At 39.6% G+C, this 144,179-nt stretch overlaps 3 long non-coding RNA genes across 16 annotated transcripts; 2 read left to right on the top strand and 1 right to left on the bottom strand.

The window, feature by feature from the left end:
* Positions 1–337: 337 nt before the first annotated feature.
* On the bottom strand, positions 338–72,969 carry LOC309861534. Of its 14 annotated transcripts, XR_014310003.1 has the most exons (10): positions 72,773–72,949; positions 70,677–70,832; positions 69,155–69,201; positions 38,510–38,658; positions 36,378–36,475; positions 24,119–24,195; positions 20,065–20,137; positions 4,593–5,158; positions 1,633–1,766; positions 338–600 (listed from the first exon to the last, which is right to left on the bottom strand). It is a non-coding gene; the product is annotated as an uncharacterized lncRNA (long non-coding RNA). The 14 variants fall into 14 exon arrangements; XR_014309997.1 differs by lacking the exon at positions 20,065–20,137 and having other exon boundaries at positions 36,378–36,472; XR_014310001.1 differs by lacking the exon at positions 20,065–20,137.
* Positions 72,970–77,578: 4,609 nt separating this feature from the next.
* Positions 77,579–86,888, top strand: LOC309861535. Its single transcript, XR_014310005.1, has 3 exons — positions 77,579–77,766; positions 81,655–81,759; positions 86,794–86,888. It is a non-coding gene; the product is annotated as an uncharacterized lncRNA (long non-coding RNA).
* An 18,315-nt stretch (positions 86,889–105,203) lies between these two features.
* Positions 105,204–106,518, top strand: LOC309861536. Its single transcript, XR_014310006.1, has 4 exons — positions 105,204–105,282; positions 105,553–105,623; positions 105,888–105,997; positions 106,140–106,518. It is a non-coding gene; the product is annotated as an uncharacterized lncRNA (long non-coding RNA).
* Positions 106,519–144,179: the final 37,661 nt, after the last annotated feature.

The raw sequence follows: 144,179 nt of genomic DNA on the forward strand, positions 1-144,179 counted from the left end.
GACAAAGACTGACAAATTGCACTCCTCACATTAATTTTCAAGTACATTTTTAAAGCACATGCCTCTGATGAAGTATTTTGAATAGTTCTGTGGATGTCAAGGAGACATTTAAAATATCTCACTCATAATTTTTGAAAATCTTCCTCATTCAAAGTTGTCACAGCTTGACAGCTCAGCTCTGTTTTGAGTATATTCTTTTACAATGTACTACAAACTGATTGAAGAGCTGACAAATCTGACTTAACCCAAACAAGAATCTTTAATATATCTGATTGAAAAGAATGTTTAATGAAAATGCATATACAGACATTACATCTAGCATCCTATTTTTAAAAAGTCAAATTACACAATTAAAATCTTTACTGAAAATATGCCTCTACCTCCCCACTAGAAAAAAGAAAATCACTCCACCATCTATTGAGACAAAATGCTGAAATTATTAGAAATCACCGTGATTGAATATTCATGTTTTTTTTTTTTGTCTAAAGAAAATCTAAGATTTTATTTCCTGCATGCACATTTAAACAAAGTTCAATAAAGTTATTTTCCAATTATCCATTCCTTTGGATCCAAGGATTGATCCTGGTTTGCACACACAACCTATAAGAAAGAGAGTAAAATACTGAAATAGGGTTATATAAATACACACACACACACACACACACATATATATATTCTTATATATATATATGTAATGCATATATATGTATAAGTATATGTAATTCTTCTCTAATTCAGGCTGGAAAAATTAACTTATGAATATTAAATACAAAAAAGGAAGAGAAGAACAAAAGGGATCTGTTGCTAGATAAAGGGAGAAATTGGTTGTGTAATATAAGAGGCAACCATGAGTTAATATTCTTAGTGCAGTGACGATTCTACCCAAACATCCATAAGCAAGGCAAGTCCATAAAATGCCACTGGCAACAGTAGAATAAGAAAAAGCCATAAGATTACCTCCCTAAATATTTTTTTTGTTTTGCTAAAATACACTTGGTTTCCTGCATCCTTTTCTTGCACTGAAATTATGTCACTAATAAGGAGTAGAAAAAGAATATACTACAACATAAGGCAAAAATTCCTGCCAGACAGAAGGATGAAGAAAGAACCTTTTCAGTGCTGAGAAGAGAGGAAGAAATAAAGGAACAAAAGAGAAAGATGGGAACATCCCAGCCACCTACAGTCTTCAGAGTGGAAAAGGCACAGAAATATCCGCCTCGTGTTGTTGGAGTTTAAGAACACTGGGACTGGGTGCCCCATTTCCACAGGTATCGCTGAGGAAGCCAGAAGCATCTCAGAGAAGCCCAAGTAAGTTCACATCACGGCACCACATTCCAGGTGGCATGAAAGTCACAGAGCAACATCACGCCCTCCAAGCCTGGCAGATATTTAAACAGGGTACTTCTGGGGCACCTGGGTTGCTCAGTGGGTTAAGCCGCTGCCTTCGGCTCAGGTCATGATCTCAGGGTCCTCGGATCGAGTCCCGCATCGGGATCTCTGCTCAGCAGGGAGCCTGCTTCTCTCTCTCTCTCTCTCTGCCTGCCTCTCTGACTACTTATGATTTCTCTCTGTCAAATAAATAAATAAAATCTTTAAAAAATAAAAATAAAATAAAATAAATAAACAGGGTACTTCTGTGGGCATTTCAGAGCCTCCTTCCCTTCTGGGCAGTTCCAATGACATGGAAGAGATTTCTGATTCAGTGTGGTTCTCCAGTGGCCGCTCTATACACAGACTTTCACAGCTGGAAGCCCTTTGCCCTCCTCCTGGGTAGAAACGAAAGCAGTTCAGAGATAGGTCTGATCTGGATGTGGCCCACATTCCTCCATGGGAAAGATGCATTATCTGTTTGGTTATTAGTGGACATGTAGTTTTCCCTAAACGCAGGCTTCTAGCTTTTACTTAGGCTTCTATAGCTTCATGTCAGAAGACATGAGTGAGTTCCCAAAGTCCACAGAGGTCCCCACCGTAGCTCTCCTAGCAATCCTCCCAACTGCATGAGACAATTTCTTAAAATAAATCTCTTCACTCACACACACACACACACACACACCCTATTGGTTTTGTTTCCCTGGAGAAACCTGACTAAAACGGGGTTTAGCGTAACATTCTCTAAAGTAAATCTCCTCACCAAATCCTCTCCTGTCAGGATTTTGACCCCTTTCTACAATTTCTATTTGACTGAATGATTCCTGTCCTTTAAGTAGCTGTTTTAATCTGGCACCTTACTTAGTTAAGGAGCATCTATAACATCCTTGAGCCTTCGAAAAATCCTATTGCAGAGTTCTCTTATAGGTATTAATAGGTCTAGCAGAACAGAAGAGCTATGCTCAGGACAAAAAGACTTCACAGAGGAGGGACCTCACAACCAGAGACAAGGATAGGCTCCATGGCGATCCAAGGCAGATGTTAGCATTTTGGGGACCAAAGCAGCCATTCAACACCATGGGTATCAAACCGGGACAAACAGCCCTGAGAGGTTAGTGCCAACCCTAAATTGACTGCTTTGTAGCTACAAGAGATGGTTTCAAACTAGAAGAGTTCCAGTTGAAGTGTGAGTGACAGTTTGTGAGGGGTTTTTTCTTCTACTAGAGGGAATAACTAAAAGAATAACATGAGAGCAATATGAAATTGGTTTTGAAAAACAAAAAAACCTATATGTTTATTCACATCCGAGTCATAATGAGAGTTTTGGCTTTTCTGATTTTATTTCAGAGGGAAGGTTGAGTAACTGCAGGCTACTTGATAGTTTTGACTGTCATAAATCAACCACGATATAAGTTATGCATGAGTGTATCATGAATTCGCATAGATTGTGGAAAAGCATGGAACACAAAGATAATCAGCACCCAAAGGTGAAGCAGGACAGAAAATAATAACTACAAAATGATGTGGACTCAGGCATTTCCATTAACTTATTCTTGGATTACCTGGAAATGCCCGAATCTTTGGAGAGGACAAATTGTAAGGAAATCATGGAACAATAACGTAGTTAGAACTGCATTTTTATTGTTGTGTTTGTGTGTGTGTGTGTGTGTGTGTGTGTGACATGCATAAATGCATATTTATAAAATATTCATTATATATTCCTGAGGTAAGAGAGATAGGTCATAAAATTCATTTATTTCCAGATATTAATAGCCCCAAACAGTGATGGGTCCTGGAAGTTGACATTTTGAACACTTCTGTCTTTCATGCAACCAAGACTGACAGCGTAGTATAACTTGAAAGCACATAATCTGGTGTTTCAAATCACAATTCTTTCATTTAATAGTATTGTGACCTTGGGAAAGTTATATAACTTCTCTAAGTCTCCTTTTCTGATGTGTAAAAGAGGAATAACAGTAACTACTTCATAGGGGTGTTACAAGGATTAATGAAGAGACATAATATCCATAGGTAGCCTAAAATAGAGCCTGGAATATAGTGAGCTCTACATAAAGATTTGCTAAATAAAACTAGGATGGTCACACATATAAAGATCATAATAATAAATTGTGTATTTTGTTTTATTTTGATATTTCACTTGCTTTTGCTCTTCTAAACCAATCATTTTTCTTTATCACAGTCAAAAAGGGGGGAGATCTCCATTTTAAAGTTGCTTAAATAAAATGTCACAACTATAATTAAAGTTGAGGGTTCAGTACACTTTTAGAAGTTTGGGAACAACACTAACATCAAGGTATTGTAAGACTGTGGAGATATTAAATTGATATTTAAAAAGAAAATAAGTGAACTGAGAAATGTCAGTCTTTCATAGAGAAAATACAAAAATATAGTGGGGTTTTGAAATTCAAACTACCAAACTTTCCACTCACTAGTGTTTTCCCATTTGACTGAAAGATTCCTCTCCTTTAAATAGGCTGTTTTATTTGGGCACCTTACTTGCTAAGGAGCATTTATCACATGCTTTGAAAAAATCCTATTTATAAAACTGATTTTTTTTTCTTAATTCTAGATATGGTTTGTGATCCAAGGTTTGATCAATCTTCTATCTACAATAATCAAAGAAAATTGATAAATTGGAAGGGTTTACCTAGTACACTATTGGGTTTTTAATTAGAAGTGGGTATCATTAGGTTTAATATACTGTTTTTAATGACAGGGGAGTGAACTCAAACATTATTCAAGATTTCCAGAGTTGGGGGTGAGGGGAAGAAGTTGCCTAACTTTCAGCTAACCAAAACTTTAAAACAATTTAATTATGCAGGATACCCCATCATTCAAGTTTATCCATGTTTTATTACTATGTCCTGATTTTGTTTTTGCCATATTGCTTCTCATGTCCTCCATTCTAATTTTTTATGCTGGCAAAATCAGTGAAAATGAGTGTAATTCAGTAATGTGCTTGTTAACAAAAACAAGACACATTTCAGCTACTGGTAACACAAAAAATAGCCACTCAAGGGCATACTCATAATAAAAGTTCACCAAGAAGTTCAGTAGCTTAGTTCTTTCTGTGAGGAGAGTGTCTGGTTTTCCATACAAACTAACCCAGAATTGAGAAATGGGAATATAAGGGCCCTCACCAAAAGCATTCAAAATGAGGTAGATCAGGACATGTGTGAAAAGATATCAGGACATCTACATACCCGGCTTGAGGGACCTGGAGTCTGTGGTCATCGCCACTTGTAAACTTTGGGATTTCTCACAGTTATTTATACAAACAGGGCCTCACATCATTATATCCTCATCAGTGCTGCCACTCTCTGCCTCTGGCCACCCAGAATGCTAAACAAGGAAATGATGTTTCAGAGCTTCATCTTCAGAAGACTGAGAAGTTATAATTTTCCTTCCTAAGGAACCCTGGCTCGAGGCTGAGAATCTCCTGGAAATTTGTTTTCAGTTTCTCTTGTTTGTCCTTTGTCCGGAAAGGTCATCATCTGCTCCTCAGAAGCATCATGCTAAGCCTCTTCTTTGAAACATATACATATAAATTCTCTTGTGAAACCCGCAAAAGAGGCAACCTTGAGCACAAATGCTTGGAGAATATTCCTGTCTTAGGTTGGTTTCTACAACAGAATACAATAAACTAGGTGGCTTCAACAACAAACAGTACTGGAAGCTGTTCTGGAGGCTGGAAAATCCAAGATCATGGTACAGGCAGGTTTAGTTCCTGGTGAAAGCCCTCTTGCAGATTGCTGTCTTCTTGTTTTGTCTTCACATTGGAGAGAGAAAGAGAGAGAGAGAGAGAAATTACTCTCTTTGGTTTCTTCTTACAGGAGGTCTTAATCTCATGTAAGAATTCTACCCTCCTGGGGGTGCCTGGTGGCTCAGTAGGTTAAAGCCTCTGCTTTCGGCTCAGGTCATGATCTCAAGGTTCTGGGATCGAGCCCCGCATCAGGCTCTATGCTCAGCAGGGAGCCTGCTTTCCTTCCTCTCTCTCTGCCTGCCTCTTTGCCTACTTGTAATCTCTGTCTGTCAAATAAATTAAAAAAAAAAAAAAAAAAAGAATTCTACCCTCCTGATCTCATCTAAACCTAAGCACCTCCCAAAAGCCCTACCTCCTACTATTATCATATCAGGGTTTTTTTTTTTTCAACATAGTTCAAATAAAATAGTTTGACAGGACACAAATATTTAGTCCATAACAATTTTTCTATCTGTTCCTACTTCAATATCACTAGATGCTATCCATACTATCACTCTTCTTTTGTATTATACTCTCTGGCCTGGCAAAGGGACAGTTTTGATAACACGGGTAAGTAGCTTCTCTTTAGCATATATGATTCAGAGAAAATCAAAGATTAAAATGGGACAAAATGATTTAAGTAAAAAGATCAGATTTTGAAATCAGTATCTTCTTTATTTTATGTAAGTTGCTTAATCTTGTTTCCTCCTCTGTCAAATGAAGTAACAAGGATATCTACTTCTCAAATTGTGCTTTGGATATTAAATAAGATCCATTTGGTGATTCCTCTCAGTACTTCTTGACTGCCTACTCTGTGCAGATACTGTAATACACACTCAGGATAGCACAGTGAAGAAGACTGTCAAAATCCCCACATCACTGAGCTTCCATTCTAATCGGTGTGAAAAACAAATACATGCACTCCACAGTTAGGTAGTACAGAAATTTTGTAGAGAAACAAAAGCAGTGTGGAAGGCTAGAGAGTGACAAAATGTACTATTGGGGATAGGGTGGTCAGGCAAGACCTCTTTTTGGAGACGAATTTAAGTAGAGACCTTAAAATGACAGAATAAGCCATGCACAGACATGAAGCAATTTCTAGACAGAGAATAGGGAGGGCAAATTCCAGAAAGATGGCAACTTCTTGGGGTCTTCAAGGAATAATGAGGAGGTCATTGTGGCTCATGTACAGTGGTCAGTGGGGAGATAAAGGGAAAATGAGGTCTGCAAAATAAAGGGAAAGGAATCGAGACAGATCATAGAGAGTCTGGCACAGAGTGAATAATCAAAGCATAGCTATTCCTGACAGATTTTGTCCCTGTATTATTGATGAAGGTTGGGATTAGATGATTTCCCTTCATATTGTCAATAAGTCCTCTTTCAAAAGAAGAGGTGATGGTCCTGTCACTTTCCCCCAATACTATCAGTACCATATTTGGGTTCTCATTGACCCTGGGCTTTCAGCAAATGATAATTTCTTTTCCTCTATCCAAAGTCATGTTCATCCTAATGAAGATGCATCATTGGCACTTGCTTCCTGCATGGCTGGGAAAGAGCAGTAGAACCAAAAGGCCCCATCCAGATGGAGGAGCTCAGTAGAACATCTGCCTTGCGTGTCTGTCACCTCCCTACCTTCTGCTGCTGTGTTAGCTGCCAGCCATTGCAGCAGTTCCTGAATCAGGGGACCCTCCTCTTCTGGTGTTTTCTTAGAGCTTTGACAGATTATCTGTACTGTTATTCCCAAAAGCATCACGCTATCTTTCTTAAAACTGTAGGAAGATCCTCATGGAAATCTGTGCTTTAAAAAAACTACACTATTTGATCTTTAAAACAGATCCATTAAGCCATAGCCACACCTGCAAATGTCCTATCAGCTGGCGTCAGGCAGTTAATCCATTGCATCAATAACATGGATGACCTATACTGGTCCATATGAGACTGAAGAAACAAAACAGCTATGGAGAACACATTTGTTCCTCTCCAACTCCTTGTGCTTCTCAGCCAGGTCCACCACTCTCTAATCCTTGCTATAGCTCCTTTTACTCTACTTTTGAAGCTCTTCTAATTCGTAGTTACATGTCACTGAGATTGATTATTTTATTAAATATCTATCTCCCTCCACTAAGCTGTACTAACTAGGAAGCCAGGGAAACTTGTTTTTCTTATTTCTTGAATCTTAGCACTTTCTGTTCCAAAGCTAGTGCTTATTCTACTGCTTTCTGGACCAACTTGTCAAAGAGCAGATAACCATTTAAACCTAAACATCTCTTAATATAAAGACTGCCTATATGGGTTTTTTAAACCTATACCATTTGCTTCTTTTTATATAGAAGAAGTAATAACATCAGTTCTTTCAAGCATGAGTTTGAGCTAAGAACAGAAAGAAGGGCTGAGACACCATTATACATGTTTTGAGCAACACTTTGCAAAACCAAAAACTTTGATCTTTTCTTCTCATTGAAGGTATATCCAAAAAGCTTGACTGGACATAAACAAAAGGTAAAACTGGACCTAGTCAATCTACTGCTTCTATGAGCCTACCTAATTTGTTCAGTGAAATGAATATCTATTTGTTTACTTATGATAGGTTCTACTTGAGCTCCTTGGTACCAATTCCAAATTTTAAGTGAATAAAAAGGCAAAACCTTGCTGTGTTGCAACATCATCCCTCCCTACAAAATAAATAAATAAATAAATAAATAAATAAACTATTTTTATAAATGTACTTAATAACACTACCATAAACTCATGAGTTTTTTAAAAAGCATTACTTCAAACTTGAGGAAAAAAATAAAAGAATATCATTAATCTCCCAAAATTATAAATTCCCATGAAAAAATAACAAGAAAGAAGGAAAGACCAAAAGATATAGAAAGCAAAAAGGGAAATAAAAAGAGAAGTGGAAAAGACGTAGAAAGATAAGGCACCATTGAGAAAGCAGAGTACTCAGTCATAAGTCTTAGACTTAGAAGTAGAGATTCTGTGTGAAATCATCACATAGCTCTAATGCAGATACAGGAAAATGTAATAGTATTACCCCCTACAACTAACCTCTAAATTAGTAAGGATTTAAAACACATAAAAGTGATGTTTGATATTCGGATCACAGTGGAAAAATTCTATCAAATGGTGGGCAGCAACTTTATTTCTTTAATAAAAGTAATACATATTTTTAATCCACTGTATGTAAGCCACTGAAATCCCTGCCTCCATAAAATTTAGATATTAGCAGAGAAAGGTAATCAACAACTAACAAACATAATCAGTACATTATATAATCTGTTGGAAGATGACAAATGCTTGAAAAAGTAAAACAGAAAGTAGTTAAGAGTGCAGGGACAGACAATTGCAATTTAAACATGATGGAGATAGTAACCCTCATTAGGATGGTGACATTTAGTAAAGGCTGAAAAAGTTGAGAAAGCTAGCATGAATATTTGGGGAAGTACATTTTAGGTAGAAGTCATGACTGTGTCTGGGATATGTGTGTGGTTTGATGTGAAACAAGTGAGGCAGGAAAACATGGGAGAGGAACTCAGAGAAGTATTAAGGGGCCAGACCACATATTTTCATTTCCCTGCTATTTAATGGTGTTGAACATCTTTTCATGTGCTATTTGTTTATATTATTTGTGAAGTACCTGTCTAAGAATTTCCCAATTTTGAAATTAGCTTGCTTGTTTCTTCACTATGGAGTTTAAAGAGTTTTTTTTTTTTTTAAGATTTTATTTATGTATTTGAGAGAGAGACAGTGAGAGAGAGCATGAGCGAGGAGAAGGTCAGAGAGCGAAGCAGACTCCCCATGGAGCTGGGAGCCTGATGTGGGACTCGATCCCAGGATTCCAGGATCATGACCTGAGCCGAAGGCAGTCGTCCAACCAACTGGGCCACCCAGGCGTCCCAAGAGTTTTTATATTTTTTGGATACAAGTCTTTTGTTGGATATGTGGTTTGCAAATATTTTCTCCCAGTCTGTAGTTTGTCTTTTTATTCTCTAATTAGTCTGTTGCAGGGCAAAGGTATTCAATTTTGATGAATTCCAATTTATCAACTTCTTTTATGAATCTGGCTTTTGGAATTCCATCTAAAAAATACTTTACTTAACCTCAGGTCATAAATACTTCCTTCTAGAAGTCTAATCATTTTGAAATTAGATTGGCAATTCATTTTGAGTTGATTTTTATATAAGGTAAAAGGATAAGATTGAGTGTCATGTCTTGTAAATGGGTTCAAGTAGTTCCAACTTTGTCAAAATAACTATATTTTTCATATTGAACCACTCAGGTGCCTTTGTAAAAACCAAATGGCAATTATACAATGGAATATTATTTAGGAGAAAAAAAGAAATGAGCTATCAAGTCATGAAAAGACATGGATGAATCATAAATGCATATCTTTTAAGTGAAAGAAACCAGTATGAAAAGACTACATACTATCTGATTACAATTATATGGCAGTCTGGAAAAGGCAAAACTATAGACACAGTAAAAAGTTCAGGGGTTGCCAGGGGTTCAGAAGGGAGAGTTGAAGCATGGGTGATTTTTAGGGAGAAGTGTAACTATGCTGTATGATACATAATTCCTGACATATGACACTATGCATCTGTCAAAGCCATTCAACATAATGGACCTTAATTTATGCAAAATTTTAAAAATTACTTAGGATGACATGTGATCCCAGGAGAGAATATAGAATGTGATTGTATTACAAATATATAAAACACCTCACTGGAAGAGGAGATGCTGACCTAAGAGGCTTTGGAAATTAGTGGAGTTTGTAAAATTAAATGTAAAAGAAACTCTATTGAAATGCTATGCTCAATCACTTCTAAGTGATTTTGGCTAAGATGGTGTGTAAACACTATGCTCTGGTTGATAAAGTTTTTCCCATGCCAGAAAAGATTAACAAAGCTAACTCAGCTATACAAGTATCTTGGAATTAAACAATTAAGTATATAAATGGTGAATGATGGGAGCCAGAGTTCTCATTGTTAGAGTGGGAGTTTACAGATAAGCAAGAGACCTAGCTAGAATGATCCATATGGTAATGGAAATAGAGTTGGAGACATCATTATTAACTTATGTTTAGCTTAAAATAAATTAAAATGATTCAATTTGCTGAAATAATGCTGAAATATCTATAGACAGATGTATAGACACTGAATACACACATATATTTCTCTGATCCATCAACTGAGAAGGCCTAGAGTCAGTGACATCTCAGTAGCACTGAACAAACCTAATGCCCATGTCTTGGTTTCTAATACTATTGTCCAAGAAAAAGAACCAGGTCTTTTTGGAAAATGGGGAAATAGGGGGTTTTAGGACTGGGATAGAAAATACAGAAGAGGTGCCTAACAGGAAATACACGATATGCCAGAAGCATCTTGTAGTGCCAGGAATTAAGGAAATATTTTCAAAAACAAAAAACACCATCAGGGCACATGAAAGTGAAACAGGAGCCAACTGAAAGAGAGCCTGATTATTCCAACTTGAAAGAATTTGAGCAACAAAATAAAATAGTATTAGATTATAACCCATAAAATAAATATCCATAGGCCCATACTGATCGAAATAAATAAATTAATTAATTAATAAGGAGAAGAGCTAAGTCTTCCACACAGAATAGTTCCAAATGAATTGCATATTCTTCCTTTAAGGAGGGGGAACATAACTCCCTGCTCCTTAAGTGTAGACTAAGTATGGTGAGTTGCATCTAAATAGTAAGGTATAGAAAAGAAGGGAAATGAGCTACTTCTCAGTTGAGAAATGACAAAACACAATTTCAGCCAGAGGATCAAAGTCAACAACAACAATGATAAGCCAGTTGGTAGTATGTTCTCTTGATGATGAACATGATGAAAAAGGCACATTACCTCTATGGTCTTCCTCCCCAAAAAACCTAACTCCATTCTACGATAGAAGCATCAGGAAAATCCCAGTTGGGGGGAATCTACGAAAAATCTAATAGTACTCTTCAAGACTGTCAAGGTCAATGAAAACAAGGTAAGTCTGAGAAACTGCCACAGCCAAGAGAACCCAAAGTACACACGACAAATAAATGTAATGTGTATCCTATATGGAACCCAGGAAGAGAAAAAGAACTTCAGGTAAAAGCTGAAGAAAATCTTTTTAAAAAGTTGCGGGGGGTGGACACCTGGCTGGCTCAGTCAGTTAAGCATCTGCCTTGGGCCCAGGTCAGGATCCCGGGGTCCTGGGATTGAGTTCTGCATTGGACTTTCTGTTTAGTGAGGAGTTTACTTCTCCCTCTACCCCCATCCTTGCTCATGATCTCTCTCTCTCCCAAATAAATAAAATCTTAAAAAAAAAAAAAGCATGAACTTTAGTTAATAATTATGTATCAATATTGGATCATTAATTGTAACAAATATACCATATTAATGTAAAATGTTAATAATAGGAGAAACTGTGGGTATGAGGTGTATAGGAACTCCTTTATCAGTTTTTCTATAGGTCTAAAATTGTTCTGAAAATAATTTATCATTAAAATAAATAAGATGCTCAAGTGCAAATAAATGGTCATACTTGTGTTGATCTATTTCTGGACTCTCTTCCAGTCCATTGATTTATGTATTTATACTTTGGGCAAAGGAAAAAGAAACTATATAAAATTTATGTTAATTCTTCTTTACATGTTTACAGTGAAACTACCTGGGCTATAGATTTCTCTTATAGTTTTTTTTTTTTTTAAGATTTTATTTATTTATTTGACAGACAGAGCTTACAAGTAGGCAGAGAGGCAGGCAGAGAGAGAGAAAGAGTAGGAAGCAGGCTCCCTGGAGCAGAAAGCCCAATGCGGGGGCTCCATCCCAGGACCCTGGGATCATCACCTGAGCTGAAGGCAGAGGCTTTAACCCACTAAGCCACCCAGGCGCCCCTCTTTTACAGCTTTTTAACAATGTATTCAGCTTTTTAATAGTGAAAGGACTATTCAAGTTACCCATTTCGTCTTCAATGAGTTTTTTAAGGAATTAGTACATTTTACCTCTCTTTGAATATTGAATTTGTGTGCATAGAGTTATATGTAGGATTTCTTTAATGTCCTTTTAATGTCTGAGGGTCTGTAGTGATACTTTTTTTTTTTTTTTTTTTTAGTGCCAGAGGTAGAACTTAGTAATTCATTAGTTGCCTACAACACCCAGTGCTCATCACTTCACAGGCCCTCCTTAATGTCCATCTCCCCATCGGTCTCCCCTCCAGCTACCCTCTTTGTTTCCTATAGTTAAGTCTCTTATGATTTGCCTCCCTCTCTGTTTTCATCTTTTTTTTTCCTTCCCTTCCCCTATGTCCATCTGTGATACCCACTTATTTTATTCCTAATATTGGTAATTGGTGTCTTTTCCATATTTTGTTTGGTCAGTCTTACTAACAACATCTGTATACTTTTGACACTTCAGAGATTTCCTACAATAAACATTTGTCATTTTATAATTAGAAAACATACCATTTAAAAATTGCTTGTTTCTTCTTTTAAATTGCAGATAACGTTTACAACATGGGGTTGATACATGAGTTAAAAGTGGTAATGCATATAAAAGTTCTGTGCAATTTATAGACAGATGCTCTTCTAAGTAAAGGAAGAGAGTTGAGTAACTAAATTAGAAGAATATTATTATCCAACTTAGGAATAGATGGCAATATTTATATTATGACTTTATGGGTTTAAGAGAAGAACCTACATTTTCAAACATGGTTTCCCACAACATTTTGAATAAGGTTCTTCACAATTATATGCATGACATTTATTTACTTGAAATTCTTAATCACTTTTGAAAGTGACTAGTCACAACTAATAATTCAAAAATCTATGTAAACAAGTATAAAAGAACAGTAGAAGATAGCCAATTGTCTCATTAATTCTGAAATAGCCAATGTATTTCTTTGAAGACCAGTCACCTAAATTAATCCCTACTACATAGTTAAATAATTTATATTATTTAGGTCCCCAAGTAGATTACCTGTGGACCTAGAGCATGCTGGCTTATTCATCCTATGTTTCAGATTAAAAAATAAAACACCCAAAGAACAAATAATCCAATCAAGAAATGGGCAGAGGACATGAACAGACATTTCTGCAAAGAAGACATCCAGATGGCCAACAGACACATGAAAAAGTGCTCCATATCACTCGGCATCAGGGAAATACAAATCAAAACCACAATGAGATATCACCTCACACCAGTCAGAATGGCTAAAATCAACAAGTCAGGAAATGACAGATGCTGGCGAGGATGTGGAGAAAGGGGAACCCTCCTACACTGTTGGTGGGAATGCAAGCTGGTGCAGCCACTCTGGAAAACAGCATGGAGGTTCCTCAAAATGTTGAAAATAGAACTGCCCTATGACCCAGCAATTGCACTATTGGGTATTTACCCTAAAGATACAAACGTAGTGATCCAAAGGGGCACGTGTACCCGAATGTTTATAGCAGCAATGTCCACAATAGCCAAACTATGGAAAGAACCTAGATGTCCATCAACAGATGAATGGATCAAGAAGATGTGGTATATATACACAATGGAATACTATGCAGCCATCAAAAGAAATGAAATCTTGCCATTTGCGACAACATGGATGGAACTAGAGCGTATCATGCTTAGCGAAATAAGTCAAGCAGAGAAAGACAACTATCATATGATCTCCCTGATATGAGGAAGTGGTGATGCAACATGGAGGCTTAAGTGGGTAGGAGAAGAATAAATGAAACAAGATGGGATTGGGAGGGAGACAAACCATAAGTGACTCTTAATCTCACAAAACAAACTGAGGGTTGCTGGGGGGAGGGGGTTTGGGAGAAGGAGGTGGGATTATGGACATTGCGGAGGGTATGTGCTTTGGTGAGTGCTGTGAAGTGTGTAAACCTGGTGATTCACAGACCTGTACCCCTGGGGATAAAAATATATGTTTATAAAAAAAAAAAAAAAAAAAAGAAAGGACCAATACCCAACTTTTGTAGCAACATGGACGGGACTGGAAGAGATTATTATGCTGAGTGAAATAAGTCAAGCAGAGAGAGTCAATTATCATATGGTTTCACTTATTTGTGGAGCATAACAAATAGCATGGAGGACATGGGGAGTTAGAGAGGAGAAGGGAGTTGGGGGAAATTGGAAGGGGAGGTGAACCATGAGAGACTATGGACTCTGAAAAACAATCTGAGGGTTTTGAAGGGGTGGGGGGTGGGAGGTTGGGGTACTAGGTGGTGGGTATTATAAAGGGCACGAATTGCATGGAGCACTGGGTGTGGTGAAAAATAATGAATACTGTTATGCTGAAAATAAAAAATAAATTAAAAAAAATAAATAAATAAAATAAAACAGATGCTGGCGAGGATGTGGAGAAAGGGGAACCCTCCTACACTGTTGGTGGGAATGCAAGCTGGTGCAGCCACTCTGGAAAACAGCATGGAGGTTCCTCAAAATGTTGAAAATAGAACTGCCCTATGACCCAGCAATTGCACTATTGGGTATTTACCCTAAAGATACAAACGTAGTGATCCAAAGGGGCACGTGTACCCGAATGTTTATAGCAGCAATGTCCACAATAGCCAAACTATGGAAAGAACCTAGATGTCCATCAACAGATGAATGGATCAAGAAGATGTGGTATATATACACAATGGAATACTATGCAGCCATCAAAAGAAATGAAATCTTGCCATTTGCGACAACATGGATGGAACTAGAGCGTATCATGCTTAGCGAAATAAGTCAAGCAGAGAAAGACAACTATCATATGATCTCCCTGATATGAGGAAGTGGTGATGCAACATGGGGGCTTAAGTGGGTACGAGAAGAATAAATGAAACAAGATGGGATTGGGAGGGAGACAAACCATAAGTGACTCTTAATCTCACAAAACAAACTGAGGGTTGCTGGGGGGAGGGGGTTTGGGAGAAGGGGGTGGGATTATGGACATTGCGGAGGGTATGTGCTTTGGTGAGTGCTGTGAAGTATGTAAACCTGGTGATTCACAGACCTGTACCCCTGGGGATAAAAATATATGTTTATAAAAAATAAAAATTATATAAAATAAATAAATAAATAAATAAATAAAATAAAATAAAACTAATACAATCCTGCCCTGAGGAAAAAAAAACAACCTAGTTCAAATAATATAATACTACTAAACCTCACCTTTTATATTAGTATAGATTTTAGAGGCAAATAGGAGGGTAGGGCGAGAGGAATTATACCTCCCTTTAAAGCATTTAAGGTGAGATGGTACAAATACTCTATTCCCAAAAAAGATTTGCTAAATTCCCCACTCGGTGAAGTCCATAAACACTCTACCTGACATTTGGAAGATGCCACTCTATGAAGAAGTGATCTCCTAAATACTGAGGTCTCAGAGCCCCATGAATTTGCAGGTAAGAATGAGGAGAGAGAAATGACAAGATAAGAAGGATTTCAATTGTAGGAGAAAGAAGAGCATTAGATGAAGCCAACACATTCAGCTATGATTTATGCAATACCCAAGTACTAACTCAAGCCAACAGCATACTTCCAGGCTATATGTAACTACCAAATTACCATAAATTAAGCTCAGGCAAAAATAAGGCCATAAAATGGACATTTTACAGTGGCTATTGACTACGATGTTCTGTTTCCATTAAATCTTCTGAAACATTGTTACTTTGTCAACTGAATTAGTAATTGGTGTCTTCTTGGGAGGGAAATATATAATACTTCAAACTTCGTATATATTACTCACCACAATTAAAGTCACTCGCTGTAAGAAGCTGCTATCTATATGCATCAGACTAATTATTTTGTGCTTTTTTACTAAGATAATGGGACACTGCTGCCAGTGGGCAAATCCTGATCATACATTATACCACACTTCCTAGCAATTTTTGATGAAAACTACAGGTGGAGACAGATTATAATGGGAACATCTAATTGAAATTCATCTCCATTTTGCTTCAGATGGAAGACATGCTGCTTGAGCCCTGAAACATATTCAATTTCATTCAAATTGGATGCAGATTTTTCCGGCAAAACTAAATTCAAAAAACATATATTTCAAAAGGTCCTGGAAGAGAGAGAGGAGTACCACAAATGTTGACCACTCAGGTTCATTAAGCTACTGCTTTCCAAGGTAGGAATAGAAAACTGAACTTCTGGAAAAAGCTATTATCTTTGTGATACCACATTGCACTGGCAGTTAGGAAGTCCAAGGCTTCACAAAGACCATGAGGAATACTGTCCAACCCTCTAATAAATTTCTCTAACAGTCCACATTCAGGTCTCTTCATTCATGTGCAAGGCCTCACTGTCTCCTTTTTCCATGTCCACCTCTGGCACTGACTCCTAGGGTAGAAGACGGAGACTCTCCAGTGAGATATTGAGTAGGAAGACATCTCTTTCCTGGGCCAAAAAAAATTTATATACAAACACACTCATACTCATACACATACACATACACATACACACATTCTTCCACACACTCATACATTCATACATATATGAACATACACATTCATATATAACATATACACATGTGTACATATACATGTGGGGGGTGTATGAATAATATGCATATTTCCTTCCTTTGCAGTAAACCAAAACATCTCTCATTGGCAATAAGGCTGATAAGATGCTTATCAGATGAGTACTCAATACAATGTTCCTTAAGGTGAAACTCGTCTGAGTTGTTTTTGCTAAATGCTAGATCATATTCTTCTTGAGAATAACTGATATACTCACAAATCCATGCATTTACTCCACCAATATTTGATGAGCACCATCTATGTGTCATGTACTAAAACACAGGCCAGAGACAGAGCAGTGAACTCCACAGTCTTGGTCTTTAAGAAGCTTTCATTCTCAAGGGGATGAAACAAGCAGGTAAATACATCTGACTGTGATATGCATATGCACTAAGAGGAAAAATAACGCAGTGAAGAGAGTGATTCAGGTGGGCACTCTATATATGGTAGTAAGTGTAGTCTTCTCTTACAGGGTCATATTTTAAGAGATCTGGATGAAATGAGAGAGTAAGCCAGGCAAAAAACTAGAGGGAGAACCCAGTAAGAACAAGGAATGGCATATGTAAAAACTGGGAAGCAGGAGCATGCTGTTGCTGGAATATAGCGAGGGAAGGGGAGAGTGAAAGCAGATGAGGTCAGAGAGACAGCTGAGGAAAAGCGAGGGTTCAGCCTTATAAAGCTTTGGTAATGTCTTTGCCTTTTCTTCTGAGCGAGATGGGAGCCACTGGAGGACTATAAATAGAGGAACTACATGATAATCTTTACAGGGCTTCCTCTGCTTGCTCTCTAGGAAAAAGACGGAAGGGAGAAGGAAGAGACAGACAAAACATTTAGGATGTGACTAACTAATCCAAGGGAGAAATGATGGTGATTTGAACCAATGCCCTGGACTGCAGGTCATGAGAAATGACCAGATTCTGGACATATTTTGAAAGTAGTGGCTTCTGGAATTGTTGACAGATTTATGTAGATATGTGGCAAGAAAGGACCCAAAGTTTACTCCAAGCTTTCTGCCTAAGCAACTGGAAGGACTAAATGGCATATAAAGTGCCTAGGATGCAGCAGGTACTTAGAAGATGTTGATGACTGGTATGCATATTATTCCCTTGGTGGGAGAACAAGACATGCCCAGGTGGCCTAATGAATTGCTGTAATACAAGTTTTTGTTTTTGAGTGGTTAGTTCCCATCAGGAAAGGGGACTCTAAATGCCCAAAACTTCTTCATTGGGGGAAGGGGCTGGAGTCTTAAAACAGAAGCTACAGAAAAAAATCTCCAGGAGATTCCATGAAGAGTTTCTATAAAGTTTCTTTCACTGCTGTATTTTAAAATGTGCTCAAATCTTCATAGGCAACATACTAAAATCAAAATTAATCCAATCCTTCTGATGTGGAGTTATAATTACTAATGAGCATTAAATGTATGCTTCAAACACAGTGAAATGAATGTTTAACATAAAACCAAAAGAAAGCAATACCACTGAATTCAATCTTTTACGAAGTATAATAAAGTGGTTTCTTTAAGGAGACATTCAGCATGAAGATCCTGTTGGTTACAAACAACTTCCTCCAGAGTAAAAATCACCTCAAGAATATAGAATGATACAGATCCACAATTACTTAATAAGAGAGAATAGAACATCCTAAAAATATATTACTAAATGTAAAGTGGACAACCAGGTAGACAGTTATGATCTTCCAAAAGATTCTCCTTGAAGCCCTTTCAAAAGAAGGAATATGAACTGCCTGAACCGTGGGCAGAGTACAGGAAGCTAATTCGAAAGATGCCACCTCTATTCTTTAAGAGTTTCCAGTCTCTATGATGAAATTGTGGAGGAGGCAATTTTATACCAAGAAAAAAAGTATGTCTGTAAAACAAAACATACCTGCCTATTGGTCATTCACATATTGACACAAATGTGTAACTAGAAAATGTCATCTGTACCAACATGAGCTAGATATTCTTTATTTACCCCTCCAGGTCCACTCTCTAGTTTCTCCATCTTGTTTGGTGTCTCAAGAGTCTGACTTCTATAGACCGCATTGCCAGGACTCTCTGGTCCTTTTAGTTTAGACAAAAGCACCAGGAAGAGATCAAGGGGCAAAAGGTGAGAGAGGTTTTTTCTCCCTGCTGGACCATGGATTGACAATGGCTGTCCATTGTTCCCCTCCACCAGCCCTCTTTTACACCTACAGGTTTCACCAGGGTCTGATAACTACTTCTTCCCCTTGCGCCTATTTCCCATGACTACTGGCTATGGATGCCTTAAAAGTTCCTCTTAAACTTGGCCACACACCTGTATTAACATTTCTTTAATAATCCCTTTGAGTTTGCCGTTCCCCTGCTACCCAACTGACATACTGATCTCTAAACTTAATTCACAATTATTTGTAGAGCTAGGAAGAAACACAGATTCCCAGAGCCTATCCAAGACCTAATGAATCAGAATCTCTATGCTTGGAGCTAAAGAGCAAATAGCTTCAATAAACATTGTAGGTGATTTTGATGCAACCAACTTGGCAACCATCACCAGACCAGCATGTGGGAAACCCTGCTCTGAGAACCCTTCCATGCCAAACTGAGGCATTTGAAAACACATGTGATGCTTCCAGAATACAACCTCAGCCACACTTCCCTCTGACACCAGAGCAATCAGTACACAGAAAAAGTGGATTTTCTGTGGGGACATCAAAAGCCAAGGAAAAGAAGTATATGGTCTAAAGTGAAAGGAGATAGTCATGAGCACATTCAGTAAATGCTCAACTACTCCCTTCACATTTTATTAGATTCTCAATTGAAAATCACTTTTCAACCATTTTACAGGAAATGAAATGCATTTACACTTCTATCTAGTGCCAAAGTGAACAAAGTGGAAAATGCCTACTAGTTTAGGCCTGCCCAACTGTAGTTTAGAGTGGACACTGGAGCACCTAGAGCCCTTCAGCTTTGGGGAAATGTGACCTGTTTATTCCTGAACACCATGATCCTCTGGTAGGACCAGCAGATAAATAGAATCAAGAGCCTAACCTGCTCTGGGCTCATGAGATCTACTCTCCATTCTGAAGCCAAAGGCACCAGGAGATGGGCTAAGCTGACCATCTGTTCTTCTCTCTGATAATATGTAATTAAGTAATTTATTTATTCAGCACTTGAACCCCTTCCTCTCACCTCCCATTAGTCAGGGCTGATTATGCCAGACCCAGCTGTAGGTAACATATTGCACACTCAGACGAGCTCTGTGCTACAAAGCACTCTGCTAGCCTCCTGGCTATCGCCACCTCTCAGACCTGACCATAGGAGTGACTGCATGAGGCTTGCTGCTCTGCTAGCTTTGCTTTCTTCCCCAATGCTTAGGCACCAATTTCCTGCTGTGCAATAAACCATTTACTGTGCATATTTAATTCATGTGTTCAAAGATGAATTTACCCACATCCTCTGATCTCTTCCACCAGGCCAGCTAGGCAACACCAATGGATTTCTCCCATCTGGTAAATTTTATCTAAAATACAAACAAACACAAATGTAGACAGAGCCTGACACACAGCTATAGAGCACTGGGATTGATTCCACAAGCCTCCAGCAAAACATACAGCTAAAACTACGATTATATATAGCATATGCAATGTTTTGCATATTACATGATGTTTTACATAGCACATCTGTTTTTGTAGCCTGACCAACAAGTATTTTCTTTTTGCTGATAGTGGCTTTTTAAATATTTCATTGGAGACTCCTTACTCTACGTCCCTGCAATATCATTGGGGCTGGCTCGATTCAAGGTTAGGCCAGCCCACTGAATGCAAATTCTAGAAATTTTTTTAATAGAGCTCTTTCCATGGATGTCTAAGAAGATAGCAAGGTTGCCTGGGTCACTCGTGATCATCCTGTCATCCTAGCATTATCTTACTAAATAAAATCAATTCAACAAAACTGAAACTAAGATATGGAGTGACCAACTTCTAAGCAACCAAGACACCATCTGAGTACCTGGATCCAGCTGAAGCTACACTTATTCTGTGATTTCTCTGGTATATAAGCCAATAAATTCCTATCACCGACTTAATCACACAGTTATTTTTTTTAACACTTGCAAACATAAAGTTTTTATTAATATACTTTCCTTATTTTAAATGTAATAGGTCACGTGCTCGCTTCGGCAGCACAAATATTAAATGTAATAGGTCACTATGAAACCTCAATAACTTCTCAGATATGGATTGGGTAAATTCACCTGAACTTAGCATGTTATTTTTTTTTTTAAAGATTTTATTTATTTATTTGACAGAGAGAAATCACAAGTAGATGGAGAGGCAGGCAGAGAGAGAGAGAGGGAAGCAGACTCCCCGCTGAGCAGAGAGCCCGACGCGGGCCTCGATCCCAGGACCCCGAGATCATGACCTGAGCCGAAGGCAGCAGCTCAACCCACTGAGCCACCCAGGCGCCCAGCATGTTATTTTTTTATATAGATTGCACAAATGGAAAGTAAGCAAACATAAATGAGATTGCAAAAGGAACTTAAAAACAAAAATTTCAAAACCATAGATTCTTGGAAATAGGAAAGGGTTAAAAGTTATTTAAGTACAATCTAAAGGCTGTTGATATTAGTTCTCTAACACTGACATTACTCAAGAGAGGCTAGAGGACACTTGCCCAAGATATTGTAGAAAGTGTTCTTAGAGCAAAGAAGATAGTTTGATGTTCACAAAGCTAGCTGTTGTAGGCTGAATAACAGACCTCCAGAGATATCCATGTCTTAATCCCTGGAACCCGTGAATATTACCTTATATGGGGAAAAAGATAACATTGCAGGATATGATTACATTAAGGATCTTGAGATAGTGAGATTGTCCTGGATTATCCAGGTGGGTCCTAAATGCAATCACAAGTATCCTTATAAGAGAATGTTTTGCCATGCTAACTGTCCCTCTCATAACCCACCACAAGTCTATTATTCTGGAAAGTGATGTATCTAGAACACAATGCCATGTTCTAGTTAGGTCTTATCCTCACAGAATAGAAACTATTACCTCTACTAGTTCAGTCTCAAACTCCTTTAGGCCACTTTAAAAATACATTCTTAAACATGAAAAGGCGCTCAATATCACTAATCATCACAGAAATACAAATGAAATACCATCTCACACCTGTTAGAACGGCTATCCTCAAAACAAGACAGAACAAGTGTTGGCAAGGATGTGGAGAAAAGGGAATCTCTGAACACTGTTGATGGAAATGTAAATTGGTGCAACCACTATAGAAAACAATATGAAGATTCCTCAGAAATATTTGAAAATGTAACTACCACGTGATCAAGCAATCTCATTCTAAGTATTTCTCCAAAAGAATTGAAGAGATATCTGCCCTCCCATGATCAGTGCAGCATTATTCACAATAGGCAAGATATGGAAACATCCTAAATATCTATCAATGAATGAATGGATAAAAAGATGTGGTACATATACAATGGAGTATTATTCACCCATGAGAAAGAAGGAAACCCTGCCTTTTGTAACAACATGAAAGGACCTTTTTATGCTAAGTGTAATAAATCACACAGAAAAATATAAATATTATATATTACTTATATGTGGAGTCTAAAAAAGGTAAACTCACAGAAACAGAGACTACAATGGTGGTTACCAGAGGCTGGGTGGTAGGCAATGGGGAGATGTTGCTAAAAAGCATAAACTTCAAGTTATAACGGGTGCCCTGGGTGGCTCAGTCATTAAGCGTCTGACTTCAGATCAGGTCATGATCCCAGGATCAAGCCCTTCATCAGGCTCCCTGTTCAGCTTCTACTTCTTCCACTCCCCCTGCTTGTGTTCCCTCTCTCGCTGTGTCTCTCATTGTCAAATAAATTAAATCTTTAAAAAAAAAAAAAAAACCTTCAAGTTATAAGGTAAGAAAGTTCTGAGGATCTAATGTCCATCATAGTGATTATAGTTAATAATACATATTATATACCTGAAATTTGCCGAGAGTACACCTTAAATGTTCTCACCACAAAAAGACACAGTAATTATGTGATGCAATGGGTGTGTTAGCTAACACTATGGTGGTTGGTGATCATTTTGCAATTTATAAATACATCAATTTGACATGTATGTACCTTAAATTTACACAATGTTATATGTCAGTTATATCCCAATAAAGCTGGGGAAAATAACATTCCTTGACTTAGCAGCGATGTCATGGAAAAAATCACACATACTTTCAAAGGAGGATAACATTCATGGGGTATACATGAAATAATTCAACAAGAAAAGTTAATTTTAGGAACTGCAGGCAACAATAGCAAATCATTAACACAAAACCTTTCTCTATAAAACATATAGATACTCTGGTTAAAATATCACAAGTATCCTTTTAAATACATATCTGCACTCAAATAAAAGTAAGAGAAATCCCCAAGGGTCAAAAATGAAGATAAAGGAAACTCAGTAATATATTATCATGTTGTCCTGGTTCGGTGATTGGGGAAGGGATTGGTCTGGTTTCAGTTAGCCCACAGGCTTTGATTTTAATAGCTGCACACATTGTACATAAGACCTGGAACCTATGAGATGAGGAGAGTTGGAAATGAGACCCTCATGCTTAATCCACAATCTTCGGAGTACTGTGTTTTCAGTGAAATTGTGTTCTATATGCTCCCTGGCACAGAAAAGGAACATGGAGGCTGGTGCAGTTCTAAATTTCAGGCATGAGGAGTGGGAGGAACCTCCCCTAAAAATTCTTAACCAAAGCTCATCTTCCCATGAGCTTCGGTTTTATTTCACACTCTCTTTGCAGAGTCCTATATTCCCAAGGCATGAAATTAACATAAAAAGACATCGTGGAGCACCTGGCAGAAGAAAATGAGAAACATCTAGATGGAGAAAAACTCAGCCCAAACCACACAGAAATAAATAGATAAAGCCTCCACTTAGATAAAGCCTCCACTAAGGATAGACATGCAAGACAAAATTATAGAGATGGATAGGAAAATTTTAGTGTTCATGTTAAACCAGCAGATAGATAGAAGGAAGACCTTCAAGAACTTCACATAACAGATTTAAGATAGGTAGATAGATAGATAGATAGATATGCTTAAAATGATTAAACAGGCAGTGTATTGAAAGCATGCATTTAGTGCTGGTTCTTCCCAAAGCCCTACTAAGATGATAGTAAACCTTTTATCTCCCTAAGGCATAAACTCACAGATGTAAAACGGAAAAAAAAAATGAGAACAAAAACAGAAAAAAATGTGGATGATAAAAAGCTAATGGACTAGTGATAACTGATTAGCAGACAAGAGAAAGCTAGGAAGAGAAATTAGCAATGAGAAAAGCCAAGAAGTACCCAATTTACCTCACAGATGACAGCCACACAGTCAACAAGCCCCACCCATATGATCAGAATGTTCACAACCCCACTGGTACATAGAAGCAGATAACCCAGGGATGAGCTACTTCAGAAAGAGGAGGTAGAAGTCAAACTATACCTGAATTCCAACTCTGCAATTTTATACTATGTAACTTCAAGGCAAGTTATTTACTTCTTTATAGCCCAGCTTCTCATCTGTAAAGCGGAAGAAATGATAGTAGTCACCAGTGATATTTAATGTGAGAAGAATGAAATAAGTTAATATATATTAAATAAGATAATATGTATAATCTATTAGAAGAGTGATGACCACATAGTAGATGCTCAATAAATGTGTGCTACTAAAGTTGCCATTATTGTCTGAAGAGAGTTCTAACATAGAATAGAGGACAAAACGAAGAAGTTAAACCAAATTGGAAGAAACAGAGATAATATAGGGCAAAAAAATTTTTAACTTTTAATAGTATCTTCAGAGAGAGAAAATATCCCAGCTATTATGACCAAGAAACAAGAGCAGACACTTACTTAAAAATAATAATAATAATAATAATAACAGAGAATGAATTTTGCCAAAAGAAAGAATGGAAAATAGACTTCAAGAAATCTCTGAAGGCACTTCTGTAATGGTGGAAAAAGGATACCTGATAATCCACTCCCCCATAAAAATTAATGGAATACTAGCAAAAATTCTCAAAATGAACTTATTCTGAACTTTGGAAATTAGCCAATGACATAAAACTATTTGAGCGGTGATTATTCAGGAAAAACACTTGAGTTTAATTGGATAATCAGGTCTGTGGTATTCTAACTTGGCTTATTCCCAACATTCTACCTCGTTCTGGAATAGCTTTGAAAACCAGTAGTCTAACAAAGATAGTAACCTTAGGGAGTTCATAATGGTATACTAGGAAATACCTAATTAACACAAAGCAAAACAGCAGTGGAGGAATAGGGAAACAAAAAGACAAAAAATATAACAGATATAAATAGCAAACTTGCAGACATAAATCACTTGGCAGGAATTGCATTAAATGTAAATGTATTAAACACTCCAATCAAAAGTTAGAGAGTGACAGATGAAGAGATACAAGACATACACTTCAGAGTAAAAGACACAAATAGGTGGAAAGTAATAGGACAGTAAAAGATATATCAGGCAAAGAGTAACCAAAAGAAATTAGAGTGATACTCATATCAAATAAAATAAAACTTAGGACAAAATTGTTACTAAAGACAAAGACATTTTATAATGATAAAAAGTAAATCTATCAAGAAGACATTATTATAAACATATCAACTAACAAAACCCCCAAATAAATGTAATCAAAACTGACATAATTAAAGTGAGAAATACACAATTAAACAAAAATACTTGTGACTTGAAAACCCCCCTTTAATAATGGATAGGATAACTAAACAAAATATCAACAAGAAAACAGAAGAGGTGAACAACACTATAAACCAGCTAGACCTCCCAGAGATCTATAGAACTCTCCACCAACAAGAGAAAAATATAATTATTGGGGGCACATGGAATATTCTCCAGGATACTCCAGGTGTTAGGCCATAAAACAAGTTTCAGTGTATGTATAAGGATTTATATAATACAAAATATGTTCTCCAGGAACAATGGAATGTAGTTAGAAATCAATAACAGAAGAATATTAAAGAAATTCACAAATATATGGAAATCACACAATAAAGTCCTAAATAACAAATGGGTCAAGAGAAATCACAAGAAAAATTAGAAAATATATTAAAATGAATGAAAACAAAAACACAACTTACTAAAATTTATGGGATGAAGCTAAAATATTCTTAAGAAAAAAATTTATAACTGTAAAAACCTAGACTAAAATGGAAGAAAGATCTTAAGTCAGCAACCTAACTTTTCACTTTAAGAAACTGGAAAATCAAAGAGCAAACTAAACCCAAAGTAGTGATAAGAGAAGAGAAGAGAAGAGAAGAGAAGAGAAGAGAAGAGAAGAGAAGGAGAGAGTAAAGAAGAGACCTCTCAGAATATCAGAATATAAAGATGCAAAAACTGAAAAAAGGAAATTAAAGATAATAACATTAGAGATATAGTCCAAGAGATCCAACATCATAAAATGAATTAGAGAGTGAAGGAAATAGGTATAAATGAACCATCCAAACAAGAACCTATATTATTATTATTATTATTATATTATTATTACTCAAGAAAATCCCCATAATGGAAGGATATAAGCTCCAAATTTATTTTTTTAAAGAGGTATGTGAATTTTATTTTTTAGTATTGTATTGATTTACCTAGACAGAGCAAGTAAGAGACAGAGAACATGGGCAGGGGGAGGGGAAGAGGAAGAGGGAGAAGCAGACTTCCCCCCTGAGCAGGGAGCCCAATCCCAGTACCCTGAGATCATGACCTGAGCCAAAGGCAGACGTTTAACTGACTGAGCCACCCAGTTGCCCCATAAGCTCCAAATTTAAAAGGCACATGAAGCTACCAGCAAAGTGGATGAAAATAAATGTACACGAAGACACATCAATGTGAAATTTCAGAACAGTAGAAAAAATACATTATAGCATAATTCATGACTTGATTGTGAATAGTGATTATAGAGCCATAATAATATAGACATTGACTATAGGAATACCAATCTAACAAATTTCTATTAATCCTACTGAAAAAAACAGGGAAATGGGAAGATTTTGTTTTGTGGTAGAGATCAAGCATGAAATAGAGCTAAATCCTCTCATTTGAAATTGCATAGATAACACTGAAAATTTAAAAATCAACAAAGTGCAGTGAAAGCATGCTGTTAAATTCTAAAATAAGTTCAAATAGTTAAAGTGGTTTCTCTGGCAGAGCAAAACAAGGAGAGAAGAAAAGAGGGAAGCAGGACAGAGTAAAAGAACACACCCCACTTTATTTTTATTTTTTTTTTAAGATTTTATTTATTTATTTGACAGAGAGAGATCACAGTAGACACAGACGCAGGCAGAGAGAGAGAGGGAAGCAGGATCCCTGCTGAGCAGGGAGCCCGATGCGGGACTCGATGCGGGACTCGATCCCAGGGCCCTGAGATCATGACCTGAGCCGAAGGCAGCGGCTTAACCCACTGAGCCACCCAGGTGCCCCAACACACCCCACTTTAAAAGGGCAGGACAGGGCGCCTGGGTGGCTCAGTGGGTTAAGCTGCTGCCTTCGGCTCAGGTCATGATCTCAGGGTCCTGGGATCAAGTCCTGCATCGGGCTCTCTGCTCAGCAGGGAGACTGCTTCCCCTCTCTTTCTCTGCCTGCCTCTCTGTCTACTTGTGATCTATCTCTGTCAAATAAATAAAGTCTAAAAAAAAAAAAAAATAGAATAAAAGGGCAGGACATTTTGAAAAATCCAAGGACAAGAAATATCCTTACAGTAGGAAAGCCAACATACCCACAATGAAAGGTGAGGCATGATCATTGACGAACCGACATTTAAGCCTTAGCAATATCCTAGAAGACATTCTTTTTTCTACATAGAAATCATGGAAGCTCATTAAATCTGTCTCTCCAAGGGAACGCCAAATGAGAACATTTAGAGACATTCAAACACTGACAGTGAGGGGGCTTTACCTCCCTACATCACATCCTCAAATAGCTGCTAGGAACAGAAATTGTTAAAACAATAAAAATTCAGCTAAGCTCTGTGCAGATGCAAACTTCAAGAGATGCAGCAGAAAGAGTTTTCTGTAATTATCATAACACTTGTGTCAAAAGAGAGACTAGACTACCCTGGCCACTGACAAAAACAACACAGGCTGATGACCTGGATCAGGATAACAAAAGATAGGACCAAGAGGAAGAACAAGAGACTACTCTAGCTGCTTCTGACAAAGGGCACGATCTACATACTCATAATGGACAACTAGCAATTAACACCAAAGCTATATGTGGTTACATACGTATGTTATTTGTAATTTCTTGTGGGAAAGTGCATATATTTGCATAAGATACTTAGAAATTGTGGATAGTTGAGTATGCAGCATCAGTTCACAGCTCAATAAACGCTTTTGCTCTTTTCATGAAGTTCTAGATTAGAACTTCTTTTCATCTGGAATAAAATAGTAACCATATTCATTCACTAGCTGGGCTCCACACTGAATAGTAGATTGGTAACTACTTCTTAACAAGTATTATCCATACACATTTTACATACCATCAAAAGAGTGAACTATTAATGATAGCTCTCTAAGTTTTTCTTGACAGGCAGTATTTTACTTCATTTGGGATTACAATACATACTTGGGGAAAAAGAGCTGCTACTTTTTCAAACTATTCTTTAATACAATAGCTAGAAACCTTCCCTTTGTAGCCTAAATTTGGCCTACAGACCTCTATTTACTTTTTAAGTGTTATTATTAAATTGGGTGCCAAAGTATAAAACTTGGAAGATTTTGCAATCCCCTCCAAAAAAAAAATCCAAATTTATGGATTCTCTGATTCTAAAAATGTTGTTTAATAGTTAGCTAGAGGTGGGGCGCCTGGGTGGTTCAGTGGATTGGGCCACTGCCTTCGGCTCGGGTCATGATCTCAGGGTCCTGAGATCGAGTCCTGCATCGGGCTCTCTGCTCGGCAGGGAGCCTGCTTCCCTCTCTCTCTCTCTCTGCCTGCCTCTCTGCCTACTTGTGATCTCTCTGTCAAATAAATAAATAAAATCTTTAAAAAAAAATAGTTAACTAGAGGTAAGTAGAGGCTGCCCCCTTCTTTACTCCACCCCCACCCCCAGCATCCTCCCTTGTCTACCTGGCCCATGGGCATCTAAGATTGGGAGCATGGCTCTAACTGCAGGTACAGCCCATTCTCATGAAATCAGCTTTAGGCCAGACAGATCTTCTTTAGAACCACAGGTCTAGCTGACTCTACTGATGATGGGCAATTCACTTACTACTTTAAGCCTCAGTTAGTCCATTTTTGGCAAAATGGAAATAATTTTGTCTTTATCATAAGACTATTGTGAGGATTAACAGGGAAATTGCAAATATTTCAAATGGTTGACAAATTTATTCAGTAAGTGATAGTTCTTCCCCTCTAACGGAACTCTTAACCAATTCAAAGACATTCATCATCTTCAATGTTTTGGCACACTTCTGAGTGACTTTACATGCAAGTGAATACACTAGGAGTGGTTGAGGGTAAAAAGCTGTGCATGACCCTTGCCTTCAAGAAGCATGTAAGCTAGAAGAGAAGGTATAACCTAAGAGCAAAATGAGGTGGAACATGATACCACCATACACCTATCTAACAATGGCCAAAATCCAGAACACTGACAATACCAGATGCTGACAAGGTTGTGAATCAATAGGAACTCTCATTTATTGCTGGTGGGAATGCAAAACGGTACTGCCACTTTGGAAGATAGCTGGTGGTTTCTTACAAAACTAAACACCATTCAGCAATTGCTCTCCTTGGTACTTACCCAAAGGAATTGAAACTTATGTCCACACAAACACCTACACATGAATGGTTATAGAAACTTTATTCATAATTGTCAAGACTTGCAAGCAACCAATATTTTGACCCTCAGTGGACTAAAGGATAAACTATGATATACAGAGGCAATGGGGTATTACACAGTGACAATAAGAAATGAGCTATCAAGTCATGAAAAAACACGGAGATACCTTAAGTACATATTACTAAGTGAAAGAAGCCAATCTGAAAATGCTACATACCTGTAATTCTAACTATATGACATTCTGGAAAAGGCAAAACTACATACACAGTAAAAATATCAGCAGTTATATGTATAGATAGAACACAGATTTTTAGGGCAGTGAAAATATTCTGCGTGATACCATAATGAATACTTGTCCAAACCCACAGAACGATACAACATCAAGAGTGAGCCCAAGGTAAACTATGGGCTTTGGGCAGCTATGATGTGTCAATCAGTTAGGTTCATCAATTATAACAAATGTAGCAACTCACAAGAGATGCTGATAATTAGGAGGCTATGCAGGTTTGGGGAAGGAGGTATATGGGAAACCTGTATCTTCCCCCTCTGTTTTGCAGTGAACTTTAACTGCTCTTAAAAAAAAAAAAAAAAAAAAAAAGTCAATTAAAAAAAAAAAAACAATAAAGGTGACAAGCAAAAGGGAAAATAAAAGGATAGAACATGATGGATGCAGAAGTAAAAAAAAATGAAATGACTGTACTGAGATAACATGTGATTAACAAGTGTTACTGTATTTTGTACGAACCTTGGTGGTACCTTTCCTTGTGTTACCACCTTCCTCACCCTCACTTCCATCTCTGCCAGTACAGTGCAGAGAGAGGGTGGAGAATAAAGACCAGGCTTCACTTAAAAAACTGAACATCACCAGTCTTCACAGATTCATTCACTATATATCCAGCCATGTTCTCTACAAAAAGAAACAGCAGCTACTGCTGCTGTTTTAAGATAGGATGTCATACTTAGCTGTGGAATAACATTTAGAAGACTCTACTTTCGATCTGAGTATACATGGGGGGAAGAAGAAGGAGGCCAATTTTTAAGAACAATCTTACTTGTCTGATGAGACTCACACTTCATCTCAAACATAAATGTGCTATTAAGTGAATCTAAAATAACTGATACAAATCTCTCCACTGAGCCAGTGGGAAATTCCAACCTTTATAAGTTGGGAAGTGCTAAAACAGCAACCTTTTAGAAAAGAGTATCTATCTTTTTGAGTTGTTTCTGGGGAATTGCATATAAAGCATTCTGAAAACAAAAATACTTTCCTATTTTTCCAAGATCTGTTTTGCCAGCTTGATATGAGGCTGCCCAGGACAGATATTGTCATGGCTCAAAGTGTTTTCAGAATTATATTCGCAGTTTAAATGTTTTCCAATATGGTGTTTGAACATCAAAACCAAAACAGGCCTTGAGGAAATGGGGTGGGGGGAAGCATTCCTTAATTCTTTAGTTCCTATAAGATGTCTAAAGGAATTTATTTTCTCTACCAATATTCCTATCACTTAATAACTTGACAGAACTTTCTGAAAAATGTCTTTAGAAGATTTACATTTAGAAGAATGAGACACAACATTTTGATTGACTATAGTAAGCCACAAAGTGACATATTCTGATTGATTTTATACAGAAAAGAAAAACCATATGCTAAATGTTTCTGTCTTCTTATGGATGGAAAGAGTAGTTATTGGTCAAGTCCCAGGACTTTCAGAAATGGTTAAGCATCCAAGCTTCACTTTCTAGTTAAATCTTTGAGTCATTTGTCTGATGATTAATTCAGTTTTGTAAAACGATATTCTGGGGGCAACTAACTTAGAATAAGAAGCCAATGACAAAATTTTAACTTTATTGGGTTTATATTTTGGCATGACTATCAAAAGATAACATTTAGAAGACTGTACTTTAGATCTGAATATACATGGGGGGAGGGAGAATTAAGAACATTTGTTGGAGGGGCACCTGGGTGGTTCAGTGGGTTCAGCCTCCCCTTCGGCTCAGGTCATGATCTCAAGGTACTGGGATCGAGCCCCACATCGGGCTCTCTGCTCAGCAGGGAGCCAGGGTGCCTGCTTCCCCCTCTCTCTCTGCCTGCCTCTCTGCCTGCTTGGGCTTGCTCTCTCAATCTCTCTCTGTCAAATAAATAAATCTTTAAAGAAAAAAAAAAAGAATGTTTAGTGCATATCCCTAATATTTGGGTCTGTTATGGACTGAATGCTTTTGTCCCTTCTAAATTCATGTGTTGAAGCCCTAACCCCTAATGGTATTTGAAGATGGGGAGGTAATCAGAATTAGATGAGGTCGTGAGGGTGGGGCCCTCATGATAGGATTATAAGGAGGAGACATCAGAAAGCAAGCATTTAGAAGACTGTCCTTTAGATCTGAATATACATGGGGGGAGGGAGTCTTCAGGGCACCTGGTGGCTCAGGGGGTTAAAGCCTCTGCCTTTGGCTCAGGTCATGATTTCAGGATCCTGGGATCCAGCCCTGTATTGGGCTCTCTGTTCAGCGGGAAGCCTGCTTCTCTTTCTCTCTCTCTGCCTGCCTCTCTGCCTACTTGTGATCTCTATCAAACAATTTAAAAAAAAAAAAATCTTAAAAAAGAAAGAAAGTACACCTTCTCTGTCTCCCACCCCACCCCCACTCTGTGTGCATTCTCACACAGAAGGAAGACCATGTGAGGACACAGTGAGAAGGCAAAAGCAGTCCTCTGTAAGCCAGGAAGACAGTCTCTCCCAGAATCTGATCATGTTGGCACCCTGATTTCAGACTTCTACCTAGCCTATGGTATTTTGCTAGGGCAAATTCCTAACACCGAGTCCCAGAAGAAAGTATCATGCTCTAACATCCTTGAGAGACATCTTTTGTGATGTGCGTGCCTGGCCCACATCCCTACTGATGACAAGGGACTCCTCCACCCACAGAGTACTGATGGGACGCACTTCCCTATTCGTAACTGACTGGCCTACAGGTAGACACCTCGTGAACTGCGCTGCTCTGAGCCATACTGGAGCTTGAGACAAAAGGAAAAATCAGTAATAGTGATCCTGTCTACACTTACAATTTCAGAATTGGTTTACCATGGAATTTTTTGCATTAATTTTTATTTTGTTAGAACATTTGCATTGAAATAGTATTATCTGGATTATTGATCTTTTTAGGCATTGCCTTAAATTTTGCACCTGCAGCTTTATCACCTCACCTTAGTCTCATCCCTGCTGAAAAGCTAGGTGACCCCTAGCTTTGGGAAATGGTCTTAGAAAGACTGGCAAGGGATCTTAAACTGGTAGCCTTAAAACTACATTTGACCATAGCACTGTATGGGTATGTTTAGTTTTGCCATTAATAATGTTTAATTCAAATGTTTTTAAGCCAGAAATGCATTCTGCATATTGTCACTCCCTCACTCATTGTTAATCAAAACGAGGCCCAGCTCCTGAAGGCCTTTGGGCCTAACTCTGGCTAGTGAGTTGGAATGGTTACTGGGATTGAGAATGTGTAGTCTGGGACCCACTGATGCCACCGTATTCTGCACAAGGGCAAAGAGGCAGGAAAAAAGCCAACTACAGAAAGAAAAATGAAGCAGATGTGCAGAGAGGAGCAAAAAAGAGACCTCTAAGAGAGATTGGAGTGTAAGCTTGACTGTGCTCTTTGAACTTCCTACTCCCATCGCCCATGGGCAGCTCTAATTCTACCTTTGGTCTGAACCAAAAACCCACGTCCCCTCTCAGTCCCCCACCACTCCTGCCTCCTTCCTTCATGATGGCTCCTGGCCCGTGGGAGCTACCAATCCAAATCAAGTCTCCTAATGAGGAGAAAGCATTTTCCTTTCTTACCTACCATATATTTACTCTGAAATGAGTAAATAACCAATTCACCAAGCAAATTCTGACCTGCACAGAGTACCCAACCTGTAAAAACAGCAGCCATTTGGGAGGAGGAATGCTTCTCCACTCCAAGTCTTTGTTGTGCAGTTCATAACCCCGTTGCACAGTGAATATAGTTAACGCTGAAAAACTGGCAAGCACGGAGAGGCTGGATGATGACAGCCTCCAGGAGCTATAAAGAAGGCTGCCCAGGCTCCCGCTGTGAATTACTGTTGTTATAATTATTCAGAATCAATTTTAATCAGGAAACAACACACCCATTTAAATAAAATGAAAATAAAAGCACCAGGAAGAAAACCAAAGTTTGATTCCAAGCAAAACTGAAGACTTCAGCCTCTACAAAGAAAACCTAATTCTGCCAAAATTTCGTACATTTTACATTTAATTTTGCTCTGATTTAAGACTGAATCTCCTGGGTACCAATGGTATGTAAAACACTGTTAACTCTGTGGAGGCAATTGTTAGTTTTTATAATAAAAAATGCATACTGCTTATACCATTATTGCTTAGGAAATTAGGGAACAGAGCTTCTAATGCCCTGAGCGTGGAATACTGTAGCAAACCACTTAACTTGCAATAATAGAGTATTGACTAGGTACAGTGATCTGTGAGACATGGCCACGGTCAGATTAAGCTACTATCACACTGGGCTCAATAGACCTTCTCCTAGAATACATTTATTCCACCTTAGCCAAAGAATTCCCAACAAATTAGCTATGAAAAAGCTTTCCAAATGGCTCTTCCTGTAAACTATATATCATGTTCCCTTTTTCACTTTGTTTTCAAATACTTAATTTAAACACTGACTTCTTTTCCCCTCCTACCTACGAAATCTTTCAGACTTTGTAATTCTAAGCCCTTGATTTAAACAATATCTGAATTAAGAGGAGGTGTTTCTAAGGCTAATTTCATGTTTACCAAAGAAAATCACCATAGAAAATGCATGGGTTAGCATTTGCAGGTCTTGAAAGTATGAAAGAATAAGTTTAAGAGCGTTACAAGCCTTTCACGTGAACTACGCTAGCCCAGTGGAACACACAAGTGCACAAGCTCTTTCTGAATACGAGCTGCAATCTATACCCCTCTCCCTCTCCGTCTCTTTTCTCCTCTTCCCCTCTCCACCTCTCCTTTCTTCCCTCTCCTTCTCACACAAACATCACATACAGTCACTCACTGACCCGCAGACTCTTCCTTATTCTCCAGTTAGTCGGCTGAAGCAATCTAGCATATTATACAGTGATAGGATATGAAAGATATCTTCTGGTCCCTGTCGCTACTCTTTAATGGACACTGGAACATTTAACCTGAAGTCTCTCCTTTGCATTCCAATGCTGAAACCTGTTAGTGCTGTGGGCAGATCCTGAGCACCTGTGCCAGACGAGTTTAGGTAACAAGAAAAGAGATATCTCCCTGAAAAATGTGTCCAAGTTACAGGTCACAGGAGGAAAATCGTCAGTGGATATCACAGGAAACAAAAACAGGCTGCTCACCCCATTAGGCATCTGCCTTTGGCTCAGGTCATGATCCCACCTGGGATTGAGACCCATGTCCAGCTCCCTGCTCAGTGGGGAGCCTCCTTCTCCCTCTGCTCCTCCCCCTGCTTATGCTCTCTCACTTGCTCACTCTCTCAAATAAATAAATAAAATCTTTTTTTTAAAGGGAGGGGGACAAAAAACTAGCATGCCCCCAAAACATTCCTGATGTTTTATTCCTTTGACTTCAGGCATTATCTACCTTCAAAAATTATAAAAATGTGAATCTTTGGAACATATTATTTGAGGAGAATTCTTCATGAGTCTCTCACATTCCTGCAAGTTTTCTGAGCAGAGGCACTGACAGTTTTTTCCCTAGACTATCTTGTCAAGGATGTTTGAATAGCAAACAGCCTTGGAAGGTGAATTCCGTTTTCCTCTGGGTCAGAGAATATATTTGTCTCCTGACCACTTTAAGAAAGAACGTCTCCCTCTAAGGCAAAGGTTAGTCAGGTTTCCCAACAGCCCTTTTAAAGAATTGGGGTTTCCTAAGCTTGGCATTCCTCAACTGTGACATAAGCCCAGTGCAAGGATAACATTTCCCTAAGCTATCTTCTGCATCATCCTCTTGGATGTGGGGTCTCCAGGAGCCAATAAGATCCTGGTGCTCTGCCTGCCGAGCTATAAATAATAAAGTCTTTTGTCTCCACCCAGGAGTCTCACATTTTCAGCTAACGTCTATGAAACTGCGATGAGCTGACTTGTTACTTTGCCAAGAGGGTAAAACTTCAGACCGTCATAGTCCTTTGTGAATTAACATGTCACTCGAGTATAACCAACTCTACCCTCACAAGATTAACAAATTGCTTGACTCCTAAATTTCAATGGGTCTAAGCTGCTTAAAATACTCCCCAAACACTGTCACCACCAAGGAAATGCCTCACACATGTCCATGAACCAATCTGTCAACTGCAGCGCTTACAGAGAATTGAAATGTTCTCCCTCTCTGTGCCAAGGTGTTTTGGGCTTCCCATCATCAACTGGTGCCCACATCCACTCTGTGAGTGGCCATGTCCATGCAAGGGCACATCTCCAGAGAATTCTCCAAGATGCCAATTCCAAAGGTGCCACAACGGTGCTTAGAGACTTCCTTCTCTTCTATTCTGTGCCATATTCTGACAGGTAGGCAGGAAGTACCAATGCTGGGCATGGAATCCCTGAAGCCTCTCATCGGGGAAAAAAAATAAAAATTACAGCAACTTCTGACCATTGACCCATTAACCAGTGAACTCAAACACATTCCATTGTATAAGGCAGAAAGGCAAAACAATACCCTCATCATTTTGCCTCTCCTCCTCTGTGTAACCTTTATTATAGCCAAACTCCTTCCTTCAATCAAACTAACAATCCAATGTTCTTAAATCAAAGGGTAAAGACAGATTCTGGGCAAGTATCTAAATCCTCCATTCATCCTATTAATAGTCTCATTACAAACCCATTTAGTTCATAAAAATACCTGCCAACCAAGGAGCAGAGAATTATACCATTGAAAATGAGGGTGCCTGGCTGGCTCAGCTAGTAGAGCATGTGACTCTTGATCTCAGGGTCATGAGTTCAAGCATCACGGTCGGTGTGGAACCTACTGAAAAAAAAAAGAAAGAAAGAAAAAGAAAATGGAACACGAGTTGGATAACACTGTAAAAGAAAGCAGAAAGGGGGTGAAAAGGACAAAAAGAAATGGTCCAGACTTTATAGATACATGGAAAGAATGCACCTATGCACTGAATGAGCTCCTGGCAGAAAGGACAACATTGTCAAGGTCATCTTCAGCCTTGAGCACCTATGGAGGGCAATAGTTTTTTGCACGTGTACCCCAAGCTTTGAAACTGATCGTTCTTTTATTTAAGTGGTGATGCTCATTTGTATATTCAAATATGCTAACCAGTGAATATGAAAAGCAGTACATGTGAAACATAGGTGGAATAGAGTAATTGCTCAACATGAAGCTAACCCAAAACTGAGCTTTATTATCTCTTGTTTTCTGTCTTCTTCCTTAGGTAAAGAAGAAAATGTAGACTTTTGAGGAAATAAGAGAACCATCTGGATCAGAACGCCTCCCAACCTTCACATTCAGTTCTGCCATCCAAACAAGGATTTAGAAGCACTTTTCTTAAATCAGTAATTGAATGGTGCCTAAGAATTTCTCCCAGAACTTGGCTTTTCTTAACCAGCCATTCTCCCACCTTTGTCCCTTTTGTTTTTTCCAATGAGAATAAGAAAAACTGGATGAATTGTACACAATCACCAGGATATCATGGGGGTAAAAGGTGTGTAATGAAGTATAAAAAAATAAAAAATAAAATACTGCTCAAGTCATGGCGTTTTCTGGGAAAAAGCCACAAATAAAAAAAAACACCATCTAGAAAGCTGACAGTTTTATAAATTGGTCCATAAGACAATAATGCTCATTTTTTCTTACTAGCCTAGAAATTGTTTAATTTTGACAGAAATGACCCAAGTAGCAAGGACTATATTTCTATAAGGAAAGTGATAAATATGGAAAAGTTAGCCAGGATGAATTTTTACCAAAAAAAAAAATCAAAGGAACTAAGTTACTTCCAGAGAATGAACTAAATCTAACACAACTTAACAGTGATTTCTTGATGGAGATTTCTCAGGAAGAAGGTACCATCACCTAGATTTCTGGATCTTTCCACTACCCTGGTCCATTTCCTTTAACTCCCAGTTTGAGCCTAGAGCAGTCACTGAAACAATGTTCAGAATATATGCTCTTTGAGATTTAAGAATATGAAAATTTCCATCTGAATCTTAATCCTGAAAGAGGAGTTTTGAGAAAATCTCTCATCCTGATAAAATGGATTCTCCCAAGGCTGAATCTTTTGGGGGAGTAAGTTAAACGACTACAGAAATGTTGAGTACTCTGCAGGATTATGTATCATGAAGTCAACAGCACAGTTTGGGAGAGGTCAGTCTCAGATTCAACCCCAGCTCTGCCGTTCCTGCCCAGATGGCCTTGGGAAAGTTGTAAGGTAGCCTTAAAGCCTACTTTTGCTATCTCTGAAAGTATGAATAATATTACCAAACATGTTCTCCATGAAATAAAACTGGAATGATCAACCATAATATATAAACTAGAACTTAGCTATATAGCAGAATTGTCACAGGTCTCAAACAACTTTAAGACCAGCAGAAAGACCACCAGCGTGGAATAACAGCTACTTTGTGATGAGATTAAAAAAAAAAAAAAAAAAAATCCTTGCAGAAGAAAAAAAGGCGTTAAAGAAGAAAACAATTATTCACAACTACTCCTTCTGGATCTATTTTACTTCTCCAATCTCTAGAAGCTGTTGAGGCTTCAACTCCTACAAACAGGAGCTGACAGGTGATGAAAACAGGCTGAAAGCAGCAGCTGCAGGTCATGTAATCAGCACCGGCTGAGAAGCCCTAAAACCTTGCCCTGGCTCCCTGATGATCGGCTGTGCCTGGGGCACCCACTTAACCTCCCTGAGACCCTGAATCCTCAATTGCAAAATCAGAGATTGAATGGCATAGGTTCTAAGAGGTACTTTGGAGCTGATGAAAAACATTCTCAATTTCCACAATTCTACTAAATTAAACACACAGATGATCCAAAAAAGATTGCAAGTCAGGTTACCTTTCCCCCAGAGAAATTGAGCTTGCGTTGCGGAGAGCTCATGCCTTGTTTGGTAATAAGCATCCAGATCCACTGGGCTAGGCATCCAGGTGACCCACGTTTCTGTATAAATGCTTCTGCTGGTGCCAAGGGCTGCATGCAGCCTGGAACTAGAAAGAAAGAGATTAAACTGAAGGCACAAACACCTGCCTCAAAGCCTATAGGGAGCTCTAACCATCCTGACAGGCCAGTTGTGGTAATTGTCCTGTCTTATCCAATAAACCAGCTATTCAACCACTGAAAGGTTGATGCCTCCTGTCAGTTGACCATAATTCCAATCACCTCCATTGCACATATATGTTTTATTTGCATCACACCTGAGCCACCACAGAACAGGAGAGACCAATTAAACTATGATTAGCACATATGCCACCTAAATCTGACAAAGGGCTGTTCTCAATGAAATCAAAGAACTGTGTTAGGGAAAGCCAGATGATCACTTAGGTGTGAGAGGGTAGTACCGATGACATTGAGAATATGACACATACAGAAATAAATCTAAAAGAAATCAGACTTGTTGGTTATGTTTTCTATTTTAGTTAGTATTTTTAGTATTTTTTCTATTTTCTATTTTAGTTATATTAATTATACATGTTACTCTATTTAGTTGTATTTTCTAATTATGATTGCTATTGATATTGATGAAGAACTTTGATGGTGCATGTTCAGACAAAGGAGAACATTTCATTTTTTAAATTCCTGTTAGTAAATAAAGTGGCAAAGGAAGAGGATCATGTAGTTTCACTTATGTATCAAGTGACAGGTCATCTGGACATTAGTTTCTGGATACAACATCATCTGGACCACCAAAGGCCAAACACAAATATAGGCAAGGTCTTTACCCTGACTGATACATTGTTCCAACTCGTCTCCCCAGCTGTGTTAGTTAGGGCAATGCTACTTGTTCTTAAAAATACAACCCTTATATCCAGTGAAAGTGTTCCTGCTGAGTAAGACACTCTCCTCCACGTGGAGATTTAGAAATCCAGGGTCTTTTCATCTTGTGACTCCATCAACTTCTAGGCCTCTGGAGTCTCCTGTATCCAGGCAGACAGAGGTAAGGAGATTAAAAGAGATACTGCCATCTTAAAACTCTGGTTCAGGCAATAATACTTCTGCTCCTTTGCCTAAACAGTAACATGGCCACAACTTCATGCAAGGAGGACCAGGCAATGTAAATCCCCTAGGCAGGGAATTTCCTCCCAAGGTTGATCCTGTACCACGCAAAGCACAAAACTAAATTTTGGTGGAGAGCTCTTCTCTCCTATAATCACAAATTCTCTTATGTAAACGGTTCTATTTAAGAACTGTTTTTAGATCCCCATTATTTCAGCTTCTACTTTATCATTGACTAGAAGTGTTATATCATAACCTCCTGCTTCCTCATCATCACTTATTTTATGTAGTATCGTGCTGAATGTGTTTTTCCAAGATATTGGAGTTTATCCAACCAGATAATAAAGATACCTCACAGGTGTACCATTAGGTCCAGGTGTTACTATTAGGAACAGGAATACAGTACCATTGCCTTTCTCATGAGGAAAGAGAAACTACTGATTTGTCTTCACTTTTTTGGTTATCCTAGCTTTATATAGTATGGTGACAGACTGGTTAAAGTGTCTAACTTTGCCTCAGGAGCTTAGATCATCACGTGGGTCCAAACCAACTCTGCCATCAACACCAAGGGGTGGTCCGCTCTCATGCCAAACTCAGGGTTATGGCACACGGCTACGTTAACTGTGGGGGTATAGATGATACTCAGAGACTGTGGTCCAAGATGACAGATGGCATGTGAAAGAAGAAAGAGATGGATTGAGAATGCCTTACTCAGCATATCACTTAAAATCTCAAACTCCTGAGGTACGTGGGTGACTCAGTGGGATGAGCATCTGACTCTTGATTTCAGCTCAGGTCATGATCTCAGGGTCCTGAGATCAAGTCCCAGGTCAGGCTCTGAGTTTAGTACAAAATCTCCTTGTCCCTCTCCCTTTGCTCCTCACCTTCCACTTCGTGATCTTAATTTCTCCCTTTCTCTCTCTCTGTCTCTCTCAAATAAACAAATAAAATCTAAAAAAATAAAAAATAAAAAAAGTCAAACACCTGCTGGGCTTACATTTCTTATTCAAAGTCCATCTTTTGTATCACCTTGATGAGTGATGGAGCACCCAGCGATGGCTAGACTTTAAGGGAAAAAGACCACAGACTGATAAATGTAAAAACAAATCCCAGGGGAACCTGGGTTGCTCAGTGGGTTGGGCCTCTGCCTTTGGCACAGATCCTGATCTTAGGGTCCTGGGATCGAGCCCTGCATCAGGCTTTCTGCTCAGTGGGAAGCCTGCTTCCCCCTCCCCTTCTGCCTGCCTCTCTGCCTATTTGTGATCTCTCTCTGTCTCTCTTTCTCTTTCTGTCTCTCTCTCTCTCTGTGTCAAATAAAATAAAATAACTTTTAAAAATATATTTTTAAAAAATCCCGAAACTTGTCTTTCATAGGCACAGCACTGAAGGAAGCAAGAGAATGTTCACAGACTAGGTGCTAAGAACCACCACTCCCCAGTTTATTAACACATTGTAATGGCAGTGTCCCTTTTGACCCTGAGTATAGCTAAGATCACCACGAAGACGCGTCTCGTGAACAGCACACTGAAGGAGCTTATGAAACAGGGAAGCAGGGAAGATGAGACCATATGACATTCAGCAGAGAGGGTGAAAGTCAGATCCTGCAATCATAAGTTATCACAATTAAAAAAAAAAAACGATTTAAAAGGAGTATTCTGATAATATTTGTTTTGATGAGATCATAATATTTGTGCCATAAAGGACAGACTCTGAGCTGCAGCTTTTGTCCAGGGTAGTAAATCATTAAGGATCTCTGAGCTTAGATTTTTAACTTCTAAAATGCATAATGTAAAGTTCTGTTGATTATAGAGAATCTGATTTTCTAGTCAGCATCCACCAAAAGCAGCAACAGAAAATGCCTCTCTAGCACAGTTCTGCTGACTTATGATCCCTACTTCGCCGACTCTCATCTGCTTCTAGGCACAGCTGTTTCCAAATGGAACAGCACTTTATGCAAACAGTACCAGCCTGGCCTCAGAACAAGAAAGCCCAGAGAATAGGAGTTGGGGAAATGAGTATTTTACAGTTGGAGCCAAGAATCTGGACCATCACCTGCGACTTCAGATACCTGTGATCTTCCATGGCTTGCTCTTTGCTGAAGTGCACTGCCTAAAGTAGATCTTAGAGAGCTGTTACGGTAACTCAGTTCTCTGGACCCTTGCAAACTTCTCTGAGCATGCCAAGGAGAGAAGCAAATCGAAGGATAATGAAGAAGGCTGTGGCATGCACAGCAAGCACCTCCTCTATCTTTGCTCAACCTCACGGAGAAAACTACACCCAAGTTGATAATTATAAGATTAGAATCCATGGGAGTTTTGTTTTTCTATAGAGTTCAACAGTGCAACAACAACTAAACTAAGCCCAATGAATCCACTCTGTAGGATACTTGGAAGACAGTAGAATGTCAAAGCCAACAAGATATGAGTCATCAACTGGAGTAGAACCTTTGGAAAACTAAGAGATGCAGACCCCTTAAAGAACAACACTCCCTTTGGGACCCAACGGAATGTTTCATCAACCTCCTCCATTCAGCTCCTGGTTGCTGGCTCCAAACTGCCACAATCCTACATCTTCCAAGACTTCCTAACGCCAGGATTTGATCCATAAGGCAAAGTATAAATTGTAATGTTTAAGAGCAAAGGCTTTGGAATAAGTTTGCCTTGTTCCATAACATGGCTTCACTACTTACTGTGTGATTGTCAATAAGTAACCTAATTTCTATTAAGCCTAATTTCATACATGGGAGAAAAAGAGCTGAAGATACACATTTTTTAAAAGATTTTATTTATTTGACAGAGATCACCAGTAGACAGAGAGGCAGGCAGAGAGAGAGAGGAAGGGAAGGAGGCTCCCCGCTGAGCAGAGAGTCTGACACGGGGCTCTATCTCAGGGATCCTGCAACCATGACCTGAGCCAAAGGCAGAGGCTTTAACCGACTGAACGATCGAGGAACCCCAAGATATACATATTTTTTAAGTTAACAGTAGTTATCTCTGGATAGAGGGATTAAGCATTAAATTAGCTTTATTTAGGGGCACCAGGGTGGCTCAGTTTATTAAGGGTCTGTCTTTGGTTCAGGTCATGATCCCAAGATCCTGGGATGGAACCCTGCATCGGGCTCCCTGCTTAGTGGGAAGCCTGCTTCTCTCTCTTCCACTCCCTCTGCTTGTGTTCCCTCTCTCACTGTCTCTTTCTCTGCCAAATAAATAAATAAAATCTTAAAAAAAAAGTTTTATGTATCTGCATTTTCTAAAAATGTTTGCTATTGAACTTATATTATCTTTATAACAAAAAAAGCAAACATTATATAATAGTAAAGTTAACTAAGGAAATTAGAACTTAAGTGAAGTAATTTTTTTTGTTTCTGTTTTTAATTTTTTTTTATTTTTTTAATAAACATATAATATATTTTTATCCCCAGGAGTACAGGTCTGTGAATTGCCAGGTTTACACACTTCACAGCACTCACCATAGCACATACCCTCCCCAATGTCCATAACCCCACCCCCCTTCTCCCAACCCCCTCCCCCCAGCAACCCTCAGTTTGTTTTGTGAGATTAAGAGTCACTTATGGTTTGTCTCCCTCCCAATCCCATCTTGTTTCATTTATTCTTCTCCTACCCCCTTAACACCCCATGTTGCATCTCTACTTCCTCATATCAGGGAGATCATATGATAGAAGTAATAGTTTTAATAGAGTAACTCTCAATGAATCCAAACAACAGTCAGATTCCAATTTTGTTCCTCTAAATGTTATAAAAAATGCCAAAAGTCAATTCAAAAATCAGTAAATAAATGCAAACAAAACCACTGCAACAAAGTAATAAATTAATAATAATTCCCAAAGAAGGGAATCAACTTAAGTGGGCAATCTCTGGCAGACACAACATATCTTGTGATTGTCCATGAGAAAATTAATTAAGCACTGGAAAACAACTGCATCAGTCCCTGCTTTCAAGGTGACTTCAATATATTTTGAATGACAAGACTCAAATATATCATTCTAAAGAAAGTGGAGGATATGCCTCCAAAGACAACTCAACTGAGCATGGGAACAGTGGCAGTGTTGCATGAAAATAATACTAATTCAACTAAAGAAAATGTTCCACAGCCAAATGTTGCTTTGTTCTTCTGCCCCACATGGCTGTAGAGCCACTCATCCCATAATCATAACTCAATTATCTACCAGAAGAGTTATTATATTCACTTGTGTTGAAGAAATCCATTCCAACTACTAGTGTTTCTCAATCTAAACTCCAAATTAGGGGCGCTTGGGCGGTTCAGTTGGTTGGGCTTCTGACTCTTGGTTTCAGCTCAGATCATGATCTCAGGTTCGTTGGATCAAGCCCCCTGTCCCTGTCAGACTCCCTGCTGAGTGAGGAGTCTGCTTCTCTCCCTCTGTCCCTTAACCTGCTCATGTGCTTTCTCACTCACTCTCTTTCTCTCTAAAATAAATCATTTTTTAAAAGTTAACTCCAAATTATAAATATAAGCAAGAACACCAAATAACAAAACTTATGAGGAAAATTAACAAATGAAAGAGACACTAGGTTGAAAGTCAAAATAGCCAATCCCTGTAAACAGAGCATATGAACAGTACTGAATAGAAATTTAAATATATAATAATTATCACTAAGAGATTTGATATATCAAAAGAGCTCTGTGAAAAGCAATCATTAGTCTGAAAATTAAAAATATTATTTTTAAGATTTTTTTAAAAACTAAATCAGCCAAATACCAAAATGGAGATCAACTAAAACTGAATTAACAACTAAAAATCTACCAAAGAAACAGAAATTATGAGACAAGAGTCATAATAGAATTTAGATCTTACTTCTTTCAAGACAGACTTTAGAAAAATAGGATTTGTCATTCTAGAAGAATGACAAACATGGAGAGGGAATACAATGAAAGAAATAAAAGTCTGTATTCCTTGACCTAAAAAAATCTTCCACAGGACATGGCCCACTGTGGAAAAGATAGCTGGTTGTCTACCAATACCCATTCTCCTTGTCTTCTTTTAATAGAACCCCTGAGAATTTTAGCTAATCACAGAAGACCTGGTGAAATAATTTTTCACCCTCTCTTGCAAACTGGTCTTGTGACAAAATTCTAACCAATAAGATGTGGATTAAAGTGATAATATGCAATTATTAGTCATCCTCTCTCTTTTTTTTTAAAGATATTATTCATTTATTTGACAGATATCACAAGTAGGCAGAGAGAGAGAGAGAGGAGGAAGCAGACTCCCCAGTGAGCAGAGAGCCCGATGTGGGGCTCGATCCCAGGACCCTGGGATCATGACCCAAGCAGAAGGCAGAGGCCTTAAACCACTGAGCCACCCAGGTGCCCCTTTAAGTCATTCTCTTAAAGAAAAGAAGAATGCCACTTTGCCATCCCTCTATCTATTAGCTTAAATATAAATATAATGGACATGGTTGTTTTAGACCAAAGATCACCAAAAATAGCCATGCCCATTTGTTTACTGATTGTCAACAGCTTATTTTCCAGTTCAGTGGTAGAGCAGCAAGGTTGCAATAGAAGCCCTACGGGCAATTAAGTCTAAAGTACTTACTATCTGTCCAGTTACAGAAAAAATTTGCCAACACCTGGTTAAAATTCAAAGATTGACAACGTATGTGTTGGTGAAGAACAAGAAACAACTAGAATGCTCAGGCATTGCCCGTTGGAGTATAAAGTATTACATAACTTTCTAATACTGTTGAAACACAGTGTTAATAATGTTTTAATGTTAAAGCTATAATATAATAATATATTATATTATATACATATAATATAATATAAAGTTATAATATACAGCTACCTTGGGGTTTTTTTAATATCTTATTTATTTATTTCAGAGAGAGAGTGTGTGTGAGAGAGAGCATGAGAAGGGAGAGGGTCAGAGGGAGAAACAGACTTCCCACTGAGCAGAAAGCCTGATGTGGGACTTGTTACCAAGAGTCTAGGATCATGACCTGAGCCAAAGGCAGTTGCCAACTGAAGTACCCATGTGCCCACAGCAACCTTATTATACAGAAATTCTACACATCTGTATATTTTCAAGATAACTGGGGGGAGAAAATATATATATATATATATATATATATCTCCACAAAAGACATGTTCAAGACTGCTCAGAGCAGTTTTATTCATTATAATCAAGAGTGAATAAATAAACTGTGATATATTCATGCAATGAAAAACTACATAGCAATAAAAAGGAAAAAATTACTGCTACACCAATGACATAAATGGACCCTAAAACATACTGATGAGTAGAGGATGGACACCAAACAGAATTTACTGCCTGCTTTCACATATATGAAGTTCAAGAAAAGGAAAAATTAATTCATGAGGCTAAAAATCAGAATGGTCAATATCTGCAGTTTGTGTGTATTGACTGGAAAGGGCACAAGGAAGCTTTTTGGGGTGTTCAGAAGCTCTATAACTTGAGCCTGGTGGCGCTTACACGCATCTACATTTGTAAAACTTCAGCGAGCTATGCATTTAAAATTTGTGTACTTTACTGCATACATGTTATAACTGAATAAAAATAAAATTTAAAAAGCTGAGGTAAACAAACAAGAAAGATCAATGTATCTTTTGCTTAATACAAGAGAGTTATTGTTGATGAATTTTTTCAAAGCAACAGACCAAAGCAGTAGATTGAATACATTTTCTGAAAATGCAGACTTAAAAATATAATAGGTCACAGCTACTTCTTTCAAGATATGTCTCCAAAGGCAAAGGAAAAAAAGTAAAAATGAACTTTTGGGACTTCATCAAGATCAAAAGCTTCCGCACAGCAAAGGAAACAGTCAACAAAACAAAGAGGAAACCCACGGAATGGGAGAAGATATTCACAAATGACACTACAGACAAAGGGCTTAAATCCAAGATCTATAAAGAATTCCTCAAACTCAACACACACAAAACAGATAATCATGTCAAAAAATGAGCAGAAGACATGAACAGACACTTCTCCAAAGAAGACATAAAAATGGCTAACAGACGCATGAAGAAATGTTCATTATCAGTAGCCATCAGGGAGATTCAAATCAAAACCACATTGAGATACCACCCTACACCAGTTAGAATGGCCAAAATCAACAAGACAGTAAACAAGTGTTGGAGAGGATGTGGAGAAAGGGGAACCCTCTTACACTGTTGGTGGGAATACAAGTTGGTGCAGCCACTTTGGAAAACAGTGTGGAGATTCCTTAAGAAATTAAAAATAGGGGCACCTGGGTGGCTCAGTGGGTTAAGAAATTAAAAATAGAGCTATCCTATGACCCTGCAATTGCACTACCGGGTATTTACCCCCAAAGACACAGATGTAGTGAAAAAAAGGCCATCTGTACCTCAGTGTTGATAGCAGCAATGCCCAGTCACCAAACTGTGGAAAGAACCAAGATGCCCTTCAACAGACGGATTGATATAGAAGATATGATCCATATATACAATGGAGTATTACGCCTCCATCAGAAAGGATGAATACCCAACTTTTATATCAACATGGACAGGACTGGAAGAGATTATGCTCTGTGAAATAAGTCAAGCGGAAACAGTCAAGTATCATATGATTTCACTTACTTGTGGAGCAGAAGGCATTACACGTAACACATTGGGAGATGGAGAGAAGTGAGTTGGGGGAAATTGGAGGGGGAGACAAACCATGAGAGACTGTGGACTCTGAGAAACAAACTGAGGGTTTTGGAGCGGGGTTGGGTGAGCCTGGTGGTGGGTATTATGGAGGGCACGTATTGCATGGACCCCTAGGTGTGGTGCATAAACAATGAATTCTGGAACGCTGAAAAGAAATAATATAAAATGAAAAAAAAAAACCATTAGCAGGCTAGAATAAGAGATGAGCCCTTCTAACTTATGAATAAAAATAAATCCACCACAGCAATATTCAACACATATTACAAAGTTTAGTGAGAAGAATAAGACACCAAAAATGCACACAGAAAGTGTCCATTCATATAACATTCAAGAACAACCAGATTTTAAGTATGGATATCAGGAACGCATGCTTAGATGATAAAGACGTGGGAAAAGAGAGAAGCAAGTCTTATTAATTCAGGAGAGTAATTACCTTAGGCAGTAATAAAATAAAACTTCCCTGTGATAAGGAGGTGATGGAGGAGAGGGGCTTCTGGCATGCTGGTTATGTTATTTCTCAATCTACATGAAGAGGACACCGGTGTTCATGTCATTACTGTGTTAAATGGTACATGTATTTAAGCATATCTCTCAATGTATGCTCTATTTCACATAACCAAAGGGTTTAAAACAAAGTAAAGATATAGAGGATTAGAATGGCAAAACAAAACAAAGTAAAGATATAGAGGATTAGAATGGCAAAATGGTTCGTTTGCTATTACTTGTATGTTATTTCTTCATATATAAGTATGAATATTATAGTCATAGACACAGTATTAGAGATACGTTACATATGAATTGCATAATACACATTTTATATATATGTATGTATGTGTCTGTGTGTACATACCAAACAGAGAAGATGTAATGTATTCAAACGCCTATAAAACCTGTTTTCAAAAGTCCATCACATACTTGACTAGAAACGATTTCATCTTTGTTGCAGATTAGTGATGGTTGTGAGTGTCCCACATTTTCAGTTCCCAAGATGAAGTTTGCGTGTGTATGTGGTTATACTGTCATTATTGGGTGTATGGTAAGGGGTGGGGAAGACAAATCAGCTTTTGGTTCATATGTAGCCAGGCATAAGGATTCACATCCATCCACACCCAACATAGGACAGCACATTACCCTGAAAGCCTAGACTTTGACGTGGATTCAGTAAGTGAATGGAACTCTGGATTGTCTTTCTTACAGAACAGTATGAGAAGAAGGGTGCTCTGAACTGTTCGGTAGCCAGTGGATGAAGTAGGGCAAAGATGGCTAGCAGATCACCTTTTTACACTTCCTCCCTAGTGTGGAGTTATCTCAGAGAACCCAGGGACTACATTTGCCAGTTCCTCTTACCCTTAGTGGTAGTCATGCGACTAAGCTCTAGTCAATGAAATGTGAACAAAATTGATCACCATAACTTCCAGACCTGACACATCGAGACCCACACACAGTACTCTATCCATATTCTTTTCACTTCTCAGCTGGCTGGAATGGAGGTGATCCATCAGGGTGACCTTGAAAACTATTTGTTGAAGAGAGCGAAGCTCCCAATAGCCCAGGTCTCTGAATAACTGTATGGATGCAGGTGACCCCTCCTCGAAACTTTTCAGCCACACAGTATTCTTATGCGAGCAAGGATGAACTTCTATAGTATCTGAGCCATTTTGGGTCTACTTGTTAGGCTACACTAATCAACACAGGGAATAGTAATAGTAACAGTATCTACCCCACAGTGTGGTTGTAGAGCTTAGATGAAATCATGAAAAAAAGAAACTCAGCCAGTGCCTCACACGTCGTAAGTGCTGTGTGTGTGTTAGCTTAGTAAGTACCCAGGAAATTATGACAAGGATTTTCGTCTTCGAAATGATTAAGTTTAAGGAGATGTGCTGTTCAAAATAAAGGAAAGTGATGGATGACAGTCTACTCAGCCCATTTCTTCCAGTTAATCACTCCTTCCTCCAAAAAATCCTCTGGGCTTGGGCATATGAGCAGCACAGTAGGCAACATAAGCACATTGGAGCAATAAAGCTGTGGAACAAGCTCAATATGCTAACCATCAGGGACAATAAGGAACCAGCTGGAGGCTCCGAGATTAGTCCCTAACATGAGTGAACAGAAAGAAGGGACCCCTATGTATATAGGTGTGCAAAGGTGAAGTTATTTTCTGCATTCTGCTTTCCTGCTTACAGCGAGCACATGGGTGGGTACACATGTGCACACACAAATACACACACTGACACACAGACGGCTGCACTGCAAAGAGTATTGGTGATGTTATTGATGGGTCTCTCAAATCATCACTAAAACAAAAATAAGCTGTTCACTTCACAGCTGGAGTCAAATGGAGTGATGACAGTTGTCTCACCCTTCTTTGATGATAAATGAGCCTTCCCCTGCTTACTCGGGTCCTTGACCCAAATTCACAGTTATTCCAGTGACCCAGGCAGACCTTTGAGAAGAAAAAAAGCCACACTCACAAATGCCTAATGAAGCTTGTCCCAACTATTACTATTGTACCCTGTCATTCTAACTATAATTGATTTGCTAAGGTAGCTTTTTTTTTTTTTAATAATCAGGCTAGCAGACAAAAATACCTAATATAAATTAAACACATTTCTCTCTCTCATTCTCATTTCACCAGCCCTACTACCCCATGTTTCTTTTAAACTTTCTATGAGAGTACATTCTCCTCTTTTATCTTGGAGGTAAGCAAATAAGCGTCTGGCCTTTAAGAAGGTCTTTGGAAGAATCACGTAAAGAGGACTTCATCCCGTTGACAATCTTTATCTTAAGGCACAAATTTTGGTAGATCGAAGGTGACCATCTAGAAAACGGTTTGGAAACCGCATCAGAGCTTAGTAGGAGAAAACACCATGATCAAGTAGCAATGCCTACACAGAGTGCGGTGGCGTGTAAGACAATATTCCATGCATTTACCCTCCCTAGGAGTTAAAGGAGACTAATACATCAAAAATTTCCAGAAAGCAAGATACCTAGCCTATTGTGTAGGTACAGATGCAGCTATAGGCAACAGATATTAAAATCTGAATCCTTTGAGGAAGATAATAGCAACCACATTTCAAAGCACATTCCCTGAAACTGCTTATACTTGTTGGTTGTTCCCCACAACCATCTACTTTAAACTCCTTGTGCTGCAAGACACAGGGATAAAATTCAACAACTTACTCAGGGAAAAAGGGAAAAAGGGCTCTGAGAAGTAAGGGCCCGAGATTTCTATGTTCCTTTCAAGAGCCAAACTCCCTGAGAGATCCTTGAGCCCGAGATTTTCCTGGAAGCCATGTGCTTTGTGGTTGCCTGGATGTCTTTCTTCAACAATGGAAGGGTGTATGTTAACAGCCTGTAGTAACAAGACTCCATTATTGCCAGAACATAACACCTCAAAAGGACTCCCAGCTACCCAGAGGTTGCAGAGAGTTCCATTTAGCACCATCTTTGTGAGGCGTGAACACCTGACACAGGATGAAAGTGGAGGAGCCGGCCCTGGGGAGGAAGGGCTTTTTCCCTTTCAAGTTTCTGAACTCTTCTAGGTCTGTGGAGGTCCAAACCACAGAACCAAGGAAACTCAAAAGGAGAGCAACAAAAGGAGATAAAATCAAAAGCGCCCTCTCCAATGTACAGCTCCCGCTGTTCTGCTTTCATTACGCACCAGCGTCGTCTGAATGGACAGCAGCATCTCAGCTTCCTCATACAAAGTCAACACACTGTATTGAGGAGTGTGTACAACTTGCAAAGGAGCAGACTGGCTGCTGGCTAAATTCTCCAGTCCTTTTCAATCTCCCTCCGAGCTTTTTTCCCTCTGTGACGCTGGGAGCCAGGGCGTTTTCTTTGTCCGGTGACTATTAGGTTCCTTTGGGATCTTTAGGAATACCGTAGACCCAATCGCCACCTCCACCCATCCCCATATGGCCGTGCTCTCCCTGAGAACTGTCCTATAATTGGGACCTTTCTTTGCCCACATAGCACACACATCCTCTTCTTTCCTCTGGGCCCCATTCTACCTCTAATTCTTTAAAGGTATTTATGTTAGCCAAAGCTCTCTGGGTTGTAGGAAACAGAAACTCACTCCAGACTAATGGAAAGGAACTTCCAGACATCATGGAACTAAGTTAGCTCACAAAAATAAAGCAAGATCCAGGTTTTCCGGGGCCCACAGATTTAAAAGTAGAGAAAGGATGTCTTTTCAGTTTCAAATGCAAAATTAGGCATGAAAGTGAGTATCAAAAAGAGAAATCACAGCAAACTGCAAATTTTTAAATGTTGACAAATGTCACAAATATGACAAAACCCAGAAGAATATCCTAATGTTTTTGTTAATTAACCGGCTGATAACACTTCTGTAATAACTTTGTCCCACTCCTTTTATCTCCTTGCTCTTTGATCACCTCTCCATATGACAATAATTTTTTACTATAACTTTCAAGGGAGTTAAAAAGGTAGTTCAGTCTTTCTTCTAGCATGGTGATCAAAATTCATTACTGAAGGGGGGGATGCAGAACACAAGCAACAACACACACAGGTGTACTCCTGTCTGTCCTGACTCTTTTAAGACAGACACTCTGACAAATCATAGTTTGCATGATTCACAAAAGAAAAAAAATATATGGTGCATTTAAATTGTCTAAATTACATAATCCAACATGTTCCTCCATACTTCCATTTTGATTAAACATCAATAAGTACTGAATCTTCCTTTTATAATTTTCTATTTCTGATCACTAAAATGTACAAAATTCTTTCAAGTCTTCCTTCTTCATTCCCCTCATACATTGGATGCTAGGAGCTATCCAGTATGGTTCTGTAATAACCAGATCACATCCCCCCCCCCCACCCTTGTCTTCCCTGCAGGAAATTGTGGACTGAGGGGAGGGAAGGAGAGGTGCAGAGTGGAAGCAGAGAGCACAGCATGGAGGCTCTTGAAACCATCTATGCAGTAGGTGATGTGATTTAGACTGAGGCAGCGGTGGTAGAGACTGTAAATGATCAGACTCAGACTTACTTTGACAGTAGAGTCAGTATGATTTTCCACTCTGATATGGGAGACAAGAAAATGAAGGTCAGGGGCACCAGGCAGACTCAGTCAGTGGAGAATGTGACTTTTGATCTCAGGGTTGTGAATCTGAGGCACACGTATAATGTGGAGAGATTACTTAAAAATAAAATCTCCAGTGGGATGCCTGGGTAGCTCAGTCTATTGGGCAACCCACTCTTGGTCTTGGCTCGGGTCATGATCTCAGGGCCCTGGGATGGAGCCCCGTGGTGAGTTTCATGCTCAGTGCAGAGTCTGCTTGGGATTTTCTCATTCCCTCTCCTTCTGTGCCTCCCCCTGCTTATGTGTTCTCTCTCTCTCAAATAAATAAATGAATAAAGCCTTTTTAAAAAATAAATAAGTAAAGTCTTCAAGAAAAGAAAGTGAAGTTTAGGGCAATGCCAAGTAGATACATGAGCACTTCTACACAGGATTATTCTGAGCACTAACTGAATGAAGGCTTGTAATCATGCCTAGCATGATGCATGGAACAAAACTGGAGCTCAATAAACATTAGTTAAATCTGAACCTTGTTTAGATTACTTTAAAAAGAAATTTTTTAAACACCTTGAGGAGAATAAATTGTATAGCAGGCCCTGTACCATTACTAACTTGACTATTAATGATGACAGCAAGGATCTCTGAAAATTTCTCTCACTGACCCCTGCAAATCTGCTTAAGACAAGATAGGATAACAAAGCAGGCAAATATTTAAAATAAGATATTGCCCCAAAAAATCATGTAGAACACAATCCTAGGATGGAGCCCCACATCAGGGTCTCTGCTCAGCAGGGAGCCTGCTTCCTCCTCTCTCTCTCTCTCTCTCTCTCTCTCTCTGCCTACTTGTGATCTGTCAAATAAATAAATAAAAATCTTAAGAAAAAAAAAAAGAACACAACTCACATAAAAGAAGATATCTAGGGTGGTCACTTCAATGAAAATGAGGAGATACCAAAGTCTAATTCTGATGAAATACACTGGGGATTTTGGATTACCAGTCATGGTGACCTCAACCCTCATCCCTACACCTTTTTTAATTCCTATTGGCTATCCAGCTTTGAAATTATACCCTTGTAGACAATAATTTTTAATTTGATAAATTATACTTTATTACTTTATTATATTTTCATTCTTTTTTTTTAAGTAGGCTTCATGCCAAACATGGGACTTGAACTCATGACCCTGTGATTAAGAGTGTTATGATCTACAGACTGACCCAGTCACTAATTTGAGAAATTCTTATTTCAAATCCAAACATTAAGTGAAACATTAACAGGGCACCTGGGGGGCATCTGGGTGGCTCAGAGCATTAGGCATCTGCCTCCCGTTCAGGTCATGATCTCAGGATCCTGGATCAAGCCTGGTGCCAGGCTCCCTGATCAGCGGAGAGTCTGCTTCTCCACCCCCCGCTCATATTTTCTCTCTTTTTCTCTCTCAAATAAATAAATAATCTTTCAAAATTAAAATAAATAAATTAATAAATAGGGTGGCACCTCGTTGGCTCAGTCAGTTAAGCATCTGACTTGATCTCAACTCAGGTCATGATCTCAGTGTTGTGAAGTCCAGCCCCACATTGAGCCCCACATTGAGCCCCACATCAGGCTCCACACTGGGCATGGAGGCTGCTTAAGATTCTCTCTCTCCCTCTGCCCTTCCCCACTGCCCCCCTCTAAAAAAATAAATAAATAAATCATGCAACATTAATATTTGCACTGTATCATTTCACCATTTACTTAAATTTGCACAATATAGTGTCTTATTATACAAGAAAATATTTCAAGCATGTAAGGATTTGAATATTTTCTCTTTTTTAAATCTGTATTTTGTAAAATTTTTATAATGGCCATACATTACTTTGAGGTTAGAAGAAAGTAAATATTTTTAAAACATTAAGGGAAAAAAAGGCTAAGAAAAACTCAACTGGAAATATTACTTGATAGCATCTCAATATAATCGCCTCTTAGTAAATATAAATAAAGTTGAGCCTAAAACTTCAATTAACCAGAATAATTGTGATAATTAAGGACTGGAACATTCTAACAGTACAGTATAATATTTTTCTTAGTTATATGTAAATAAACACCACTTTTGGTTCCTGCCTTCCACCTCTCTTCCTAATTCTTCCCTTTTCTATTTCTTTCTCCCAAGAATGCAGCATAATTTATCAAGAGTTTCCAATTTGCCGTATGCAAGGCTTGTAGAACACTGGGCCTAAGGAAATCTTAAAGGGCTTTTATTCTGGTAGGAAAAATTCATGTCAGTGTTTACTACAAAAGAAGGAAATTTCCTTAAAGAATATGGCAAATATTGTAGGTTGGCTCATGCAATACTTATTCAAATTTCCTTTCTTTTCCTTCTGCTAGAGAGACAAGAGAGATACAAACCCACCTTTCTAGAGGCCCCTGCAACTAAAAGTACCCTTGTGACACATTTATGACCAATGAGAAGTAAGTGAGTGTCTCCTGGGAATTTCTTGGAGATATTACCACTATCTGCTGGCTCCTGTCTAGAATGCGAACAATGGTTGGAGTGGCAGCAGCCATCTTGGAACCTAAGAGAAAAAGTAAAAGAATGACAGAGCCTTTGGCTCTCACATCCTCATACCACTGATCTAAAACCCAACATCACATACCTCCAAAAAGAAGTCTTTATTTAAAAAAAATTTTTTTTTTATTTATTCAACAGAGATATCACAAGTAGGCAGAGAGGCAGGCAGAGACAGAGGGGGAAGCAGGCTCCCTACTGAGCAGAGAGCTCACGGGGCTCGATCCCAGGACTCTGAAATCATGATCCGAGCTGAAGGCAGAGCTTTAATGCACTGAGCCACCCAGGTGTCCCAGAAGTCTTTATATATTTATGCCTATTACAAGTCTATTTCTGCCACAGAAAAAGGCAAGTCCTAACAGGTCTGTAGCCCACTTCCTAAAGTAACTTAATGCCTTTAGCTAAATCTCTACTACCTTATGTTCCTAAATTAGCCACTTAATCCTGATACCACAATTTAGGAAAATACCAATCACCTCATGGTTCTAGAAAATTAAAATTATTTAACGGGGGGAAAAAAAGGATCATATTAGGCTTCTTAGATCCAATGCTCCAGTTCATATATTATGCATTTGTAGAACAGAGAAATGTAAAAGAGGCAAATGAAATAAAATCACAAACCTAAGGAATTTTATAAATATTAATTGGTGGGAGAGTCAATAGTCTTCACATTGTACCAGACTTTTGTTGTCAACAAACCTGAGTCAAGCAACCAGCTTTGCCATAATAGAGGTTACTGAGTGTTTGGAACATGAAAAGGCCACTAATTCCTAACTTAGGGGGTTTTTCAACTAGTCCATGACCAAGAAAGTATCTGTACCTCCCAAAAAAGAAGAGTACAGGAGAGATTGAGCCAATGAAAAGGTAATGGGCAGAAGACAATCTTACCAAGATTACATTCCATAAAACAGAATTGGCAACATCTGCTCAATCTACTGTAGATAAACAGTGAACTATTTTCCATCTCATTAACTAAGAGGATGAGATATTAAATAAACCCCAGGGGCCTCATGCTTTGTTATCACATTTAAGGTTTGGCCCAGACTTGCTGCATTAGCTAATCCTTATAATGGTTCACAATCTAAAATCCTACACAATTTCTCTCTCTCCTTCTCTCACTCTCACACACAGACACACACACACACACACACACACACACACACACACACAAATTCCCAAATGGCTTAAAACCAAAAGTTCCTGCTTACTCTGACTCTAATTACTAGTCACTTAGCTTAAATTATTAACCATGTCTTCAACTGTGATATATGATACCTGTAGGTCTCCAAACAGGATTCTAATAGAATTATCTAATTCTATTAAACTGCAAACAACTGCCCATTAAATATTTATTAGCCAGCTTGCATTCATTGAAGATAGATTGGAGTGTCAGTAAACCTCTGGGTTCCCTCCTCCCAGGTTTGTCACACCGAAGCCTCGGCCAAACCAGCTCATCAGAATCATGCCTATTGATCAACTGCCAATTACCTATTTAATCAAAATCAATAGGGAAAAAAAGCTTAGAAGAACTTACAAGGTATGGTATAGATTTTTTTTTAATACTTGGTTAAATAAGTAAATTGGTTAAAATCTAGCTAACTTGATTGTAAACATTTAAGGGTTATTTTACCATGGGGAAAATGGCTAGCAGTTAAATAATTAGATTTTCTTTTTCAGGCTGGTGAATTGTATTTTTAATAAAGGAGTTGAAGCACTGTCAATTTTAGCCACCCAGGAGAGATGCTTTTTGATGCCATGCTTTCAGGCAAAAATGTCTTCTTTCTTAAAGCCGTATGAAAGATAACCTGACACCTTTGGCAGACAGCACTCCTTCAGATGGTAAGCATGTGGGCAGTTTTAGACAATTAGATTATGCAAGATGGCAAGTGTTCATTCACTAAAAATGCAAGAACCATCTGGATTCTCCCAGAGGATCTGGAGAAAATGAACAAGGAAAGTCATTCCTCTAAACAAACCACTTTAACATGAATTGTTCAAAACCCAACCTGTAAATCAATTCTTAATAGCAAAAGGCCATCATAAAGAATAAGAAAGAAGGAGATGAATGTCATCTGACCCCTTTTCAACTAACTTCTGAATAGAGAAAGTCAAGCCAAAGAAAACAGGACTTGCTATAGCAAATAAGTAGTGGTATATATTTTTGCTTCCTGTTTGCTGTGATTAAGGATTTGACTTCAGACAACCGCCTTATAGGTTGATTTTGAGAAAATACTACTGTCCAGAAGCAAAATAATTAAGACAGACATGAAAATCAGCACTAGGAACCTCTATTCATTAAAAACAAAGCAATGGGGAAAAAATAAATTGTGTTATATTCACACACTGGTATAAAGTATTGCAATGCAAATGGACAGACTATAGCAACATAGAAAACGGATTAATTTTGTAGACATCATGTTGAATGAAGAAGCCAGACCAAAAAAAAAAAAAAAAAAGAGGAACAGAGTCTGTATGATTAAATTTGCATAAAATTCAAAAACAGGCAACATTAAGCTATGTTTTAAGTAGAATAATAGTTATATTTTGCAGTAGGGAAAGGGGGAGTGATTAGGAAAAATTTTGGAGTGCTTTCTATACTTGATCTACAAGCTAGTTACAGAAATCTAGTCCCTTGGGGAAAATGTTTGCACTTTTCTTAATGTATGTTATTCTTCAACAAAAAGTTTACTTTTGTAAAGTAAAGCAACAGGATAATTTATTTGTATGTCCTTAGGCAAGTCACTTATCTCTAAACCTCCAAGTTTCCGTCACGAGTAAAATAAGAAGTTGGACAAGATAGTCTTCAGATTTCTTTAGATTGCAAAAATGTTTTGATACTACAAAAGATCACTTGTCTCACAAGGACAAACTGGATCGATATATCTATACTGATATCAACCTCATTTTGGCAGTCAGACATATCCCTCCCCCTTTACCCAGTTCTTCAATCCTTACTTAAATAGTAAAAAGCAAGTTTTTTGGTAGCATATGTACATAGAGAATCCTCCCTCCAGATAAGTAGATTGATATATATAATGAGAGAGAATTTTTTTAATAAAATAAAGCCAAACAAAAAGGAGGGATAGGGAACCATCTCACTCTCAAAAACCCCCCTTGAGTTTCTTTCAGATTCTCATTCATAAAGAAATATTCAATCTTTGAGCTATTTTATCCCCAAAGAATCTATAGTTCTGAAATCATACAGGAATGGGCTTCATAGGAATGTAAACAAAACAAAACAAAACGGGGCACCTGGGTGGCTCAGTGGGTTAAGCCTCTGCCTTCGGCTCAGGTCATGATCCCAGGGTCCTGGGATCGAGCCCCACATCGGGCTTTCTGCTCTGCAGGTAGCCTGCTTCCTCCTCTCTCTCTGCCTGCCTCTCTGCCTACTTGTGATCTCTGTCAGATAAATAAAGAAAAAATCTTAAAAAAAAAAAAAACTGCCCTAAAATATGTCTTCAGCACAACTACCTAAGCACCCAATGCTCCCACCATTAGAGGATCTTCTTAGTTGATCAGCCCTTTACCTCACAGAGAACTGGCTTTTGAAGACATGAGGCATAGGAAAATAAGCTTTGTGCACATGGAAGAGAATGGTAGAGATCAAAAGCCTAGTGCATCTCTAGAAGAGGAGGCTGACATTTGGTACCAAGATGGCACCTGATGGTGCTCGCTTCGGCAGCACATATACTAAGATGGCACCTGATGACAAAATGACCAGCCCAGAACCAAAAATCAAGAAAACATTGTAAGGGAATGGGAGCCAGGTATCTTCCCACTACTCATTTTCCAACTAATACCAACTTATTTCTGATTCTCCTCATGTTTCTACACACACACACACACACACACACACACACACATCTTTGTGAATTTCACCACATAATAAGAAAATAAAATTCCACGAATGGCATCCTTTCCCTAAACGACCATAAGACAACCAGATGAACTGTTTTCTTTATAAACTATTATTTATATATCGAAATCTATAGGAGGACAGCTCAAAACTGCCCTCCATTCACTGTAGAAACCAAAGCATAGATCTCTCTGCTTATGGAGCTCTATAAGGAAATACTGGAGATTCATTGGGGAATGAACAAATGTCACCAATTCACAACCCAAATAATGGGCAGAAAAAAACCCTTAACCTCTCATGTATGAAATATTACAACTCTTAAATTCCCTAGTAGTGTATCTCTTAAAAGGACAAAATAAAATACAAATCAAGAATTGTTCTTGGAGGAATATTCCTAGATCATGTTGTCAGGAAACAGATAATATGTCATTTCTCCTTAGCTCTCAGGGAGAATAGAAGTGTCTAGAGAATATGCAATGAGCAAGTTACCTGCTACTGTCTTTTACAAATTTTAAACAGAGACCAAGAGCAGTTTGGTTGGTTTTTCTTAATAAGGCACATGCATCTCCAGAGAACACATCCTCACTAAGCAAAAGCTGCCTCTAAATGTCTTTTCATGCCTTCCCAGCTGGGACCAGGGTTTTGCTCTCTTCTTTAGAGGCAAAGGGCTCTGCTACACAACTGGGAGAAAGATAGGGCAGAATTACATTTTGAAGGCAGTAGTTTAGGTATCAGTCTACTTCTCCAAACTGTAAAAACATAAGCAATTGTACAAATACTACTTCATTTGTAAAAACAACAACAACAACAATAATCCACTGACCTCAGCCCAGGATACAAAGATGCTGCGGTAAAATGGGCTTTTCCACCCTTAGGGGTGGAAAGGGGTAGGTTAGAAGAGACGAGAACACAAAGAAGGAAGTATGAAAGCAGAACCAGAGCTGTGACCACGGCCAGAACCATTCCATAACGAATTCAAAGCTGCCCAGATGCTGGGGTTCACCAAGAAGCCACTCCTGCAGCCATCCCTGAGGACTACTATGCCTGAGATTTCTAGTCTCCCAACTCACATCTATTTTGCTCTAAAAATACAAGTCTTTTCTGCATATATGAATGCCATGTTAAAGACCACATTTCTCCATAAAGTTAGAGATGGCACATAACCAGGTACCAACTTTCTGGTCACATCCTTTACAAAGAAGACGCATTAAATTCTACTATTCTTTCTTCCTGTTTGCTGGAAATCAGACATAGTGGAGGCACGTGCGAAAAATGGAAGATCTGCAGAAGGTGCTCAGAAGCTGCTGGGTCCCCACACCATGGATCCACTGTGTAAGTTCTTACACTCACTCAGCAGCCATACCAATGTCCTAAAATTCACAACCACCAATTGCTATTGATCAGTTCACCACCACTTTCGGTCCCATCGGAGTGATGACTATCTCTGCTTTCCAGAGGTTGCCCAGTGCCCCATCAAGCATGGATGATCCCCCATGGGGATCTGGCACAACGGCAATCCCACCCCATCGTTCCTACCAAGAATGTTGGGTTAGCACAAACAGACAACTTGCAAGGTCATGGTAGTTTGAATCAAGAGCCCGTCCTAATCGAAGTGGGGCCACGATGAACCAGTTTCGAATCAGCAGTGGCTATAATATCTCTGATGACAGCTCAACAGCCTTTTTTCTCCAGCCAAGAAATTTGAGGGGTGAGCCTGAGCAGGGTCACCTAAATAGATTGCACCTGCCAAGACCGGGTGATGGAATAAATGAGTGCATGTGGAATGGAAATGAGGGGGCTAGACCTAAAATAAATTTAACAGATTGTCTCCTCTTTAAGGGCTCCTTTTGATCAGCTGATTTCATGAGACTTTGCTTTGCAGAGGAGATGTGACTCATGAGCTGCTTGCCAGAGACAGATGCTTGTGGGTTTTGTTGTTTTTTGTTTTTTGTTTTTTAAAATTCTATCAGACAGGGATCTGCAAGAAATTTGGATGAAGAGAAAGGCCAATGATAAATATGATTTGAATCAAAGCAGATTTGGGGGTAAGACATGCAAAATTTTTATAGACTCACAGTTCCTGAAACTATGTTCAAAGACATTAAAATAAAAGGCAAATCAGAGTTTTACAAATAAAGGACCTTAGAGATCACCTAGTTCAACTCTGTTTTCCCAAATAAACACTGCACATAGTATATAACACACAGTTGGCAATCAAATATATTTTTTTCTTGTTGTTGAGTGAATGATTGCCTGACTAGAAAATAAGAGAAAAGAGTGATTCCTCCTAAATTACACAAGAAATATTCAGGTAAACTAAGATGTCTCAACCCCAAGCTCAACACATTTTCTATGCTGCTTTCTCTCATCATGTAGCATAGTCCTTCTCATTTTTTAAATAAACCCCAAATTTCATGCACACAACTTTCCTTTTCCTGGTGTCTCTGTCAATTAGGATGGTTTTAGCTGCAGGTAACAGAAAACTTAGCAAAACTAGTTTAAGCTAGAAGAGTATTTTGCTTTACAGAAACCAGAGGGGAGTTGTCCCAGGGTTGATTTTGATGGCTCCGCATCATCAAGGACCTAAGAATGTTTCATATTTCCACTTTCTCATGCTCATGTCTTACCTTTATTGGGGGTCCTATTTTCTCATGGTTGTCAAATAGTTGTAGCATTTCTTTTTATGTCTATGAAAACATCCAAGCAAAAAACAAGGGACACAGGTAAAAAATGTCTTTTCACACCACTCTATTAATAAAAAGAAAAGTTGTCTCTGGGGCACCTGGGTGGCTCAGTTGCTTAAGCATCTGCCTTCGGCTCAGTCATGATCCCAGGGTCCTAGGATCGAGCCCCACATCGGGCTCCCTGTTCAGTGAAGAACTTACTTCTCCCATTCCCTCTGTTGCTTGCCCTGCCTTGGTGTTCTCTCTCTCTTTCTCTCTCTCTCTCTCTCTCTCTGTCAAATAAATAAATAAAATCTCTTAAAAAAAAAAAGAAAGAAAGACAGAAAATTATTCTCCAAACCTTCAACATACTTCCCTTTACAACTCACTACCAAAAATGTGTCACACGCTCACCAATCACTGGCAGAAAAAAGTGAGGTAGAGATAACTGGCTTAGGCTAATCATGATTCACCTATGGGAGCTGGGCACATTCTATCCCAAACAAATGTGTTCACAAGGAAGAGGAGAAAGAGGCTCTCCAAAGACATCTATGAGATTCTGCTGCATCCACAGGTTGCCTTAGCAGGCCTACTCAAACCTAAGCCCGAAGGTATTATATCTCACCAATGTTAGATATAGGAGTATGAATTCAACTCAACAAACATTTGTCAATCACTTTCTATTTACCAGTTTCCACACAGACCCTGCCATTAAAACAGCAAGGGGAACTGATACTTTTCTTACCCTCAGAGAGCCCACTGAACAATGGCAGATGAAGACCACTAAGTAGGCTATTACAATCCAAAATATGATGTGTGTTCTTATGGGGAGAGTGCCCACACACATGGGATAATAAGGAAGCCATAACTAGCCCACATACGGATGGTCAGGGAAGGCTTCCAAGAGCAGGTGTCATCAACAGAATAAGTAGAAGCTAGCATGGAGATGTTATGGGACAAGCAGAGTGTGTTCCAGATAGAAGTTTCAGCATAAGCCAAGTGCAAGAGACAAGTGAGAATATGATGAATCTGAAAAAACAATTCAGTATGACTAAACCGCTGAACATAAGGCAGGGAGATCAACTGAGACTAAAGAGGTAAGAGCTGGTATTCGAATTAGCCTATTTCAAGTTTTTGCCAGTTTGATAAAGGATTTGCCATGACAGCCGTAGGTGGAGTCACACGTGTGAAAACAACGAAAAGGCAGAAAGCACAGAGGCGACCTCCCCAGAGGAAATGGATCACGACACTGCTATTTGGTGACTCGAAATTCCCTTTGCCGACTCTCCATCTATTGAGGCTATTACAGACCAGGCTTGAAAATAATGGACCAGTTCAGAGTGTCAACAGCTCCCCAGCAGAAGAACTAGTGTGGTAATGAGTGTGATTTGACAGCCCAAGGTCAGATATTTAACAATATTCCAGAGTTTAAGTATGATACACTGAGCGCTGTTTTAGCTCCTAACTTGAAAGGCTCACAGCTGCTAATATTTACAGAAATAGGAAGCAATTACAGTTCGCTGCCACAGGAGGAACTTAAATAATTTAAGACTCATAATGCCTCTGATTCTTTTCAAGCCATCTTTTCTCCAGAACCAGCTGCTTCTAGCTCTCAGAAAGCCCTCTGTTCAGAAGGCAGAATCGCCCTGATGCACAGCACTGCTTTTGCTCGCCCAGAAACCCAAGCACACAGCTTTTTGGCATCCACAACATTTCTCCCACATTTGTACTTCATCTCTGGAAAGGGCCCCTTTTCTCACCAGCAATGAAACCCCACAGCCATCTGCCCAGGCTAATCTGGGTAAACTGGCATGAGCAGAGAGAACCATAATGTAATTTCACAAATTAAACTAATTTATTTCAGTAGCCATTTTCATGACACGGATGTGGTAGGACAAGAATAGCGAAGAAAGGGGAACAGGGGTGTGGGGGGGGGGGGGGAATTGATGGTGTTCAATGCCAAAGAGAAGAAAATCAAATTTTAAGTGCCTAGAGTTAACATGTGAACTACCCCCAAGAGTCTGTTCTTATGATTCTCTTGTGAATTCAGCACTTTCCCCCAGGGGTCAACAAGCTGACGAGTGGGATAAGAAAATGTAGACAGTTATAAAATTTTTTTAGCTTCTAATATCAGCCTATAGAACAATCTTTGCAAGAATTAGAGAACACGGAGGTATCTACTCTCATTATAAAGTTCTAAAATATGACCAAGAACATAACTGGTTAAGTTACCTCACCTGGAGATAAACACTTTTTATATGAAAAGTATTCTAGGATCTTTGGGTTCCACTATCTCACATTTATTGTCACAGCTTTTCTTGGGAGGACATCAGACTAGAAGGGAAGGAATATGTTTTCTGGCACCCAATATATTAGCTCTTAAATCCCAGCGCTACCCATTTATGGCTCCCAACTCTGGCTGGTTATTCCATGTTTCTGTGCCTCAGTTTCTGCATCTGCAATACGGAGATGATCTTGTAAATAAGTTTTAATCAGGATTAAATTATGGTAAATGAAATAACTTGGACAAGAACCTAATAGTGTCTAGGCTATAGAAAGTATCCAATGAAGCCTGGCACTATCGCTTCTCTCCCAAGACTTGCTCTTCCATTTTTCTCATCAGGATAATATATATACCTTTCCAGTGTCTGTAGTGTTTGGGAGAAATTTTAATCAGTTGCTCCTGTCTGTTCTTTGAAAAATACTATAAAGAAACACTTTTTTTTAATGTGTTGAATTGTGTTCCCCACAAAATTCGTGTGTTAAAGTCTCCATCTCAGTACCTCACGATGTGACCTTACTTGGAAGTAGAGTTGTTGCAAATGTACTTAGTTAATATAAGGTCATTCCAGAGTAGGGTAGGCCCCTAACCAATACACCTGGTATCCTTCCTTTTTTTTTTTTTTTTAAGATTTATTTGTTTATTTGAGGGGGGAAGGGGCAGAGGGAGAGAGAATCTTGAAGTAAACTCCCTGCTGAGCATGGACCGGCCTCACCTACCTCGGGGCTTGATCCCAGGACTCTGAGATCATGACCTGAGCTGAAATCAAGACGACACCCCATCCTGTGTCCTTATAAAGAGAACACCATGTGAAGAGACAAGAAGCCCCCCAAGGAGACTATCATGTGAAGAGACTGGCAGCCCCCCAAGGAGAACATCATGTGAAGATGTAGGCAGAGATCTCAGTGATGCAGCAAAAGCCAAGAAATGTGAAAGATTTCCAGCAAACTACCAGAAGTTAGGAGAATGGCATGGAATAGATCCTTCCTCATGGTGCTCAGAAGGAATCAGCCCTGCTTTGACCTCCGATTTCTAATCTCTAGAACTGTGAGATAATGAGTTTCTGTCATTTAAGCTGCCCAGTTGGTGGTATTTTTGTTACAACAGCCCTAGTACCAATACCAATACGTTATAGCTAACGTTATTTTCTGCTCAGTGTACACATTAATAGCTTTCACCATCACATTTTTTATAGGTTGTCAATGGCTTTAGGTCTTTTTGGTAAACATTCAATTAGATACTGTGCAAATAACATGGCTGACTTGGACAATTCTGGCTGTCCGAGAACACAGAGGTCCTTAGAACATTGACCCCTTAGTCCTAAAGCACTTTGAATAAGAGGTTTCATTGGCTCTGTCTACCTATTTTTCTTTCCCCTAGATTTCAAGCTCCTTGTAAGCAGAAGCTGTGTCTCATTCATCTTCATATCCACAGCATAAAGATGTGCAAGAGGCATAACATTCACTGAACAACTTATTTTTTGCTAAGTACTAAAAAAAGTGCCACAAACTGGTCTGAGTGCCTGCCATTTGCCAGACCACTTCCGCAGGAAAGAAAGGCATCAATGTCCCATCTAATAAAAGAAGAAATATAGTTCAGAAAATTAAGTTTAGGGGCACCTGCATGGGCAGTCACTTAGCCTCCAACTCTAGGTTTTGGCTCAGGTTGTGATCTCAGGCTTATGAGACTGAGTCCTGTGTCAGGCTCTGCCCTGAGCAGAAACTCTGCAAAAGTTTCTCTTTCCCTCTCCTCCTCCTGAACGTGTGCACTCTCTCTCTCTCTCTAAAATAAATAAGTAAGGGGTGCCTGGGTGGCTCAGTGGGTTAAAGCCTCTGCCTCCGGCTCAGGTCATGATCCCAGAGTCCGGGGATCGAGCACCGCATCAGGGTCTCCGCTCAGCGGGGAGCCTGCCTCCTCCTCTCTCTCTGCCTGCCTCTCTGCCTACTTGTGATCTGTCTGTCAAATAAATAAAAATAAAATCTTTAAAATAAATAAGTAAATAAATTCTCAAAAAAGGAAAGAAAGAAAATTAAGATTAAAAAAAATAGAAAAAATTAAAAATTAAGAGGAAAATAGCAAAACCTTTTTTCTTTTTTATTGCATTTTGTAACATGATTTCAAAAAATCCAAAATATGAATCCAATGTATATGCTTTCTTGGAGCTGGACTCAGAGAAGGCAAGTAAGAATGAAAGTGTCATCTCCCCAATAAATTTATTGTCATCTCCCCAATAAATTCCCATAAAGAAACCATACATTGTAAATAAAACACAGTGATGACACAGTCCTGACCCCAAGCAAATGTAAAATCTAAAATATAGTCATTTCTTAGAAGAAAAATCTAACCCAGAAAGACTCAATCCCCTTCTAAATTATTTAACACTTATTAATTGGTATCCTGTGAACTAAAATGCTAAGTTAAAGTCATGCCCTACTTTCTCGTCTTTAACATATTAAGTGTAGCAGATAACTATGCTAAAACCAAACAGCGGGATCAAATTCATATGTGTATGTAGATCAAATCCAGATGGATGATAGAAAGATAGATCAAATCTATATAAGAGGGCACACGTATTGCATGGAGCACTGGGTGTGGTGCATAAACAATGAATTCTGGTACACTGAAAATAAATTTTAAAAAATCAAAAATTTAAAAATATAGTACTTACCATGAATTTTGAATTTTAAAAAATCTATATATGAATGCAGATATTATGGGAAAATATTAAGTTCCTTCAAATATTTGAATACTGGGGTGCCTGGGTGGCTCAGTGGGTTAAGCCTCTGCCTTCAATTCAGGCCATGGTCTCAGGGGTTCTGCAATCGAGCCCTGCATTGGGCTCTCTGCTCAGCAGGGACCCTGCTTCCCCCTCCATGCCATCCCCCCACTGCGTGCCTCTCTGCCTACATGTGACCTCTCTTTCTGTCAAATAAATAAATAAAATCTTTTTCTAAAAATCTGAATACTTTCTCTCAAAACAGCAGTATTAAGGGAAAGCATTTTTCTCTCCCTTTGACAGGTTTCTGGCACAGATTTTTTCCCTTCTTTTTTAAAATTTGGTGTTCTGATATCTTCCCTATCAAGACAACAAACACACAACAAACATACTTGCTGTAAGAAATAAGAAGCAACCCTGAGTATCACGACTACATGCATCCCCACCCCCTATTAATTTCCTGATCCACAAAGACCCAACCCTTTCTGATAGCTTGGGACCAGTCTGGGTTCATGAGTGCCTAATGGCTATGGTGTAAATATTCGTGTCGCCCCAAAATTCATATGTTGAAGTCCGAACTCCCAAAGATGGTATTGGGAGGTGGAGCTTCCGGAGGGGCTTAAACCATAAGGTTGGAGAACGCATGAATAGGATCAATGCTTTATTAAATAGGCTCCAGAGAGATCCCTGACCCCTTTAACACCTCTCATGATACGAGAACAGGAAGAAGGCACTGGCGATAAACCAGTAAGAGGGGCTCTCACCAGAGTATGACCATGCTCAGGCTTGGATCTTGAACTTCTCAGCCTCCAGATCTTTAAAAAAATAACTTTCTGTTGTTTATAAGCTACCCAATCTGCATTACTTTGTGATAGCAGCCCAAATGTACTAAAACACTGACAAACCTTGACGAATGCCCTCTGAGTTTGACATTTCTTTCGCTCATTTCCCTGCCTATTAGTTAGTTTTTAATCTCTTCCAAGCTCCTCTTTTAAGGTATTATTCCATGAAAAGAGACAAAGAACCAACTCCACAGGATCCCACAGAAACCTTAAAAAGTCCCTCAATATCAGGCCCTTGAACTAAATCAATCACTTTGGCTCTTGCCTCCAGATTTCTAAATCCATTCTCAAGGAACTCAAAGAAAATCTCAACTTTGAACATTCATGGAGAATTGTTGCTTAATTGGCACCAAAATAGATGTTTAATGATTAACTACATGCCCTTCATAAAATACTCAATCACCACATCACTTGGCACTTATGCCTTGTTTTAGAACACCTCTCAGAAGGAATAGCAGAGCAAAACCAATTTTAGCAACTCTCTTTCTCTATTGGAAAATACATGTAACCAATGAAATTCAATATTTATGCTGGATTCTTTTTCAAAGACAAAGCTTCTGGATTCTTTTTCAAAGACAAAGCTTCTTGAGGAACCCTTTATTTTTTATCCTAAACACCCATCACAAGGTTTAGCACACCACAGACTTCCAACAGATGTTGGCCAAGACTGATTGACAGAGAAGGTACTAAGATAAGACTAAGGCTGACATCACAGGTAAGCAAAAGTCATCACAAGTATATCTGTTTGCATATCAATTCCCAAAGCTAATGGAAGTGTTTTTAATCCTTGCCTTGAATAATAAACTTTAAGAATATGAAAGGAGTGACTTACAAAGACTAATTCCTTCCTACCAAGATGTAAGGACCTCAGCCATCACTGCAAAACACAAGCACGGTTTAATTTAAAGCGACAAGGAACTTAAAGCTTAACCATGTCAACTGGATAATTAACTTATTTATTTGAAACATATAACATTTTTGAATTATTTGCTAATCACTCAATCCTCTTGCATTTTAGAAGCTTTTGAGTTATGCCTGCATCATGAATAGTGCCTGTGCTTTTAAACTTTTCTAAATATGAAAAAAATTACACATGTACTAGTACAGGAAGGAAAGACAAAGTCCTTGTGACCCAGATTATCTCCACAGCTCTCTGATACTTTTTATTTCGTATCTTTTTCATTCAAGATCATATACAACTTGGTTCAAAAATGAGAATCTATATACTGTTTTATAGTTTTTTTCCCCTTTCTTTGTCTTTTTTTAATGCCTATAGATTTTAAAATCAGATTTAAATGTTAAGTGATTAGCTAGCAAACATATATTGACAATCACATACTACTTATTTTTCATACGTAAGGAGCAAATGCATGATTTGTACATTTCAACACCCCAGTCAAGCTAAGACAATGTAAGTAGAGACCAGTCTCTGCTAGGAAATATATCAAAACCTAAAAGTCAGGTATTATACCAGAGCTCAAGAGACTGTCAACAAGAAATTTCTAATATAGGCTGACTCTGGGTGGCTCTGATTAACCCAAACCTTTAGCTTACAAGATAAGGAAGAATCTCTATTACCGTATCAGCTCAACCAGTTGGGATGTTGACTATCTGACATCAGGGGTAAGAGTTGGGGGGAGGAATGAAAGAAAACACTACACATTCAGACAATGTTGTATATCACCAGCGGATTCCCAGACATACTACAGCATACAAGCCCATCAATTATATAAACTCCCAGCAAGTTCAAATAAAACAATAAACAAAGAAAAGGTCATCGTATAACAGCAAAGCAAGTCAGGGAAAACAACCACCAGTGTCAGCCAATGCTTGCTCCAATCTAAGGCAGAAAATATCAGGAGAGGTGAAGACTGCTTACTGGCTTTAAATCTTCAGATGGTGCATTTCCTCTGATAGGTGCAATGCCTAGAAAGACAGTAATCAAAAGCAGTCACACGGTGGCCATTTCAACCATGGTTTTCCCTCCCCAAAATGGGTTGTCAATTCCTATAATGTGGGCTCAGAAGCCTGGAGTTTGTGTTATGGTCTACGAAACATTAGAATGGGCTCCTAAAATACACACTGAACCTAAATCTTGATTTACAAATTCTCCATGCAACCCTCTTTTAGGGTAAAGCAATTTGATCTAAACCTCAGATCCAGAATGAGTCTCTATCTCAGGTGACATGGCCTGTCTGAAACTCAGGTAAATGATCAAGGCATTTGCAGATTTCAGTTCCAGGGACCAGTCTAACCTCTACATTAGAAGAGCTTTGACTAGAAGGCTTTAAAAGTTGAAGTTATCACATCTTATAATATTGAGATAAATAATGTATGCTATTAAAATGTTTTTAAGTTGAGGTTGTCAAACTGCTGCTACTAACATATTTTGAGGGTTTAACTCATATCCCTGAAACCTAGACTTTTCCTAATTTCCTGTGTATACCTTAGTGACAAAAAGTGATGGGATCATCTCATTCCCCTATTTAAAATCCTTCAGTGACACCAAGTCTAAACTTACCCTGTCCAAATAGGTCCTTCCTGATCTGGGAGACCCTCCCCAACAACCCTCAATATACAAGGCACATTCAGCCATTTGTTGCTACTTACAAATCCCCAATATATGCCCCCACTGTTTCTCACCTCTTTGACTTGGTATATGCTGTTCCCTTGGCTACGTAAAAATCTTCTGAAGTTCCAAATCTCCCTTTACCCCAATCCAACCTCTTCTGAGCAAACCCTTACTCAGCACTGCTTCAGTAAAACAGAACCACAAAATGGGGTTGGCCTTGAAGCTAGCCAACTTGGATTTGCATTCTCCTTCCTACTATCCAGTAGTCACTTAACTCTCTGTGCCTGAGATTCTCATCACCAAGATGTGAAAAGGAATAATGCCTAGAGATTTTGAGAGGTTTAAATGAAGTAAGACTTTAATCGGGTTGCTTTGAGAACATACTAAGTATTCAAAATTATTTGCAATTATCACCATTATCACTATCCTTTAAGACTCCCATTAAAGCTCTTTTTATTATTAATTTTTTTTTTGTAAAAACCCTTTGCCAAACACAACCTCTCCTCACAAACATATCGATTACTTGCTTTTTTTTGTTTCCACCCATGAAACTTGAACATACAGTAGTCTGCCCTTACCTGTGGGGGCTACATTCCAAGACCTCCAGTGGATGCCTAAAACCACAGATAGTACCAAACTGTATATATATACTATGTTTTTTTCCAATACATACATAACTATGTGCCATAGTTTAATTTATAAGTTAGGCATAGTAAGAAGATTAACAATAATAACTAATAATAAAATAGGACAATTATAACAATATACTGTAATAAAAGTAATGTGAATATGGGGTCTCTCTCAAAGTACTTCTTTGTTCTGTACTCACCCTTCTTCTTGTTGTGATGATAGGAGATGATAAAATCCCGACATGATAAGACGAAGTACAGTGAATGACATAGGCATTGTAATGCAGTGTTCATCTATGACATGTCAGGAGAATCAACTGCTTCCAGACCGTGGCTGAGCACAGGGAACTAAAACCCTGTAAGCAAAACCACAGATGGGGCGCAGGAGGGGCACTACTTTACCTCTAACATGGCTCTCATACTGGATCAAAAGTATGGGGGTTTTTGCCTATCTGTTCCCTCCCTGAAAGCGTCTCGGGAACAGGAACCACATCTCATTAATCTTGTATTCTCAGTGCCCAGCAGTGCCCAACACACAGGAGATAAGAAAATAAATATTAGCTGAATGAATCAATAATTGAATGAGGTCCTAAAAAACCAAGTGGAAACCAAATACTGATCAATCAAATCATGTTTAACTGCACTATGGAAATCTGATATTCAGAGAAATAAGAAAACTTCAAGAACCAGGTAAAATAATGGAAAGCACGCAGACTTAGCAGCCAGGCCTAGCTGAACCAGAATCACAATGGCTCTTCCTACAAGCTTTATGACACAGGAGAAGTTATTTAACCCCTGAGAGCCTCTGCTTCCTCATCTTGAAGAAAATAATATCAAGGGACACCTGGCTGGTTCACTCAGAAGAGTGTAAGACTCTTCATCTTGAGGTTGTGAGTTATTAATAAAGTTATTAAGGGGCAACTGGGTGGCTCAGTGGGTTAAGCCTCTGCCTTCAACTCAGGTCATGATCCCAGCGTCCTGGGATCGAGTCCCGCATCGGGCTCTCTGCTCAGCAGGGAGCCTACTTCTCCTCTCTCTCTCTCTCTGCTTGCCTCTCTGCCCACTTGTGATCTCTCTCTGTCAAATAAATAAAATCTTTTTAAAAAAAAGAAGTTATTAATATCTACATTATTAGGTAAACATTAAACAAGAAGATATAAAGCAAAGTAGCAGGACCAATAAGCAAGCATTTATTATTTCCCTTGGTCTTTTATGAAGAACTATTATTGTAAATATAATTATTACTCCATTAATCTTTGTGTTAAATGTTTATCTGCTAAAATGCATCACACAATGATACTTCATAGGAGTCAAGCTTTTGTTTTCTTGTTCTATATTATGTTCTTAAACACCTGGACATACATACTCACCAGGGGACCAAGTTCATGTATGTGTATACTATGGGCAAATGTTCTTTGCTTCATGGCAATTGCTGTATTTGGTTTCTGCTCAAACCATTAATTTTAATCTCACAATTTAAAGGATAAATTAGTTATCATTATCTGAAGTTCTAGGAACACAGGCTTAGTTAGACACAGACCCAAGAGTCCTAATTAATATATTCTTTAACATTGCATTACAAATAAATTTGCCAGCTCCATATATCTAGGAAGATAGAGCTCCAAAAAGAGAAGATGGAGCTAAAGGAAATACACTAGACAAATCTCAACTCTTCTCATTAATTCAAGTAGGTCTGACCATGATGATATAAACTTTCCAGTCATTCGGTTAAAAAAAAAAAAAGTAGGGGCACCTGGGTGGCTCAGTGGGTTGAGTTTCTGCCTTTGGCTCAGGTTAGGATCCTGGGATCCAGCCCTCCATCAGGTTCTCTGCTCAGCAGGGAGCCTGCTTCCCCCTCCCTCTCTCGATCTGCCTGTCTCTCTGCCTGCTTGTGATTTCTGTCTGTCAAATAAATAAATAAAATTTAAAAAAAAAAAAGACTGATCATTTTTCCTTCTAATCAACCTAGAAAATTTACATATAAATGTCAAGATCAGCAGATAATCCTATTTATTCCTATAGAAAGAGCATAAATTACTCATGAATTCCAACCAAGTGCATTTGGTGGGAAAGTTTAAAAAAAAAAGAGAGAGAGAGGGGGTATGGTATGAAATAACAGAGTTTCTGATTTCACAAGTCCAGAGCAGCATTCCTAGTTTATCCCTAAGTATTCTCTTATCTTTCATTCTTGGCACAAGAACAAAGGGAGAAAGTAGAAAATGATATCAGTGTTACTATTCATGAGCAGAGAAATTGAATTAAAACCACCCCCAATCTTGAGACCTACTGGACAGACCTGAATCACATGTAGATATCAATCTTCTCTTTTAACCCCTGGAACCAAATTTTAATAGAACTGCGGGGGTAGCAGGTCGGGAGACCATTAAGTTGATAATGGACACAGAGTGTCCTCTACCTTGTGATGTCATGGAGCAGCATCCAATGTGTCCATCACAGATGCAGGTGTCATTAAAATTAGAAAACACACAATCCTCTGTTAGCATCCCCAAAACTTAAAAATCCATGATTACTTAGAGTGAACAGCCTATCTTTATGACATTCCAGCTTATGAGGGCACAAAGAGACACACAGGCTAAGATCTGTGTTTGGCTCATGGGAGGCACAAAAAGGAGGAAAAACAACTTGGCAGAAGTATCTAAAACTAACAGTAGTGTGGCTATTAACAAACACCTCCAAAATAGAACTTAGGTCCAAAGAAATGCAAATTTATTTAAAGCATAAGCCACAAAATAAAAAAGTTGGCATGTCAACACTATAGACTGAAATTTAATCAAACTGAAAAGAACAGTTGATCTGTCTTCAAGAAAAAGGGAGGGAGTAGTGTGTAATATCTTTAATATATGGATGGCTGGGTAGAGTAAATGACTGCCGCACAGAAGGTTTATCTGTAAACACTGCAGCGAGTCTGGGGTTTTTAAGCACAATAAATGGCTGGTTTCAATCAGCTGCTGCTAGCAGGAAATCCATGGCCCATAGGAGCAATTACCCATCTCTTGACTGAAGCACAGGGCAATTACAAGCTACCAAAGTACACTCACAGTACTGGAGCACTTGACTGTTCGGTGCTAATGGAACTGGGACAAGAAACAGTGGTGTGTGGCTACATGTCTCAGCTTTCAGCCCCTCGCCAACCCTTTCATACTTCCCTTATCTCAACAACACGGCAGCTGAGACGGAGACTGTGGTCTGCAAAAGCAGTACCATCTATACCCAAAACACAGACATCAGGGTTTGCTCTGCCCTATATCCCCTATGAGCCCCTCAATTCATTACACTCATCCTGCCTTTTCAAAATGCATCACACCTTCATCCATGGTTTTGTAGATGACGCCTTACCTGAGTCTCCTAGTCAGCATCTGGTGTTCATTACCGACTAGATCAGTTAGCCAAATTAGGACTTCTCATCTCAAGGAAGTGAAGAGGAACCTGTCAGGGAAATAAATGGGAAAATAATTACTCTTTTATTTTGCCGTGTAAAATACATCAACTAGGTATCCTTTAGAGAAGTAACCTCTGTAAGATTAGAGAAAGAAAAATAAAAAGTGGTCTAACAAGATACCTTTCAGTCTCATTAAATTTATTTCTAACAGGTAACATTTACCGAAGACTTAATGCGCCAAGCATTGTATCATGTGCTTTAAGTGCATTGTCACATTTAAGCCTCAAAGTAACCCAAGGTGAATACTATGATCACACTCTCTTACAGAATAAGACAATGGAGACTCAGTTTGAGTAATTTCCTCAAGACATCCTAGTTAAACACAATGTGGAATTAGGACCTGAACCTGGGCTGTAGCGGTCCAAATCTATCTCTTAAATAGCCTATCGTCCCACCCTTGATGCTGGGTGACTCTGGGAGAGAAGGCGAATAATTGTCAAAGCCACCCTATTATGCTCCCCAGATAGACATTAACAATGGATCCCAACATCCTTTCCCACTGAGTGCAGACAAGACCACGGAATCTCTCTCATCACAGTATTTCAGAATGCCAACTCAGTTTGATGCCAACTCCATTTCAGAGTTTCCCAGCATAGCAGCCTTGTCACAGTGCTTGAACCATCAGTAGACATTCAATAAATTCAATAAATGTTAGATTTTAAGAGATCATTGCATAAAAGGAATATAGATACTTCCTTTAGCCCCAAACAGAGCAGTATTTAACTTCAGGCTCCACCATTTACTAATTACATGATGTAAGCAACCTACCTAACACTGAATCTTACTTTCCTCAGAGTAAAATAAGGTCATACCAGCCCTCTTGCCAAGCTGAAGAAGGATAAAATGATCTCTAGAGTTGGGAAGTACTAATCCTCCAGGAATACCAGGCCTCTTAATAATCATCATAAGTGGGGCACCTGGGTGGCTCAGTGGGTTAAAGCCTCTACCTTCAGCTCAGGTCATGAGTCCAATGATCCTGCAATCGAGGCCCCCATCAAATTCTCTGCTCAGTGGGGAGCTGCTTTCTCCTCTCTCTCTCCGCCTGCCTCTCTGCCTTTTTGTGATCTCTGTCAAATAAAAAATAAAATAAAATAATCATCATTACTTTTGCATAAAACTGCTGGAATCCCCAAAGACTGAAATACATAGGCCCAGGCTCCTCAGAAGGAAAAGTGGGATTACAAGGGGTAATCCTGAAAATGGGACTCAGGATGAAACAGACCCTATATCCCAGAAAGGACAGATAACATGAAATAACAAATTAAGAGAAGTAAAAAAGACAGATGCGGTCCTGAATTAATACAGAAAAGCAAAAAAGACCACACGATGGGAATAGGTGATGGGTTGCGATACCTATATTTTAACAGGACAAGAAACCCAGAGGAAGAAACCTAAGGAAAATTATCAGTTTCTTGCTTCTATGTCTTGAACCCAGCTAGCAAAACTGAATCTTTGTCCTCGCCCATTGGGAAACTCTTAAGGAAACATAATAATATATAGCATAAATAATAATAAATAAATAACAGATAGCATAAACTGTGGCTTTAATTTTAAGATACCTCATCTTCCCCAGAATGTTGGTGACTGTGTCTTACTGGGAAATGGGATGTAGGCCCACCACATACTATAAGGAGCATGAAACACAATGCTTGACTCATAGCAATGCTCAATGCAATGTAATGTAATTCTCATCCTTGTTTTCCCTAAGAAAGAAGAAAACTTGGACTTCAGTTTGCTTCTCCAAATGTAGGTTCTTGTCTACATAGAAATGCACTGCTTCCACCCTGGCGCTCAATAGCGAAGTAGCCTCAAGGCAGGTGGAAAGAACAGTGCACCCGATAGTTTCCAAGAAGTACCTAGTACTGCAACAGAGGCTTGGTGTTCCCCTTCTCCCTCTTTTTTATTCATGTATTTTCTATTTTTTCTCAAACAATTAGAAAAGCAGAGAAGAAGCTCTATTAGACAAATCTTCATTCATCCAACAGGTCAAATCTGGACAGAAGGTGGCAGCACAGAGTTGCTTAATCTCATAAACTCTGCCAAGTGCAAGGCATAGTCCTCTTCTGGGCTTTAGCAAACACAGAGATCCAAAGAAGCCAAAAACATCTATACAATTGAGTCATAAAAGAACTGGCGGACTACGCTTACCTTCACAGAACTGGTTTATGGGGAGAAATGACAGGTATATATGGGAAAAAAACAGACACTATAATGTAAGGAGCCTAAAAATATTAGGTTTACTGTGACGGTCAATACCTGTTTCTCTTTCATGTCCTCTTTTCCCTTTACTATCTTTCCTTTTCTCTAGTTTGTGATTCAAAACTTAAATGTGGGTGTTAGAAGGACATACCATCCTACTCTGCAGATACGAATTTTCACAAATGCCTACACACCCCATCCCACCATTGATGGTCCTCCTTTGCTGAGATCACCTATTTCTACTCCCCATTAAGTTTATTTCATAAATCAGAAATGTTTCCTGCCAAAGAATCCAAAGACAGATTTTACAGAAATTTGAAGACATTCTTACTCCAACAAGATCTGGAATCTTTAAGACACAAAACTGCCAGAAAAGTATTCAACTATGGTATGACTTCACTTGAGTTATTGAAAACAAAACAAATAAAAATGTGCTCTGGTGGATTTAAAAAGGTCAAATACCTATGATGACACTAGATATTTAACAGTGTAACAGTTAACCTTATTTTTAAGAGGTTAGTTTTTTTTTCCCTTGGTTCACAGAGGCTCTCTTTATCATACCCTCACAAGGCAATGTGTTATGACATTCACTCTGGTCTCCTTTGCCTCCTGGCTTCCTACCCCTTCCCATTTTCTTCCAAAAAAGTAGCCACAAAATGAAGGGAAAATATCCAGCTTAAAGGGCAAAGATTTCTAGTAGAGGAAAAGGAGCGGGAAATGAATTATTTCAGACCAAAAGCAATTATATTTTGAAGGCAGAAGCAGACATCTTCTGGCACAACTGTCAAGATGTTACAAAAAGATTAAAAGAGAGTTTTTTTTGTCATTTAAAATCTGTTTCTGGTTCGCAAGAAAAGGGGGGTCTGCTGTTCAGTTTGTGATTTTTAATAAGATTTCTCAATAGCCTCCCTGCTTTAAAAAAAAAAAAAAAAAGCATAAGGGAGAAAGAAGCCAAAAATTGAAGGTAATGTAACAAATACAGCTATGACTTTGATGCAGTATCATTCATTTTCACCATTTTGGTGGATTTAGACAAGATTTTTGTGGGAGGTTATATCGTATACAACAACCTGTCAACAAAATATACTTATTGCAAAGACTTTACAGAATTTAGGCTTCTATTGGGGTTAAAGTAGAAACATCAGATTAATTGCTTTCAAAACTCAGGGAGCTACTGCTCAAGGAGGCAAAGGACAGTATTTTCCACTGCTAACGGAGTGCAAATCTTTCCCTAAGCTTCAAATGTCTGCTCTTATCTTGTCCCTATTCTTCAGGGTATGGGCTCGCTCAATTCTCCATTAAGCAGTGCTTATCAAGTTCCTGCTTGAGCGACACAAGAGATTATGTTGAAGCCCTAACTAAAGTTATTCAGACAAAGGGGTCATGATTTCTAATATATCCTCTACCTTGTTCCCCACCTTTATGACATGGAAGCTGTGTTGGAACTTGTTCACAATCCAAATTCTCACCACGGCAGCTGAGCAATCACCAGTTTTCTTCCATCTCTCACATTCCCTCCATCTGCAATTCATTCTTCATCTCTTTCCATTGTTGGAGTTCAACATACTCATTTCATAGTCTTCTCTTCTGGACTTCATCTCTTCCTCCCTCCTGTACGACCATTTCTGTTGGTGAGCATGGTGGCTCATAGCTTTGGCCTTCACACACTCATAAAGTAAGGGGTACTGCAGGTGGAAGACAGTTCATGGCTTCATTTTCTCTCATTCTGCCTTCAGTTTGCAAGGATTCCTTTCTTGCTCAACACATATATAGGATAGGGCTAGAAGCTGTGGGAAGCCACATCAAGTACTTGAGGTGATCCAACCCCTCAAATATTCTGCAATATTTGGGGGGAAAAAAAAAGACAAAATAAGACTATTACTTGGAAAACAGAGGACAGTGTGTGATGCTAATCAATGAAGGTTAAATCACCTGCCAAATGGTATGATACATGTAATGAAATCTATAGGCTTTCAGGAATCAGGGGGAGGGAAAGGAGTGCCTCTACTCGGTCTAGTCCTTGCATTCATTTCTCATCATATGAACTTATTCAGATGTCAACCTGCTATGACAAATATAACTTTGAAAAGGAATAACTTCCTAACTCTCTTCCTCTGATTTATAACACTGGGGACCTTCTTCTATTTCCCCTTAAAACTTTCTTTTGAGCACTACCGTTGTATTTCATACAGAATCCATTTTAAATATATATCTCAGCTTCCCCTAAAATATTTGCAGACTCGAGAGTGCCTTAACTTCCTACTTTTCACTTTTAAAAAAATGTGGAAGTTAAACCTTCCAAGTTAGGTCAGCAAATTAAAATTTTTAACATGAAATTTTATCAGTATACTTTTTTTATTTTAATCCTTCCCAAATGGAAAAGCTAAAATCTGAAAGAGGTTATTTTTGGTTTTGGGGTTTTTGTTTTTTTAAGATTTTATTTGTTTATTTGACAGAGAGAGAGTACAAGTAGGCAGAGTGGTAGGCAGAGGGAGAAGGAGAAACGGGCTCCACACTGAGTAGGGAGCCTGACATGGGGCTCGATCCCAGGATCCTGGGATCATGACCTAAGCCAAAGGCAGATGCTCAACTGACTGAGCCACCCAGGCATTCCTGAAAGAGGCTATTTTTGAAGTGATGAAATACAGTGATGCTTCCAGGAATTTAGGATTCAAAAAATATTTACTTTCTCATTTAACTCAATTTATGCCTTTGTCCAGTCACCTTTACCAGATATTGATAGGGGAGGGGAGAGAAAATGAAACTTAAATGGGCATTTACTATTTGCTAGAATGTGTCTATTAAAAAGAAACTTTGTAGGGAAAGAGTTTGAAAGCACTGAGTAATTTCCCTATAATTTTAAAATATTTTACATTTTCTGATATCAGATTACAAAATACAATAAAACAAAGAAAAGGAAAAGGAAGACTGAGATGAGGAAGGGGAGGAACTTAAAAAGGAAAGGAAGGACACAATTGCTGGGCCCCAACGATGGGCCAGATACTCATCTAGGTCCTCGCTATACCTTGTCTTATGTAATCCTCATAATAATACTCACGCACAGAGTTATTACAAACTATGTTGTGCAGATGAAACACTTGGGGATGAGGGAGGTTAAGTAACTTGGTCAAGACCACACAGCTAAAAGCATTGTTTAGATCTAACCTTAGATCTAAGACAGATTCTTGCTTGCTCTCCACTGCACTGCCCCTGCAGATGACCAGTCATTCTTCTGGGGGTCTTTCCAGAGTAGTCACACCCAACATATTTTGCAGACAATCTTCTAATGGAGAATTTGTAGGCTCAGCTAACCGGGAATGCAATGAACAGAGGGAAATGTATTTGACTTCGCCACCACGTCTCATTGCACATCCACAGGCAAAAGCCTAACTACCTGGAACAACCAGGAAAGTGAAAGCCTAACCCTACAAGGTGGATAGAGACCAGGAGTAAAAGCATAGGCTCATCAATCAATCTCCAATTCGGCACAAACCTATCAGATCCAGTAACCATGTGACAGACAGCATTCCCAGCAGAAGCCTGACCACAAAAACCAAACGGTCATAATTTCCCAGGGCAAACATACCTGCTCAGTTTGAGCAGTTTGAAAGGAAAGGTTGACAAAGGTACTAGTGAGAGAAAAAATGTGCTCAGAGTACTTTGTATGTGTCACTGTGCAGTTGGCATCGGGGTGACCTGCTATATTGAAATGGGACTGGATGGGGGGGTGCAGGGAGCTGCTGAAGAGAGGAGAATGCGGGGGATGAAAATGAGACAGACAACTCAGAATTTTTTCCTTTTGAATTTCAACCTGTTGGATAAAAACAATAGCAAATGAGGCACTGAATATGCATGAGGAAGGGAAGGTATTTTAAGTTTTTCAGGAGACAGCTCGCTGAACGGAATTGCTAATTATGTCTCACATTGCTCTGTCCAATTCAGTTAGCTTGATTATGGCTGAGTTGTCAACTCCCCTGCACTTGAGGTTCCACAGTTGCAGCCCATTCTGAGGCTTAATATAAAATTAGAAGTATCTTTTTCCCAAAAAAAAATGTTTTCCCTCACTGAAGAGCTAGCTTTACCCATTGTGACAACATAACCTTTCTCAACAAAAATAAAATTAAAACCACTGAGGGTTCAGATTCAAGGGTTTTTGGAGTTGGTGGAACATCGGGAATGGAATCGCAGCTGTGACAATTGCAAATTAAGATTGAACAATGAGCCAAATTAAAAGGGTGAGAAAGAGCAGAACACCATATGGAGTATCTCGTTGCTACCCCCACAGGATATCTTTGATTTCTTAGGATAGGGAGGATTTGCCAACTGAGGAACGGACTAAATAGAGCCCTGGAATCTCGCTTTTTCTTCTCCCTAGCCTACAGAGGCTACCTAAGTCAAGGGAGTAGAATTTCTGCTTTCCTTGACTTAGTTTTTTCACCTCTAAAATGGGACAGGCCTCATTTGACAATGGTGCTCGTTCAAGAGAGGGATGATGGGCATTGGGGGGGGGGTGGTCCTCGCTGGACAGGAAGATGGCTATCTAGGAAGTCAGGGCCTTGAGAGAATTCACCCTAAAAATAGAAAGAATGGGGCATGATAGACTTAATCAAATAAAATGCCATTAGATTAATTCAGTAATGTGTCCTGGTCCAATCCATTTATTCCCAGCCAACCCCATGCTGGATTCATGTCCAAATAGAGGAAGAACAACAGGAGATGGAGAAAGGTGGACCCAAGAGTCCTTCTTGGGGCCCCTCTAAAATAGTAGCCCAGAGGGGAAGGGAGCAGTGTTCCCACCTCACCCTAGAGAGCCACAGTGCTTTGGGGACACAAGGGTCCAATGCGTGCATGAAGGTATGCAGTAAGAGAAGGATGCAATGGCAACTGGGCCATGCTGAAATGCACACATGGAGGGACAGGCAAAACTGAAGCAGCTGGCAGAGCAGGTCAGTTTCGGTGGAAGGGTCTTTTCTGAAAATGTTTTTGACACATCCCCCAAGAAATACAGGAAATGGTCCGGGGAAGTGGGTGAACTATTTTGTAAAGGGGTTGAGTTTTATGCTACGCAGTTGTGAAGTTGTTAACGCAATGAAGAAGCCCAGGGTATCTTGCTAAGGAGCCATGCAAAGGAGAACCAAGGCCCGCAGCCAATTGCTGGGCATGTCAAAGAGGTAGTGGGAACCATCCAGTTGACCAGAAGAAGCAGAAATCAGCCAGCCCAGCTGAGCCCAACCCAAATGGCAAAAGCAGGAATAAAAGAGCAGGTGTTGTGGAAGCCATTATGTCATAGAGCATTAGATGGCTGATACCATCTGTGTATACCATATAGTTCCTTCTAGTATCCTCCATTTTCAAGAAAGAAACAATTCCTTTATTTCTTCCTCTGTGTCATTTGCCCACAAAAGCTGTCTTAGTTCCCAAGTAATGTCTGCTGCTGACCTTAATCAGAGGCATTAGAGAAGTAACAATTATTCTACTTGCTAAAATTAAGGTTTTAGCTACAGTACATTGTTTTGCAGGAGCAGAAAAATCTTTCACTGACAACAGCTTTGCTGCCCACATCTGCACGCCCTGAACAGTATCAGAACTGGGTGAAGTACATGCACTTCAGCCTCAGCAACACAGTGAGCCCCGAGTGGGTTGGGAGTTCATGAAATCAGTGCAGTACCACTGGCTTGGTTATTTGCCCTACAGAGTTGCTTTCATAACTGTTCCCTTGGTCCTCCAAACACCACCATTAGGAAGAGAGAAGATAAAAATCACGTCTATAAATAAAGCAGCCAAGCTCCAGAGAGAAAGGAAGGCCAGTCAGCTGCAAAAAGGCATGGCGAACAAAAACATATAATATTATTGATCGGGACTACTTTCCAGTGTGGCAGATATCTCCATTATTCACTGGCTTCGAGAACATAAGATTTCCTGATGAACACGTAGGATTAGTTTATATTAAACCTAATCGAGTAGAGAAGTTACGGGGGGAGGTAACTTTTTTTTTTTTTTTAATGTTTGAAAGGTTCCTTTTTTCTTTCTCATCTCCTATCCTCCTTCCTCCTATACTCAAGTGTCTTTTGGTGGGGCAAAGACTTTCTGAAGCAGAATTTCCTTTCTGATTAAATCTGCTCTGTTCTCTCGCAGCTCCATTGCTTCAGTTCTGATAAGCCTCAGGTCAGTTCTATCTAAGTTTACAATCCAATTTGAACTTTCAGTGATCATGGAAATATATATATTTCTTATTTTCAGTCATATCAGATCAAGCTGTTATCCTTAAGCAGCCAAGGTGGAGGAATTAAAATCACATCATGAAATGCAGGAACTATTTATTCACTTGGACTCTTTCTCATCGATGTTAGAGAGACAAGTACATCAAACGTTGTTTATAATCAAGGAAAATTACCCCCGAAGTACATCGTGGTGCACATGATTTTTTATGTGCTCCTGATGTCTGTCTTTAAGAAAAAATTGGGTTTATTTCAAAAGATTTGCCTGCTTGCTGTGATGATCTATGCCAGTTGGAAACCTCAGCTCTAAGTTGATGGTGCTTAAATAAGAAGTGTTTTCATGGCTCTAAGTCAAAAGGTTCCACCTTTTTTTTTTTAGCCTCAACAATGCAACACATACAAGGAAGCTAAACTAAATTCCATTTTTCTCATTACGTATTAATATTGGGCTCTATCTGTATGTGACCAGAGTCAGACTAAAGGAGAAAGTCAAGAGTAAGCTAAATCCAAGTCTGAGAAGATGAAAGGTCAAAAATGTAGGGATAACACACTAACCAACAGAAAGGAAAAAAAACAAAAAACAAAAAACAAAAAACAAACAGAGGATCCAGAAATCTCATGGTACTTTAATCATGTTCAAACCTGACTATTTAGGGCACCTGGGTGGCTTAGTGGGTTAAACCTGACTATTTGACTCTGAAGAGAGGCTGGGAATGGCAGTGGAGACTCAAGGCTAGTCTATTCCTACAGGTACCACTGAAAATGAGCACTTATTATGAGGAACCACCCATCAAAAAAGACAGGCTTCTTCCCCCTGCTCTAAGCCCTGGGGCCTTGCCTGGGCTCATTTCTGTGAAGAGTCATGATGGCTACCTTTCCGTTCCCCTCTTATCACATGACCTCCTACATCTCTTTCCTAGATGTTTGCACTAAACCTAGCCAAAGGCGGTTTAACCGCAACAGTTCAGGTGACTGATATCTACAAGATACCTAGAAATAAGCATCCTTCCAGTGAATAATAATACTAGTAAAAGCTGAGCTTTAACTTTTTTTCTTTTTTCTTCTTTTTTTTTTTTTTTTTTTTGGTGAGCACTTGCTATCAATGGTACAAAAATTTCTATCACTGAATTCTTATAACAGCTCAATGAGGAAACTACTAGACATTGGTTAGTAGATGTCTAGTAGGGTTACTAGACATAATCCCTTTCCTCTTGGTTAGTAGATGTCTAGTAGGGTTACTAGATATAACCCCTTTCCTCTGGGGAACTACTTCTCCCATTCTCCAAACATATGATGACAGTGGGGCTGACAGTCCTAGAACCCTACATGGCCACACCCATAATAGGGCAAGGAAACCAGGTCTAAACAACCAAAGCAACCCCTTCACCAGACCACATGGTGAGTTCAAGGTGAGATTATGACCAAAGTAGAACCAATTAAGACTATTTTATGGGGCACCTGGGTGGCTCAGTTGGTTAAGCCTTCGATTCTTGATTTTAGCTTAGGTCATGATCTCAGGGTTGAAAAGATGGAGCCCTGTGTTGGCCCTGTGCTGGGGTCCATGCTGGGCACAGAGCCTCCTTAAGATTCTCTCTCTGCCTCTCCCCCTCTCCCCAGCTTGCATGTGCGCATCCTTTCACTCCCTCTCTCAAAAAAGATTATTTTATTACAATTTTTAAAAATCTGTGAATAATTTAAATTTCAAGTTGGAGAACTTGATACATTTATTTAATGTTAATTAGGGGCTATGACACCTTCTTCTCTGCTGTGTAGACAAATCCTATTCACAAAAAAAAAGAAAAAAGAAAAAAGAAGGCTGAGGCTAAAAGAAAAAGCAAATCAAAAGAGGATAACAAGATTGTATCTTAACTAACCACTCCTGGAGAGTATAGCTAGATAGACAGGGACAGAGACACATAAACATACACACGCACATATGCATACAGATTAGCTACTGTATTCCCTTTTATTGCTTCAAAAACCATAGTTTGGATTAGTGACATAACCAGAGCCTTAACTTATCAAGACAGGTACTACATTTATCCTCTTTTCAAAGATGGGAAAACTGAAACATAGATTATGTAACTTGCCCAAGGTCATACCAGTACAAATGACAGGACCTGGATTCAAACCAAGCTCAGTAGGACTCTAGTCCGAGCTCTTCATCATTGCAGAGTATGATCTTTAAGGAGAGCCGTCATGCCAGGCATTTTCAGAGTGCAGGGAGGAACAAACTTGCTCTTAAAGAAATACTTTTGCAGGAAAAATAGATTGGAACCTAAAGAACAGCAATATAAAACACACTGTGCTATTATCACATACAGCACTCTTCATACAGTACCTGATTTGAACTCCCCAACAACTCTGTGAAGTGGACAGAACAGAGACTTTTGTTATTCACTTTACAGATAAAGAGAATGTCTAAGAAAAAGCTCTCCCCAGTTGACCTAACTATGTGATGGGTAATGAGATACAGCCAGGACTCTCTGCCTTCTAACTGCAGGTGACGGCAGGGCCTTTCTCCACCACACGATTTACTTACCCTGGCTTCATTTGACAGAAATGTTGTGGAGCTCGAAAAAAGGTACTTGGTATTTAGAGACCAAGGTTAGACTCTCCTTCTCAACACTATACAACTTGGGAGATTTCTGATCAAAATTTCTAGCCAAAACTTTTAACAAGAAATTATTTTTCAACCAAAGTAATTCTTATACCCTGACAAATTTGAGTACTCAAATAAGACAGATAAGTGGTACTCACCACTATTTTCTTCCAATTATTTTATAATTTTAAAAATTGATTTGAATCCATCTGGAGAATACTTTCACATAAGATGTTAAATGAGACTAACTTTTTCCCTTCTGTATAACTGATCAATTCACCAGCTTCATTTATAGATTAATACAGTCCTCTCCTCTATATACTCACATATACACATATCTTGTTTTTTTCACAGCTATTATTTCTCTAATCTGAGTGTAGAGAAAGCTTTATAAGGATAAAAAACAAAAACAACAAAGGGAAAAGATGGAAAGTTTTGCATCTGTGGAAATAAACACACATCAATTGATAGATTAAAAAAAAGATTTATATCAACAGACAGACTATGTGATAGATGGCCAAGAATCTTAATTCACAGGATTGTTATAAATATAGAAAAATAGATATCCAAGTAGAAAAACAGACAGATTAGGAATAGTCCATTTCCAGGAAAAAGAAAAATTACAAATTAGAAAAGAAAAAAATTAAAGGGGTGGCTGGGTGGCTCAGACTGTTAAGCATCTACCTTCAGCTCAGGTCATGATCCCAGGGTCCTGGGATGGAGCCCCGCACAGGGTTCCCTGCTCAGTGGAGAGTCTATGTCTCCCTCTCGTTCTGCCCCTCCCCTCACCATGTTCATTCCCTCTCTCTCTCCTTCTCCCTCTCGTTCTCTCTATCTCAAGTAAATCTTTATATTAAAAAAAATAGAAATACAAAGTATGAATAGTACAGAAAGCTGTATGGTTGCTTTCTGATACTACCCCATTTCCATGTGTACAATGTTGTGTTATCCAAGCCGATCCTGACTCGCAGCCAGCTCTAAGTTGTCCTTTTAACCAGAGAAAAAGTTAAGAGAAGCTATCAACTCCAGTGTAAGCCGTGTTTTCTCACTTGCATATCTTTAGTTACAAATGACTATTTACCTGTCAGTTGGGTTGAGAACACCCATAGGTTTTCCTTTGAAGTGAACCTCTTGGATTTAAAGAGATTTTTTTTAAGCTGTTGAAGGTTTGCTTGATCTAAAGTCTCAGAGACGTTTGAAGTTGTGACTTAATGGAAGATTATTTTTATTCATAGTGATCAAGCAGTTAATGAGATAAAGTAGTGAGGAGACAAGCTTAATAGAATATGTGGTTGCACCGCATGTTAATCTTTATAAAGGCAGAATGAAAATAACAGGAAACCAGGAAGAAATTGGGACAGATGGCTGAACAGCTCCAAGATAGGAAAAACAACTCGTCCCTGCACAGGGCTTTCAAAAACAAACCCCTGTCATGTTGAGTTCAATAGATAAAAAGGTGATGGAGAATAAGAAGATGGAAAGCCAGGACTAAAATTTTTCGGGTGGCTGTTCTCTTGAGACTTTCCCCTAACCCTTCTTCAAGCCCTTCCCCAACTCTCCACCGAAGGGCAAAATGTGTTGGGAGCAGCTACAACTTTTCAATATGGGAGGAACACTAACAGTAAAGAAAGTCACCATCTGCCTCAGTGGCCCACTATGCACCATTTTAACCTCCCTAAGCTGTACCAAGATGAGGGGCATTGCCAGCCGGCTCAGCAGCAGTGCACTAGAGAGGCCACTAGGGAAGCTGATGGCAAAAGAGGGAAGAGAGTGTCATTTCCATTTACTCTCCATGCTAGTTCGGTACCATCATTTGTTATCGTCTGCTTGTTTTTCAGGCCAGCGGAGAAAAAATCTGACTACCCAATTATCTATTTAAGTCAGAAGACTGATAAAGCCTGATTAGCCATGGAGGAGAAAAGGACATTTGTCATTAAAGGTATTCCTTTTGAGGCACTTGGGTGGCCCAGTTGGTTAAGCATCTGCCTTTGACTCGGGTTGTGATCCCAGGACTCACATGGGGCTCCCTGCTCAGTGGGGAGCCTGCTTCTCCCTCTCCCTCTGCCTGCCACTCCCCCTGCTTGCACTCTATCTCTCTGTGTCAAATAAAAAAATAAAATATATACATATATTTTAAAAATCCTATTCCTTTTAACCCACTAACAATGGAGGTGGAACCAAGTGCAAATATTTTAGTACTCGAAGGGGTCAGCGGACGTTTTGGGAAACTGGCATAGCTACATTTCCCAGAGGGTACCTTCTGAAAGATAACCTGCATCTCACACTTTGAGGATGCCTTCTTAAAGTGAATATTCTTAAGCCCACCCCAGCAACTGATTCATTGGGACCCAGGAATCTGCACTTTTCAAACATTTTAGACATACTTACATTCTATACCTTACATCCAATGTCTGAAGTCTTTGGGAATCTATATTTCTGCAAGATCTTATTACAATGGGATTTGGGAACTGGCTTTACTTCTAGAATTCATAGACCCCCTTGGGCAGAGGGGACATACCAGCAGGGAAAAACACTTGGGCTTCTGCTCCCTGTGCACTGGTTCCACCGACCCAGAAGCTTAGAGTTAGTGTCAGGACTGCGGTCTTTGTAAACCTCTAGAAGAGATAGACTCCTTCCCCTCCCTTTGTCAATGGTAGATTGGTCTTTTAGTCTGCCTTAAATGAGGAAAAACACTCTTTAGGAGAGATGGATATACGGGAGGTCTCAATTCTCACTCCATACCGTGGGTAAGCCTCTGACCTTGTCCTCTGCCCTCCTCTAGCCTAAAATATACTACTATGATTATTGTCCCTCAAGGCAGCTGTGCCTTTAGCACCCAATTACCTCTCTGAGTCACTTCTTCCCCTTCCAGTTTCTGGCCCTAGAAATTTTCCTTTCTTGATCACAAGCCCAGTTATGCATTTATAATGATGTTGGATATACTTTATCCAACATTTCTAGGAGTTGTGTAGTGGGAGAGTTTTTTGGGCTCTGTTGCCTTATGTATTGCTGGAAATAGAAGTTCTCGAAACTGCATTCTTAGCAAGCACCGCAAATGACTCTTATCTACACACTAAAATTTGAGGATATTGTAATCTCGGCAAGTAATGAGACTTTATAGTTGTATAACAGTAGTTTATAAAATGTCTTCACATTTATTTATTTCATTTCATCCTTGCAACAGCCTTGCAAAATAAGCAGGACTGGTATTTTTACTCCCAGCTTCCTGATGATAAAGCCTAATCAGGCTAAGTTTCTTGCCCAAGGACATAAAAGTAGTTAAAGAGCAAAAATGAGAACTAGACCCCAGATATTCTAGTCAATCTATTATATCGTACTACGGTATTCCCAAGGTGATAATTTAAAGTGATCATTATCTATCACATGACACAAACCACATCTTTTCACATCAACAGGAAGGAAGTAAGATCAAATATTCTTTGGAGAATATGTTTTCCTTTTCTGTGTATGTCAAACACTGAAGCTCTACTCTTTGGCAACAGACTTCTTTAAGAACAATTTCTCCAATTAAAAACATGGCACCTGAGACTAATATTACATGTGTCAATTTTAATCCAGTAATAAATTTTAAAAATAAGTTAAAAACAAGAAGTGAGTTAAGCCTCTGCCTTTGGCTAGGGTTATGGTCTCAGGGTCCTGGGATCAAGCCCCACATCGGGCTCTCTGCTCAGCAGGGAGCCTGCTTCCCCCTCTCTCTCTGCCTGCCTCTCTGCCTACCTGTGATCTCTGTCTGTCAAATAAATAAATAAAATCTTTTAAAAAAATGGAAATTACTTTTTAAATGATCTCTATAGTAGATTGATATTATTTATAAGAGCATCCATTATTTTTAATAATCATCCTTCAACTTTGTAAGAAACTTATCTTGTTGTATCAATGCATGACCCCTAGAAGGTTTCTTCTGCAGTGGGAGCCTCTTCTAACTTCTGCTGGCTCCTAAGGGGTTGAGGAGCCTGGTTGAAATACTTTTCCAATTCTCCACTCTCCAGATCATGGGAATTAGTTGAATTTTAGTATTAATTTTCTGGCCTTCAGAGAGAATCAGTGGGGGGCCCATGGTCCATGCAATGGTGGACCCACCACAAGACCTCAGTCACATCACTGTTTCTGGGTCTGCATTTGGTCATTCCTCTCACAATCACATTCATTCCACAAATATATGAGCCACCTGCAGTGTGCCTGAAAATAAACTAGAAACTGTCTCATACCAGCATACTTTGTAATATTCTGTGGGGAAATTTTTACTATGGAATTAACACTGCAATTCCAGATTGCTTCAAAGGGCCTTTTAAAAATCATACAACTAAATATTTCTTGGCTCTGTCCAGTGTTAACAGAGTCTTCCCTTGCTAGGTGAGTTATGCCCCTTTTCTCCTATCTTTAGGGTTTACAGAGAACAAGTGTCTTCCCTATAGAAGACATGCCAAGAATTTTTTCACAAGCACAAATTGCCATGAAAACTTAAAAGAATTTGTTTAAAGGGAAGTTAATTAATTTTATTTTAGAGTTGTTGTTCAAATGTCTTTGAAATTGCTGCCTTTTTCCCTTTAGGGCCAAGCTGATTTTCTTTAGTCCCTTCAGCCATGGTAATTTGCATGCATGTGAAAATATTTTATCAGCATTAATATTCTAGAACATGACTAGTCTGTATAGTCAGGAAGACAATTGGGTTGACCAGGAAGCCCAAGTATCTATCAGTGAGAGGGTAGGAGAACCCACAGCTGTGCATCTATTCAATAGAAAATTCAACTACTGTCCAAAAAAATGAGGTGAACTTATGCTGACTATAGCAAATGGAAGGCTCAAGTTATATCATTAAATGGAAAAAGTTAAATTAGAAAACAAGCCATAAGTTTTGATCCCATTCACATAAATGCTTAGAAAGAGGTTAATTCTGAGAAAGGAAAAGGGAAATCAAGAATTCAGGCATAATTTTTTTTTTAATTTATTTATTTGACAGTGAGAGAGAGAGAATCGGAGAGCGCATGCCCGCAAGGGGGAGCGGACAGAGAGAGAGGGAGAGAAGCTCAAGCAGACTCCTCCTACTGAGCAGAGCCTGATGTGATGCTCAATTTCACAACTCAGGAATATTTTTCCCAATTATATCTAAGCTACCAAATACTCCCCAAGTGATTATCATTGTGATTGCCCTCTAAAATTACCAGATAAGGAGACAATGCCACAATTTTCCATGTAAAAATGTTTGAGTTGTCTTTTTCCATGTACAGAAATCAAAGAATAATTTTAATAATTGTTAAATTGCATTGAGCTCTGACAATGATCCAATCACAGTGCTAGCTGTAAAAGTGTTAGCCAAAAAGAAAAGGAAAAAGAAGAGCACTAAAATGCAAAATCTGTAGGTCACAACTCTTCCAGAACTTCTATATAGACAGGAAGGCAGCAAGCAATCTGAAAGAGCGTTGGACTTGAGCTCTATTTGCATAGAATGTATAAATCAAGAAAATGCCAATGGACCATATTTTTAAATTGGTGAGAGGGTGAAAAACTAATTGAACTGAGATAGACCAATCCCCTTGATACTTCTGATGTCCTGAGGTAAGAAAATCCCCAAGGAAAAGAAACTACCTCTGGCTCCAGCTCTGAAAGAGAAAACTGGAGTTTATCTGATGGAAAAATTCTAGAAACTGAACAAGGTTTTAAAAATTCTATGGAAGGGGCGCCTGGGTGGCTCAGTGGGTTAAGCCTCTGCCTTCGGCTCGGGTCATGATCTCAGGGTCCTGGGATCAAGTCCCACATCGGGCTCTCTGCTCGGCAGGGAGCCTGCTTCTTCTCTCTCTCTTTCAGCCTGCCTCTCTGCCTACTTGTGATCTCTGTTTGTCAAATAAATAAATAAAATCTTAAAAAAAAAAATTCTATGGAAGCATAGAATGGTACAAGAGTTGTACAGTGGTACAAGAGTTTCAATGTCTTTGGATATAGCAACAAGATGAATGTTTCCTTTTAAAAGTATATATATATGTATTTATCATTATCTACAGAAGACCAAGAGTTTAATTATCTTCTACCACATTACCTCTCAACCTATCTGTGGTAAAGGACAAGTTTTGTTTTGTTTCTTTATTAACATCCATTTCATTGGAGGTTGGTGATAATAGGTAGCTTGAACTACATGTAATTCATCACATGGGTGTAACAATCACCCAACTGGACCAGACCCTGATTAACAAAAAGAATCCACTGATCATCTGATTTGATGTCATAGCAGTGACAAATTGCTTTAAAAATTTCTAAATACTAATTCCCAATTTCTATTCTTTTCTTGACTGAGACCAGTAACAAACAGTGCTAGTCTACACACAATTTGAGTAGCAGTGGTAAAAAACATATGGATCCTATCTCAATCCATAGCACAAAATATCTTTAAATCAGGCCCTGATCAGAAAAGAGACATATTAAACAAAAGACATAAACAATTTAAGCACAGACAATAAAACACATACAGATGAAGCAAAAATGTCCTACTGTTCCTCTTTTACACTTTTTGCTCAGTTTAATTGACAAGAATCTTGACACAGCAAAGCAATCTGTTTCCAAATACTGCCACCCTTTGCAACCACTTATCTTCGTGAATTATAATTTTCTCAATATTGTGCTATCAAAATAAGATAAATTGGATACTGAGACTGAAAAAGTACTAGCCAACTCTCCTGCAGAGACGCTCTTTGGAAAAATTTTAATTCCACTATAAAACACGTGACCCCGATAGAGATTCACAATATACAATGGACCTGAAACATCTTGCAGAAATAAGTTGAATTAACCTTTCAAGGGTTCGTGAGTTATTTAAACCACAAAATCCATTCTTTACATTATATCAAGGAATATGCTGATTTACATATTTTGAAAAATGCTGGAGAAGACCACCTGTAAAGTACCTTGTCATTTCTAAAGCCTCAAACTTCCTGAATCTCTATATTGCTAAGTAAGATGCCTTAACATTTCATTATCTATCCCTTCCCTCCTGAACACGCACACTTTTTTTTAGAGAGTGAGGGATCGAGGGAGCGAGTGAGGGAGAGAGAGAGAGAGCATGAGCAGGGTCAGAGAAAATGGGGCAGAGGGAGAGGGAGAAGCAGACTCCCCGCCGAGCAGGGAACCCAATGCAGGGCTCCATCCCAGGACCCGGGATCATGACCTGAGCAGAAGGCAGACGCTTAACCCACTGAGACACCCAGGCATCCTTACACACTTTTTAAATGCATCCAAAATCTTTATTTTAGGCTTGGAAATGAAAGACATCTAAAGGCTTCCCTTTCCACTATTGACTCTCAGAGCTTTATTTGGAGCATCATTTATCAGTTCCAAGACAACTAGCCATTGTGCTCACAAGTAAAAAAAAAAAAAAACATAAAACCTATTTTAAGATATGGATGCTGGAGGGGTGCCTGGGTGGCTCAGTGGGTTAAGCCTCTGCCTTTGGCTCAGGTCATGATCTCAGGGTCCTGGGATGAAGCCCCACATGGTGCTCTCTGCTCAGCAGGGAGCCTGCTTCTTGCTGTCTCTCTGCCTACTTGTGATCTCTTTCTCTGTCCAAAAAATAAACTCTTATATATATATATATATATATATATATATATATATATATATATACACTGGAGAGTTTGACTAGAATCACACATTAACTGAGGGACTCAGTCTTATACCCATGACCCAGTGAGCAGAATTTGAGTCCATACTTCAGCCAAATCGTAGTGCATTATGGGCTTATATGATCACGAGAGGATACTGAAAGCAAAACTGTTAAATTTATCATTGCCAAGGTTCTAAGGAATGATGGTGAACTCACTCCCTCCTGCCCAAAGACGTATGTAACAACACTAAAGCTCAAAGCAAATTGGGTGAAGCTCATGAAAATCATCTGATCCTGTCAAACAAGGTGTCTCAACTTGAGAGCCCAGACTATTTCAAGGGAAGCCCCTTGTCAAAAATCCAGTTTCCTTTGGACTGTAGTGATAATAAGGCAACTGTATAAATGACTAAAAAAATCGTTGAAATGTACACTTTCACTGAATTAACTAAATGGTCTGTAAATTATACTTTAATGAATAGGTTATAAGTAAGAAAAAAAATTTTTAAGAATTTATTTATTTATTTGATAGACAAGAGATCACAAGTGGGCAGAGAGGCAGGCAGAGACAGAGAGAGGGGGAAGCAGGTTCCCCGCCGAGCAGCAAGCCCCATACTGGGCTTGACCCCAGGACTCTGGGATCATGACCTGAGCCGAAGGCAGAAGCTTTAACCCCCTGAGCCACCCAGGTGCCCCAAGAAAAAAAATTTTAAACTCAGTTCCTGAGTCTCATCCTTAGAGATTCAGTAGTAATAGATGTGTGGCAAAGTTTAGGCATTCACACTTTTTTGCAAAGAACCTAGTAATTATGAGAACCAATGTTTAGGCTACATATTCTGAACTGTATCTTGGAGTTAAGCTAGCCATCAGAAAGCAGCATCTATCTGGATTACATATAAAATTATTTGAGTTGCTGTTGTCAAGGAATGCCACCAGAAGAGAATGTTATTCATTTGCTTTAAGATGTTACAGTATCATTCAATACACCTCATAAGAAGGAAGAGGAATTATGTCATCTGATAATAGCTCTCAACTGATAGCAGTAAGACAGTTAAAAAACCCCTATGAAGGGCGCCTGGGTGGCTCAGTGGGTTAAGCCGCTGCCTTCGGCTCAGGTCATGATCTCAGGGTCCTGGGATCGAGTCCCACATCGGGCTCTCTGCTCAGCAGGGGGCCTGCTTCCCTTCCTCTCTCTCTGTGATCTCTTCCCTTTCTCTCTCCTACTGTGATCTCTCTCTGTCAAATAAATAAATAAAATCTTTAAAAAAAAAAAAACCCTATGAAAATACATCTTAAATATGACTAAAAAGACATCGAAAATATAAATAGAATAATAGCATTTTAAAAATCAAATCACTATACACACACACACAGAAACAGTAAGCCAAGACTGGTTAAAAGGAAGATTCTCCAAAATTTTAAGGAATAAATAACCCTAATCTCATACAAACTATTGCAGAGAATTGAGAAAGGCTGCAAACTTCCCAATTCACTTTATGAGCCTAGAACAACCATATCTCAAAGAGAGATAAAGAATGTGCGTGAAGGGAAAAAAAAAAAAAAACTGATAAAAAATACTGCTAATTCACCTGAGCTTTGTTGTAAAAATAACTTTTAAAAAAGAGTTCGCAAACTAAACCCAGTAACATCAGCTCCCTACTTCACACAATACAAAAACAGTAACTCAAAACAGATCGTAGAACTATATATAAAACTTAAAATTATGAAGCTTCAAGGAGAAAATAAGAGAAAATCTCTACAACCACAAGGTGGACAGAAGTGTTTAGATAGATAGAACATATAAGACATCAGTCATAAAAGCACAAAAAAAATGATAAACTGGACTTCAGAATTAGACAACTTTGCTTCCAAAGACATTTTAAAAAGTTAAAAGTAAGTCGCATACTAAGAGAGAATATTCCAAAAACATGTATCATATAAAGGACTTGGTAGCCAGAATATACATAAACACCACAACTCAATTATAAGAAAAGAACACAATTTTTAAAAATATGCCAAAACTCTAAACACACACTTCATAAAGAAGATGTACAAATAGCTGAGAAGCATAAGAAAGATGGAAAATGCTAATTAAAACCATAATGAGCTATCACTATACATAGATTAGAATGGCTAAAATTCCAAAAATAATCATACCAAGTAGAGGCAAGGGTGTGGAGCAACTGGAACTCTCTAAGATTTCTGGCAGGAACAGAAAATAGTACATCCACTTTAAAAAACAGCTTGGCAGTTTTGGGGATTTTGTTGTTGTTGTTCTTGTTTGGGTTTTTTGTTTCTGTTTTTAATTAAACATTCACCTATCCAGCCATGGACAGGAGAAGGGAGAAAGGCAAACACATCTTCTATGATCCAGTCATTCTATTCCTAGGTATTCACTCAAGAAAAATAAAAATATGAGTCCCTTCAAAGATTTGTACATCGATATTCATAACAGATTATTTTTAGTAGCCAAGTGCAACAACCCAAATGTCCACCAACAAGTAAGTAGAGAGACAAACCGTAATATGACTATAAATGGAATACGACTCAGCCATAAGAAGGAGGGAAGGGTGGTTTTAACTATAGAAACCTATCATTCATCTTAAAAATAATTAAAGAAGAGGATTATGATCATCAGTTAATGCAGAAAAATATCCTTCTAAAATTCAATATCCATTCAGACATTAAAAATAAAGCAAACAAGGAAAGAAAAAGATACTGTCTCAAGCTGGTAAATAGGATCTTCAAACAAAAACCTATGGCAAAGAGAATACTTAATGCTGAGAAGTCAGAAATGTTTCCTTTCAAGTCAGAAACTAGCCAAGGCTGTCCAACCACTGTTCTATTTAACATTGAACTAGAGGACAGACAACTCAATAAGAAATAAAATGTACAACACTGGAAAGGGAAAAATAACTGTAAGTCACAGGCAATGACATTGTGAACCTAAAAAATAAAAAATACAGATTATTCTATGGAAAAATTATTAGAACAAATTAAAACAATCAGAAACTTGGCAGATCAATTTCTTTTAAAATTGTGTCCCAATACATCACTAAACAATTTTTTTTAAAAAATGTTTTTGATGGTAGGAGGAGCAGAGGGGGAGAGATAATCTTTTTTTTTTTTTAAAGATTATTTATTTATTTGACAGACAGAGATCACAAGTAGGCAGAGAGGCAGGCAGAGAGAGAGAGAGAGGAAGGGAAGCAGGCTCCCTGCTAACGCAGGGCTCAAGCCCAGGACCCTGGGATCATGACCTGAGGTGAAGGCAGAGGCTTTAACCCCCTGAGCTACCCAGGCGCCCCTTGGATAGAGAGAATCTTAAGCGGGCCCCACACCCAGGGCAGAACCTGACATGGAGCTCAGTCTCCCAACCCTGAGATCAACCCTGAGCTGAAAACAAGAGTCAAACGCTTAACCGGCTGACCCACGCGGGCGTCCCAGCAATTAAAAAAATTTTTAAAGGTAACTGCTGGTTTGCAAACTCAGGAGCTTCCCCAGTGAAATCTGAAATTGACCCCAGAACGCAGAGGGCAAGGAGACACAGAAGGAAGAGGCAGGCCACTCCAGATCAGTGGGTGACAGTTTTAACAGGCAAAGGAACTTACTTATGAGGCTTGTCTTGGGCAGCTGCAAGATGAGTAGATCTCTGCACCTACCTGCTGGAATCTTGAAAGTGTATCTAGAGGCCTTAACAAGGTTCAGTCATGTACACAGTCCAGACCGTCTCAAAACCACATTGCTCTCTCAAGGCTACATCCTTGAAACAGCTCCTAGTGTTAGAATGGAGGGCAGAGTGCATATTCCAAGGACAGGGGAGAGGTGCCTAGGTCCACTAGCGGGGTCAACCGCTCATCATGTCCTCTCAGTGACTTCTTCCAACAGAAATATGTTCTTGCCTACTAGAAGAAGAAGGAAGAGAAAGGAGGAGGGGAGAAGGAAGAGGAAGACAAGGAGAAAAAGAGGAAGAAAGAACAAGAGGGTAGTCAGGAGAGGTAGGTATGAAAAACCTTGTAAGATTTTCATGCATAAAATTCAGACTTTTTCCTGAGGGCCACATCTTAGGACTGTGAAGAGTTTTATGCAGAGGCAACAACAACCAGATCTGTGTTGTGGAAAATTCACTCTGGCTAGGTCGACGAGAGCAAGCAAGGCCACAGACTCCAAGTTTGTGAACTACAAATATACTCTTCAAACAGCTTACAGGTAGCTACCACCAGAACAAAAACCAATTCAAACCAACAAATTTAACAGATGAAATTTCCATGAACAAAAATCAAATTCTGCCTTTTGATGAGAAAATGAATTTATACAAATATGAAACCTGATAACAGGCTTGTGAAATAAAGATTTGAAGGGTCTAGTGAATGATGAATTTATTAGGAGCCTGCAGTGGGTAACAGCTATTCGAAAATCCATGAGGAAATCATAAATTGAAAAAATAAATAAATAAGTAAATAAATAAAAGAAAATCTTGTGGCCTGATTACATGCTCGATTATTTTGTCCTGTTCTGAACACCGTAGCTGTGTTAAGAGGTGACATTTGATATTAGCACCAGGACGGCTGAGAGTAGAGGGGCAGACGGCCATCAATTTTGATTCTCGTCCCATTGAGAGGCAAAATCTATGTCCCTTCTCCTTTCCTCTGAGCAGGCTCTGAGACTTCTTTGATCATCAAATAGAACACAGCTGACTCTCTAACAGTTTTTAGACCCAGACTTGAATGCAGCTAGCAGCCTCTACTTCTTCCATCTCAGTGCACTGAGCTGTCGTGTAAAGTGTCTGCCTTGCCCTGTGGCTGCCATTACTGTTAGGAAGCCCAAGCTAGCCCAAAAGAATGGCCTTCTGGAGAGAAGCCCAGACACTCTCAAGCCCTTCCAGGCCCCAGCCATTCAAATCATCCCAGGCCAGAACCAGACGTTATGAGTGATGAATCCATTTTGGACAGTCGGCCCAAACCCAGCCAATCCCACTTACAAAATGATTGCAACCACTTGAGATATTTCAGCAAGAACCAACTGCCTGAGATATAATAAAACATAATCATCATTTTATATATTATTCTATCATATGTAAGTACTAATATAATAAAAAGTGGTTTCCCTCATTACGTTTGTTACGCAGTAAAGACCTGAAATGTGAGGCTCCTCTCTCACCAGCCGTTCCCCGCGACAGGAGGAATGACTAAAGGAGCAACAAAAATGTAGCCTGGAGAAGGAAATACTTCAGAAAAGTATAATAATCACCCAAACAAAGATTTGAAACCCTGGCGAGTGAGCTGGAGAACTGGCTTCATTCTCCAAAGGACAGAGCTAAGACCAAGACCAGATATTACAGGGAAGGGGCACACGACAAGGTTGCTAGAAAGAAGAATGTCCCAATAATCAGTGTGGAATAAAACAGAATAAAAACAGAATCATTGTGATGTCAGAAACGATTTCTCTGGACAAGTTCCAAGGGGCACATGGGATGTCTGGTCAGGCAGGGTGTTAGAAAGGAGCCTAAAAGAAAAGACTAGAAGTATGGCCAGGTTGCTGTGATCCTACTGTGTGTCTCAGAAAGATAACAACTGACCTTGCAGGCTTGCGTCTGAACTAAAAGCAGCCAAGCTGTGCTCAATTTCTGCTCTGAAACTACTGACTCAGGAGGCAATCAAATCCAGGCCTTGGGTGCCTGCGTGGCTCAGTGGGTTAAACCGCTGCCTTCGGCTCAGGTCATGATCTCAGGGTCCTAGGATCGAGTCCCGCATCGAGCTCTCTGCTCAGCAGGGAGCCTGCTTCCTCCTCTCTCTCTGCCTGCCTCTCTACCTGCTTGTGATCTCTGTCTGTCAAATAAATAAATAAAATCTTTTTTAAAAAAAAAATTCAAGGCCTGGACTCCAATTTACACTATGTTTCAACAAAACGAATTTCTTGGGAATTATACATGTATTGCATTTGTGAGATGTTCGTGGCACAAATGCTGCTAGAAACCTCTTCCGGCATTTAAAAAAACAACTTTGCAGAAAGGCTTTGAGATTGGTAGAGATGATGTCTGTGACCACTGCTGCCTCCTACATTTGATAACTTCTTCCCTGCATTTGATGATCCAGACACTCCGCCTGTAATTTTACAGTATTTTTTTATGCCACTCTATAAGATAAAGTCTTATCATTGTTTCACAAATGAAGAAACTGAGGCAGAGAGCTTAAGTCAATTGCCCAAACACACAGATAATAAATCCTAAACTCTTACCCAGTCAATTGCCCAAACACACAGATAATAAATCCTAAACTCTTACCCAGCGGGGCAGGTGCTAGGTAGATTGAAGAATCCTTTCTTCTGTGTGTTTGTTTGTTTGTTCTTCATTGGATTTGTTTTAACTGAGAAGTTCTTTGGAAGCTCCAGCCACACCTGTTTCTTTGTTTCCAGGAATGCCCTTGCTTGATTTTCAAATGGGATGTCAATTTGTTGTGTCAGAGAAACCAGAAAAGAAAACCCATTGAGGATAAGGTAGCTCTCTTTATGCAGAGATGCCGTTATTTGGGGGTTCGTGGGTAGAATTTAAGAGAAAAATGCTCACCACCTTCCCAAGTCTTTTTCCCCCAAAATATAGGTTACTTCACAAATCAGACAAATACTATATAGCACAGTGCCACCTCAGTGAAAACTAGAAAATAAATTGTGTTAACCCAAGAAGAATAAAGAATGATTAATCACTATTGTTCCTCTCCATTAAAAAAAATAAAAATAACAAGAGTGAAAACTTTAAAAAGAACCTTCCCTAGAAATCAGATAAATAAAATACACTGTTGCTCCCTGATATGAGGAAGTGGAGATGCAACATGGGGGGTTTGGGGGTAGGAAAAGAAAAAATGAAAGAAGATGGGATCGGGAGAGACAAACCATAAAAGACTCAAACTCAAAAAACAGACTAAGGGTTGCTGTGGGGGAGGAGGGTTGGGAGAGGGTGGTGGGGATATGCACATTGGGGAGGGTATGTGCTATGGTGAGCGCTGTGAAACGTGTAAACCTGGCGATTCACAGACCTGTACCCCTGGGGATAAAAGTACATTATATGTTTATTTTAAAAATTTAAAAATTAATTTTAAAAAATTACACTGTTGCTATTTTCAAGAGTCAGCCTAACAAATAAGGCAGCCTCTGCAAATCTGTTCAGAAAAATATGAAAGTTCATTCACTCGGGGCCCCAATGTAGGCTTATCATCAGCATACTGATATTAAAAAGTACTAAGAGAGCAATAAATTGGAATGCTTCATGTATTTATTTACACACCGTCTCTGGATCTTTCTTGATTTGGGGGGGGGGGCATGGGAGTAGGGGAAAGGTTGGTGGATGGATAAATAGCTATTTGTGGGGGTATCTTCTGGAGGGGCTTGGACCAAATGACCCTTCAAGGTGGTTCGGTGTCTTTCGAGTCCACGAGCTGTGTTCATATCCAATCCCAGATCAGACAAGCTTCACTAACCACAGAAGTTTGGGACAAAAGCCAGTTGCAACCCACACATCCCTGTGGTCCTCCTGCCTTCTGGCAAACTCCAGGACCAGATTGGAAAATCTGTGCTGGGTTTGGAGGCCAAGTTTGGTATGATCTGGGGATGATTTATATGGCTTTGGTTGGAGTCCACATGATATGTGCTACTTTGGCCAAGTTTAGCTTTGGGGTTTCTGACTCATTTGAAATAAAATGTATCAGGTAGAGACAGATGGGCTCCCCAACAGGGATCAGAAGGGTCTCCTCCAAATCCTGTGGGACACGAAGACAACCAAATTTCCCACCTCCCTACTCAAAAGTCCAAAACAACATGCAATACAGGTGGTGTCAGGGTGAAGGAGTTGGATGTACAAGTGATTCCTAAGATTTGCCAAAAATAAAAATAAATTGCTTTTAATTTCTGAAGGGAGAAAGGCTGGATTGATTTTACAGACTCTCCTCTAAACAGCAATTTACATGCTGAAACTGTAAAGCTGAAGGTAAAATATCCCTTCCCGGTGATTTGAAATCCGTTGATTAATTTCAAGTTGATGACCTTGTTCCCCTACAACAATAGAACTTTAATTCATCTCACTCAGGCTGCCTCTAACTAGTTTTCAACAATCACAAAACCAGCAAGTAGTAGCTGTTTGGTGGATAGAATCCCTATTAATAAATACAAATTAAATGAAGCATATCAAAAGAACCCGATCCCAATACCAGACTAAACAGGATTTTCTCTGAATTTAAGAGCAAAATATGTCCCCATAGGAAGAATCTCAGATACTCTAAGTGAACTGTGTCCAATAAAAACAAAATGCAAGCCACAAATTCAAACCACTAAGTCATTTTTAAATTTTAAAGTAGCCACAATAAAACATAAGAACAAGTGAAATTAATTTTTAGACTTTTTTATTTAACACGACCTATCAAAAATATTATTACCTTGACATGCAATCAGTATAAAAGGACAGATGAGGTGTTTTTTTTTTAATGTTCTTTTTCCATCTAAGTCTTTGAATTCCGGTGTGTATTTTACACTTAACAGCATCTCAGTTTGGACTTTCCACATTTCAAGAGCTCAATTGGCTTATGTGACTAGGGGTTCCAGTAATGGATAGTGCAGCTAGAAGGTAACCGCCACACTACATATCTTTCAGTAAGCAAATGTTATAGCTAGTTCTGACACCGGCTCAGGAAGATGAAGCCTGGCTTTGATCTCACAGAAATGGCAACATGTGGAAGTAGTATTGTAGCAGGCTATCAGGACTCTGGGGAAAACCTGCTCAAGCTTTCACCACCATTTGCCTCAGTTTCCCCATCTATAAAATCTAGCTAGCTCATGTGTTTTAGCAGGTGAAATTAGTGAATACAAGCTGATACTTGGAATTACATCTATGGTGTCATACTAATCAATGAATGAAGAGGCTGATCAGAAATACCGTAAGGCAAGGACTGACTGTTCCTCATGCATCACTGTTAGTCCCAGGACCCTGCACAGCTCTGGGACACAGAAGGTGGTCAACGCACATTTTCCTTTAAGAGTGGTGGACACTGTGATGTGTGCCCAGATCCAACTTGCAGAAATAAAAGGAATTTTACCCAGGCTGCTGAGAGTGCTGACAGCAAACAGCCCTCAACTATCATCTCCCTTTGGGGATTGCCTCAACTAAAGACCGAAGGCTTGCTAAAATCAAGCACCTTTCCAATGTTGTTTGTATTACAGGGCAGGCTCCCTCCTCCTCAGGAAAGACAGCACTAAAAGGCTGCTTTCACTCCAGAGCCCCTCTTCCTTCTGTATGTATCCTGGAGTGTGCATGTGGATCTCCCCCATTCCCTTCCTCCTTCCCTCCCCTCTCTTTCAGAGGGTGTTGACCGCAAGAACACCACCTAATAAACATCCTACCTGCCAATACACAACCCATGGCACCCAACTGGTGATAATAAGAAATAAGAGCTGTCTGTTAAAAAAAAGAGTTAAGACAATGAATAAATAATATTTACCAGTGTTTTCCTAACAATTTCTATTAACCAGGTCAATATAAGTGTTGCCTGTACACGGCACACCAGGGACCAGGACTTTGAGTCTTCGCGCCAGCAGCTTATTTTTTCCAAGGCACACAACCACGACGTGACAGAAGAAATGAGCATAGCTGCGAGCACTGAGAATCTTTCAAGAAAGTCTCTTTCTTCTTGAGGTTATCCAAGACCCACGCGCTACAACCAGACACATGCATGCCGGAGTGAGCCCAAACCACAGAGTTCTCTCGCATCTCGGACTTTCAAATTCTTAAATTTGCCCTTTACTTAAAAAAGTCAATGATTTCACCAAGAAAGTTTGATTAGTTTCTTTTACTTTCTGTAATGAAGTGCCATCCTTTTTACACTTGAAAGGATCTTTGTAATAATGCAACATTGATCTTTTGAATACAGATGAGCTAACCTAGATAATAGGATTTAGAATGAGAAAGACCAGACTTGTTCCGATATTTAAGGCTCCAGTGCCATCAAGAGGAATTGTGGCGTAAGACATGTTTCTGGAGACCTTGTCTGATGCCACATTAATAAATGTAGGATCATGTTTCCTCCTGCACGTTGTTTTTATTTTGCTCAGTATCTTGAGAGAAGTCAGTATGTTCTGTCCCTGGATGTCAATCACCCAGTGCAAAAAAAAAAGAAGGGGGAGAGCCGTGGAGATTTAGCTCTGAGATCTGTTCTTCTCAAGTCTGCTGCTTTAAGCCACAAAGGTCGAGAACTGGGATTCAAACCTGATACTAGAGAGCAGTTCTGAAAAACTTTAGGAAAAAAATGGGAAGTCACTGATTCAAAAAATTATTTTGCACCAGGCTCCACTGAAGAACTGAAGAGGGGAGGTGGGACCGTTTCCCTTTGGAAAATGAAGTAGAGTCTCTAGGAAGTCGATTGCTATTTTTCCTTTAAAAAAAAAAGAAGGGAAAGACAGCCTTTCTGGGGGGTCTCATCCTCCAGGAGAGACTGAGGAAAGATATCCTTACGTAGAGCCTTCCACACAAGGGGTGACTTGTTCTCAGTTACAGCCAGTGTGTCCTGTGTATGGAGGGATGTGAGAGTTAATGTCACAACAGAATGAAAAAGAACTATCATGAAAGACCCAAACCAATGACAAGTACAAAAGAATCCTACAAAAAGATGCTATTATTCTCTCTACTTCTGGCATGTTGGAAATTATTCATTTAAAAAAAAATTAAGTCCAAATCTAGTGTGGGGAGCTATCAGTAAGTCACAAACAAAATCAAGTGCTAAGTCTGTGACACTAATTATAAAGTATTTAGAGATGAGAGAGCTCAGTGTGGGCTAAATTGATCAAAGAAGCCCTTGGGCCTTGGATAATGTAAGAGCTGATAATTACTGATCTCTTACTATACACCAGGTGGTATGAGAAGCACTCCACATGGGCTATCTCATTTAATCCTCAACAGGACTGTATAAGGGAGTTACAGTGGCTCTGCTGAGGCCCAAGGTTAAATAACGTCCCCCCAAGAGTTTACAATTACCAGAAATCAATTTATCAGACCCTAGAGCCTGAACTCTTCAACACCTACATCCTATCAAACTTGGCAAAGTGCAAGGAAGATTAGAAGGGTACAGGACCAAAAAGGAATACCAAGGCATCCTAAAGTCCCAGAGGGAAAGACAAATCGAAAGAAAACAGATAGAGATATGGGTGGGCGTTGTGTGCGGGCACAAGCAATACAGAATCAAGTTTGGGCACAGAAAGGATGCCAGACTTTGGAGTCACAAACAAGGAGGGCACCGAGGGTGCTCAGTCAGTTAGTTTAGCCTCCGACTCCTGATTTCAGCTCAGGTCATGATCTCAGGGCCGTGAGATGGAGACCCTCATCAGGGCTCCATGCTGGGCATGAAGTCTGCTTAACATTCTATCTCTCCCTCTCCCTCTGTTGCGCACCCCACCCCACCCTCACCCTTGTACGCATGTGTTCCCTCTTTCTCCAAAACAAATAGGTGAAAGATAAGGCCGCGGGAACTGGGATAACAGATAGGAGACCACTTACCTGAATGTCTTACAAGACAGAGACTTGGTTAGCAGTAAGATGGTAAGAGCACCATTCTAGATGCAAAAGATGAATTCCCCCCAGAACAACAGCAGGGGTGATCATTGCCCTTGAGACCCCCCTCCCGGGAATACAACTGGCCCCAGAGTCTGGCTTTGGGCTCCCCCTCCTTAGGAACTCCACTATAATGGCATTGTAGCCTCCAATACGTGTACGATGACATTCAGGTCCCATGAAACAGTAAAAAAACAGGGAAGAAAAGAAAGGGAGGGGACACCTGGGTGGCTCAGTGGGTTGGGGCCTCTGCCTTTGGCTCGGGTCGTGGTCCTGAGGTCCTGGGATCGAGCCCCGCATCAGGCTCTCTGCTCAGCGGGGGGCCTGCTTCCTCCTCTCTCTCTGCCTGCCTTTCTGCCTACTTGTGATCTCTGTCTGTCAAATAAATAAATAAATAAATAATCTTTTTTAAAAAGGGGTGGGGGAGGAGCAAAGGAGGGAGAGTTTTAAATTCCTAGATCCGAACAGTTTGAGAAACCCTACAGGCAATAGCATCTCTTGAGGGATTTATAATGCACATTAGCACAAAACTCCCTTTAAACAAGCAACCATTTTCCTAACTTACTTGGCCACTGACCCTCCGAGGGCACACTCGGGGAATGAGCAGTTGAGAGAAACGCAGAGGCACAGAACCACACCCGTGCATGCTTCTCGAGAGAGGTAAAAGTATTTAAAGTGGGGATGGCCTGAGAAAAAAAGGCACGCTGAGGAGCAAAGCTCAACCAGAAATTATGGCCGGGAAGAGTCAAAGAATCACTTTGAAAAAATTAGCACTAGATTTCAAAGGAACTAGCAGAACATGGGGAGTTCCTACCCTGAGGACCCTAATGTAAGCAGCGGAGACCAAAGGCGCTGGGTCTGAGAGCTCAAAATCCAAACGGAGAGGAGATGTTGGGGAGGACAGGGTGGGGCTGGGGGATGGGGTGTGTGATGGCAGTGTATATGGTGGAAACCAGGGCTTTGAAAACAGACATTCCAAGCCAGTGTCAGCACTGCCCTCCAGCCCTACGCACCTTGTGTTTGGTGCTCAATCTCTCTCCCCCCACTCTCTCGTCAAGGGAAACCAAGGCTTAAAGAAGGAATGTGACTGGCCCAACAGCTAAAAAGCATCACAGCCAGGATTCAAAACCAGAGGTAACTGCTTCCAGAACCTGGTATCGGACCCTCCCTAAGACATCTTCATCAGCAGCCCCTTTAGGGCAAGACACGCTGTCACTCACCCAGTCTCCTCCATCCCCCTGGTTCCTCAGGGTCTCCCTTTTCCTCTTAGTCAGCAGAGAGCATCACCTTTGCCTCTTTTCCCACAGGAAATCTCTCACTGGAATGTAAAGTTACAAAAGATCTGTGATACTGTTTTTATAGACTCCCCAAACTCCACCTTCAGCCAATGTATTTTTATTCCAGACACTTGCTGCTGACTTGATTTCAAGGGAACAGGTACACCCAATCCAGTTATAACATCAGACACCGTCCAGGTAACGGAACCAACACTACCCCTTAGAGACATCTTCTGTGGCTTCTATTCTTGCAGCATATTTTTATTTACCACCTTTGTTCAGGCTGCAATTACCCAAGGCCAGCATCTGCCAATATCATGCTGCTCACCTCCCTCCATAACCTACAGGGGATGTTCTACTGGAAAACTCACCAGTGCTAAGGGCTTGTGTTTTTTTGTTTTGTTTGTTTTGTTTTGTTTTGTTTTGTTTTTTCATCTCCTCTTTTCCCAAATTTGACCCCAGGAGGCCTGGGGTAAGCAGTCCTTGCTCCCCAAGGGGTAAAGAGCAGATCAACGTTGGAGGCCACAGCAGCCCAGCTCAGTTACTATAAGCCCGCCGGCAGCACCTCACAGGTGAGTGTGCGTAGAAAACCCGCCTGAGCCTCGGCTTTGACTTGTAAACAGAGGCTTTGAAAGAGCAAAGTTGTGAGTTTGTCTCCACTAAAGCAAACTTCCTCTGCTGTTTGCTTTGGGCGTTTTGCCGATGTGTCTGCAGAGCAAGAATGGATTTCCTGTCTGTTCCTCCAATCCTCCTGGAGCCCCACAGGAGCTCAGCCGCCACCTCCAGGCTCCAGAAGAGGCATCTAGCCGCCCTATCTGAGTCTGAGGGCCCCTCCAAAGGGTTCCCTCCCTCCCCTTCCACCTTAACCCTTTCTTCCCCTAGCTGGGTTGGGTAGTGAATCTACAACTTAACCAAAGAATGAGGGTTAGGAGGCTCCATGGAGCTCCAGCCTAAAAATCCACTGCCCCCAAAAGGAAGGTAAGACAAAGCAAGGAGGTGGTCAACAACACTGTGCTAAGCAGTGTGCCCAGCTGCTGTGAGAGCTCAATGAGATTATCCCCCATTTAACCACGGGGATAGAAAGATCACCAGAGTGCTGGTACTTTATCCCAGGCAAGCCCCAGGCCTGCCCACCTTCAAAGATGCAGCCATCCCAGGTGCAAAATGCAAGGTGCTAGCAGACCAGGTAGTTTCCCTAAATGCTGCAGCAGAGAAGGCTACATTCAGGCTCATTTTCCTTGAGACATGTGGCTCCTTCATTATCTTTTTCATTTTGCTATTCTGAGACTGACATGGGTATTAAATTCTCATTTTCCTTTTTTATTGTAACAAAAACAGTGCAAACGTGGTTATAATCAGCACCTCCCCTAGTGTCAGGGAAACAAAAGAGAAGAGCTGGTTATGTAATGACTACATATAGCCACAAAGAAGGTGGCTGTGGCCAATTGTCACCCAGAGCCCGTGCAGGCTAGTCATACCAATTGTTCAGTGTTTCAAGAAAAGCAAGAAACCTGGATCTTTAATAGGAAGTCTTTGCATTTAAGTATTAGCAATTTTTTTTTTAATTCAACCCTGTATGAGCCAATGCAGCATGACAAACCAAATACGCTCATAGGACAGATGCTAGAACAGTCCAAGGTTTTGCAGCAACCTCTGCATTATACCACCCTAGGAAGAGTCAACGGATTAGCTCTGACTTAAGACCTCCTGCATCCGCAGGGGCCAGGGGACATTCGGAACCCAGCAGGACCAGACCTCTCTGTGAAAGAGATCCTTCAGAATTCCCATGATCATGGGGTTAAGGAAGGTCACATGGTTCCATCTTCAGAGAAAGCTGGCTAGATTCTGCCTACTTAATAGGTGTGGAGAAACACTAAATACAAAAATTTCCTGAAAGCAACAGCAGGATTTAAGTCATATCTAAGGGTATTGAGGGTTTGGAAGAAGGATGGGCTTATGTATTATCTTTGTGAGATTTCCAATTAAATGCAAAATCAACAGAACATCTTCTGCCAGGGTCATGGTGGTAAGGAACAACCAGCCCAGCCTGTTAGTGCAACAATCTCTCAAAACAGCAAAAAGGAGGATAAATCAACTGCCTTTGTTACCTTTATCAGCATAAACAAAGAGATAAAAATACGGTATAAAATTTTAACTATCTTCCCCCATTCTACCTGCAAATGTGAAATTCCCCTGTGCTTCAATAAAGGAAAAATACATCCAATGAAGTCTAACAAATGTGCCATCTGTTCAGAAAGCAGAAGGCAGGCATCTTTTACGTGTGACACCACTGCCCTCCTGTGGTCTAGACACATAATGCAGCTGCTCACCAGGGAGGTTTGAAAGATTATGGCTAAAAATTGTACTTCTCCTAAATATATATCATTTATAACATGGGACAATACATGGAAAAAAACCTTTTTATTTTAAGGAACACAAATATCACTTATATTAAAACCTCCATTCAAATCAGACCCTGTTTCATTCTGCATTGATCTTTCTTAAGAAAGAAGAAAGAAATCGAGAAGGGGGAAAATGTCATTAGGAAACAGCTGGATAGCCAAGGACGAATAGCCCAGAGATTTAATGATGCCATCGGTCATTCCCCTGCTGTTGTGCCCATACCTGGCTTCCCACATCACTGCCTTCCTGAATGGTTCCTGCAAAGGAGGATAAAAGGCCTTTTACTTCCACTCATTTATTGGCTCCCCTCCACCAGTTTGTACTGCCACACTCTGGCTTCACCCTTCAAATCCATGGTGGCAAAAGAATCCCAGAGGCTGTTCCCAGGTAGGCACTCTCCAAGAAGATGGCAGGAATTCAGTGCCCAGACAAAGAGAAAGGAAAACTCTCCCGTATGCTGAACCAGACAAAATGGAGACATTGTACCTACAAACGAAATAAATAGTACCTGCATTTTCTTCTATCCCCCACTGACCACAGGAAGACTGGCTCAGTGAACAAATACTCAAAATGGAGTACCTACAGACATAAAACAAGGTGTCAGGTACACTCAGGATAGAAACTTCTCTGAGCCAGCTTTTCTTACCTGTAAAACGGGGATAATGCCTTCCATCTCATCCTTACCATCACTCTATGGAGGGGTAAGAGAAAATGAGACTTCTTCCTCAAGACTGGTCAAAGGCTGTAGGCTTTTACCATAAGAATTCTAGTTTGAATTTGGTGCAAGTGTTAGATTTGAATCTCATTAATGTGGTTGTTTAGGTAATAATCTGAAAGCTGAGTAGGTTACTTGAGCTTTGTGACCCAGCACACGCAAGCCTGCCTGGTTGATCCCAGTAAGGGTTGAAATCAGGCCAATTGGCTGCAAAAGGGAAGAGCTTTCCAGTCCCTACCCAGGGGAGCCCAGCATGGCTGCCAGGTCCCTGCCTCTGGAGACAGTGGTGGAGCTGCTGGCGGCGCAGCTGGCCATGCCAGGTCCTAACCAACTGAGATGAGAGCACTTCTGAGGGCTGCAGGCTGCTGTGACAAAGGCCCTGTCCCAACTCCCACCCCTGCCCCAGACCATGCCACAGACTGGAGTAGGATCCTGACTCCCCAACTAGTGACCAGGGGGCAATACAGCTGGTGTTTGTTTTATTGAGGCATGTCTGCTGCTCTATGTGAGTACCCAGTTCAGTTAGAGAGAAAGAATTAGCTGTTTATTTATTCCACGTTTAGAAGTAAGAAATTAATCTTTAATCAGACCAGGAAGTAGAATGGCCCGTTGAAGATTCACTTTGGAAAAGACAAGACAGTGCTGCCTGTGAAAATGGGCTTTGGCATCGGACACACCCAGTTCAAGGCTCACCTGCTACTTACTAGCTGTGTGATCTCAGCAAATTAATCCATGTCTTTGAGTTTATATCCCAATCTAAAAAAAATGAGGATCACAGTTTCTAATTCTTGGGTTTGTGCGAGAATGTATGCATGCCTGGAAAGATCTTAGCCGAGTCTCTAGCACGTCACACATGCTGAAGAATGATAAGAAAGCTGGCACCGTAAATAAATGAGGCAGGCGTTGAAGGCCAGGTGAATTTTAGCTTGGGGTATGCAGAAATACCGAAGCCAGAAAGCCTCCGGACGCAATTTAGACTTCGTTACTGTGAGGGAGGCAGACACTCCGGCATCAAGATCAAGGGCAGGATTGGAAGTCCGACAGCCTGGCCAACATGACCCGAAGCTATTTGTCGAACATTTACTTCTTCCCTTGTAACCTGTCAGGGGCCACTATCGATCATTTCCCTTCCCCGCTGAGCCATCCCGGCAGCTGGGCTGACAAGGGTGAATGGTGAAGTGATGGCTCCTAACTAGAAGGTTTTCCCACCGCCACGTTCCTCAGGCTGCCGCTACAGGCTTTTCACACCAGGGTGACCAGCCCTGCTCTGCAGTGTTTCAAGTGGGCTCCCCCAAGTGCCGCAGGAAGGCAAGCCCCGCGACCTTCTTTGTTTCTTCACTGTCAGAAACTGGGCAGATGGCTTAGGCTTCCAGTCCCTTGTCTCCCTTCAGCCGAGTGTCCATGCTCTCTCTACTTTGTATTCCAGGCCTTTTATAGACCAATTCCCGACAGGAGCCCCGGCCCATGATCCCTCATTACCTTTTCTGTGAGCGGCAGTCCCAACTGCTCTGGGCAGACCCCTCTCCTTTCAATCATGCCACCTCCATTTTTTCTTTCCTTTTCCTTTTTTTCCTGCTCTGCCAGTGAAATACAGCACCATTTGATCTACTTCATCGGTTATCACTTTCCCCAATAAAAATTGAAATTGACTGAAGCCCCGGTCTCAAGCTGGAGTTATTTGTTAGGGTTCTTTTCTTTTTTCTTTTTTTTCTTTTTTTTTTTTTCTTCTTTAAGTTGTATTGTGATGTTTACATGCCATAAAATTTACCACCTTTAAGTGGACAAGGGAATGAATTATAGTAAAATTACAGAGTTGGACAATCATCACCATAATGTAATTTCAGAATATTCCCATTACCTAAAAAGAAGCCTCATGCCTGCTTTATAGTCAGTCCATATCCCCATCCCCCAGACTTTTGAACATTTCACATAAAAAATACAATGTGTGTGCTTTTGTGTCTGGTTAAGCTGGGTTCTTTTCACATATCCTAGTGCCTTGGGCATCACCTTGGACAGCCTAAGCCCGTATACCCTTCTGCTTTTGTTCCCTCACCTATTAGAGAAGATGCTTCCATTTCTTAAAAAATTCTGAGCACCTTCTACAGACAAGGCTCTGGGCTTAGCCTGCGGATACAGTGGTTAGCAAAACTAGATATAGTCCTTGCCCTCGCCAAGCCACAAATATTTATTTTATATGAAACAAATATTTATTTCACGCAAATTTAAAGTGATCAGTGTGATTTGTTCTAAAAAAGAGAGATAAAATCTTGATTTTAATCTGAGCTAACTTAATGCAGTTTACACTAACTGTCTATTACCGAGGGAGTTAGCATCTTGAAAAACAGACTCTCCGGTCAAAGTGGAAATGTTTTTGTTAAAAGTAAGCATGGTATTCAATGCAATCCCTATCAAAATCCCAGCTGCTTTTTTTTTTTTTTTTTGCATGAATTGACAAGCTGATCCTAGAATCCATATGGAGATGCAAAATACCTCAGCCAAGAATCTTGGGGAAAAAAAGACCGATGTTGGTCTTAATTTCAAAACTTACTACAAAGCTACAGTAATTAAGCCATGTGGTACTAACATTAAGAATAGGCATATAGGGGTGCCTGGGTGGCTCAGTGGGTTAAGCCGCTGCCTTCGGCTCAGGTCATGATCCCAGGGTACTGGGATCAAGTCCCGCATCGGGCTTTCTGCTCAGCGGGGAGCCTGCTTCCCTCTCTCTCTCTGCCTGCCTCTCCATCTACTTGTGATTTCTCTCTGTCAAATAAATGAATAAATTTTTTTAAAAATAGGCATATATATCATCAGAATAGAATTGAGAGTCTGGAGGAGTACCTGGGTGGCTCAGTTGGTTAAGCTTCCAACTCTTGGTTTCAGCTCAGGTCATGATCTCATGGTGGTGAGCCTGAGCCCCTGGAGCCCCAGCTGAGCCCTGGATAGGGCTCAAGGCAGAGTCTGCTTCAGATTCCCTCTCCCTCCCTCTTGTCTCCTCCCCTAACTCACTCCTGAGCACTCTCTCTTTCTTAAAATAAATAAATAAAATCTTAAAAAATAATAAAAATAATTGACAGTCCAGAAGCAAAAACCACATACATTTATGGACAATTGATTTTCAACATGGGTGCTAAGATAATGCATTGGAAAAAGACTAGTCTTTTCAACAAATGACATTGGAACAACTGGATATCCACGCGCAAAAATTATCCCAAAAGAGATAAAAAACCTAAATATAAGAATTAAAAGCATAAAATTCTTCCAGGAAAATATATGTAAATCTTTGTGACCTTGGATTAAGCAATGGATTCTGAGATATGACACTTAAAAAATGAGTAAAAAGAAATGTTAGACTTCATCAGAACTGCAAACTTTTCTGCATCAAAGGATATTTTCAAGAAAGTAAAAAGGCAACCTACAGAAGGGAGAAAATATTTGCAAATCATGTATCTGGTAAGAGTCTAATGTCCAGAATATATAAAGAACCCCTATGACTCAACAACAAAAAACAAAAAATCCAATTAAAAATGGGTAAAGGACTTGAATAGACATTTCTCCAAAGAATATATACAAATGGTCAATAAGCACATGAAAAGATGCTAGGATTATTAATAAAGTACAATTTCACTTTATAGAAAAAAAAATCACCATGAGGTATCACTTCATGTGCTTTAAGATGGCTATGATCAAAAAGACAGGCAATGACAAGTCTCAGTGATATATAGACTTGGAACCTCCATACACTGTTGGTAGGAATATAAAATGGTACAACTGCTATGGGAATAGTTAAATCGTTCCTCAAAGTGTTAGACGTGGCGTTTCCATAGTACCCAGTACTTCCAATATACCCAATAGAACTGAACACATATAGCCACACAAAATGTATACAACAACAATGTTTATAGTAGCCAAAAAGTAGCAACAATCCAAATATCCATCAACTGAAAGATGAAGAAACAAAATGTTGTACACCCATATAATGGAATGTTATTCAGGTATGAGAAGTAAGGAAGTACTAACACGTTACAGCATGGATGAATCTTGAAAACATTTTGCTAAGAAACCAAACAAAGGCCATATAATGTAGGATACCATTTCTATGAAATGTCCAGAACAGGCAAGCCCACAGTGATGAAAAGCAGGGTTATGGTTGCCCTAGGGTTGAGGGGAGTGTGGGAGCTGCAGTGGGATAGGAGGTGACAGCTAAAAGGGCACAAGGTTTCTTTCTGGGCTGATGAAACTAGTGCAGAATTAGTGGTCTTTAACTGCACGACTCTGTAAATACACTAAAAAAACACACTGAATTGTATACTTTGATTGTATACTAAAAAGAGTACATGAAATATATCTCAATAAAAAAATATGGGTTGGGAACACCTGGCTGGCTGAGCCAGAAGAGCATGTGACTCTTGATCTCAGAGTCCTGAGTCTGAGCTCCAACTTGGGTGTAGAGATTACTTAAAATAAACAAACTTTTACAATAATGAGGCTTGATCACTGTGATCCAATTCAGACAATGCAGAAGTACATCAATGTTAGAGGAAGCATCTGTGTTCTCTTTCCCCCACAGGATTTACTAAATTCTTGTCCCTGGGCTCCACATCTGCTTTCCCGTAATCTGCTTTGTGATGATACTTTATTTGGGACATTGCACCTGGCATTTCTCACCAGAGCAAGATTAGGAAGCAGGATAAGAGAAGAAGTCCCACTTCCTGTTGCCTTGTTGCCCCTCGCAGCATCACTCCAGCAGCCATAGGAGCCCTGGGGTGCAGCTCCTTCTAGCCCCCTGTGCTCCCCCCCAACTCCCCCATCCTGTCCTGGTCTTGAGCTTCCACCAGCCCTTCTAACACCTTCACCACACACCCCTTTGAAAGGCACCAGGGGAAAGCAAGCCTTGCTCCCTCCCCAGCGGCCAAAGTCCTCCTCTGAGGTTCCAATGAGACACAAACTCACTCTTTGTTCCTCACTCCTAGATGTCAGTTGCTGCTTTCCACACTACTTTGTGACACAATTCCCTCCTGCTCTTTGAGCACTTCCAACCTTGTAACCATGTCTCTATATGAAATCTCTTATGTTGAGGTATTTTGTGTGGTTTCTTTCTGCTTAACAGCATCCTGACTGACAAAGCCCATCGCAGACATATATTCCTCTAAGTTCCTTCCAATTCATATTGAAATATTACCTACCATTGTAAGGACCTATTTTACTGTCTCTGCTCCCCTCCCCCAGGGGACTTAAAAACAAGTACTGGAAACCAGCTCCAGGTGTGAAGGCCAAGAAAAACAAGGCTGTGCCCACCTGGAGTCTAGCCCTGACAAAAGTACAGCCATCTTGGCAAAGCAAAAGCTGGCACCTTGCACTGTAAGAATGGGTTAGCATAAGAATGGCTATCCTGAAGCCATTTTACTGAGCGTCCCTAACCAGGCCACACTGCTCACGTTACCTGAGATAAGAGAGTAGCTAAAACCTGAAAAAACAAATTAATCTTATACCACCAGGGCGGTTAAGTGATGGCACTACAAGGGACCAAATGTTGAAGAAAAACAAATAGATAACTTGCAGAGATCACAATCCTGCTAGTCTACCTTGGTTTGCAAATGTCCTAGTGATTTACAACAAAAAGGCCATCTTTTCAATGGCTCAGTACCTCAAGGCCAAAGGTCGTCCTCCCTACCATAAAACTGTAGGAGACTGAGGCAGAAGGAAATGTAAATAAAGTTAAATTTCTTCTAAACCTAAATCTCACTTAACTGCCAGGATGGCTCTAGGGTGACGCCAGGGTGGCAAAAAGTTAAACAAAATTAAACTGTCAAAGTGGGGCGCAAGAGATGTATGTAGCTATGAGAAAGTGCCTTGAAAATGCTATATAAACCCTTGGCTTTGAGTACTCGGAGTCCTTGTTGAAACCCGCTTCGCCGGGTGGATACTTGGACCCCAGCTAGCTGGAAATAAACCTCGCTGTGTGACTTGCATTATCGAGAGTGTTCTCTGTCTAATTGAGGGGTGGTCGACTCTGTACCCTAACACCATTTTTCTTTATATAAAGGGATAGTATGCTAAACCATACCTGTTTTATACTGTGGGCATCTTTTTCAGTGTACTCTGCATCACTTTGTATACAGTCAGTTTATCATTTTTATGGTAATTGAATCCAATTCGGCTTCTCACGTGATGTTCATTGCTCTGAGTTTGTCTAAAGTATATTGATCTTTTAAGGAACTTTAATTGTACTGAATTCTAATTATATTTATTTAGTTATGAAGCACCTACTCTGTGAAATCTTTATACTGAGTGTTTGAGGAGATATGGATAAGTCAGACATGGTCTTGCCCTGAAGGAACTTGAATTTTGTGGGGAGATGTGAACTATAATTAACCCTATAAAACTGAATTTTTAGGACATTTCTAATTTTAATTAGTCTGTGCTTCCCCCTCAAATACACTAATTCTCAAACCCGGATTTTTATTTTCAAAACCAAACACAAACCTCCATTTAGTGGCTACTATGCAACTCTTTACCCTCATGTTCATCTGTCCAATAAAAAGAGGGAAACTGTTCATAGCTTGTAATGGTTTTGAGATAAGAAGAAATTCTAAGAATGTACCTAAATTTAATTCTTCTCCAGACAGAAAGATGGGAGTTCTTAGGGGATATAAGATTTATCAAGCTGGAAAACAAATATTAATTAATATAATTACACTTAATATTATACTGGTTTTCAGAGAATTATCTGAACCAAACTCAACTTTGGCCCTACTGGAACTTAAATAGCCTCCTACTGGGTCACCAACAGGTAATTTCCTAGACATCCTAACAAGATCATTTGTCTTAGTCTACATTTTACCCAAGGGCAAGATATCAATCCTACATTTCATTTACAACTGGGAGAAGCCCAAAGGCCCAGAATAATTTATTAATGACATTCTCTTTTAAATAAGCTCTCTTCATAAGTCCATAACATACTCAAAAGAAAAAAAAAAAATGGGAACAAAATAAGCTCATTGGACATCACTAAATGCTGCCAACTCATTACTTCGAAATTTGACAATCCAAACAGAAAGAACAAGAGTGCTTGTCTAGCTCAGTCACTAGAGCATATGACTCTTTTTTTTTTAAGATAATAAATCTTATTTATTTTAGAGATAGGAGTCAAGGGAGCAGAGCAGAGGAAGAGGGAGAGGAAGAACCTCAAGCAGACTCCACGCTGAGTGCACAGTCTGACCTGGGATTCAATCCCACAGCTCTGAGATCATGACCTGAGCAGAAATGAAGAGTTGGACACTTATCCAACTGAGCCACCCAAGGCACCCTTAGAGCATGGAACTCTTGATCTTGGGGTCATGCATTCAAGCCCTACCTTGGGCATAAAGCCTACTTGAATGAATGAATGAATGAATGAAAGGGAGAAAAAAAAATCAAACTATTCTATAACTTTCTAGAGTAAATATATTCCAAGACAATAAAATAGACTTAGGGAAAGGAAGTTTTTCTACTGAAATAATTCCAGCTAATAAATACATAAGATGACAGAATTCAAAGTTTACCATTTCACAACCTTCAATGAAACCACCAAATCCAGGAAACAGACGTTGTGTTAATTCTCTAATGCTGCTGTAACCAAATCCCACAGCCTGGGTGGCTTAAAACAACAGAAAGGTATTCCCTCACAGTTCTGAAGGCTGGTGGTCTAAAATACAGGTGTCAGCCAGGCCTTGCTCCCTTTGTGACTCTGGATAGAGCCTCCTTCCTCATCTCTGGTGGTGACTTCATCAATCCTTGTGCATTTCTTGGCTTGCCCCTGTATAATTCCAGGCTTTGCCTTGTTTTTGTTTTGTTTTGTTTTTTGCTTTTTTTTTTTTTTTAACTGGAACCATGAGCCCATTTTTATTGTCAGTAAGAAACAGCAACACTTTAGAAAGATCAGCTAGGAAAAAAACTAGTTGTTGTATTAAAAAATATAAAGTACAAAACTATTAACCAAAAATCAAATAAAAGGCCTTTTTTATTAGGGGTGTTTGAGTGGTTCAGCCAGTTAAGTGTATGCTTTCAGCTCAGGTCACTATCTCAGGGTCCTGGGATAAAGCCCCAAGGCAAGCTCCCTGCTCAGTGGGGAGTCTGATTCTCCCTCCTCTTCTGCCACTCCCCCACTTGTAAGCTCTCTCTCTCTCTCAAATAAATAGGTAAAATCTTTAAAAATATATATTCTTTTAAGAAAAGATTTTATTTATTTGACAGAGAGACCATCAGAATCACCCATGCACCCCAAAAAGAATATTTAAAAGGCTTTTCTGTTAAGTGCTAGGATTTAGAAAATGAAATAAAAATACAGTTCCTGGAGCGAGATGGTAGAGAAGTAGGAGACCTAAATATCATGGATCCCAGGAATTCAGCTACATAGTTATCAAACCACTGTGAACACCTACAAACTCAACAGGAGATCGAAGAGAAGAAGAGCAGCATTTCTAGGAACCGAAAATTGACCACTTTCTGGAATGTGGGACCCGTGGAGAAATGAATCCAAGGTGATATACAGGAAGATAGACCATGGGGGGAGGGTCAACTCCCGGCAAGCAGTAGAGCAGCAGAGCACAAAATCAGAACTTTTAGAAGTCTGCTCCACTGAGGGACGTCACTCCAGAGGCTAAACATGGGGTGGAGCCCTCGCGGGAACAGTGTGGTCTTAGGACCTGTGTCACAGAAAGACCAGGGGTGTCTTAATGTGACAGAGCTCCCAGAAGCCGGCTGCAGAGGAGTGGGCTCTCAGTTCAGGGATTACCTTAAACCATGATCCAAGGCACAGTCAAGCCACTGCTCTTCAAGACAGGCCCTATAAGTGGCAGATCCATGGAGACCTCTCCTTTCTCCTCTGGGAGACGCAGTGTAGAGGCGCGCTGCGGGAATCTGCTGGGTCCGGGGACTCTGGACGGAGCTGCGCACCAGAGATAAAAATGCTCGGTCATACACCAGGTAAGCAGGGAGCTCAGCCAGAGACCAGAGAGATAGGACGGATTGACAGCTTTTCTCTGAGAGAGCACTGAGGAGTGGGGGCCTGGAGCTTTTGGCTCCTAAGGCAGGAGACTGGGAGGCCGCCATTTTCATTCCCATCCTCCACAGCTGTATGGAAAGCGTTCAGGGAACAAAAGCTCCAGAGGACAAAACCAAGCATATTAATTAGTCTGGCCCCTGGTAAGGGTGGTACAATTCCGCCTTGGGCAAAGATGTCTGAGAGTCACTGCAACAGGCCCCTCCCAAAACCAAGTTCACCGATCAATGAGAAATGCAAAACTTCAGAGCTATGAGAATACAGCACACAGAATTCAAGAATTCAAAAAATTCACAGAATTTTTTCCCATAATTTTTTAGTCTTTCAAAGTTAAATTTAAAATTTTTTTTTCTTATTCTATTCTTTTTTAATTTTCCTCTTTCCTAGTTTAATGTTTTTTAACTATTTTATCTTATCAATACCTTTTTAAAAAGTCTTTTTTAATTTTCATTGTTAGAGTCATATTTTATCTCTTCTTTGTATTTAACCTTATTTTTTATATACATACAGGTTTTTCTTGCTTTAAAATTTTGGGATAGTTTCTTCTGATAGATAAAATAGACCCTAAATCTAGCACATGACTTTGTTCTAGCCTCCAGCCTGATCACAGTCTTTCCTCTTTGTTTTTCTATTTCCAACCAACTTCTTATATTAGCAATTCCTTTTTTAGAATCTTTTATAAATTTTCATCTTTACAGTCATATTTCATCCCTTCATCATGTTTACCCTTATTTTTGTATATATATATATATATTCTTTTTTGATTGAAATAAATTAAAATAAAAAATAAATATAAACTATATAAATATACATAATTATATATTTTTATATATAATTATATATTTATATATTTTCTATATTCTATATATTATAATATATATAAATATAAATTGAAATAAAAAATAAATTGAAATTAAAAAGCTATTTATGAGGTGCAATGAAAAATGGAGGCTTTTACTGCTAGGATAAATGAGGCAGAAGAGAGAATTAGTGATACGGAAGACCAAATGATGGAGAACAAAGAAGCTGGGGAAAAGAGAGCTAAACAACTACAGGATCACAAGGAGAGAAACTGAGAGAAAAGTGGTACTGTAAGATGAAATAATATTAGAGTAACTGGGATCCCAGAAGAAGAAGAAAGAGAGAGGAGGGCAGAAAGTATGTTGGAGCAAATTATAGCAGGAAATTTCCCTAATATGGCAAAGGGAACAAGCATCAAAATCCAGGAGGCACAGAGAACCCCCGTCAAAATCAATTTTAAAAGGTCCACACCCCATCATCTAAGAGTAAAATTTATAAGTCTCAGTGACAAAGAGAAAATTCTGAAAGCAGGGAGAGAGGGGAGGTCTGTAACAAACAATGATAAAAATATTAGACTGGCAGTAGACCTATCCACAGAGACCTGGCAAGCCAGAAAGGACTTGCATTATATATTCAGAGCACTAAATGAGAAAAATATGTAGCCAAGAATACTATATCCAGCTAGGCTGTCATTGAAAATAGAAAGAGAGATAAAAAGCTTCCAGGACAAACAAAATCTAAAGAAATTTGCAAACACCAAACCAGCCCTAAAGGAAATATTGGAAGGGGTCCTCTAAGCAAAGAGAGAGCCTAAAAGTAACAGATCAGAAAGGAACAGAGATAAATACAGTAACAGCCATGTTACAGTCAATACAATGGCACTAAATTCAAATCTTTCAACAGTTAGCCTGAATGTAAATGGGCTAAATGCCCCAATATCAAAAGATACAGGGTACCAGAATGGATGAATAAACAAGACCCATCAATATGTTTTCTACAAGAAACTGATTTTAGACCCAAAGACACCTCCAGATTTAAAGTGAGGGTGTGGAAAACAATTTACTATGCTAATAGGCATCAAAAGAAAGCTGGGTGGCAATCCTCATATCAGATAAATTAGATTTTAAGCCAAAGACTATAATAAGAGATGAGGAAGAACACTATATCATACTTAAAGGGTCTGTCCAACAAGAAGATCTAACAAATTGTAAATATCTATGCCCCTAACATGGAAGCAGCCAATTATGGAAACCAAATTAAAAAAAAAAAAAAAATCAAAGAAACACATTGACAATAATACAGATACTATGATACTTTCTGTGGAAAACCCATAAGACTCCACTCCAAAACTGCTAGAACTCATACAGGAATTCACTAAAGTGTCAGGATATAAAATCAATGCCCAAAAATCAGTTGCATTTCTATACACCAACAGCAAGACAGAAGAAAGACAAATTAAGGAGTTGATCTCATTTATACTTACACCCAAAACCATAAGATATCTAGGAATGAACCTAACCAAAGAGGCAAAGAATCTGTCTTCCTCATGCTCATGGACTGGAAGAACAAATATTGTGAAAATGTCTATGTCTAAAGTAACCTACACATTTAATGCAATCCCTATCAAAATACTATCAACTTATTTCACAGAAATGTAATAAATAATTCTAAAATGTATATGAAACCAGAAAAGACCCTGAATAGCCAGAGGAATGTTGAAAAAGAAAACCAAATTTGGCGGTATCACAATTCCAGACTTCGAGTTCTTACACAAAGCTGTCACCATCAAGACAGTATGGTAACTGGCACAAAAACAGACACATACATCAGTGGAACAGAATAGAAAGCCCACTGTTCAATGCAACTGGAAATCTATCCTTCTCTCCCCCCCCCCTCCCCTTATAAATTGAGGCTATGGAGTAAGAGAAAAGTGCACATCCCCTCTTCCCTTCCCCTATTCATTAAAATCCCTTATTTTAACTACCCCACCCCATTTCTTCCCCCTCCTTTTCTGGCAAAAAGGAATCTTTTCCCCTCTTTGACCCTAAGAACATACTGCACAGGGGAAATTGCCCCCATCTGGACCTGGCTCCACTCTTAATTTCTCTTCTCTTCTTCTGCTCTTTTCCTGGTGATCTTTTTCTTGGTGGAGTGTGGGTAATAGAACAGTGATAGGCTTTGGGGGAACTTAACTATTTTTTTTTCTTTTTTGTTTATAAAAACACTAAACATTCAATTCCAGAGAACCAAAAATCCCACCTCCCACAGAACACTACTAATGGGCATGTCTTCTGCTCCATACCTTTCCTGTCTCTCTCTCTCTCTCTCTCTCTCTCTCTCTCTCTCTCGTTAATGCTCTTAAAAACAAATTAGTTTTTTATATAAATAAAGTTTTTAAAGTGTGAGAAAAAAAAGAATAGGGATCCCATAAATGGACCCTCGACTCTATAGTCAACTAGTCTTTGACAAAGCAGGAAAGAATGTCCAATGGAAAAAAGACAGTCTCTTCAACAAATGGTGTTGGCATAATTGGACAGCCACATGCAGAAGAATGAAACTGGATCATTTCCTTACACCATACACAAAAATAGACTCAAAATGGATGAAAGCCCTCGATGTGAGACAGGAATCCATCAAAATCCTTGAGGAGAACACAGGCAGCAACCTCTTCGACCTCAGCTGCAGCAACTTCTTCCTAGAAACATTGCCAAAGGCAAGGGAAGCAAGGGCAAAAATGAACTTTGGGGACTTCATCAAAATCAAAAGCTTTTGCACAGCAAAGGAAACAGTCAACAAAACCAAAGGACAACTGACAGAATGGGAGAAGATATTTGCAAATGACATATCAGATAAAGGGCTAGTATTCAAAATCTATAAAGAACTTAGCAAACTCAACACCCAAAGAACAAATAATCCAATCAAGAAATGGGCAGAAGACATGAACAGACATTTCTGCAAGGAAGACATCCAGATGGCCAACAGACACATGAAAAAGTGCTCCACATCACTTGGCTACAGGAAAATACAAATCAAAACCACAATGAGATACCACCTCACACCAGTCAGAATGGCTAAAATTAACAAGTCAGGAAATGACAGATGCTGGCGAGGATGCAGAGAAAGGGGAACCCTCCTACACTGTTGGTGGGAATGGAAGCTGGTGCAGCCACTCTGGAAAATAGTATGGAGGTTCCTCAAAAAGTTGAAAATAGAGCTACCCTATGACCCAGCAATTGCACTACTGGGTATTTACCCTAAAGAAACAAACGTAGTGATCCAAAGGGGCACGTGAACGTGATTGTTTACAGTGGCAATGTATACAATAGCCAAACTATGGAAAAAACCTAGATGTCCATCGACAGATGAATAGATAAAAAGAAGTGGTATATATCTACAATGGAATACTATGCAGCCATCAAAAGAAACAAAATCTTGCCATTTGCAATGACATGGATGGAACTAGAGGGTATTATGCTGAGTGAAATAAGTCAATCAGAGAAAGACAATTATCACATGATCTCTTTGATATGAGGAAGTTGAGAGGCAGGATAGGGAGTTATGGGGGAAAGAGAGGGAAAAAATAAAACAGGATGGGACCAGGGAGGGAGACAAACCATAAGAGACTCTTGGTCTTGGGAAACAAACTGAGGATTGCTGCGGGGTGGAGGGTAGGGATAAGGTGACTGGATGATGGACATTGAAGGAGGTGAGGACATTGAGGACATGTGATACGGTGAGTGATTTGAATTGTGTAAGACTGATGAATCACATACCTGAAGCAAAAAATAATACAAATAATACATTATATGTTAATTTTAAAAATTCTGGAAAAGACAAAATCCATGGAGACAGTGAAAAGATCAGTGGTTGCCATGGGTCGGAGAGAGGGAGGGATGAAGGGGTGGGGGATATTGACAATGGGTGAAACTGTGTGTCAAGCAGGGAGTGTATGGAAAATCTCTGTATCGTCCCCTCGATTTTGCTGTGAACCTAAAACTGCTTTTTAAGAATAGTCTTTTTAAAAGGGAAGCTCTTTGTATCATATTCTTACAAGTATTTCAAAAACTTATAATTTTATCAAAATAAAGTTACCCACACCATGAAACCAGAGCACTCTCTCTGCACATGCACAGGGAAACGGCCTTGTAAGCACTCCACAAGAAGGTGCTGTCTATACCACAAACAGACGTGTATGGAAGGGGTCAAGTGAGAGAAGGTAGAAGGAACTGTGGTCTAAAAGGATTTCGGATCCTGCTTGCCAATCTTTTAACTGGTTTTGATGTTCCTCCCCCTTCCTGGAAATGTTCATATTTCAAAGTCTTTTTGTCTATAACCCTGTATAAGAGAGAATTAGAATTTCCAGAGAGTTAAAAGAAGAGGAAGAAGAAGAAGGTGGCCCTGATACCTATTGTAAAATCAAGTTTCAGAATATAGACATTTTGGTTCTGATTTGGCAGAACATCCAAGAATGCTAAAAGCAACAGCATAATAAGGAGAGCCACAACCTCAAAAGCCGGCAGTAGGGAACTCGTGTTACATCTGCAGCCTAAAATAGTATGAAATAGATATTTTTAAAGATTATTAACTTTCATGATTAAATGTCTATAATGGCAATATTGAGTAAAATAAGGTATAGAGAAACCCATACAGGGGAATCAATCTATGGGGGTGTGTGGATGGAGAGTACCCTAAGCACATTGTCTGTACTTCACTATATTATCTGTATGCATCACAGTAGTTTCTAAGAATGGAAGTTCATGAGTTCTATCTCTCAATGAATGCAAAGTATTTAGCACATAACAAATACCACTTATAACAAAGGCCAGGTGAAAAGAAGCCAAATGTTAACAATGACGATTTCTTCGAGGTAAGATGATGAGCTTGCTTTCTTTGCTTTCTTGTATGTGTGGTTTGCGCTTCCTCTTCTTCTCTTCTCCTTCCTGTTTCCTATGATGATCATCCCCAATCTTTTTTTTTTTTTAATCAGGAAAAATAAATAAATTTTCTTCTCCAGGCCATGCTGTTTTTTACCTGAAGGTTAAAGAACCACTAACTGACCAGACATAATGTTCCATTGTAGGCATTCCGAGAAAGTCCTATAACTGAACGAACAGATCTGATTTCACCAGCAGCAAGAGCATTTATGTCCAAAGAGAGCACAATTATTCCCTTATGAACTGAGAGGCTTGACATATATAGAGTAGAATGAGGCAGGTTAAAAAATTACATGAACTTGAAGTTTCTCAAAGAGCACAAGGAAGACTGCATGAATCCTTGACAAAAGTGGTCATTAGATATGCAACAAATCCAGTTCAGAAATACGTGTTTAGCTTGGTTGGGGACTGACACTAAAGGTAAAGGAAAAGTTGACTTGGTTAATAATAAATATATTTCTTGGGGAACCTGGGTAGCTCAGTCAGCTGAGCATCTGACTCTTGATTTTTGGCTCAGGTCATGAACTCAGGATCCTGGGATTGAGCCCCACATCTGGCTCTGTGCTCAACACAGAGTCTGCTTGAAATTCTCTCTCTCCTTCTCCAGCTGTCCCTCCTCCTGCTCTCTCTCTTTCTCTCCCTCCTCTCAAATAAATATATAAATAAAATCTTTTTTAAAAAAATAAGTGGTTCTTCCCTTAAGTAAACAAACATGTTTCTTACTTAGGAAAGAAAGCTGAGAACTATTGGTAGACTAAAGTATTACATTACCCTGTGGAAATTCTCCAGGCTTGAATCTGGGCACCCTCACATAGGTAGTGCGAAAAGTTTCAACAAGCGCCCGAACAGAGACCTTGGGTTCTGGGTCTACATGAATGCTTGGGTCTGAGGGTCTGTCAGCACTCAAAAGTCCCATTTCAAATTATCATTCGCCTCCCTACCCACTTCAGTGATAGAGGCTACACGCGTTTTCACACTTGGGAAGAGCCCTTTCAGAAAGATCCCACACAAAACTCCCTCAGAATTATTCTATCTGTTATGGATTGAATTGTGTCCCTCAAAATTCATATGGCAAAACCCTAACCCATAATGTGACTATTTTTGAAGATAAGGCCTTCAAGATAATTAAAGTTAATAAGGTCACAAGGATGGGGTCCCAAACCAATTGGACTAGTCCTTATAAAAAGAGGAAAAGAAACCAGAGCATTCTCTCCGAGCATGCACAGAGACATGATTTTTGGCTCAGGTCATGAACTCAGGATCGCCATGTAGGTGCGGTCTGGGTGCAGTCTGCCAGCGTGGAGGCAGAGCTCTTAACAGAAACCCACCCTGACAGCACCTTGATCTGGGACTTCCAGCCTCCAGAACTGTGAGAAAATGAATGTCAATTGTTTAAGTCACTCCAGACGGTGATACTTTATTATGGCAGCCCAAGCCAGCTAACATATCACCTTTTCTTTTTAATCTACAAAAATTTCACCCTTATGTAGTAAGGGAATAGATTCTACAATAGTCAGACTTACCAAATTTTGAACTTGCACTTCTTAAATCCCTTCCCATAAAAATAAAGCTAAAAGGATGTTTTCCTCTAATGTGGATCTTTTATAACACTTGAGGGTTCATTTTATTCTGACTTTACTTTGTTTGTATAAGGAATTGGATGTATAAGAAACAAAATAACTTCCCCTGATTACCAAATAAATGCATAATGAAAATATGCAGAAGCCATCAGGGTCTACATGTAGCCATCCTAGATATCATTATTTCTCCCTTCAAGCCTACTTAGGTTTAAATTAGAGAAAAATGTTGGGAAATTTCTTTAAGTTGTTTAGCTGTGATGCTCAGAAACACAGAAAGGATCATGGAGATTTTATCTTTGACACTAACAGAAAAGAACTTCCACTGGAAAGCAAAATGCTTTTACGCTTCAACGCTCTCTAAAATGACGAGGAGGTCACTCGAAAATTGACTTCTGATAAAGTGTCAGATTTTTAGTGACCTCATGCGAGCCAGATTTTGGTTAATTAGAAGCTCGTCTATGAGGAGACATCTGAAAGTTCAGTGAGGAACCATACCAACTTTTTGGACAGGTTTCTCTTCATCTGTGGGCTGATGGAGAAGTCAGATAGTATTGATATCCGTCTCTTTTTCTTCAGACACAAAAGTCCAGCTTTTGCCACAATACGCGTTCAGTGAGCTGGTGACTTCCGAAGGACGTGCTTTTGTTGGCCTCCTTTATTGATTTGCTTGACCCCAGAAATACACAATAAATAGCTTTCTGTTCAACGTTAAAAAGAGAAACCAAATTCCCAACATTGTCCATCCAGTCTAAATCCTTCATTGATTAAAAGAAAGAAAGAAAGAAGCAACAGCAAAAGAAAAACCACAAAAACAGCAGGCAGCAAGCCAAAGGCAAGACCATTATAAATAAAATGACCTACTTCAGAAAGGAGGCCTGGTGTTCACCACCTAATTTAAAAATTGTCCTCCATTGAGCTAATAATCAGATCACGTCTTTATATGGTACGTAAAAAGGGGAAACCAGGAAGACAATCAGTGACAGAGCAAGAAGTGCACATATATTGGAGGAGAGGGGGTCCTTGATCTCCTCGTGACGCACTGTGACCTCAGCCTACTACCCTGATTTTGCTGACAGTAATGTTTGTAGTGTAAGAGATGTCCTTCCAATTAAGAGCGATAAATCTAGACTTATTTAAGTGATTCTGCTCACTACTTGGCATTATATTTATTTTTACCCATATATTCCTTTGGAGCTCAAACCAGAATCAAAGCCATCAAACACAGGGTTTGTATCTGTCACCTCCATTTCCTCAATATTTGATGAATAAATAAATTAACGAATGAAATACAAGACATTGAGACTGCTACAGTTGCTTTCAGAAAGCCCTTAAGGATGAAATGAGAACTAAAGAGGTCTAAAGGGAGGGAACTGGAACAACTACTGTGATCAGAACATTACCCCTTAATCATTAGGCAAGAGCTAGGAAAAGCCATCTGGTATAAAATAGGGAGCTCTCGTTGGGAACTATCAAAGGACAATGCATTCCATAATCAATGACCATGTATATAAACCATAATATCAATACAATGGGGAACTATGTAGCCATTTTAAAGATCAGAGCATAGAATGTATTTTAAAGGGGAAAAAATGGTGACAATGTTTATAGTAGGTGACGGTGGCAGGTAGCAAATGCATAGTGTCATTCTGTTTATTTGATAATCTCAAATCCCACACCACTTTATACTCAGTGATCATCAGATTAATTTGGTAAGATTAGATTTTTATTCATTTATTGCTGCTTTTACAGATGTCCACAACAGATATGTATTCATTTGTAATTAGAAATTGCTCAAAAAAAGAAAAGAAAAGTTACTCAGTGATGTTCAAGAAGACTTTGCCTCAGCCTGAAGCTCATAAATAGATCACGAGACTAAATTTACTGCTCTCATATTCCTGTCATCTACCCTTTGGAAACAGCATGGGTAAATGTAAGCAATTTTCTTTTTTAAAAACAGGACTCTTGGGCGCCTGGCTGGCTCAGTGGGTTAAGCCGCTGCCTTCGGCTCAGGTCATGATCTCAGGGTCCTGGGATCGAGTCCCGCATCGGACTCTCTGCTCGGCAGGGAGCCTGCTTCCTTCTCTCTCTCTCTGCCTGCTTCTCCATCTACTTGTGATTTCTCTCTGTCAAATAAATAAATAAAATCTTTAAAAAAAATAAAAATAAAAACAGGACTCTTCAAGAAAACAAACAAAAATAAGTCTACCTCTGTTTTGTGCTGGTCTCAGCCTATCAATAGTGATGCTAGAAGTGCCTGGGGACACACACCTGCGCTCCCCACAGACACCTTTCCAAAGCAATGTTAACACTGGACTGACCCTTGTGGTTCTTATTATGATAGCAAGAAACCCTTCAGCCAACAACCACCCGGAAACTTTAAAAAAAATAAAGGTTTATTATTTACAAGACCTGGAAATTACACAGCACACCTGGGGCCACACTGCGAGGTCTCAGGGAGGAATGGAAGGGAGAGAGGGAGAGAGAGCGAGCACAGAAGAGTACTGAGTGTTCTGTTTTTATTGGGGTTGAAGGTGAGGGCCTAGGGTTTCACAGCCTCTCTTTTTATTGGAGAACTGAAAACATAACAGGGGGAGTGTAAGGTGCAGGGAAGGGAAAAGACAAATAGCCCAAATGATCAGTCAACAAAATCAACCAAAATCTCTAAAACCCAGGAATCTCAGGGTGGAGAGGTTGTCTGGCTCTTAATCAAATTACAAATTATATGGCTGGTGTTTGTTTCTGAGAAATGGCCTTCTTTGAAGTGGACGCCTCTTTAAAATGGATGGCTGGGCTATCAAAGCTGAAATCAGGTACTCCCATCGGGACAAGCAAACACCACCAATCCGGGTTTACGCCACACTCTCAACCTAATCAGGCCAACTCCCTGGGACCCATCCAGGGACAGTGACATGGCTCTTCCAACTATCCTCAGATCTGATCATTTTCTCTCTCTTTGGATTTCCTGTCTGTGGAGCAGAGCTTCACTTCCCCACGTGTTCATCACCGATCTCTGTGCTTCCTGCGAGTGCAAAGGGGATGGCTCCTGTCCTATCTGAATCTACCCAGAAACTAAGACTCAAATGGAAAACTCATCATCTCCTACTGCCTCGAGCTTACTAATGCCTGGCGAGTAGCATTGTCTCAAGAACAAAGTGCTAATCCCATCCCGAAGTCAGCTGCGCTGGGTGGTGGGGTTGCGCAGACGGTCGGAGGACATCCCCTTAAACTGAACCCAGGAGTTACCTGGGGAGCTGGGTAAAAGACGAGTTTCCGCGACCTGGCTTCCAAAGTTTTTTCGGTGGGTCATTTTGAATGCATACACTGAATAGATTTCTAAGGTAGTTCTGCTGCAGGTGGCCCACAGATCACACCTGGAGAGACTGTGCTCTCAGTCTTTATCTAATGACACAGGGCAGACTGTCAGGACAACGGAAGCACTTCAAAGTTTTATCCCATCTGTGACTGAAGTCAGGAGGCTTGCCTCTAGCTAGCTGTAAACAAGTTGAAGTGGAAAGTAGATTTTCTGAGCGTTTGGGACCTAGATTTCAATTTCTCCTTTTAGGAATGTGACAGTGCTCTCACCTGGGGACTTTAGTCAATGCTGTTTTGCATTTATAGTTTACTTTGCTCAGTAATTATTCGCAAAGTGTTTTGCAGGGTATGTTTGGTCTCCCCAGCTTGATCGTAAACTCCTAGGGTAGTTGAAAGGCTTTCAAAATATTTCTTAATGACATGGAAAGAAAGAAATTATGCTTAGCGCAGTGTTGTTGACAAAAGTGCATTCAAGGTCATTACGTGTATATTTCCTCTACACCTCATTTAGTTCTAAATCTGGAGTAGGCTTCCTTTTAAATGAAGACCAGGAGTAGGAATGTGAGGTAGAGAACATAAACTTTTTAAATAGTAAAGAAAGCTTACATTTTATAATGAGGGGAAATTTTGTTTTAATCCAATTGTCCTTAAAATGCAGTCCACAGCCCTGCAGAATTAAAAAAGAAAGTCATCTTGTCAAAAATGCAAATTCTCAGGGTGTCTGGGTGGCTCAGTGGGTTAAGCCTCTGCCTTTGGCTCAGGTCATGATCTCAGGGTCCTGGGATGGAGCCCCAAATCGGGCTCTCTGCTCAGCAGGGAGCCTGCTTCCTCCTCTCTCTATGCCTGCCTCTCTGCCTACTTGTGATCTCTCTCTCTCTCTCTCTCTGTCAAATAAATAAATAAAATATTTTTTTTAAATGCAAATTCTCTCAGGGAGCCTGGGTGGCTCAGTCGTTAAGCATCTGCCTTTGGCTCAGGTCATGATCCCAGGGACAGAGTCCCGCATCGGGCTCCCTGCTCGGCGGGGAGCCTGTTTCTCCCTCTCCCTCTGCTGCTTGTGCTCTTTCACTTTAATATAAATAAATAAAATCTTTTTTAAAAAGTGAGCTGTGTGACAAAATACCATAAACTGAAGGGGACGTGGGTGGGTGCTTAAACAACATTTATTTCTCACAGTTCTGGAGGCTGTAAAGTCCAATATCAAGGTGCTGGCAGATTGAATTCTTAGTAAGGACACTTCCAGGTTTGACGAAATGTGTCTTCCTGCTGTGTGTGTCCTCACACAGACTTTCGTAGGAAATAGTATTCCTATAAAGGCACTATTCCTGTCATTACCAGGGTGCCACTCTCAAGATATAATCTTAATCTAATTACCTCTCAAAGGCCCCACCTCCAATTCCATCACACAGAGTCTTGGGCTTCAACCAGGTAATTTGAAGAGGATATAGTCTGGGGTGCTTGGGTGACTCAGTTGGTTAAGCCTCTGCCTTTGGCTCAGGTCATGATCCCAGAGTCCTAATGTGGCTCCCTGCTCCTCAGGAAGCCTGCTTCTCCCTCTCGCCCTGCTGCTCCTCACTGCTTGTGCTCTGTCTCTGTCAAATAAATATATAAAATCTTTTTTAAAAAATGAAGAGGATATATTCAGTCCATAACACACTGAAATGTGCACTTAAAAATAGGGTTGGAAAGGATAGGGGAATCTGTTCTATGGATTTTAGAAACCAAAAAACAAAACAAAACAAAAACTTGAAGACTATAAAATAATAAAGCTACCACGTGACCAACATGCGCATCCTCCTTGCTAGAAATCCCAGAAAGTGTCAGATGTTCATGAAAAGAGATTCTCCTGTCTATCTATGAAATGAGTAAAACAAATACACAGCAACAACTGAAAATATCTCTGCCGCATTTTACAAAGTGTTTTGACTCACTTGATCTCAGGGGCGTCTCCTCACTTCCTCCAGATGAATATTAAGTCCTATTATTTTCCTGTATTACAGCTAAAGATTCTAAGTTCAGGGATGACCTGGGGAAGAGCCACATGGGTACCCAGAGGTGCCTAAATTCAATATTTATTTCCTACCACCAAAAAGCATTCCCCTCCTTTATTATAACAAATGAATCCCCCCCCCCCCGTCCCTTCACCCTGCTTTGCAAAGATTGGGGTAAATGTTATCTTCTAGAGCTCCTTGCTAAGTTTGTTTGTTGTCTTTAGACCTTTATCTTCATTCACAAATTAACAGCTTGTCCTCATATTAACCAGATGGATGGCTGCACCTGATTAATTGCAGTTGTAAGATGGATAAGTAGATTAAAGAACACAACTCACTGCTGGCCAGACATAATTAAGAAAGGAGGAGTGAGCAAGTTCTGCTGGGGCTTCCATGAGGGAAAGGCTCAGTGGACTGATTTCCTGGAACTGCTTCAATTGCTAAATTATGAGAAGCACTTGCTGCCCACACTGGGAGAACGCTGAAATCCTGCTGCTGAGAGGGCACAAATCCTGCTTCTTCCCTAAGATGTTCAGCATTTAAATCAATGTTTCTCGGAGTGTGTTGTTTGACCACCTGTCTCAGAATCAGGTGGGTATTTATTAAAGATGCATATTTCTGGACCTCATCCAGGACCCACTAATTTGGGAGGGGGTGGGGGACTAGGAATCATTGTTAACTACCACTAAACCACTGACTTACTGCTATCTTCAAATGTGTAGAATTTCCAGTTACCAAAAGGACTGCACAAATCCATACTTTGTGAAAAATAAAGAGCCCTTGGCTACCAAAAACTCCAGCAACTGAATCTCTAAAACCCCCAAAGATCTGGCAAAGCAGAGACTCTATGCCAGAATCCAAGCTTTTTTTCTCAAAAGTCTCCGGATAGCCTTACTAGAGATGCCAATTCTAGGCCTCAGCCCAGACCTACTGAAACAGAAACTCTGGGGATGGGGTATCCTTCCGGATGAGGTATATTAACATTTGAGGATTACTGCTCTAGACCTGCGCTGCTCAAACTTCAGTGAGCACATGAATTATCTAGGGAGCTTGTTAAAATGCAAATTCTGTTCCAGTAGGTTTGGGAACTAATAATCTCCCAAGTGATGTTAATGCCGCTGGTTCACACACAGATCACACTTTGAGTAGCAAAATTCTAGGTAACTTTTCATCTAATGTCATGAAAGAAAATTCATATGCACAAAAAAAAAAAAAAAAAAAAATGTCAGAGGCTGGTCCCCGGGGCACCTGGGTGGCTCAGTGGGTTAAAGCCTCTGCCTTCAGCTCAGGTCGTGATCCCAGGGTCCTGGAATCGAGCCCCGCATCGGGCTCTCTGCTCAGCAGGGAGCCTGCTTCTCCCTTCTCTTTCTGCCTGCCTCTCTGCCTACTTGTAATCTCTGTCAGATAAATAAATAAACATATTTTTTAAAAAAATAAATAAAATATTAAAAGAAGAAGAAGAAGAAGAAGAAGAAGAAGAAGAAGCAGGTAGTAGGCCTGGTTGAAATGGTTGATTAATCAGCACACTCCAACTGCAGGAAGGGAAGCTGCTGAATCACCATCCCTTGGCTTCAAGTCTTGAATACTGAAGAAGCATGTGTACTGACTGGCCTACATGCCTTCCTCCAAAACCATGATAATTAAGTTCACCAATTTTTATGTGGCTGGCAAAGGAAGCCAAAATAGCTTTGTAAGAATCAAACTCTGCTTTGCCCCAACTTTCAAACAGCTAATAGGCTCCAATAAAGTGTACTAAACCCTCTGTCGAGTGACAAGGTGTTGTGTAGCCAGCTCTGTCAGGACCTTGGAGAGTGGTACTATCCCCTGTCACTTCAGTGGGCCTTGATGTCCTTGGTCACTGAGTGAGGGGACTGGGGTCTTTGCCTACTCTTAAAAGCCCATGATTCTATGACCCATTCAGGCCTTTCTACTGACTACCCTCACTCCATTGTTTCTGGTGCGTGAAGACTGCCACAGCCTACCCTCTGTACTTAGTTCACTGAAAGTGCAGGCGTTTTGTTCCTGAGTCAGCCTCTCTTGCTGATCCAGGGATCACAAGCTTTGGCAACATGTGTATGAATTTGGATGCTACACGTTCTTGTGTTTGTACTTTTCACCTTTACCTTGGTATATTTTAAATTATTCAGCCTTGATGTTCCATCACGCTAAAATTACTAATTGGGAAAATGGTCACATACAGGATTAGTTTGCCAGGCTGTCAAGGGTTTACTAAGTAGCCCATGTCCGCTGAGATGAGGTATGTATAAATTAGAGAGTGAGGATTTGCTTCTAATAGAGGCCTACCAGAATAATTTGTGCAATAAAGACTTCGAATAGCTAGTAGGTTTATAGAATTTCTCTAGTGTAATTAGAAGAGGCATTGTTGTGTAATGAAGAAAATTAATTAGAACTAAATGTTTAGGGAATGTGTAGTTAGGTAACCAAAGGCATATTTGCAGCCTAATTGTTTTTTGGCAGCTGGAGGCATTTTATACCCTTTCAGGGTGTTCAGTTAATAGATATTTTAACATGCCCAACTGTTTGCTTTTTCTTAAATTTAAACTACTCCCATAAAAAAAAAAAGTTCATCAAAGGCTTAAACCAAGTATGTATCCCATTGGAAAAATGCCTCTGTCATCTGGTTTATTAGATCATACTGTCTGTCAAATGTTAATTATTTTCAGAGGAAGTCCATACTGAGCTAATTGGTATGCCCTCCTATACCACATAATTAGACAATTTTAGTGTTTATGCTTATAAAAGACAAACACCAAAATATTTTCTAATATTTTGCCAATATTTCTCTTAACCTATACTCAAATCTCAAATATTCTGCTTCAGGTCTCTGGAACAAGGTAGAGTTTTTGAAAATACAATAAATTTTCACATAAGCTGGTTTGCTTATCCAGTTTGTTATTTTTTATAATATGCATAAAATTTTGAAGTCAAGCAGATGTAGATTCAAATCCTGGCTCTGTCATTTACTATGTGATCTTGGGGAAATTATTTAAGGTTCTTAAAGCTTTATGGGACTGTTGTGAAAATTCAACAAAATAAGTATATTTTATTAAATTACAGAATTTTTGGTTTCAGGTGAGAGAAACTTAAAATAACAACAAAGAGGGGAAATAACTTTTATTTAGAATAACTTTAGATTTCTGAATTATAAAAACATTACTCAATTTCCATATAATCTCCACCCAGCTTTCCCCAAAAATAAACAAATTAACTCCCATAAACTATTTTTTTTTAAAGATTTCATTCATTTACTTGATAGACAGAGATCACAAGTAGGCAGAGAGGCAGACAGAGAGAGAGGAGGAAGCAGGCTCCCTGCAAAGCAGAGAGACCGATGCGGGGCTCAATCCCAGGACCCTGGGATCATGACCTGAGCCGAAGGCAGAGGCTTTAACCCACTGAGTCAGACGCTTAACAGATTGAGCCACCCAGGCACCCCTGCCATAAACTATTAACAGCAGGAAATGAGGGTTCCTGGGTGGCTCAGTGGCTTAAGCCTCTGCTTTTGGCTCAGGTCATGATCTCAGAGTCCTGGGATCGAGTCCCGCATCAGGCTCTCTGCTCAGCACACACCCTGCTTCCCCCTCTCTCTTTGCCTGCCTCTCCACCTACTTGTGGTTTCTCTGTGTGTCAAATAAATAAATAAAAATTTTAAATAAATAAATAAAACCAGGAAATGAATACTGATAAAAATACTTTAATTTACAAACCTGATTCAAATTTTGACAATTGTCTCTTTCTGGTCCAGGATCCCACTTTGCTTCGAAGCTTCTCATCTCCTTGATGTCCACCAACAGTTATTTTAAATAAGTCCCTAAATTTGAGTTTGTCTCAAATTTTCTCATGATTTAGGTTCAGGCTATACATTTTTTATAAGAATACCACAGAAGTGACATTGTATCCTTCTTAGGGCATCATATCAGGAGCCACATGTCAATGTCTCATTCCTGTGATATTAAATTTGATTACTTCGTCAACACATTGTTTACAAGGTTTCTCCACTGTAGAGTTACTAGCTTCTCCTTTGAAAATAAGTATTTCATAAGGTGATACCGTGGGACTGTGTAAATAGGCTTTTTCTCATCATATTTTCATTCACTCACTTTAGTATCCACCGATGATTATAGCCTGCAACAATTATTACTGTGATGTTTGGCAAATGGTAAGCTTCTTATACTTATCAACTGGAATTCTGTAAAGAAAGAGCAATCTCATTTCCCTGCTTTATCTGTTTATTCCATGGTTTATATAAATCAGTATGGTCTCACATATTTATTATATATCAAATATTCTATGTATTATTATTATACTAAAATTGTCCCAGATGTGGCTATTAGGAGAGTCTTCACATTAGTTCATGTGTCCTTTTGATCACTTCCTTATTTTCTGGCACCTATGCCCCCCTCTTAATTCCAGCTCTGGAATATGCCATTGCTACAAGGAGCCTCATGTCACTGGAAAGTTCAAGGCAATGAGGCTAGCTTCAAGCACAGCTGAATCAAAGGGCTCAATGGATGTCATCAGGAATTCTAATATTTCTCTCAAACTTTTGGCTCTGATTTTCTCAGCTTCATTCCTAGATTAAACTGTGGCAATACATGGTGGCTAAGCTAGCTACTAATCTTTACCCTCACAAACATTTTTCCTAGGAAAAAAGAGAGAACTCTTTTTTTAAAAAAATATTTTATTTATTTATTTAACAGTCAGAGATCACAAGTAGGCGAAAGGCAGGCTCTCAGCGGAGAGCCCAATGCTGGGCTTGATCCCAGGACCCTAGGATGATGACCTGAACGGAAGGCAGAGGCTTTAACCCACTGAGCCACCCAGGCACCCCAAAAGAGAGAACTCTTGATAGTCACAGCAAAAAATCCCACAAACAGGTCAGAATAACACGAACTGGGTCATATGCCCATTTCTGATCCAATCCCTTTGGCCAAGGAAATAGGGTACTCTGCCCTAAAGTACTGATCAAATGACCACTCCTTGACAGGGAGGGATGAGAAAGGAGTCAAGTCTCATGAGAACCACATGCAATGGGTTTTCCCCAAGAAAAGCAGACTCTGGTATGATACAGATAGGCTTCTACCACACACTACAACTACAAAGCTCTTTGCTTAGTGCACCGCACAGTGAATATTATACAAAGCCTTTTCCATCAACTCACTCTTCTGCCTCATCTCATCACTTCCATCTCCAAACAGGCAAATTGGAGATGAGATAAAATTCATATAAATCAAGCTGGTTACCTATTGGCAGTGCTGGCCAAAGATTTTCAAAGTGAAAAGAGGAGTAGTGTTGTTACATTATGCGGGTCTAAGCCCTCTATCTATCTACAACAAAAAGCTACCTGGAATGGCTGAGTACTATTCTAATTAACATTGTGGGTAGGTGTGCACTTATACGATTGCGTTTATGTACATGACATTCAGATCTACAGTTTTCAAAGAGATAGAGGTAGTGTGGCAGAACAGAAATACTAGGCCTTTGGATACCAAGATCTCAGTTCCAATTCTGCTACCCTGTATGATCTTGGGTGAGTTACTTAGTCTCCCTGAGCTTTTCTCCTCTGCAAAATGGAGTAATACATACCTCATGTGATGTGAAAAGTCAATGACATAATGCATATAAAGCATTGAGCACAATAGTAAGTGCACAAGAAAATTTAGAATATGGATAAAAATAAAGGGAATATATTATATATATATATTATATATATATATATATATTATATATATATATATACAATGTATATATACACACACATACATATAGGAAAAAACTAGCATGAATTTCATCTTTCTTCAGCAATAATACCAGCATATTGGAATTTCCAAAACATCACTATAAACATCAGTTATTAAAGAATAAAAATGTGAAAATTACCAATTAAAGTTTGCTGAGCATGTTATATCTCTTTTTATGTTGCCTTAAAACAAACCAGTAAAAAACAACAACAGCAAAAACTAAAGTAAGGAAAAAGAAACAAGAGAGTGAAAAGGCAGACTGTAGAAAGGGAGAAAATATTTGTAAGCCATATGCCAAATAAGGATTTCGCTTCTAAAACATATAGAAGCTCATACAACTCAACAGCAAAAAAAGCTAATAACCCAACTTTAAAATGGGCTAACCACTTGTACAGTCATTTCTCCAAAGAAATAGCCAACAGGAACATGAGAAGATACTCAATGTCACTAAAAATCAGAGAAACAAATCAAAACCATAATGAGATCACCTCCCACCTGTTAGGGTGACCATCAGACTAACAAAAATAAGTGTTGGCAAGGATATGGAGAAATTAGAACATTGTTGTTGGAATGTAAAATGGTATAGTCACTATGCAAAACAGTATGGAGATTCCTCCAAAAATTAATGGATTTATCCATAAAAATGAAATGAGGAACTGGAAGAGATTATCTGTACGTACTCCCATATTCAATGAAGTCACAATAGGCAGGATATGGACACATCCTAAGCTTCCGTCAATGGATAAATAAAGAAGATGTCATATATACACGCCATGGAAGAGAATTTAGTATTGAAAAAGAAAGGGCAGGGGCGCCTGGGTTGGTCAGTTGGTTAAGCAACTGCCTTCGGCTCAGGTCATGATGCCAGAGTCCCGGGATGGAGTCTTGCATCGGGCTCCCAGCTCCACGGGGAGTCTGCTTCTCCCTCTGACCTTCTACCCTCTCATGCTCTCCCTTACTCTCTCTCTCTCTCTCTCAAATAAATAAAATCTTTAAAAGAAAAGAAAAGAAAGGGCAGACAGTCTCTGCTATCCTGCCGGCAGCTTCCTTGTTTATGTATTCAATAAACTTCTATTTCTTTCGTTCTGCCTTGGGTGAATTCTTTCACGGCCCACGCTACCAGTTTCTAAATAATTGGTAACCCCACATTTGGTGGCCCCCCATTTGATCAGGAGAGACATCACACTTGGTGGCTGTACTGGCCAATTTGGTGGACCCCACACTGGGAGCCTTTGCCAGCCCCGGGCTCTTTCCCCTAGTGGACTGACTCTAGGACTCCTTGGGGAACTGATGACCTCCAGCCAGGGTTACTTCTCAGTAAGGACCCAAAGCCCCAGGGAAAACCGGCCAGACCTCTCTTGCCCAAAAGGGTGAAGGATATCTCTTTTTGCCTCTCCTTCCCCCCATCCTCTCCATTCTCTTTTCAGCCCTTCAGTAGCCTATCTTCTTTAAAAAGAAAAAAGGAGGGGCACCTGGGTGGCTCAGTGGGTTAAAGCCTCCGCCCTTGGGTCATGGTCTCAGGGTCCTGGGATAGAGCCCCGCATCAGGTTCCCTGCTGAGCAGGGAGCCTGCTTCCTCTACTCTCTCTCTCTCTCTGCCTGCCTCTCTGCCTACCTGTGATCTCTGTCAAATAAATAAAAAATCTTTAAAAGGAAAAAAAAAGAAGAAAGGAAAGAAAGAAAGGAAGGAAGAAAGAAAGAGAAAGAAAGATAGATAGATCCTGCAACATGAAACAGATGAACCTTAAAGACATGATGCTAAGTAAAATAAGCCAGTCACAGGACAAATACTGCATGATTCCACTTGTATGAGGTATCTAAAATAGTTAAACTCCTAGAAGCAGAGTAAAATGGTGGGTGCCAGGGACTGGGAATGAGAGGGTGCAACAGGAATGAGGAATTCCTAATCAATAGGCATAAAGTCTCAATTATGCAAAATCAGTACATTCTAGAAATCTGCTGTACAACCACTGTGCAACATTAACAATAATGTATTGTACACTTAAAACTTTATCAAGAAGATATACAATGTGTTTTGGGGCACCTGGGTGGCTTAGTCAGTTAAGCAATTGCCTTCGGCTCGGGTCATGATTCCAGGGTCCTGGGTTTGAGCCCTGCATTGGGCCCCCTGCTCAGTGGAGAGCCTGCTTCTCCCTCTCCCTCTGCCTGCCATTCTACTTACTTGTATGCGCGCGCTCTCTCTCTCTGTCAAATAAATAAATAAAATCTTAAAAAAAAAAAAAAACTTTATCAAGAAGGTAGATCTCATGCTAAGTGTTCTTACCACAATAAAATAGAATTTTAAACCTACAGTGATTGAGGAAGTTGAAGCCCCACTTTTAAATGTGGGTAGAACAGTGGGGTAGGAATTACACCTACTGTTACTGGTGGCCATGAAACATGAGAGTGCTGCTTTATTAAAAATTACTCTGACAGTTTCTCCATACACAGAACCCCTTTAACATTTTCTTAACATTCGCCTGGTATGTTGATTGGACTATGATTTAATGACGCTGTTTTTCTTAAGTAAATAAGCCAGAATATAAATCCAAATTAGTGTCATCACCTTCAAAATAAAGATATAAATTTGTTTTAATGAAGTTCCAAATTTCTGTATCTAATTTTTTTTCTCATTAAGAGCAGACTTTTTTGAAAAAAAAAAAAAAAAAAAAAAAGAGCAGACTTTTTTGAACACTACATCAAAAACGAATGATATATTACATGTTGGGTAATTGAATTAAAAGAAAAAGAGCAGACTTTTTGCAATCAATTAAAAGTCATTTAAATCCAAGACTCAGGTGAGTGGGCAAGTTTGATGTACACGTTTGGAGTTTAAAAACAATAAGGCAATAATAAAAGAAAAGAACTGGTTTCCATTTAATAGGATACTATGAAGCTGTCAAAGATAGTGAAGCATATATATATGTGTGTGTGTGCGCGCAGTTATGAAATGGCCTAGAAAATATATTGTCCAGTGACAAAACAGCCAGAAACCTAAGAGGATTATAGCACGCTTTTAACTACATTAAAAAAAACAAAAAGATGTATGTAAATATATGCTTCATCAATGCACGATCTAGCTCTGGAAGGGTACCTAAATAATCGGTAGTTTACAAATAGCTGTTGTTCCGGGGCGCCTGGGTGGCTCAGTGGGTTAAAGCCTCTGCTTTCGGCTCAGGTCATGATCCCAGGGTCCTGGGATCGAGCCCCGCATCAGGCTCTCTGCTCCGCGAGAAGCCTGCTTCCTCCTCTCTCTGCCTGCCTCTCTGCTTACCTGTGATTTCTCTCTGTCAAATAAATAAATAAATAAAATCTTAAAGAAAAAAACAAAAAACAAATAGCTGTTGTTCCAAAAACATTAATATGCTTGTGTAGCAGCTTTACATGTTTGATACTTAGCACTTACTAGATTTCAAGATCCTTTAGGACAAGAATTATGCCCCAATCCTCTTGATATTCCCATATGCACAGGAGATTACGTAGGACTCAATAAATGGCTGGGGATAAACATGATCAGATTTATCTATGGTAAGCCAAGTAAAGAAAGGAGTGCAGAGAGAGGGATTCCTCCAAACTAATAACGAAAACAGTGTGAGGGCTCATTTGAGGAAGCACTTGAGTACAATACAACCGCCTCATACTCTTCTTATAAAAATAAGTATAACTGATTTGGCAAGAGCTTCTGCATTCTACTTGCAGAAATAGAAATAGAAAAAACTTTCTATTTGGTCCCCAGAAACTGGATAACTCGTCAGGTATATTCTGCAACCCAGTCTCACACAGACACCTGCAGTTATATTTGCCATTGTAAAATTAATAGCCCGTGTGGTTCCCAGAAGGGGTCCAGCTTGGAGAGAGAACTTCCCACCACACAGCGTACAGTTAGAAACAGCTGGCCCCATGGCCAGGAAATATGCTGACTGCTGCGGAAGCATTTGCCATGGGCCATTGCCACTCTTGGAGCACTAGACCAGCCCCCAGGCTCTTCCTGACACGATAGAAACCCACAGGCAGGTGGTTGCTGCTCCACTTCATTTCTTCATTCAAAATATTTTCTGAAGATCATATCCAAGAGCACATGTCATGTGAAATATTAACGTTTCAGATCAAAAACCAATACACCTCAGAACATGAAACTTCGTACAACTTCAGAGATGTCCTTGCCTAAGTGGACTGAAGGGGTAAAAAGTCTGCCAGTCTGAAAAGTCAGGATGCCTGAGGTTACCTCAGAGAGAGGAAATATATTGAACCATTCCCCCCAACAACATACAGAAATCAACCAGTATCATTTGCAAATTTCATAGAGAGAACACTGAGGGAGAGAAAGGGTTAGCTACACTTTAACATTCTCAAGCACTTACTGTGGCCATGGAAGCTGATAAGGGTTATCTGGGTTTTGCACACAAATAGATACTTACTGTTGAGGAAACTAAAGCTCAGAGAAGTTACTTCACTTTCCCAAGGCAAAACATCCAGTACAGATATCAGGATCTGCCTTTAAGCCCACGTCTATCTTACCTAAAGCTGATGTTCTCCCCACTCTAAGAGCCGATAAAAAGCAAAGGTGAACAATATGGGCTCTGGGGCCAGATCACCTGAGCATGAACCCTGACTCTACCACCTGCCAGATATAAGGCCTAAGTAACATGCCTCCTTGTGTCTCCCATTCCTCCATGGATAAAATACGCACAAGAAGTCAATACCCCGGAGGGTTATTTTGAGCGTAAATGGCTTTGTACTTCTCTGTACTCGGCAAGCATTATTACTGTTACTATGTCAAATGCTGACTCTGGAGAGCATCAGGGCAAACATACTTTGATGAGAGATGGAAATTAACATGATCAAGTTGTAAATCAGGAGAAGGCAGATCAAGGTAAGAAATAATGAGGTATGTACCTGTGATGGTATTTGAGGACGGATAGGAGTGGGGGAAAGCTCACCAGGAGAAAACATGATGAAACTGGAATAGAACGTTAATGAAGACAAACTTAGAAATCAGAGTCATCGTGCTGATTGGAATACCCTGAAGTTTGTTTTTCATTGGTTTGTTGTTCCTCTTCTCTGCTCTTTAAACAGAAGAGATATCTCTTTTTTGAACGATCTCAAAAGCAATTGTGTAAAAAGTAAAGTCTATACAGTTTGAACTCCTATGAGGGATTTAGTCCACCTTCCTCAACTCAGGCAAAGGCTTCCAGAAACAAAGCACCAACTTTGATTCCTAAATGAGCATCAGTCCCTGTGGCTGTTACTCAAAGCTCCGAGCAGCACAGAACCTAATAGTTCGGGCTCCACAGCTGGGTTCTGAGCCTGGGGCTCCCAATGACTTTTTAGAGAGCTTCATGATTGGTTTGCTTCCATGGGATTTGGATCAAGATGAAAAATGAGCCCAAGGTTATTTGGAAACAGTTCATATTTAAGAGACCTTCAAACACTTCACAAATAAAAAGTGGTCTATAAATATTGTATAATAACCATAGAATAACTTCCCACTTGCTAATGTTTATCACTGGGGAAAAATTAGCAATGGGCACACTCATACTTCAAAAGTTAGGAAATTGAGGCTAAAACCCAAGTAGTTTGGAAGAGTTGAAATAATTTTACTCAGAGGGGAATAGCAGTTCGTAAGGGAAGGAAATTGTGTTTGAATTTCTCAGCAGTGAGTGTGATAAATGTACTCTATCTAAATGATACCTATTTCTCACTGAGTATCCTTAGCCTCTAACATGCAACGAACCTCTCACCCTGCTAACTCATTACTGGTCATCCATGGAGATGGTCATTAGTCACAGGAATAGGGTTATGCAGATTGAAGATCACCTATCTTTAATGCATAAAGTAGAAAGCAAATGCAACAATCTCATAAACACATAACTAAATGTCTTTTCAATCATCATCCATCACCACCCTTCTGTGGCATGGTGCTAACCCTGACCCTTTATTCTGGTGAAGGGTGGCCCTTTAGGGCCTGTGTTACATTAGTGAGTCGAATTGGCCATTTTTTCATTATAGACCTGCTGCCTTAAAAATCAGCATTTACAAAGCAGCTTGTGATGCAGTGAAGAACCCAGACAGAGATGTAATAAACAATGTTTTAAATTACATTTTGGACATTTTAAAATGCTCTGGGCTCAATTTCATAAGATATTTGCATTTGTAATGAAAAAAAAAAAAACCATCTCTGAGCTTCAGTCTCAGGTTAACAGCCTCTTTTATGTTGTAAATTTTTTGCAGGAGCAATTACAAATTGTATACAGATTCATTATTTCTCAAGTACTTTATCAGGACATTTCCCCATACATCTAATTTGTCCTGTCTGAAATGTAACTTGACATAAGGGATTTTCTTAATTGCTTTTGAAGCCCTTCCAAGATAATCAACTGCTTTTTGGAGCATGATAAAAGACAGTAGACAATATTGCCAGTCTGTCTTAGGATCACATGCTGAAGTTTTTGGGTAAAAGCAAAGAAAGGCAACATTTGCCTCCTAAACTATTCAGTATCTCCATTTTAATTTGGCTTCTCCTTAAATGACAGTATCTAAGAATAGAGAAAAAAGAAAAATGTCCCCACCATTTTTATCTGCCCCATTGCAATGGCTGTCACTCTGGGGGTAGATGCAGTCAATATCTACAAAAGGACAAAAGGATAGCCTGTGTTATTCTGAAGAATCTTTTTTTTTTTTTTTTAAGATTTTATTTATTTATTTGAGAGACACAGAAAGAGAGAGAGAGCTGGAGTGAACAACAAGCAGGGGGAGCAGCAAGATTTTATTTATTTATTTGAGAGACACAGAAAGAGAGAGAGAGCTGGAGTGAACAACAAGCAGGGGGAGCAGCAGAGGGAGAAGCAGACTCCCCACTGAACAGGGAGCCCAAGGTGGGGCTCGATCCCATGACCCCAGGATCATGATCTGAGCCAAAGGCAGACGCTTATCTGACTGAGCCACCCAGGCACCCCATGAAGAATCTTAACCAAAGACTAAATAAAGACTGCAGCGGCGTGCCTGGGTGGTTCAGTCAGTTAAGCATCTGCCCTTGGTTCTGGTCATGATCCTGGGATCCTGGGATGGAGCCCTGCATGAGGCTCCCTGCTCAGCTAGGAGTCTGCTTCCCCCCTCTGCCACTCCCCCTGCTCATGCTCCCTCTCTAAAATAAATAAATAAAATCTTAAAAAAAAAATGATTGCAGCAAAAATAGAATAGCCAAATTTGGGAAGGAGAAGGAATACCGTCAAAAGGAGGTTGTTTTTGCTACCCTCCTTTAACAGATTTAAGTAAATGACAGAACACTTACTTACTTTGAGGGAACATTTCTACCTGTGTTTTCAAGCTGCCAATTCTAAAAAATTTCATTTTTTAGTTACAGAACTACATTTAATGGCAGGCAGGATTATGCTTAACCACTGATGCCCATACCCTTGTCCCCAGAGCCTTAAATGGCAAAATAGACTTTGTAGATGTGACTAAGGCCACCAGCCTTGAGATGGGAGATTATCCTGGATTATCAGGGAATATGCAACCTAAGCATATGCCTCCTCAAATTTGGATAGCCTCTCCCAGCTGTGGTCAGCAAGATGAGACAGAAGGGTTGGAGAAATTCAAGATTCAATCCACTGTTGCAGGCTTTGAATATGGAGGAAGGGGGCCACAAACCAAGGAATGTGGTGGCCTCTAGAAGTTGGGAAGAACCCTTAGTTTATAATTAGCAAGAAGGGACTGAGTTCTACCAACTACCTAGGTGAGCAGGAAACTTAATCTTCCCTACAGCCTCCACAGAAAGGAATACAGCCTGAGAACACCTTGTTTTTAGCCTAGGGAGAGCTGTATCAGTCTTCTGGCCTATAGAAATATGAGATAGTACATTTGAGCTGTTTAAGCTTCTACATAGGTGGCAATGTGTGAAAGCCACACAGAAAATCAATAGTGTCTATACTGTAATATCCTATTTTTTTTAAAATCAGCTCTCTGCCCAATGTGGAACTTGGACTCACGGCCCCAAGACCAAGAGTCACATGCTTGATCTATTGACTGAGCCACCTAGGTACCCTGTAACATCCTATTTATATACCTCAATCATCATCTCACCATCTTTATATACCTCAATCATCCTTGAAGTACCCAAATACAAGAGATTTAATATTAATTGTATTATCATATAGCATTTAGTACCACCCTATACAATGAAAACTCAAATACCGCTTGCTAAAATCAAATTAAATT

Source organism: Mustela nivalis (genome assembly GCF_964662115.1).
Source record: "Mustela nivalis genome assembly, chromosome: 3".
In the NCBI taxonomy this organism is placed as follows: domain Eukaryota; kingdom Metazoa; phylum Chordata; class Mammalia; order Carnivora; family Mustelidae; genus Mustela; species Mustela nivalis.